This window comes from Pseudorasbora parva, chromosome 3 (assembly GCF_024679245.1).
Source record: "Pseudorasbora parva isolate DD20220531a chromosome 3, ASM2467924v1, whole genome shotgun sequence".
NCBI classification, from domain to species: domain Eukaryota; kingdom Metazoa; phylum Chordata; class Actinopteri; order Cypriniformes; family Gobionidae; genus Pseudorasbora; species Pseudorasbora parva.
The window spans coordinates 6034731-6178909 of NC_090174.1; the positions used below are offsets into that span (position 1 = coordinate 6034731).

A 144179-nucleotide genomic window follows, 5' to 3' on the forward strand; every position below is an offset into this window, starting at 1 on the left:
TGTGGCGACTTACAGAAAATGTTTGACCTCTGTCATTGGCAACAAAGGGTATATAACAAATTATTGAGATTTGTTATTGACCAAATACATATTTTCCACCATAATTTGCAAATAAATTCTTTAAAAAATCAGACAATGTGATCTTCTTTCCCCCCCCCCCCCCCTCATTCTCATAGTCGAAGTGTTATGGTGAAAATTACAGGCCTCTCTCATCTTTTTAAGTGGGTGAACTTGCACAATTGGTGGCTGACTAAATACTTTTTTTGCCCCACTGAATATATATATTTTTAAATAGTTTTGTTATCAGTAATGCACATTGGGGTGTTTTGTGTTACATATTCTGTTATTTATTTAATGTTTTTTGCATTATTTTATTGTCATCTGTGTTACTAGTGTATTCTGTAATGTTCAAAAGCTCAAATATGCTGCGCAACATGAGAATGAACCTCACTGGCTCTTGAAAAAGCTCAAATGTGATGCGTAACACATGAATGATCCTCATTGGCTCTTGCAGAAGCTTAAACGTGCTGTGCAACACGAGAATGAACCTCATTGGTTCTTGAGGAAGCTTTTTGATTTCATCAAAAAGATCTTCATTTGTGTTTTGAAGATGAACTGAAGTCTTAAGGGTTTGGAATGACATGAGGGTGAGTAATTAAAGACATATCTAAACATTTTCAGTGAACTATCCCTATAAGGTAAGGGGCAGATTTTGGTAGTTTGGTAGATCGATATATAACGTTATATCAGTGAATGAATATACTGTTAAGAGTTGTAACACAGGCACCAATATGCAGTCCAATATAGCTGAAACATTGCCAGTTTTCTACAGCAAATTTCTGACAACAACAGCTGTTGTTTTGTTTTGGGGGTTATTTTCGGTAAATTGAACAGGATATTTTTACAGTACAGGACCATCCACTCTAAAACTCACCCGTTTTATCATCACCAGACACAATTCACAAGTCAGCATCTTCAAACTAATCAAACAAACCCGACTCATTAAACGTGCAACTTTTGGCAAGTTCTGTGTCTTTTGTAACAACTAACTGTGCTTATCATATGTAATTTATAATATACAATATATTTAAATGTACTCAACAACACTGGATGCATTAGATTAACTGGTCAGAAAATGTAAGCAAAGGATGTGATTCAATGCCTGGCTCCTTGACATCCAGTTTGCCATTCGTTCAACTCACCCACAACACAAGCATTCAAGTGAGCACAACCACACTCAGTATTAAAGCGACCATCAGCGGCCCCTTATGAATCTTTAAAGAAGCCATAAAACATCAGCCAGGGCAGAATAGGTTCCAGTCCCAGGCTGAGCTGCCACCCAACAGGTGGTGTCACACACACACAGATACACACGTCAGTTCCACCTGTCTCACCTGTATTTCATGCTACTGTGTCGACCAAAAGCCTCCTTCATGTGGGCGTGGCCTTGAGGCAGGGGCCGTGTTTTGACTGTGCTCTGAGGGGGGTAGCTGCCATTTCCCCCCTGTCCGCTCCCTCCTCCACCTCCTCCACTGCTGCTGCCCCCTGGTGGAGGGGCAGTTCTCAGGCCACACAGCCGGTCCTCGCTGCGGCTCTTCAGATTGTGCTCCGTACAAGCAAATGAGACCTGCATCCTGCTGTCTTTTTTACACACTTGCTGTGTGTTTGAGTTTATCAGACTGAATCACTTTTGAAGATGTTTGTGGTAGTCTCACAGACAGACAGACAGACAGACAGACAGACAGACAGACAGACAGACAGACAGACAGACGATAGATAGATAGATAGATAGATAGATAGATAGATAGATAGATAGATAGATAGATAGATAGATAGATAGATAGATAGATAGATAGATAGATAGATAGATGGATGCACAGGGCAAACCTGCACTCAAGTCAGGTCTTGCACCTGCTGGCACAAACAGCTGTTGCGCGTGAGGCGCGCGTCCAAACGCAACCCTAATGCGGTGGGGTGCGTGTTTATGTCGCCAGGCAAAAAGTCACGACTGGCTGCTGTCCAGGCCTTTAATGTGATGCTGCGTGAACAGTCTGTCTTTGCAGTCGCCCACTGCACTTCTCCAATACCCGGATCGACGCAACTTGAAGAGGCTCCTCTCCTTGTTGAGGCATTCCTCCGCAGAATCCGGGTGTCTCTCTGTGCGAGGCGGGGGACCTCCTCAAAATGCGGAACCACCCATCCACGCCGGGTGTCCACCGAGGATGCGCAACAGCCGGTGCCGCTTCACCTAATGACAGTACAGCTCAGCTACGCGGAGCTCGAACGCGACTGCAGAAATAGCTAGGCGCACGCGAGTGTTCACCCGTGGCTGGCCATCTCCTCGTCTACAGTCGAATGAACATAAAAACACGCATACCCGCACACGCAACCGCTATGTAGTGATGGTCACTATCTGACACACAACGCGCCCTCACGCGCTCGACACAAGGCAGCAAATGTCGCGCTGTTTTTCTGACGCGTAATTATTGCCATGGTGATCATCGAACGCGATCAAAAGAGAGTTTGACAGCTCCGCGGTGCCCATATTCCATCGTCAAATCTTAGACAGTAGCCGAAATGTCACATCATGAACGCGTTATAACAACGTCACAATGCTATCGATGGAGAAGTGAAGGGAGTTGTGCCTCCGTTCAGAGCGACAGAGCCATCAAACGCGATACTGCCAACTCAGAGCCCGATAAAACCCTCAGTGAACCTCCTCTCTCTCTCTCTCTCTCTCTCTCTCTCTCTCTCTCTCTCTCTCTCTCTCTCTCTCTCTCTCTCTCTCTCTCTCTCTCTCTCTCTCTCTCTTGCTCTGTCTCTCGGATTTCCATTGTGATTAATGTGTGAATTGAGCAGGACCACTGCGGAATAATCACGTTATTGTTTGGGTCACACACACACACACACACACACACACACACACACACACACACACACACACACACACACACACACACACACACACACACACACACACACACACACACCATACTTTATATTCTTCAGTTGCTTAAAAATACATAGACTGCATTTTTTTTAACAATAGTAAAATTATAGCCTATATGAAACAAACGTTCTAAATTAAGATTAGGTTATAAAACATAAAGAATACGTGAAGGGATACAAGTTTTTAAAATAAAAGTTTAAATATCTGTACTTTTCCCAATACAGGTAGGCTAAGTGAACTTATATATAATGCTACATTTGACTGATAACACTGAAAGCATTTATTAAATCTTTGCAATTGCATCAGTTGCATCAATTTCTTTTTTAAGATACATTGGCCAAATTTGATATAAAATAACATCTTGAGATGAAAACTGCAATACAATATAGATTATTTTCTTTATAAATGAATTTGATATATCAGTCCACACAAACCCCGCAGTACATTCAGTGAACAGAATATTATTGAATAAAGTAGGCTAGTTCCTCAAGTAAGACATGAGGTCATCACTTTTATCCTTAGAGAAAGCTCACAACATTCTGGACACAGCCATACTTCAAACACATAAGCCAAGAGAATGAGAGAGCAGGGAAAATATTAAAGTCACATTGAAACAGAAGGGATAGACCTTAAAGGGATAGTTCACCCAAACAGTTAGGTGTTCTTTCAGACAAATAAAATCTGAGTTATATTAAAGAGTAATAAAGGCCTTCTGAAGCAAATCGATGGGTTTGGGTAAGAAATATCTACATATTTAAAACTTTATAAAGTAAAATAGTTCACTTTCGACAGACCGATTTCTGTATTCAATTACGCAGAATATGTAACGCCTCTCGCAGTTCAAAACACTTACTCTCCGTCCGACGTCACGTCAGTTATGCTTTTTTGTAAGGTGAATAGATATTTTACTTTGTAATGTGTTAAATATGGATATTTGTCTTTTTTTTTTGCTTCAAATTACAATAACGCTTGGCTTAGCAAGGTCATTTTTTTTATATAACTCTGATTGTGTTCATCTGAAAGAACTGGAGGGTGTGTAAATCATGGGCTGATTTTTTATTTTTGGTGAACTGACCCTTTAATAGTGAAGGTTATTTCACAGAGTGTAACATGTTCCTGGATCAACATTTCAATCATCCGATGTTTGAGAGACACATTGTCAAGTTTAGGCTTACAACCAGGGTTATGTGCTTCTAAATCAATGTTATTCACATATCATTTCACTCTGATTTTAGGGATAATTTATGGGTAGGGTTTATAGGATTAGGACTACATTTTCAGACAGGAATGTTTCCAGGAAACATGTCCTACTTGGCGAAATCATGGTGACGTACATCTGAGTGTAAGGTATTATTGAAAAAAGAACAAATGTAGGGTGGTTGATTCGGTTCAGTTCCGTTCAGTGCATCAGTTGTTGATTGGACGTTGGGATGTGGGCGTGGCACTTAAAAATGCAGATGAGCATAAGCTTGATGATTGGAGAATTCCTGCATATATCTGTTGTTTTTGCTATGGTACTTTTGATTAAACATTACAAGTTTAAACATGCATGGTTGAATTGCTCACATTACGATCTATAACATGCTTTTAGAAAAGATACAGTGTGAATTTTCATTTCATAGCGACTTCAAGGTGGCATGATGATAAAAACCAGGGTAAAACATCACATAAACATGGGAACAATCACAATACTAGTTGAACCAAACTGCAAGAACCTCTCAGATGATCATAAACCAGAACAATGAGTGAATTGTATCCTTAACACAAATACGAATAATAGAAATGTGCTCTCGGTTCGCCTCATAATATGCTTAGCAATGCCAAGGGTGTTTTTTAGAGCCAGATGGTTGTGCTTCTGTTGCTGAGGATGTTGTAACATCTGCACTGAACCAGCTCTCTGATAGCAGACCACAGACAAGAGGTACAAACCTCAAAATGAAAAGCATCCTGAAGAATGCCTTATCCTGAATGAGTTGTTTAAGAGACATCCAAGTATTTCTGCATTCTGAGTCATGGGAGTTCTTTCTCAGCCGGCTGTTCAGATGGATCAACATTTGTACACTGTCATGCAGCTATAGCATGTTTTTTCAAAGCTGTAGTCAGTGCACACAGAGACTGCTGCCAGCCAATCAGAGCGTGGCAGTGCAGAGGAGGCAGCCAGTGACAGCGAAGCCGTGCTGTGTAGTGAACATGAGGGGAAAAGGAACAAATCTGCTCTCATCACAGAACATCTGCATGCAGATCCAGAGAGAGATGGGAGTGAGTCTGTCACTCAGTGCATGCGGTTTCTGACAATGCAAATGAATCGATTATGAATCCTCTTTTATTATTTGCTGGCAATAAACCTCTCTAACCAGGCCAGAATTGCAGGAACTGTCCATGGTTCTGAAATGCGCCAATAAAGCCGGATCAGCAAGAATTTGTAATTAGTCTGAAATTAAAAAATGAAAAGCAATTAATCCAAACTTAAAATCATTTTTTAGGGCTTTTTATTAATCAGACCCTTGCAGGACCCAAGGTTTCCCAGCAGAACATTGCCTAAAGCATCACACTGCCTCCGGCGGCTTGCCTTCTTCCCATAGAGCATCCTGGTGCCATGTGTTCCTCAGGTAAGCGTCACTTACACACCCGGCCATCCACGTGATGTAAAAGAAAAACGTGATTCATCAGACATGGCCACTCTCTTCCATTGCTCAATGGTCCAGTTCTGATGCTCACATGTCCACTGTCGGTAAGCATGGGCACCCTGACTGATCTGTTGCTATGCAGCCCCATACGCAACAAACTGTGTATTCTGACACCTTTCTAGCAGAATCAGCATTAACCTGGTCAACACAGGCCAGCCTTCGCTCCTCACGTGCATCAATGAGCCTTGGCCGCCCATGACCCTGTCGCCGGTTCACCACTGTTCCTTCCTTGAAACACTTTTAATAGATACTGACCACTGCAGACCGGGAACACCCCACAAGAGCTGCAGTTTTGGAGATACTCTGACCCAGTCATCTAGCATCACAATTTGGCTCTCGTCAAACTCGCTCTAATACCTACGCGTGCCCATTTTTTCTGTTTCACATCAACTTTGAGGATAAAATATTGACTTTCTGACAGGTGCTGTGATAAAGATAATCAGTGTTATTCACTTCACCAGTCATAATGTTATGCCTGATCGGTGTATAAATAATCAGATGATATATGATATGATATACTGTATATCTCCTGAATTGTCAGCATCATTACGGCAGTCTTCAGTGTCACATGATCCCACATGATCACATTGCTGCTCAAGAAACATTTCCTATTATTATTATTAATGTTGAAAACATTTGTGCTTTATATTTGTGTATTAGTGTGTCCTTTATTATTAATAAGGGATTATTAATTAGTAATGTTTATTTGATCATTTATTTGATCAAACACTGAATAAAAATATTGGGGGGGAAATGGGAGTGCATGTATGGAGAGAAAATTAAGCCTATTGTTATTAGCATAAAAAGATTTAAAAAAAAAAAGATGTTTGCATTATTTCATGGCAGGACATTTTCCCCCTTAATTCTATATTTATTTTTTGATAAATGAGCATCTCATTGTCAAATAATTTTGCTCAATGATGATTCTCTTAAATTTCTCAGTACTGAAAATGATCCTGCCTGGAGACAATTTTAATAAGCCTGTGTAACAAATAGTATCATCACTACTGTTTGTTTTAAATACTACATAATTGTAATAAGAAAGCAATTATTTCAATGTTTTACCGTGACAAGAATTGTGGAGACAAGAATGAAAGGTAACACTGTATTTTGATGGTCCACTTTAGTAATTAACTATAAGTAACTACATGGTCATTAGAGTATTAGTAGACTGTCTGCTTAATATCTGCTAATATTTTTATGCTCCCCAACAGACATAACCTTAACCTAACAGTCTACTAATACTCTAATAACTGCTAGTTGACATGTAGTTGACAAGTCACTTAGCTAATGTCTAAAGTGGACCATCGAAGTAAAGTGTAACCGACAATAATGAAATAGGCCTAATTTTCTTCATGCTAAATATTATTTCTTAATCTTTGACGCAATGACTATAGACGGTGGATAAATGGCTATCCACCTGTCACTCAAAGCAACCACGCCCTTAATTATGCAGAACTTAAAGTCTTTAAATAACGTAAACGAATGAGTTATAAAAAAAAATCATTCCCCCCCCCCCCCCTCACAGTTGTCATGAAGGTCAAACTTAGCCGTATAGACCAAAGACACAATTTGTACCAGGCTGTAAACATGTTTTTTTCTGCTGTAAAGTTGGGAATTTTAAAATTGGGCTCAATGAGATTCTGCTCCCTTCTGGAGCCTGCCTCTAGTGGCCAGTCGAGGAATTGCAGTTTACATTTCTTCCGTATTGGCTACAAGAGAGATCGCGGGAGGTTGCCGCTTGGTCTAAACAGAGATGCCCAGACTTCCCTCTCCCTAGTACATTTCCTCCAGCTTTTCCAGGGGAACACCGAGGCATTCCCAGGCCAGCCAGGAGACATCAACTCTCTGGCGTGTCCTAGGTCTTCCCCCGGGGTCTCCTCCGGTGGGACGTACCTGTAACACCTCCCTGGGAAGCGTAGCCTGGTTAAAATCAGACCATTCTCAGTAGTAACTAAGTTATGGTCTGGCAAAGCTTCATAGACAAATCATTTCCAAAGGGCGTCACCAACGGACGATGACGTATGCAGAGCGACGGAGAAACATCTGAGACGGCAATTCTCTGTTTGTGATTTGGAGGAAGATGTTGCAATGGCTTCTGACGACTTGTTGTTCGTTGTTGTAAAATAACATCAACATCCTCCATCGAAACTTGTGCAAAATGTAAAAAACCTAATAGCATTTCAGACTCACTGAGACATCTCGGATTGACGGTCGAACAGAAAACATCGAGCTCTGATCGCATTTGCCCCGGTGTAAGGCATTTGTATTGTGATTAGAACGCAATTCCCAATATTTTGAAAATAAAATCAATTTCAATTAAAAAGAGTCTGTGGAAAATTGTGTCTCACAAACTTTATTCAATATCAGCCATTTCAGATGTGCTGGAACATTTGAGCATCAGACTTGAGCATAGTTACTCTAGTTATTTATTTACAAGTATTTAGATTTTTTTACAGGATTACCAGATCTATTGTGAGGAAATAATCACAGAAAGGCCAGATCCACTAGCACATGATCACACTCCCCGTCCTACTCATCAAAGTAGCCGGTGTAATCCATATCTGGTAGCCGAGTGTTGTTCTTTGCTCCGGTTTTAACGAAAAGGAAAAGTTTTAATAGCTTAAAACCGATGCGATAGCTGATTAGAACGAGTGATATTCCCCAGCGGCATCCTGCTTCACCGTCGCCATCATCGAGTAAAGCCCACCCCAACGTTTCTGATTCGTGCCGCAATTTCGACAGATCAGAAATGGGTTTCAATGAGCTCTTTGCCAGACTACTTGCTTAGCAAATCTAAATTTTCCGGAAGTTGTTTGGGTTTTCCCAGGCTATTGGAAGCATCCAGAAGGCATTCCGAAATAGATACCCGAGCCGCCTCAGCTGGTTCCTCTGGATGTGGAGGAGCAACAACTCTACTCTGAGCTCCTCCCGAGTGGCCGAGCTTCTCACCTTATCTCTAAGGGATCTCACCTTATCTTACCTTATCCACCCTGCGGAGAAAGCTTATTTTGGCCGTCTGTATCCAGGATCTTGCCCTTTCAATCATGACCCACAGATATCATGACCATGGGTGAGAATAGGAACGTAGATCGACTGGTAAATCGAGAGCTTCGCATTACATCTCAGCTTCTACTTCACCAAGACAGATCGGTACATCGACCTCATTACTGCAGAAGCTGCACCGATCCGTCTGTCGATCTCCCGTTATATCCTTCCCTCACTCATAAACAAGACCCCAAGATACTTGAACCCCTCCACTTGAGGCAGGAACTTTCCACCAGCCTGAAGCGGGCAAGCCTCCCTTTTCCGACTGAGAACCATGGCCTCGGATTTAGAGGAGCTGATTCTCATCCCAGCTGCTTCACACTCGGCTGCAAACCACCCCAGTGCATGCTGAAGGTCCTGAAAGCTTGAGGACGCCAACATCATCCGTGATCCCCAAACCGGACACTCTCTGGTCCTTGGCTGTGCCTAGAAATTCTGTCCATACAAATTATGACCAGATCCGGTGACAAAGGGCAGCCCTGCCGGAGTCCAACATGCACTGGGAACAAGCCTGACTTACTACCTACAATGTGGCCCAAACTCCTGCTCCGGTCGTACAAGGACCGAACAGGCCTAAGCAGGGGGCCCAGGACCCTATACTCCCAGAGCACCCTCCACAGGATGCCATGACGAACACAGTCGAATGCTATCTCCAAATCCACAAAGCACATGTGGATTGGTTAGGCAAACTCCCATGAACCCTCCAGCACCCTGGAGAGGGTACAATCTTAGAAGAAAAGGTTCTATATAGTAGGGGTGTAAGAAAATATCGATACACGTGAATATCACGATATTTTGTTTGGTGATACTCTATCGATTCTAAAAAACACTGTATCGATATTTATATATTCATTTATTAACATCCAAGATTCGCGAACCCAACCGCTAGATGCCAGTGTGTTATCTCAGAACGTAACTGACACGGAGCCAGAGAAGCGCAAGGTGAATGTGCACGCATTAGCATTAGTAAACCTCACAAGACGTTAAACAAAATCCGAAACTGACAGCGGTGGCAGCAGAACGAAATCATCTGATCATAGTGATGTGGATATGGATGCACCAGCTCTGCAGTTCAGCCTACTTGAAATGGGACTATACAATAGACTTTATTAAAGAAAACAGTCATGGAATCAATGAACTATGCACTTTCTGTTGCTAAATAGTGAACCTTTAAAACATGTAGAATAAAGATTCCTGCAGTCACTTTACTGTTTCCCTTTACTTAGATTGCACAAATCAGTGATTAGTGATATAACTGATACTGCATTAATGAAATAAAACAGTTACTTGTCATATTTTATGCATATGGTTGTGTTCTTTATTCTTTTAAATTAATCTAAAAAAATATTCATTGTTTTTTTTCCGTACAATATCGCAATATATCGTATCGTAACCACTGTAATCGTGATACGCATCGTATCGCCAGATTCTTGGCAATACACAGCCCTACTATATAGAGCCATAAAAGGTTCTGACGGCGCTATGTATTTGGAACCCCTGAAAGGTTCTATATAGAAGCCTTTTTAAATGTAACCATGAAAAAGGTTCTATATGTAACCTTTTAGGGGTTCATTCATTATCATTTGTTTTGTCCTCTCCGGATTAAATATATAATATTATTGACAGACATTTTACTGCATTATTCAGTGTATTCACATGCATTTATGAATGCATGTGAATGATCACAAAATTCAATATATGGGGGTTAGAAAATGTATATATATTTATCTGTATGTAGTTAATCAATATCACACGAAGAGTGCCATTTCAGTTTTTCTCCTCCAAAAATCATCATGATTAAAATGTGATATTAAGTTACTTCAACAGTTTAATAAACAATAATTGAATTACAACTACAAAATGTTGCAGAATAATGTAATATATGAATGAATAATAGTCTATTATTTCATTATTAGTAATATATGAAGAACCTTTGTGACAAAAAGGGTTCTTTCTTGTCATTAAAGAACCTTTTAGCATAAAATGTTCTTTGGAGTTGAGTAAAGAACTCTATGGTTCTATATAGAACACCAATGAACCCTTTTTTTCTAAGAGCTGGTTTTAATAAAAAATAGCATTAGCATTAATATAATATTAATACTCGAACTGATCATATGATAAGTGCATCAATACTGTGTTCTCTGTGTTGTCACAGCTGTGTCAGAGATGAATTTCCTCTGCTGTGTCCCTGAGCAAGGCTCTCTCTGAAATGAAGCTTATAATATTCATGTATTAGATTGGACTCCTGTTTAGCTTCAATAGTTGTCTCAGTTGCGAGCAACGTGAGGTGCGGTGACTGAACATGTGCTTTGTGAAATCAGAGCACAAACCACCTGGTGTGTGATTGAGTCCATACGACGGCGGAAAGGACGATAGAATATGCCCTCTTATTTGCCTGTAAGGTGTGTCCTACTAAAAGCATAATTAAGATATAATTGAAAATTAATTGGTGGAAAAATGACAAAAGTAGGTCTCGACCGATAGTGTGGAGGGATTTATCAGAGGACAAAAAACTCTACTTTCTTTCTCGTTCCAATTTCATGGAGTAAAAACACATTGAAAAACTGTTTAATTCTCATTATTATTATTTTTTCTTCTTTAATAAATCTGTTCCATGGCCTCCAGTGGACAGCATAGAGAACTGCACGTCAATTATTCATGGAAGTAAGAAAATGTTTTTCAAAAGAGGAAACCTGGAAACAGATCGCTGTCCCCCCTGGAGAGACGGAGCTTTTAAGTGCTTCCATCTGGAGAAAACACAATTTGCCGTAACATAAAAGCGAACACAGATACTCCAACGTGCACGGACACTTCTAGCAGCAGTTTGTGCATTCAGACAAACACAAACCCAAGACATTTTGTTCTCCCTCTGTGCTTTTCTCCTGTCACTCATCTTCCAGATCCTGTGGTACTCGTTGCCCTCTCTCAGTGTTTTTTTCTCTTTAAGCCGCTGAGCATAAGCCTCTGCTTCCTCGTCATCTTTATCTCCACAGAACCAATATGTCACATCATTTCAGGCAACACATTGAAAAAAAATGAGAAAACGCACAATATCAGGAATTAAAGGCAGCAATTTGAGCCAGGAGGATATATATATATATACAGCTCTGGAAAAAAATTAAGAGACCACTTAACATTGAGACATCCAAAAAAAAAAAGAATTGTTATCCCATTTGCTCAAGTAGCAAAAGAAAAACTCCATAATAGTTGTTTCACAACTTTCAAAAATATTAAATGTTAACTTATAATAATTATATATACTAATCAGGCATAACATTATGACTAAATATTGTGTTGGTTCCCCTTTTGCTGCCAAAACAGCCCCGACCCATCAAGGCATAGACTCTTTAAGTTGTGAGGTGGGGTCTCCGTGGATTGGACTTGTTTGTTCAGCACATCCCACAAATGCTCGATTGGATTGAGATGGCACAGCCACCAGGGAATACCGTTTACAAAAGGATGTACATGGTCTGCAACAATGCTTAGGTAGGTGGTACGTGTCAAAGTAACATCCACATGGACGGCTTCCATGGTTTCCCAGCAGATCATTGCCTAAAGCATCACACTGCCTCCGCCAGCTTGCCTATTTCCCATAGTGCATCCTGGTGCCATGTGTTCCCCAGGTAAGTATCACATACGCTCCCGGTTATCCACATGATATAAAAGGAAACATGATTCATCAGACCAGGTCACTCTCTTTCATTGCTTCGTGGTCCAGTTCTGATGCGCACATGCACGTAATTTCCACTGAAATAGAAAAACAGGACGGGACATAACCTTTTTTAAATGCTTTAGTTTATATCACAGCTCGTCAAGAGACGTTGAGCTTGTGAAAACTGCAATTTCCTCCTAACCTCTAACCGTTTCTCGTCCATTTCATTTTAAAATATAGCATTCTGTACACAATTCATGATTTTGGATCTGCTCTGTGCTTGTCACGGTGGGTATGGGTGAAAAGGAGCAAGTACTCAAGTGCAGGAAGAATGGTAGTTTTTATGAATACATTTAATTTAATTTAATTAAATTGAATTTAAAAAAAAATTATAATAAAAATAAACAAAAATAAACACCCATGAGGGGAAAACGTCTCAGGTTACGTATGTAACCCTAGTTCCCTGAGGGAACGAGACGCTGCGTCGAAACGCTGTGAGAACGCCTCTGCGTTAATGCGTCGTGAAGCGCCTGTAGAACCATTCCATCGGAAAAAAGATCGATCGTCGGCGTGATGACGTCATCGACCGGAAGCTATAAAGCGTCTGTGAAAACAAACAGGAACTAACTTCTGATAAAGCCTGAAGTAAGTGATCACGGACACGCCGGTAGTATGGCAGAGCGACGCAGCGTCTCGTTCCCTCAGGGAACTAGGGTTACATACGTAACCTGAGACGTTCCCTTTCGGGGAACTCGAGCTGCGTCGAAACGCTGTGAGAACGCTTATACCCACATCGCCATAGGACCAAGTGTCTCGTATGTGTGAAGCCGAAGCGCACACGGCTACGAGAGTACCTGTGCCCCAACTGTAGATGCCAGGTCTAGTTCATAGAACCTGACGAAGGTTAAAGGAGACGACCATCCGGCCGCGTTACAAATATCGTGGAGGGAAGCCCCCGACAAAAGCGCTTTTGAAGCAGCCATACCCCTGGTTGAATGCGCCCGGACAGCCAGTGGAGACGGCTGCCCGGCCGCCTCATAAGCAAGTGAGATGGCCTCGACCACCCACTTGCTCATCCTCTGCTTAGATACTGGGGCCCCTTTCTTAGGGGGCCCAAAACAGACAAACAGCTGATCAGTTTTCCTCCACAGGGCAGCTCTGTGGACATAAGTATCTAACGCCCTGACAGGGCACAGCAGATTCAATCTTTCCTGGTCTGACGTCGTGAAAGGAGGAGGACAGAACGCCTGAAGAGTGATGGGGCCCCGTGGGCTCGTAGGAACCTTGGGGACATAACCCGGCCTGGGATGCAGAAATGCTTTCACCATCCCAGGCGCAAACTCTAAACATGAGGGCCCTACAGACAGGGACTGAATATCTCCTATTCTCTTTAGAGATGAAATAGCCAACAAAAATACCGTCTTGAGGGTAAGGAACTTATCCGAAACCTCCTCCAAGGGTTCGAATGGAGGCTCGGACAAGCCCCGTAGAACAATGGCTAAGTCCCATGCTGGGACCCTCGAGTGCATCACAGGCCTCAACCTTAAAGTGCCACGGAGGAAACGTGTAATCAGAGGGTGTCTTCCCAAAGACACTCCACCGAAAGGGACGTGGAAGGCACCCAAGGCCGCCACGTACACCTTTATTGTGGAGGGGGTCAACCCTGCCGAGAACCTTGCCTGCAGAAACTCCAGCACTGTACCAACCGGGCAGTTAACTGGGTCCCACTGGCGTTCTCTGCACCATGCTGAGAAAAGTTTCCATTTCAGAGCATACAGTTTCCTCGTGGACGGAGCTCTGGAGTGAAGGATGGTCTCTACGACCTCGGCCGAGAGACCTTCCTCTATGAGCCTAGCCCCCTCAGAGGCCAGGCCCACAGTTTCCACATCTCCGGGCGTGGGTGCAGGAATCTCCCGCCCGCCTGAGAGAGTAGATCCCTCCTGGTCGGAATCTCCATCGGAGAGCCTTCCAGGAGAGATATCAGGTCCGAGAACCATACTCGGGTCGGCCAGTACGGAGCCACTAGAAGTACCTGGGCCCCGTCCCGGCGTACCCTCTCCAGAACTCCTGGAAGCAGGACAATCGGGGGGAAGGCGTACAGAGGTAGCCTCGGCCACTCCTGTACCATGGCATCCAGCCCCAGCGGGGCCGGATGGGTCAGAGAAAACCACTGCGGGCAGTGGGAATTCTCCGCCGAAGCAAATAGGTCTATTTCCGCTTTCCCATAAACCTTCCATAGGAGCTCCACCACCTCTGGGTGGAGTCTCCATTCCCCGGGCCTCGGCCCCTGTCTCGACAGGCTGTCTGCTTCCTGATTCAGGACCCCGGGGATATATACTGCCCTGATTGACAGCAATTTCCCCTGGGCCCACAGGAGGATCCGATGTGCCAATTTGTCCAAAGGACGGGACCTCAGACCCTGGTGATTTATGTAGGCGACCACCGACGTGTTGTCTGTCCTGACTAACACATGGTGGCCCCTGAGGTCGGGCAGGAACTGTTTCAATGCAAGAAACACTGCGAGCATCTCTAGCCGATTTATGTGCCAGTGCCGCTGATGTTCCTGCCATAGACCCTGGGACGAGCGACCACTCATGGTCGCCCCCCAGCCCGTGAGAGAGGCGTCTGTCGTTAGCGTTACGCGACGAACATGAGCCCCCAACACGGGACCCTGAGATAAAAACCCCGGGTTTTTCCACATGACCAGAGCACGTAGGCATCGCCGCGTGACTTTGATCGTGCGGAGCGGATTTCCCCTCGGGGAGAACCCTTTCGTTTTGAGCCACCACTGCAGTGGCCTCATGTACAGTAGGCCAAAAGGTATCACGTTGGACGCTGCTGCCATGAGACCTAACAGTTTCTGGAACTGTTTCACAGTGACGGCCCGGCCTAGCTTCTGTTCTTTGACGGCTGCCAGGACCGATGCTATGCGTGTTGGCGATAATTGCGCCCGCATAATTACCGAATCCCAGTTCACACCTAGAAAAGTGGTTCTCTGAGCCGGAGAAAGCACACTCTTCTTGGCGTTCAGCCTCAACCCCAGCTTCGACATGTGGGCGAGAACAGCATCTCGATGCTGAACCGCCATCTGCTCTGTATTCGCTAGAATCAGCCAGTCGTCGATATAGTTCAGTATGCGGATGCCCTGCAGACGCAGCGGCGCCAGAGCTGCATCCACACACTTGGTGAACGTGCGGGGTGACAGTGCTAGACCGAAGGGAAGTACACGATATTGGTATGCCTCTCCCCCGAAGGCAAACCTCAGGAACTTCCTGTGATGTGGAAGGATGGAGACATGAAAATACGCATCTTTGAGGTCTATGGTGACAAACCAATCCTCCGATTTGACCTGCGCTACAATCTGTCTGAGTGTAAGCATCTTGAATTTGAGCTTGGCCACCGAGCGATTCAATAGCCGCAGATCTAATATCGGGCGTAAGCCCCCATCCTTCTTCGGCACGATGAAGTAACGGCTGTAAAAGCCATACTCCCTGCTGGGAGGGGGAACCCTCTCTATAGCCCCTTTTTGCAGGAGTGTCTCTACTTCCTGTGCCATTACCAGAGCCTGCTCCGGGCCCACCTCTGTAGGTAGGACACCGCAGAAAGGAGGTGGCCGACTTCTGAATTGAATGGCGTACCCCTTTTCTATTATCTGCAGGACCCAATGAGATATATTTGATAGACGTTTCCACTCGTCTAGAAAATCTACTAAGGGAACCAGCCTCTCGAGGCTGGCCTCTGGTGTATTTTGAGCAACAAGCACAGTGCCCTGAAGCGGCGGACCGGCAGGGAACGACTGACTTGACTGCTCGGGGGCCCCCCGAAGGGGTTGCGGACCACCCTCGGGTGGCCCGCGGAGACCGACTGCGCCCCGGCATTGCGGCGGGGTTGGCAGCGCGGCCCCCCGAGGGTGCCGTAGGGAAGCGGGTACCGTTGGCAGGGGTAAACACCGCTTCCCTACGGGGGGAACCACCCTCAGCGTCCTGGCGCTTCTGGCGTCAGGAACGCTTCGACGAGGCCTTCTTGGCGATCAGGACTGTCCGCAGATCAGCCCTGCCCCTCGAAGGCCTCGCCTGAGAGCGCCGCCCCTCGTCCCCGCGCTGAGGGGGAGCTCGAGCGGCGACGCTCTGCTTTTGTTGCGCCCTGTGAGCGGAGCTCGTACTCGGCTTGGGCTGCCTGATGTCAGCGGCAGCCCCAGGGACCTGGACCCGGAGAGGGAGAAACTGCTTTAGCGCCGCAGCTTGCTTCTTTGACTCCTGGAACCTCTCGGTGACAGTGTGTACTGCGTCACCGAAGAGGCCACCAGGAGACAGCGGCGCGTCGAGCAGGAAGCTTTTCTCCCTCTCCTTGATTTCAGTGGGGTTGAGCCATAAATGCCTCTCCGTAGCCACCAAGGCTGCCATAGAGCGGCCAACACATCTGGCCGTCTCCTTGGTGGCCCGGAGAGCAAGATCAGCTGATGTTCTAAGCTCATTTATAATATCTCCCCCCACTTCATCACGTCCATCTAGGTCCCTGAGCAGGTCAGCCTGATAAGCCTGCATTATAGCCATAGTATGCAGGCATGCAGCAGCCTGACCTGTCGCCGAGTACGCTTTGCCCACCAGTGCCGACGTTGTTTTTAATGGTCTGGTGGGCAAAGTCGGGGCCTTCAGGGACGATGCCGAGGAAGGCGAGAGATGGCTCGCGAGCGTCTCTTCTACCTTTGGCATCGCCCCATAACCGTAGTGCTTCAGCCCCATGATGTTGTTATAGACCGAAGTCTGAGGGCTGAACACACGGTATGATGCCGGTCTCCTCCATGACTTTGCCACCTCGGTGTGCAAATCATGGAAGAACGGCAGGCCCCGTCGCTGAGGTTCTGAAGCGCGAGCGGGCAGGAATCTTTCATCTAATTTACTAGATTTTCTTCTTCCTGCCTCAGATCTTTCTATGGGCCAGTCAATATTTAGTCTGGCCACAGCTCGCGTTAAAACCTCAACGAGCTCCTCACTCGCAGGGGACTGAAGTGGCGAATCTTCAGTCGCGATGCTCTCAACGTCCACCTCCTCGGAGCTGGATAGTTGGAGCACCGGCGACTCTCTCGGGGGGGAAGAAACCGCCATGCGTGCTTCCATGCCCCGAGAAGAGCCGCTGGATGGAGCAGGTGAGGGCAGAGATAAGGCAGCGCCCGTCTCTAACCCCTCTGCAACATCCAATTGTGATCCCCACGACTGCAGCCTTCGCTCCGCCTCGGCGGCAGCGGGACCAGAGCCGCGGGGAACACGAGCCGAGGCACCCTCCTCGAAGAGTGCCCGGCGGGAGCGCAGCGTTCTCAGTGGCATACGCTCACAGTGCTCGCAAGCAGCCCCCTCGAGGGCTGCCTGGGCATGCTGCGCTCCCAAGCAGGCTACACAAAGAGAGTGTGTATCCCCGCTCGTGATGTAGCGTGGGCAGGGATGAACACACCTCTTAAAGCTGCTTTCACTCGCCATTTTAATCTATCTATTTTATTTTCTCTTTGTTTGTTAATATATACTGCAATATTTAACAAAAGGGTGGAAAATCTCTGGATATAGACAGACAAAAACACCAAATAGACAGACAGGTTCACACAGATCGCTTGCTGAAGGCTCAGAAGCTAGTTCCTGTTTGTTTTCACGGACGCTTTATAGCTTCCGGTCAATGACGTCATCACGCCGACGATCGATCTTTTTTCCGATGGAATGGTTCTACAGGCGCTTCACGACGCATTAACACAGAGGCGTTCTCACAGCGTTTCGACGCAGCTCGAGTTCCCCGAAAGGGAACCAAACTTTACTCAAGGATCAGGAACATGAAGCAGACCAGAAGCACGTGACGGGAACAGAAACAACGATCCAGCACAGGACAGCAAACACAAGGACACTAAATAGGGAACAAACAAGGCAGGTTATGATGGAGAACAAGTGGAGCAAATGAATCAATAATCAGATAACAAGAGGGGCGAGGTCAAGACAATAAACAGGAGAGCACATGGCACAAGGAACACGTGACAAGCCATGTGCTCACACCAAACATGACAAACACAAGCAGATGACCAGCAATAGGCTTGTTCGACTTCATACAGCGATGCGCAGACCAATCGGCGGCTGACTTGAAACAGTGCGTGCTGGTTAGAAATGTTGTCCGACTTTAGGCAGCACAGACGGCACATGACTGTGACGTATGTCAACAAAGTGCTGCGAGAACGATTCGAGAGCAGCCGGCAGGTGTATTTTGTGCAACTTCTCCAGAGCGGCTGCACAAGCTCTGATGACAACACAGCTGATCCACGATTAGCCAGATTCACCGCATGACAGCGATTGTGTGTTTCGTGTTTATTCTAAAACCTTCTGTTCCACTAATGCTCACCAATCTGTTTTTATAATGGTAAAACCTCTTTTCATGTATTCGCAATGTTATATTGTAACAAACTTAAACTTCATTGATGGTGTAGGTTTATATGTTTAACTTTATTCTTTTACAAAAACACGCTGTTTTAAGCAGTACATCAATGAAAATGTCTTCTGAAACATCTGTGTATTTGACAAATATTGCATTTATTTCTTTGCAGGAATAAATAGATTTTGCTGCTCCTCCTGCACACGGCTACTCTCGCTGATCGGTTGCATCCAGCCGCAGCCGATGTTGAACACACACACCTGATACCCGATGACAAATACAAGCCATGTGCTCACACAAAGACAAGTCAGACATGTCACAGTGCTGTCGTGTCTCTGGACCAGAACTGTGGCGGTTCACATGAAGCTAACGTGAAACCAGACTTCACTTCACCAAACCTCATTTGTACATTTCAATCTGTACATTTTGATTGCTTATATTTTTTTAAACGATATTTATTATATGCTGATTGATTTGATATGATTATTTGATATGATTATTTTAGAGCACACTAGCTTATAACAGTAAGACTAACATAACTAAAAGCCAAAAAAGAAACAACATTCTTTTTGTTTTCATGGGGACTTTAAACTTTTGCACTGTTGTCTTCATTCGCCCGAAAACGGTCAAAGATGTCAATCTAGTGCATATTCACATAGGAAAAATATTGAAAAGTCGCAGAGCTTAAAGCTGCACTATGTAACTTTTCTGTCCGCTAGAGGTCGCTATTTAAAACAATTTAAAACAAAAGCCTATTTAAAACAAAAGCGTAGTTTGACGACGGCAAGTTTGAGCGCAGAATCTTGGGACATGTGGTCTTCACCTCACAGCCGGTGGAAAAGAATCAGGATAGGACTCGGGCAGAAATCATGTTCATCGATGAGATTATTAACGTTACAGAGGTATGAAGCAGAGCAGGACCGAGTGTTGAGGAGCTGAGCACGGCCGCTGGAGCGATTGAACGCAAACACACACAAGCAGCGGAACTTTTATTATGAAGGGACACAGTCGCCGGCACCATTTCCGCTTTTCCGGTCATAAGTATGAGGTAACGCAGCTCTGTTTATCAAACCTGACTCAAACCTGTTTATTAGATACATTTAAGTGTGTTTAAAATGATGTTATGACGTTTCTCTGTGTGTTCGCTCAGTGGCTGCTGTGACGCTTGTTCACACTGCTAACAGTAAAGCGTTTCTGTCAAATAAAACGGAGGCCAAATAAAACACAAAAAAATACTAAATCACGACTTATATAGTGATGGGCCAATTTCAAAACAAAGCTTTGAACCGTTATGAGTCAGCGTATCGATTCTTGATTCGGATCCCGTGTCAAACCCCCAAATTGCTGAAATCATGTGACGTTAGTGATCATAAATCAATACACTGATTCTTAACGGTTCAAAGCTATGTTTTGAAATCGGCCATAACTACATAAGTAGTTATTTAGTTATTTTTTGTTTGTTTTTTGCGCACAAAAGCTATTCTCGTTGCTTCATAAAATGATTGTAGAGCCGCTGTAGTGAGATGGGCTTTGTATCGACGTCTTTAGAGCCTTTATGGGTCTTGAGAGAGGAAATGACATTGGTGTCAATGAAGGCCTTTCTGAGCCATCGGATTTCAACACTTCATTTGTCTTCCGAAGATGAATGGAAGTCTCACGGGTGTCGAACGACATGAGGGTGAGGAATTAATGACAGAATTTTCATTTTTGTGTGAACTAACCCTTTAAGGATGCTAATTAAACAGAGTTTGATTGTGTTTACACTTTTCAGGCAAATACAAATGACTTATTTATTGTTGTCTGTGTGTTTTGAGCTAGGACTGAACCAAAACATGCTGTTTTGCACTTATAAATGGAGATTTATGAATCTGTATTGAAGAGAGATCACCGGTCAAGTCATAGAGGACCTTCATTACATTCACACGCACACAAACAAACACTCTGAGTTCTCTCAGGCTATATAAAGATACTGTAGCCCTGTGTCTCAAACCAGTGAACCTTGAGCACGGCCGGCAGTTCCCATGGCAACCCTCATAGAACAAATCACCTGGGAACACAGAATAGCCTTGTGGGATTTGTGGTGCAATTATAACAGGATTATAAGTATTATAAACTTCAGAAAATGTCCAATATGCCATAAGTGTCCCAATGGTTATATTTATTATTGATAAAGATATTGTGGATATTTGGAATGTTATATTACTCTGCAGGAAGATTACTGTGTATTGCATGCAGGGCATGAAATACATGGATGACTTATACTACATTTGCCAAAAAATGTGTACTATATAAACCAGAACACCCTGTGTAATCCACTGCATCCCAAAAACTGTAAAAAGTGCCCCTATTATGCTTTTTTGGTTATTGTCTTCCAAAAGAAAGAAGCAATATAAGACAATACAGATGTATAATGCTATTTCATTTCATTGAAATGCTTATCATTAACGTAAATGAATGACTGGCATGCTTCTTTACATTATAAATTGTCATATGGTCCACATGGCTGATAGTGAAGAATTTTGAAGAATGTTTACACTATCACTAAAGTTCAAGACCTATCATAAAATCAGTCCATATAACACAATGCTCTAGAAAGACTTGGATGCAGAATGTGGACTGTTTTTATGGTGCCTTTCTAATAGTTATAGTAATTGTCATTTCAGGAGCTTGAGTCATTTTATGGAATAGAGTTCCAATTTTTATCCAAAATGTATTCCTGTGATCAAAATCTGAATGTTCAGCATCATTACTCCAGTCTTCAGTGTCACATGATCCTTCAGAAATCATTCTAATATGATCATTTGCTGCTCAAGAAACATTTATGATTATAATCAATGTTGAAAACAGCTGCTTCATATTTTGTGGAAACTGATTTTTTTCCCCAGGATTATTTGATGAATAAACAGTTCAAAAGAACAGCATTTATTTAAAATAACAATATTCTGCAACATTAAGTTAATTTCATATATCCCCCATGTTAAAATGCCCAAAATTAAAGGTGAACTATGTAGTATTTTTGCAGTAAAATATCCAAAAACCACTAGGCCAGTGTTATATATTTTGTTCAGTTGAGTACCTACAATATCCCAGAAGTTTCCAACTATTTGTAAATTGTGAGAAAATTACTATTTTAACTAAGGACAGGGACGTTTCAACATTGCATTTGAGGGAGTCGCCTGTCAATTGCGTCATATCTGCGTTAACCTCGGTTTCGGCTTTTATTTGACAGGAGTGCTTTACTCTTAGCAGTGTGAACAAGTGAACACACGGAGTAAAGTCATAACATCGTTTTGAACACACTTAAATGTATCTAATATGATAAACAGAGCTACATTACCTCAAAATCATAACCGGAAGAGCGGATCTGTGCAGGCGCCCGGCGAATGTCTCCCGTCCCTTCATCATAAAAGTCCTGGTATTCGCGAGGCGGGTATTTGTTTAAAAATCTCTCCAGCAGCTGTGCTCAGGTCCATAACACTCGGTCCTGCTCTGCTTTAGACTACAGTAACATTAATAACCGCATGCATGAACGTGATTTCTGCCCGAGTCCTATTTTCCACCGGCTGTGATGAGAAGACCACATCTCCCAAGATGCTGCGCTCACACTTTGCGTCATCAAACTACGATTTGTTTTGAATAGGCGCCCTCTAGTGGACGGAAAGCTCCATAGTGCACCTTTAAAGCATAACAATTTTTTTACAGCCCGGTACAAAAAGTGGTTTTGTTCTATATAGCTAATTTCGCCCCTCATGACAACTGTGAGAGATGTGGATTTTTTTTATAGCTCATCCATTTAAATTATATTGAGCCTTGAAGTTCTGCATAATTAAGGTCGTGGCCACTTGAGTGAGTCAGTGACAGGTCGTTTGTCTGCTGTCAACCAGGCACCTCAGCTCCATACACATCCCGCCTCCTTGCCCATTTTCGGTTATACGGGAGTGACACGCTATAAAGATGGCAACAGATGCCCCACACTTTGGGCTTCAAAACGCTCTTCAGAAACTACGTCCTACTTCTACGTCCTTTGTTTTACACAGTCTATGCTAATAACACACTAAAGACTAAGACTGTGTCCAAAATGTCCCTCTATACCGGAATATGAACCGGAAGTTGCAACTTATTTTATTTTAGTGCTGTGACGTATAAGTGAAACGGAATATTGAATAGAGGGCAGGGTTTGACTTCAGCGCTCCTCCTCTCCGTCTCTCTTTCATAGCAGACGAACATTAAAGGGGAGTGGTTAAAGGGGTACTTCAGCGCTGGGAAGATGAATCTGTATTTAAACTGGGTCATCAATGTAGTAGAAATGGGAAATTATTTTCGAATTTGGTGCCTTCTAGACTGAGAAAAGACAGAAAATGTATTTTTGTCTCATGGGGATGAAAGACTACAATTCCCAGAATGCTTCGCTGCCCTGTGAGGCCATTCCCAAAGCCACCGTTACTGGATTACTGTGACTGAGTTAGAGAAGACACTACAATTAAAAACTGAACGTGTCTGTTCAATATAATGAGTGAGTCACCGCGCGAGTGTCACAGCACTGAGCACTAACTGCAGGAGTCAGATAAATGAGCTGATGAGCTCTCGTGATGAGAGCTGAGGTAATCGCGACTACACTCGTGGCATACATTCACAACGCGAGTTCAGTCTGGCGCGTTTCAGTTCATGCCTTTGCAAGCTTAACTTTCATAGAAATTAATTTGAGAAGTTAAAAGACTTATATTGCTCACCATAGCTCAGTTTAAAGCTACACTGTGTGATATTTTCTCCCATCTAGTGGTGAAAAGGTATATGACCATCCAGTGAATAATTGTTTCTGTTCCTCTCAATTTCGATTTCGTTTCAACTCCTACGGTGGCCGATTTAGTTATGGCTTCCAGTTCGACCTCTTCGGTGAGTGTTGCGTCAACTCAAGTGATGAGGTAATTTTTGAAAACTATTATAATTTGCAGTTATTTAATTTACCAAATGATTTTACCAAACTTTTATCAGTGCTATCATTATTCTGTATATTGTACAACACCACTAGCGTAAGGCAAACAAATTATAATGCAATTCAAATATTAATCTCATGTTATCCGTCATAGAACACGGATTTATGTTATAAGGTAAACAATACTTTTTCATCATTGACGCGAGGAAAACTATCCTAGACGTCGTTCTAGTGTTATGCACAGCACACCATGATATAATTAGCCAAGCAACAATAAAACTTCCAATATACACAAATAGGCTGAATTAATATTACCTGTCGAGAAGAAAGCAGGCAATGTCGGCGTTCTTTTTAAAATCGTTGCTCCTCCTGAGCTCTTTCCATCTTGGAAAGGCCACTCCAGTATTTACTTTTGTCTTGTTGATTGGCCTGTTGCGTTGCCGTCTTAATTCTCTTTTCCGCTTCCTTGGCGACTCTGATACATATCCCGCAATGTTACTAGGTCCCCGACCGGGGTCGAATTCGGTAATCAATTCCGGGACGTGGTTGCTTTTACACAGAAGGCGACCCGACAATTGTTCCGGGAATATTGCGGGTCCGACGTGCAGTGAGAAAGGGGCTTAAGAGTGATCCTCCATCATCATAAAGCAGCCTCAAGCAATCCTCCTCTTCACATTCGACACAGTGCCATCGAGTGTAAAAACGCGAAAAGCGAAGCTTGAATTTACGGGTATGTCCCTCTTTGGCAAATGTACTTTCAAGATGGAGGAGCAACATGGCGACCGCCATCCGAACCCTCAACACTTATGTATTTTCAATGGTATATTATAAAATTATGAGAATGCATTATTACTTGAAAGAAGTAAATATACATTAATGAGCACATATATTTTTGAAAGAACTAAGTGATTTTAGCTAAGAATAAACTAAAAAAGTTACACAGTGTAGCTTTAAATGAGTGCCTGTAGCTGAGAGCTGAGCTCTGAGTGTGATCTCCATCCCCCATGCGTGGGTTCAAAACATGCGGAAATGGCTCCCTCTGCTGCCTGTAGTCTTTAGCCTTTGGCCAAACATTCCTCCTATGATGCAAATATCGTCAATTTGCATCAAAGGAGGAATTTTTCCAGAAATAAAATGCATAAATCTCTTGTCTCATGGGCATATGAGGGGGGAAAGCACAATCATTTGAATATACTCCAGGGTTTCTACTGATACAAAGTCATATGCTAATCGCTGAAGTAGGATAGTAGTAAGGATACTCAAACCTAGGAACGCCATTTCCAGACCAGAAGTTACTTTTCAGATTTTGATTAAAGATTACCACAGCAAACTTTTTTCTTCTTCTGTGTATTAACTTACATGGATTAATTGTTCTCCCTAAGACCTTCAATATGTGCTAACAAAGTAAATAAGGTCGATTTCACGAGGACTTTAAATAGGGCACTATTTCAGGGGGCAGCGATTTGTACTGGTCTTCGAAAACATAGTGGATGTTGTCGAGTGCACTCATTCAATCCCACAATGCGAGTGTACAACAGATGTGCCTTCAACAGCTAGAGAATACCCATAATGCACTGTGAGGGTCACGCTGAATGAATTCCTGCGTCTCGCCAGATGGAGCCCGCAGCTTAATTATTCATCTATTTTCCAAAGTGCTGGTCCAATGTGGGTACAGCTTAAAGTCATACAGGTATCAGTTCCTTTTGAATTGGTCATTAAATGGTTTAATTAAGATCTATACATACTAGTTTCCATTGCAAAGCTCAAGATAAATCTTTTCATTACTACCGGGTCCGGAGCTGCCAATTTGCTAAGTTTCAAATGTTTACTAAACAGCACAAACTATAGAAAAGCGGCAGCCTTTCTGGTGCACTCAGTGTCCAAATTCACTCACTCGTTTTCATTCACTCCTTATATTAGTGGAGTATAGGGAATGGGGTTATTTTGAACATCGCCTAAGGGTACGTTTACATGACAACAATGTACTAGAAATTAATTGCTTTCTAATTCAGTTTTTGCTTACAGATGACACCATTGTCAAATGATACCCCTTTAAAACTAAGACATATGAACTGAACAAGACGTACCGTGACATAAAAGTCTTCACTGTCCCTTTTAATTAATTGAATGCATCCTTGATGAATACCAGTATTCATTTCTAATTATGTCTTCTGCTCTGAATGTAGCTTCTGTGCTACTGCTACTTCATTTATTATCCTTTCACATTCGCTTTATCAGGTTTGACAGTTTGACACCACTGAGAGTGGATTTCCCGAAACACTTCCACACACTCACCGGTACAGCATGGCTTGGCTCTCTGACTGGCAGTCATTGATGCTGAGGCCGCACTCCCTCAGGTAGAGCTCCAGACGTCGCCGCTCAACCAGTCTGTGCGCCGCCTCCAAAATCTGAGAAGCAAGCGCATTTGTTTCTCCTTTCTGCCCCTTTCCACGGCTTTGCACATTAACTTTTGCCCCAGTGCTGCTCGCTGCCCCTGACGAGGCTTTAGGCTTCTTGCTGATCCCGTACAGGTCCTCAACGGAGAACTTGCCCCCCTTCGCCCCACGACCTCCAAACATGGCCATATTTGCAGTGTTAGTGTTCGTCTGTGGATTGAGCTCTCAGTTGAGCATTTAGATACACTCCAACTGGCAGGACTAGACGTAGACAGATAAAAGAAAGGCAAAAAAATCAGAGAACAAAGTTTCAGCATAAAGGTACCAAATTAAATATATCATTTGGAAATGCCACATTCATTCGAAACACACACAGATAAAAGAAAAAAAATGTCCCATCCTGGATGTTTGTTGTTCTACACTATGAAAATGACAAAAAAAGAATATCTGTACACATCACTGTCAAAAGTCACACACACACACACACACACACACACACACACACATTCTTTTTTTAAAACATCTCTTTCACTGCAAAAAAAAGTAATTTTAGAGATCTAGTAAATATTTCTAAACATTCTAAAAGAAAACCATGCATTTACTCAAAAAGCAAAGTTGCGAAAAATAACGTTTTCATAGAATATCCCCTGATTTAATATTACTTTTCCTACCCCAAATAGTTTTTGTTGTAGTTGTTGCGTAAAGAATTATGCTTAAAACAAATAAAAAACAATTTAAAAAAATTTACAAATCTCAGAAAATGTTTCTTACTTTCGTCCCTTTTGCTTTCTCTTCTCTTTTTCCCAGTCTCTTTCGCTCTTTCGAATGAAAGATGACAGGCTTTACAGTGATGTAGATTTAGATTTAAAACACACACACAAACACACACACACACACACACACACACACACACACACACACACACACACACACACACACACACACACACACACACACAGACACACACACACACACACACACTACACACACCACACACACACACTAATGCTCAAGCTGCTTGCATTGGGTTTGATTGGCATCAAAAAAAAAAAAAAAAACTCAGATAAAAAGTGACCAGGTCGCCCCTCCCTCAACAGCTCACACAGATGATGTGGAAAAAGGAACGCTAAAAAAGACACAATAAAACAAAGGACTGACATCCAAAAGGAAACCAAAAATACCACACCAATATCTAATAATAAAAACGATTGGTTTGACAGGCATAATGACATCATTTTCAAAAAGGGCACTATAAACAGATTATGGTATGATGATGTTACTCAGTACAGAATCAAGATCAAGTCTTTTTCACAATTGAAAAATTGCCATTTTGATCTATTTTTGATCTCAGTTGTTGCCTGAGAATACATGGTGATGGAGACTTCTGTGATCAAATCAAAGTCAGGAATTCATATATACTGAACATTTAATCATCAAATTCTTTGGAGACCAAATGATCTGAACTGTGATATCCACATTCATTTTTATTCATTTGCCCATTATTACTGTATGCAAACAGTTACATTAAATAAGCCTTCATTTTAATTTCCAAGAGTGCTGACATTTTTTTTGTAACTTCTTTGGATGGTTTCACACCACTTTCCACGTGTTTTCTACGCTTCAGACAACAGTAATCTCTGTGTTATTTGGTGACTCGTAACACAGGTTGAATCTGCTACAGTTAACTGATAAAAATCTTTCTATCACATGCTCGCTGTTATTGTAATGAATGTCGGCACAAATGTGATTACACGCAGCCCTGTCGGCTCAGTCACAACTGAGAAACATCTGAAACAAAGTTGAGATTAAAATTAGACATGAAAATCAATGTCTACACCACAGACTCTGCTGGATGTTTTTTCAACAGCCTCTCTATGGAACACTGAGTACAACAATCTCTCTCTCTCTCTCTCTCTCTCTCTCTCTCTCTCTCTCTCTCTCTCTCTCTCTCTCTCTCTCTCTCTCTCTCGTACACATACACACACACACACAACACACAGACAGATGTGTTGCTCTCTGTCCCATTTGTGTCAGAGGAGCACAGCAGGGATTGGGAGAGGGTGAGGGAATAGAGAGCGGTGTAATGGACTGCAGCAGATTCACAGTGATTAATCTGTTGCAGCTCCAGCTTTAAGCAGTGCATTCTTTAACAGCACACCATTCATTTATCAAAGCACAAGAATATAATTTTATTTTGCAAACATAAATCTATCGGGATAAAAGAAGCACACTTATAGGATATAACTTTTTTTTTAAAGAGTACTATAAAAATGATATACAAAATAAAAGTTGGGTCACTGTACAAATTATGAGTAAAAAAAGAATGCAAAAATTTACAAATCTCATAAACTTATTTTATTCACAATAGAATATAGATAACATATCAAATGTTTAAAAAGTGAGAAATTTTGAAATGTCATGCTTTTTTTTTTACTGGCTCATTTTGGATTTTATGAGAGCTACACATTCCAAAAAAGTTGGGACAGGTAGCAATAAGAGGCCGGAAAAGTTAAATGTCCATATAATAAACAGCTGGAGGACCAGTTTCCAACTTATTAGGTCAGTTGGAAACATGATTGGGAATAAAAAGAGCCTCTCAGAGTGACAGTGCCTCTCAGAAGTCAAGATGGGCAGAGGATCACCAATTCCCCCAATGCTGCGGCGAAAAATAGTGGAGCAATATCAGAAAAGAGTTTCTGAGAGAAAAATTGCAGTTTGACATAAGAGTTTGAAGTTATCATCATCTACAGTGCATAATATCATCCAAAGATTCAGAGAATCTGGAACAATCTCTGTTCGTAAGGGTCAAGGCCATAACCATACTGGATGCCCGTGATCTTCAGGCCCTTAGACGGCACTGCATCACATTCAGGAATGCTACTGTAATGGAAATCACAACATGGGCTCAGGAATACTTCCAGAAAACATTGTTGGTGAACACAATCCACCGCGCCATTCACCGTTGCCGGCTACAACTCTATAGGTCAAAAAAGAAGCCAAATCTAAACATGATCCAGAAGAGCAGGCGTTTTCTCTGAACCAAGGCTCATTTAAAATGGACTGAGGCAAAGTGGAAAACTGTTCTGTGGTCAGACGAATCAAACTTTGAAGTTCTTTTTGGAAAACTGGGACGCCATGTCATCCGGACTAAAGAGGAAACGGACAACCCAGGTTGTTATCAGCGCTCAGTTCAGAAGCCTGCATCTCTGACAGTATGGGGTTGCAGGAGTGTGTGTGGGCAGCTTACACATCTGGAAAGGTACCATCAATGCTGAAAGGTATAGCCAAGTTCTTGAACAACATATGCTCCCATCCAGACGTCATCTCTTTCAGGGAAGACCTTGCATTTTCCTTCATGTCAATGTCAGGCCACATACTGCATTAATTACAACATCATGGCTGCATAGAAGAAGGATGCGGGTACTGAAATGGCCAGCCTGCAGTCCAGATCTTTCACCCATAGAAAACATTTGGCGCATTATAAAGAGGAGCTGCAACAAAGAAGACCTAAGACATTTGAGCAACTAAGCCTGTATTAGACAAGAATGGGAAAACATTCCTATTCCTAAACTTGAGAAACTTGTCTCCTCAGTCCCCAGACGTTTGCAATATGAAGATGGGAGGCCACACAGTGGTAAACAACTTTTTTGAGATGTGTTGATGCCATAAAACTTAGATTCAACTTATTTTTACATAACAATTTCTCACTTTAAACATTTGATATGTCATCTATGTTGTATTCTGAATAAAATAATGAAATGTGAAAGTTCTGCATCATTGCATTCTGTTATTATTCACAATTTGTACAGTGTGAATGTGTACAGTGTACAAACAAAGTGAGTCTCAACTTTTTTGGAATCATGTTTGTACTTTAAAATATATTCTTACAGTGATTACAAACTGAATGCAATGCAATTAAATCATGTAACCCTCTGGTGCTCCTGTGTTGGTAAATGGTAAATGGATTGCGTTTATATAGCGCTTTTAACAGACCCTATGGCCATCCAAAGCGCTTTACATTTTGCCTCACATTCACCTATTCATACACCGACGGCGAGGTCAGCCATGTAAGGCGCCATCCAGCTCATCGGGAGCAGCTGGGGTTAGGTGTTTTGCTCAAGGACACCTCGACACTTGGTCAATCTACATGAACCACTGAGCCACTGCTGCCCCTTTATGTTATGGTTCATTGAGTTCCTGTTTCAATTGTTCCTGTTGTTCAATGGTTGCTGTGGTTTGATTATGTTCACCTGTTCTTCATCGTGTTTCATTTGTTTGTATCAAGTATTTATTTACACTCCCTGTATTTCAGGTGCTCTCGTTCGATTAGTTTATGTGTGGTTTGCGTTTCTCCTGCAATATCCTGTGAGTTAATTTTCTAAATAAAGACTATATATTCTAAAATACCCTATTTATTTTCATGCTTATTTGCAACCACAGTTGCAATTTAGTCAACTTTAAAAGTAATACTGAATAACACACAAGAGTTCAAATGCATGTGCTTTATTATCTAAAGGCATACAATTAAGTGTATTAAATTGTGTTTTTTATTTAATTTACTTTTAAATTACTAGATTTTATCAATCAATAAATGTTAATTTACTTTCTTTACATTCTTTCAACTTAAATGCAAAATAACTCTCATTTGCATGCATAACCCTTTAAATTCAGCTCAAAATATCTTAGACTGGGTGTCTTTGCTGACCTCTTGTGAAAAGAAACATAAACGATTATATTATAAAACCATTTTTGGTTAAAAAAAAAAAAAAAGTGTACTGAAGCATTCCATTCATTCCAATGGGGGTCAAATTGACCCGGGAGGAAAGGATTTGTTTCTTTTTTTTTTCAATTTTAACCACAAAACTCCTTGAATCCAGTCCAAGTACGACAAAAGCGCTAGGGTCTCGGACAACTCAGGTGAACACTCAATAAAAAGACGAGGTTCTAGTCAAAATTGGCCTTTTAATTAATTAAAATTATTATAGATTATAATAACACACACACACACACACACACACACACACACACACATATACACACACACACACACACACACACAAACACACACACACACACACACACACACACACACACACACACACATGTCATGTTTTCATGTTTAATGGGGACTTTCCATAGGCGTAATGGATTTCATACTGTACAAACTGTACATCCTATCCCCCTACACTACCCCTACCCCTAAACCTACCCATCACAGGAAACATTCTGCATTTTTACTTTCTCAAAAAAACTCCTTCTGTGTGATTTATAAGATGTTTTCCTCATGGGGACCTAAAAATGTCCCCACAAGGACAAGGATTTCGGATATTGCCATCTTTGTGGGGACATTTTGTCCCCATAACGTAGGGATTACCAGGTCTCACACACACACACACACACACACACACACACACACACACACACACACACACACACACACACACACACACACACACACACACACACACACACACACACACACACACACACACACACATATATATATATATATATACATACACACCTACAGTGAGGAAAATAAGTATTTGTTGAACACCCTGATATTTTGCAAGTTCTCCCACTTAGAAATCATGGAGGGGTCTGAAATTGTCATCATAGCTGCATGTCCACTGTGAGAGATCCAAAAATCACACTGTATGATTAACTATACTTATTTGTATGATACAGCGGTAAATAAGTATTTGAACACCTGAGAAAATCAATGTTAATATTTGGTACAGTAGCCTTTGTTTGCAATTACAGAGGTCAAACGTTTCCTGTAGTTTTTCACCTGATTTGCACACACTGCAGGAGGGGTTTTGGCCCACTCCTCCATACAGATCATCTCTAGATCAGTCAGGTTTCTGGCCTGTTGCTGAGAAACACGGAGTTTGAGCTCCCTCCAAAGATTCTCTTTTAAGTTTAGGTCTGGAGACTGGCTAGGCCACGCCAGAACCTTGCTATGCTCCTTACAGAGCCACTCCTTGGTTATCCTGATTGTGCTTCGGGTCATTGTCATGTTGGAAGACCCAGCCTTGACCCATCTTCAATGCTCCAACTGAGGAAAGGAGGTTGTTCCCCAAAATCTCACAATACATGGCCCCAGTCATCCTCTCCTTATTACAATGCAGTCGCCCTGTCTCATGTGCAGAAAAACACCTCCAAAGCATGATGCTACCACCCCCATGCTTCACAGTAGGGATGGTGTTCTTGGGATGGTACTCATCATTCTTCTTCCTCCAAACACGTTTAGTGGAATTATGACCAAAAAGATATATTTTGGTCTCATCTGACCACATGACTTTCTCCCATGACTCCTCTGGATCATCCAAATGCTAATTGGCAAACTCAAGACGGGCCTGGTCATGTGCTGGTTTAAGCAGGGGGACCTTCCGTGCCATGCAGGATTTCAAACCATGACATCTGGTTACGAACAGTAACCTTGGAAACAGTATTCCTAGCTCTTTTCAGGTCATTGACCAGCTCCTCCGGTGTATTTCTGGGTTGATTTCTAACCTTTCTTAGGATCACTGAGACTCCACGAGGTGAGATCTTGCATGGAGCCCAAGTCCAAGGGAGACTGACAGTCATGTTTAGCTTCTTCCATTTTCTAATCATTGCTCCAACAGTTACTCCAACCTCAAACAGGTGCATCTAATTTAGGATAATAAATGGAGTGGAGGTGGGCATTTTAAAGGCAGACAAACAGGTTTTTGAGGGTCAGAATTTTAGCTGATAGACAGGTGTTCAAATACTTATTTGCAGCTGTATCATGCAAATAAATAAAATAAAATAAAATAAAAAATCATATATTGTGATTTCTGGATTTTTTTTAATTTTTTAGATTATGTCTCTCACAGTGGACATGCACCTACATTCACAATTTCAGACCCCTCCGCGATTTCCAAGTGGGAGACTACAGGGAATAACAGGGTGTTCAAATACTTATTAATACTTAATACATTAATATTTTATATGTTAATACTTAATACTTAATATATATAAGATTGAAGTACACATTCAATAGAATTAAGCACTCTTACGTTTCTCCTTAAATAAATACTTAGGTTGTTTAATTGATCTTGTTACTTTGATGAGCTTTATTTATATAAAAATAAATAAAAATAAAATAAAAAATTGTGCAAGAAATACATGGGATTGTCCATAAGGAACCTTTTGCAAAGCAATAAAGTCTAAGCACTTTGATCTTCATATAGTTCATATTGCAACCTTGGAGAAGCACTGTGGCTGTGGGAATACCCATAATCCCTTGCAATTGAATAATTTATTTAAGTGTGGTCAAGAGTAGGCACTGATTTATGAGGATGTGCACAACATTTTTATGTAAAATTAATCATCTTTAGCTCTAGTCTTTTTGTTGTTGTTTTTACAAAGTTGTGGTTTGTCTAAAGTCGCCATTTGGTTGAAATTAATGAATTTATATTTGTTAATCTGCATCATGCATCTCAACACCAGCATCGACCTGACAGAATGCTTTGCAGATGGTTGCTTCCTCTTTTTTTTTTTTTTTTTAAATGAACTATATTTAGAAGAATTTATTTCAACATATCTGTCAGAACAGTGTTCAACCATGTGACTCAAAAACACACACAGGATGTGACAGCGGACGCTGAGCTGCCCTTGATCCATCCGCTGTAAAAGGGTCAGATTATCTGGGATTAAACTCTTGCCTAAGAGACTCGATTGACTGCAGCCTCTCTGGGCACAGCTGTTCCGTCTCTTCTCTTCTCTTTCATTGCGTCAATCACTCTCTCTTCATGCCTTCATTCAAGAACATTGGGTTGTGGCCAAAGCAAGAGAAACGTTCATGACGTGTGTGGGTAGCAAAGAGAGATAATCCAAAATTCTGCTACTTTAACAACACATATTCTTCTAGTAAATGTCCCATCACCAGCTAGTCTGAACACAGCAAATTCATGTGCATGTGATTTGGATGATCTACGTTGCAGGTTTTTTTGTTTTGCTAAGGAACACTGAAACCCCTCAAATGATCTGGTTTTAAGGTGCTAAATGAGCAGGGACATGTAAACCCCAGTCATCCACAATATGTAGAGGCAAAGTCAGTGTCACTCCAGCATCCCCATGCTCTGGTGCCATGGCAACTACATAAATCCATGTGCAAAACAAGGAGACAAGGTTTGGCTGGCTATAGCACGGCCCCTTTCGCCCCTGCTGGTGCACGCCGTAACTACATTGACTAAAAGGACATTCAAGATTCTGTCAGCATCCAATTTTGTGCATGAAAAATAAATCAGATTTAAAATATTTTATTGCCAGTGAATGATTGTCTTAAAAGCATGACATGGAATGTTAGTCAACATATCAAAATAAGTGTCCCTCTTTGAAGGGGTCATGAACTGCATTGTTTTATAATGTTTCCTTCAACATCAAAAATGCAAAAAGGCATTTTTTCCTACCCTGATTTTAGCCTCTAATTTTAATGCTCTGTTTAAATGGGTGTGTCTGCTGTAAGGCTACATTGTAAACGCCCCCTGCTGTGATTGGTTGCTGTGAGACGTCAGTGTAAACGCCGACTGCTGTGATTGGCTACTGTGAGACTTCAGTGTAAACGCCCACTGCTGTGATTGGCTGCTGTGAGACTTCAGTGTAAACGCCCACTGCTGTGATTGGCTGCTCTGAGACGTCAGTGTAAACGCCCACTGCTGTGATTGGCTGCTGTGAGACTTCAGTGTAAACGCCCACTGCTGTGATTGGCTGCTGTGAGACGTCAGTGTAAACGCCCACTGCTGTGATTGGCTGCTGTGAGACTTCAGTGTAAACGCCCACTGCTGTGATTGGTTGGTGTGAGACTTCAGTGTAAACGCCCTCTGCTGTGATTGGTTGCTGTGAGACTTCAGTGTAAACGCCCACTGCTGTGATTGGCTGCTCTGAGACTTCAGTGTAAACGCCCACTGCTGTGATTGGCTGCTGTGAGACGTCAGTGTAAACGCCCACTGCTGTGATTGGCTGCTGTGAGACTTCAGTGTAAACGCCCACTGCTGTGATTGGTTGGTGTGAGACTTCAGTGTAAACGCCCTCTGCTGTGATTGGTTGCTGTGAGACTTCAGTGTAAACGCCCACTGCTGTGAATGGCTGCTGTGAGACTTCAGTGTAAACGCCCACTGCTGTGATTGGCTGCTCTGAGACTTCAGTGTAAACGCCCTCTGCTGTGATTGGTTGCTGTGAGACTTCAGTGTAAACGCCCACTGCTGTGAATGGCTGCTGTGAGACTTCAGTGTAAACGCCCACTGCTGTGATTGGCTGCTGTGAGACTTCAGTGTAAACGCCCACTGCTGTGATTGGCTGCTGTGAGACTTCAGTGTAAACGCCCACTGCTGTGATTGGCTGCTGTGAGACTTCAGTGTAAACGCCCACTGCTGTGATTGGCTGCTCTGAGACTTCAGTGTAAACGCCCACTGCTGTGATTGGCTGCTGTGAGACGTCAGTGTAAACGCCCACTGCTGTGATTGGCTGCTGTGAGACTTCAGTGTAAACTCCCACTGCTGTGATTGGTTGGTGTGAGACTTCAGTGTAAACGCCCTCTGCTGTGATTGGCTGCTCTGAGACTTCAGTGTAAACGCCCACTGCTGTGATTGGCTGCTGTGAGACGTCAGTGTAAACGCCCACTGCTGTGATTGGCTGCTGTGAGACTTCAGTGTAAACTCCCACTGCTGTGATTGGTTGGTGTGAGACTTCAGTGTAAACGCCCTCTGCTGTGATTGGTTGCTGTGAGACTTCAGTGTAAACGCCCACTGCTGTGAATGGCTGCTGTGAGACTTCAGTGTAAACGCCCACTGCTGTGATTGGCTGCTCTGAGACTTCAGTGTAAACGCCCTCTGCTGTGATTGGTTGCTGTGAGACTTCAGTGTAAACGCCCACTGCTGTGAATGGCTGCTGTGAGACTTCAGTGTAAACGCCCACTGCTGTGATTGGCTGCTGTGAGACTTCAGTGTAAACGCCCACTGCTGTGATTGGCTGCTGTGAGACTTCAGTGTAAACGCCCACTGCTGTGATTGGCTGCTGTGAGACTTCAGTGTAAACGCCCACTGCTGTGATTGGCTGCTCTGAGACTTCAGTGTAAACGCCCACTGCTGTGATTGGCTGCTGTGAGACGTCAGTGTAAACGCCCACTGCTGTGATTGGCTGCTGTGAGACTTCAGTGTAAACTCCCACTGCTGTGATTGGTTGGTGTGAGACTTCAGTGTAAACGCCCTCTGCTGTGATTGGTTGCTGTGAGACTTCAGTGTAAACGCCCACTGCTGTGAATGGCTGCTGTGAGACTTCAGTGTAAACGCCCACTGCTGTGATTGGCTGCTCTGAGACTTCAGTGTAAACGCCCACTGCTGTGATTGGCTGCTGTGAGACGTCAGTGTAAACGCCCACTGCTGTGATTGGCTGCTGTGAGACTTCAGTGTAAACTCCCACTGCTGTGATTGGTTGGTGTGAGACTTCAGTGTAAACGCCCTCTGCTGTGATTGGTTGCTGTGAGACTTCAGTGTAAACGCCCACTGCTGTGAATGGCTGCTGTGAGACTTCAGTGTAAACGCCCACTGCTGTGATTGGCTGCTCTGAGACTTCAGTGTAAACGCCCTCTGCTGTGATTGGTTGCTGTGAGACTTCAGTGTAAACGCCCACTGCTGTGAATGGCTGCTGTGAGACTTCAGTGTAAACGCCCACTGCTGTGATTGGCTGCTGTGAGACTTCACTGTAAACGCCCACTGCTGTGATTGGCTGCTGTGAGACTTCAGTGTAAACACCCACTGCTGTTATTGGCTAAGATCTTTGCATATCAAATAAAATTACAGGCTGCAGGGATGAACATTAGCCAATCACAGACGTGATTGCAGATGGTGAGTGCATGAATGCAGTGATCTTGTCATTGCAACTTGAATATCTGCACACTAACAAATGCTTTCATCATAATTAACAGTGCAAACACAATGTAAAAAATAGATGTTTGAAAATAAGGAGTTTTATAAACTTGCGCTGTTTGATTGATCGCTCCAGTTATTCTAAAGCGAGCGTTCTTTGATCGCTTTCTATATATAATTTAATCACAGTTTAAATAACAGACTATTTTTTTCCGAGAAACAATGTGAAGTTGAACATTTAGTCACTGGTTTGATTTACTGATTGTCACAATTCACCAGTGTGAGTGCCCGTGATCACCACCAGAGGGCACTCCACCCTGGACTGTCATTCCATCACAAACTACATTACCCATAAATCCTTTCCCCGGACTCATTAGCACTCAATGTTCACACCTGTGTCTCATCACCTCATTACCTCTGCCTATAAAAGCCTGGTTATCTCTGTCATTCATTGTGAAGTCTTGTTTAGTGTCAACTGCATTTCTGAACGGTTCTATGGTTTATGTTTCTTGGTTCTTTGGATTTCTTGCCTGTCTCAGATTACCCTTTTGCCGCTGTCCCTTGTTTTGTTTGCCTGATTGAACTGCCTGTGTTTGACCTTTTGCCTGTTTTATGGACTACGACTTTGGATTACCCTTTAATGCGTTTGGATCTTCAACCTTCTGTCTCAGAGCAGTTCGTTACACTGATACTCAGACAATTAACATCTGACTGTACATGAATCATTAGATAAATCTGAAATCACTGATCTCAGATCAGGCATTAGAATTAACACGGTTACTTGCGTGTTGTGGAATTACTGTCGAATCCATATCTGAAATGTCTGTTTGCAAAGTCTGCGGGGACTGATTTACCAAAGAATTCTCATTGAAATGTACCACATACAAATAAATAATGCTCAACTGAGACATTCACATTGACCCAAAGTTGAATACATATCCACATTCCTAGCATTAGGATCCGTTGTAAGGTAATGTTATTTTTAGTGCAGTGATCCTGTATCGCTCTTCTCTCCTCGTTATCTCACTAACACTCCGGTGGGCGGGGCCAAAGTTGCGATGATGAAGTAGGCGTTGATCTTCTTCTGCAGAGGCGAGCTTTCATGTCATTTATTTTAGGCACATTCAATAGCGAGCCGTTCTCTGCACTTGGTTACAATAAAAGCTGTCTTTGGACTAACAAGGAGGTTTTCAGTTCTGAAACTTACAGGATTTTCTTATATAATGACCTCTTATACACTCACCTAAAGGATTATTAGGAGCACCATACTAATACTGTGTTTGACCACCTTTCGCCTTCAGAACTGCCTTAATTCTACGTGGCATTGATTCAACAAGGTGCATTCTTTAGAAATGTTGGCCCATATTGATAGGATAGCATCTTGCAGTTGATGGAGATTTGTGGGATGCACATCCAGGGCACGAAGCTCCCGTTCCACCACATCCCAAAGATGCTCTATTGGGTTGAGATCTGGTGACTGTGGGGGCCATTTTAGTACAGTGAACTCATTGTCATGTTTAAGAAACCAATTTGAAATGCTTTGAGCTTTGTGACATGGTGCATTATCCTGCTGGAAGTAGCCATCAGAGGATGGGTACATGGTGGTCATAAAGGGATGGACATGGTCAGAAAAAATGCTCAGGTAGGCAGTGGCATTTAAACGATGCCCAATTGGCACTAAGAGGCCTAAAGTGTGCCAAGAGAACATCCCCCACACCATTACACCACCACCAGCAGCCTGCACAAAGGTAACAAGGCATGATGGATCCATGTTCTCATTCTGTTTATGCCAAATTCTGACTCTACCATCTGAATGTCTCAACAGAAATCAAGACTCACCAGACTAGGCAACATTTTTCCAGTCTTCAACTGTCCAATTTTGGTGAGCTTGTGCAAATTGTAGCCTCTTTTTTCCCTATTTGTAGTGGAGATGAGTGGTACCCGGTGGGGACTTCTGCTGTTGTAGCCCATCTGCCTCAAGGTTGTGCATGTTGTGGCTTCACAAATGCTTTGCTGCATACCTCAGTTGTAACGAGTGGTTATTTCAGTCAAAGTTGCTCTTCTATCAGCTTGAATCCGTCGGCCCATTCTCCTTTGACCTCTAGCATCAATAAGCCATTTTCGCCAACAGGACTGCCGCATACTGGATGTTTTTCCCTTTTCACACCACTCTTTGTAAACCCTAGAAATGGTTGTGCGTGAAAATCCCAGTAACTGAGCAGATTGGTAAATACACAGACCGCCCCATCTGGCACCAACAACCATGCAGTGCTCAAAATTGCTTAAATCACCTTTCTTTCCCATTCTGACATTGTTTGGAGTTCAGGAGATTGTCTTGACCAGGACCACACCCCTAAATGCATTGAAGCAACTGCCAGGTGATTGGTTGATTAGATAATTAAACAGGTGTTCCTAATAATCCTTTAGGTGAGTGTATGTCAAAAGCTAAAGAAAAAAGTAAATTTTCAGTTCATGACCCATTTAAAGCATGACAAAATGTTATTAAAATATGATTTAAGTGCACTTCTTTTTCACAAGGAAGCCTTTAGTAAAGTTGCTGGACCCTCTACACACTTCCATTCATCACTATCATGAACTCCTGGTTTGCAGCAATTCACCTATTGAGAGGTTTATCAATGTATCCTGGTGTGTCAACCAGTGTCAAATGTAAATATGTTCTTTTCCTTTTGAAATGGTGCTTTCATTCTAGAATGTCTTTTAGCAAACCACTTCTCACAACAATAGCATACATTGCTTATGCAGGACTGACTTAACTTTCCTTCTCATTTTCAGCCAAGCACAAACACTAAGTGTAGTGAATTGAATCAGAATCAGTGGTCAACAGAAAACCTGAACAACTGATCTAAGCTGAGCAGCTTGACAGGCTGCTGTGACCAATGAGAAATCATTTGTCTATTTATATCTCTAGTGGGGGATGTCATAATGGGGTCTGTCTGTAAAAACAAGGGAAGGCATTACTAGATTACATCTTCATGACAGAAAATAATATTACTGTAAAATGAAGGTCATGTGAACTTACGCATGAGAGACTTTAAAAACGCATCCACTGTATAATTTGCAGGCATATACAGTGACACACACATGAATGAGTTAAAGAGTCATAATGCATGGTGACAGGGAGACGCCAAAGGCATTGCACAGCCTTCAGGGGAAACTGTGATGGGTTATCATGCTGCACCAAAGGAAAAGTGCCAACCAATATATAATGCCCGAGAAGCAGGACTAGAACTGTACACAAACAGAAAATACACACACGCATTCAAAAGAATAAACTATATACTACCCTGATATGAACACAGATGTCATATGGGTTTGTGCAGGGCACATTTCCTCATTGGTTACACACATGGCTGAAAACATACATAATTGTTCAACTGTACTCTTTATAATTCTACAAAAAAAAAAAAAGAAAAAAAAAGTTATTCATGCCTTAGGCATAAAATATAAAGAAGATATACAATGTATTTGCCCGTTTACACAGAAATAAAAATGCCTTATTTTCTATGCTAATTTCACACTTAGATCTACCAGAATAGCAATTACATATGCACAACTACATATTATTTAGCACCTGTTTCTTATTGTTGCATTACAATACCCATCCTAATTGCACACTTTGCGCATTATATATTGCCTCATTATCTCATGTACTCTACTCTGATTTACCTTACTTGTATATGCATAGAGACTGTATATTAGTTATTTTCTCATATTTTCTATAAGTAAATATAATTTTTTTAAACATCCACCTGCCACCTCTGTCAGTTCTGCTTTCATCACATCTACAGACAATGAACAAATGACCTTGCTCATGAAACAATGTCAGATCACTGCAATATCAGTGGGATGCAGGGATATATAGGGATGCCCCCTATTGTCATGCTACAATTCATTTCATGCCTGAACACCATATAATATTTAATCGTTTGGCTAAAAACAGACCATTCGTCTGTCTTGGATATGATCTTTCCTGGATGCTCTTAGAAAAGGGCATTAAAACCTCAGAAAAATTTACCATTTTCATTTTAACTATACACCACAGGACTGAATAATCATCATAATTTTCTCAAAAAAGTTCCCTATATTTACCAAAATGCATGTCCAAAATGATGGCGCCATGTGCAAAAACATCTATTCTGAAACGCAGTGAAAAGTGACATAAGTATATTTTCATCCCCTTCTTGGACATTTCGTTATTGCTTTCTTTTGTCAAAGTTTTAAAGCTGTGATATATATTTAAAAAAAAAGTACAATTATACAGTAGAGAACAAAATAGCATATCATGCCAAAGACAAAATAGTGCGTTAAAACCTACAGAAAGTGTGATTCCTTCAGGAGGATCGAAAGACGAGTAGTGTTGGGGGTAACGTATTACAAGTCATGTAATCAGATTATTACAGGCGTTATGTGTGCTGTGTTTATGAGCATGATGGATATTGAAGATCTAGACAGACATAAAGATAAGAGCAATAAGAGCAGGCATTTACCCATCTCACTTGAACAAAAACAGATTCAGTTTTCCTCAAAATGAAAAAAAATGTTATATGTTTATAGCACTATAACATTTTACAGAGTTCAATGTTTATTGAACTCTGTAAAACCGCATTTTCCCCTAACCGTTTCTACTCCATATCGTTTTAAAATAAAGCATTCTGTGCACAATTCAAATGGGTCCGATATGTTTTCTGGTCTGTGTCGATTTGCTTAAATGACATAATCTGTGCTGTCATGTCTCTGGACCGGAGTTGCAGCGGATGCGTAACACTAACGTTAAACCAGACTTCATTCGCCCCAATGGAAATGATTTACACTGAATCATTCCCTGTCCCCTATATAGTGCACTATGTGCCATTCACCATGTAGAAAATAGTATGTGAAAAAGTGACTGATTTCAGCAACAGCTTCAGTGTCTGTTTATAATGTAGGGGGTGGGGTTTCAGATCCTAGAGAGCGTTTGATTGGGCAGAAAACTGAAAGTGCAGGGTGATGTCATCAAAATAATGGACCCATACTGTCAGAAGTGAGAGACTACGTTTTGAGCACACTAGCTTATAGATAACAGTACGGCTATCTAGGGATGTAACAATATATTGTGATGCAAAAAAATGTTTCGGTATCGTAGATTTTCTTTACGATATGATGTCCGTTTTATCCTATTGGTTGAGCTGCTGCACCTGCGTCACACTCAAATCAAATAATAAAATCACTGCATTCCCAGTCAAATAAATCGCTTGAACCAAGCAGTACCAGGACAAAATGACTTTGACTTAAATTAAAAATAAAAGATGCCCCGTTAGCTTACAAGTCTGATGTCTGGCAGCATTTTGGTTTTCCAGTCACTCGACAGGAGGACGCTAAAAAACAAACAGACACCACAACGACAAACTCCTGCAGCTGGGTAAGAGAAAGAGAGTGAAAGAAGGCCAAACATATACAAAGTTTTGCTTCAAAGTGGTCTCAGTCAAGTGCAAAATCTCAAGAAATAATGAGTTTTTATTCGCAAAATACATAAGAATATTCTTTGTTGTCTGCAATGTTGGATTTTGCGAATTGGTGATATTCCGTAACGCTCACACTTCAGTCAGGAGGCAATTCAAGTAGTGTACAATGAAGCTAAAGCAAATGTGACAGATGGTCTGAAAAGGCTAAGAGTGTGGAGTTAACAACCGACGGGTGGACTTCAAAAGCTGTTCAGAGCTAATTCACAGTCACAGCACATGTTATTACCACAGAGTGAGAAATGTAAAGTTGTGTGCTTCAGACTCGTCTGCTTTTTGAGTCACACACTGGTAAAAACACAGCTGATGTTTTAGAGTGGGAGCTTGAAAGATCTGCTCTTAGCATTGCTGTTGTTATACAACACACACAACAAGGAGGTGGCCGTGAGAGAAACAGGTGTTGTGCCGAATTTTGACCCCCGCCCAAATGATTACCCCCCTACGTACAGTGTTGCCAGATTGGAAATATCCAAGTACCGAAGCTCAGAATTATCGTATTAGGAAGAAAATTGTCATACATGAGACAAATGTACGGAATACAACTATTTATCTAGACCATGGTTCTCAAACTTGTCCTGGTCTCCCTTATCAGACACGCCCATTCAAGTTTTGCAGTTTCTAGGCGATGAGCTGATGAGTTGAATCAGATGTGTTAGTGTTGGATGCAAAATGTGCACTGTGGTGTGTGTGTGTGTGTGTGTGTGTGTGTGTGTGTGTGTGTGTGTGTGTGTGTGTGTGTGTGTGCGTGTGTGTGTGTGTGTGGGGGGGGGGGGGGCTGGGGGGGGGTATAGAGATAGAGATAGTGATAGAGTCATTTCGTGATAGTCATTTCAAAGATTGCCCTAGAAGACTTAAAGGGTTAGTTCACACAAAAATTAAAATTAGTCCACGATTTACTCCGAGATACTTATGAGTTGCCAAGCTTTATCATGGCAGTGAATTCTGGAAGTCCATAAAAGCCATCATATTACTGCTCCACACGGCTCCAGTGGTTTAATAAAGGCCTTCTGAAAGGAAGCGATGCAATTGTGTAAGAAAAATATCCATATTTAACAAATAGTAAGTACTACTAAGTACTAAAGTAAAATATCTAGCTTCCTAGCCTGGAAATCAAGATCCAGCCTAGCGGCAACAAATAACATTATCGTTCATTATGGGATTTTTTTTCATTATTGATTGTACAGAGGTCACAGTTATCCTACAAATATGACAATTATCATACATTTGGCAACACTGCTCCCCTAACATTGGTAGGTTTATGATTAGTTGTGGGAGAGGGGTTAATATTAGGAGTGAGGTTAGGATTAGACAATCAAGTTAGTAGACCAGAGGTACTGCCTTTGACCCCACATTTTGGTCGTTGCCCCACTTGCTTACTCCCTGAACAATGTGAAGAGGTTTTCTACCGGTTGAAGAACAAATCTTAATCAATTTATTTTAATAAAATGTATTTAATTCAATATGTATTATCACTTTTCTCTAAACTTTTCTACTGACCCCTTAGTGCCCCCTTGTGGCTTCCTGGGGGAGTCAGTTTGAAAAGCCCTTATTTGTTTAAAATAAAACAAAAATGTTTTATGATATTTTATGATTTTTTTCAGATACTGCATGATCTTTTTCAAAGCATAAACAGTGAAAGTGATCTATTGATTTCTTATGGGTAGAGAAAAAGATGCATTTGAAGATCTAGAGAGATACAAAAGCCAGTTTGTTTTATTATTGACTGATGATTAATTAAAATGATTGATATCCCATTGTGAAGTTAAGAACGACAAATGTTTCGGGTTTGGTGAAGGGAGAAGTGAAGCATATCTGTCATTCTGCAAAGCTTATCAGTAATGCAGGCTTCTCTCAACTGCTTTAAAGTCGACATGAAACAAAATTTGTGATAGCATTTTCTTCCCATGCAGGGACTTGAAGAGAGTTCTTCAGGCCAGGGTCAGGGGCAGGGTCAGGGGCAGGGGCAGTGTCAGTGTCAGGGTCAGGGTCAGGGTCAGGGCCTGGGGCAGTGGCAGGGGCAGGGGCAGGGGCAGGGGCAGTGGCAGGGGCAGGGGCAGGGGCAGGGCCTGGGGCAGTGGCAGGGGCAGGGGCAGGGGCAGGGTTAGGGTTAGGGGCTCAAATGTAAAAAAGGGGAGCATGTAGAAAATAAAAAAGTTACACGGCACAGACAGGCATGTGGTTGTTATTGTGGTGCATTGTGGGATTGAAGGAGTTCAATCAAAAACGTGGTTTCGGACTACAAATGGCTGTCCTGTAAAATAGAGGGTATAGGGGATTTTTGATTCAGTCAGTCAAGCAAAACGCACGCAACCCATAGCAACATGGCAACAGCTCAGACCGACAGATAAGTAAACAATAAACAGGAATTTCCTGACTTTTGTGTCCGAATTTTCCTAACTCATTTTGAAAAAGGGCAGGGGTTTGAACACCTAAAGACAGGAAATTCTGGTTGTGTCCAAAAACTGGAACAACCTTCATTGGACAAATTTCAAGGTGGCATCAAAGCACATCCGAATCTAATGTTAGCTTCACAAACTGCCTCCTGAGATGCTTCATCTGATCGAGTTTTGAAGCCAGCATACCGGTAGATCCTTCTCTGCCTTTGATATCCTACAATCCTGTGCGTTTCATTCTGTGAAAGTTGAGCTAAAAAATAAAGATGGAGTCTGAAAGTTGCGGTTGCTGGTCACTCAGTTTGTGTGCAAATATACGTTTTTGACATGGCTGCCTCTGTGATATCCTCTCCTTTGGAGAGGGCTGTGGCTGGAGCAGCTTTCACAGGAATTTCTGGGCTAAGAGAGCTAAGAGAGGAATTTTGACATGACATGCGGCTCTCACATTGCTTTTCATGTCTTATTCTGTGACCTGAATCAAACAAAAAACAAGGTTATAGTTTACACACATTGTAAACAGTGCAGGGATTGAGTTCTATGGCAGCCGATGCTGTTCACGTGAGCACAACGACAGGGTAATATTCTGACAGGCTAGAACAAAATTGCTGAATAATGTTGTGATTTTTGTTTGTTTTTGCAAACAAAAGTATTCTTATCACTTCATAAAATGAAGGTTGAACCACTTGCAGCACATGGACTATTTTTACGATTTTTTTACTACCTTTCTTGGCCTTGAAAGTGTTAATTAAATTGCTGTCTATACTGAGGGCCAGAAAGCTCTCAGATTTCATCAAAAAATATCTTCATTTGTGTTCCGAATGTGAATAAAGGTCTTATGGGGTTGAACGACATGAGGGTGAGTAATTAATGACAGAATTTTTGTGAACTGTCCCTTTAAAGCGAAAAAAAGAGACGTGTCTGTCTCTTTAAGACACAACACTATACGTCACGTACGTGCTCGGCACCACGGAGTGTAAGCTCGTGTGTCATTGGTCCAAGCGTGTTCCGCTAGACGTGCGCGTTCCAGGCGAGTCACCTTGCTGTACACACAACAGCAGCCGTTTATCAGCGGAGCGGCAGAAGTGAAGGTGTCCTACAGAAACCCGAAACAACACTGCAGCCATGGCAGCGGTCACGGGCAAGCCCAAAACCTCGCCCAAATCTATTAAGTTTCTCTTCGGTGGCTTAGCTGGGTACGTATGCGGTCGTGCGTGCGTCAGTGCGTGCAACGGCGCTCTGTGTTGCATGGGCTTGAATTGATTGAATGAGCAACTGATGGGAATAAGATCATTGACAAGGGTCAACCAGTTTCCGCTGCGCGAGCTATTGATCAGAACACGCATAAGGAGTTTATGTGGGATGTTTGGGATTTTCTTGGCTCTTTCTGCGAGTCCTGTTGTGAATGCATTTGCAGGCCCAGAGAAAGCCTGGTGTCAAAATCTGAACTTTAGTTTAAATGTCACGGGTCGTCATGTGTCACCGAGGAATGCACTTTGCAGGCCCTTACTTGTAGACATTTATTTTGTGCCACTCTTCAAATGTGTCTTGTTTGCAGACTTTCTCAGGCATTTAAACATTAAATTACCTCCTTAAATATATTACTACAAATTTAAGACACATGCAAGACAGTTCCCACTCTCTGAAACAAACACGACCTTTGCTATTTCTTATACACTCTGTCCTTGGGCAAATGTTAAAGTCACAATGAAATCAAAAGTGACAATTTCTGTTTTTGTTTTGATGTAATTTTGCTGTATTTATTATACATTATTTATCCACCCACAGTCATTTTCCTAAAATCCATGTACCCTACTTTATTCAGAATATCTTCCAACATCTCTTCTCTGATGATGCCTTCACTGGTGTGAGGGCGGAGCAACCTTACACTCACATTAGATCCACCAATAGCAAACCACCACCATCCAATCAATACTCTATGGACAAAATCAAGTCCCGCCATATATTTGATCTTGCTCATAAAGCTGTTTCACTCAGATATAGGTAATTTTTGTTTCATGCTGACTTTAAAGCGTTACTTCACCCCAAAATTCACCCAAATTCTGTCATTAATTCCTCACCCTCATGTTATTCCAAATCCGTAAGACCTCCATTCATCTTTGGCACACAAATGAAGATACTTTTGATGAAATCTGAGTGTAGTAAATACATGATTTAGCTCACATGCATTCTTTCTCTCTGACTTCCAGGATGGGTGCAACAGTGTTTGTGCAGCCGTTGGACTTGGTGAAGAATCGGATGCAGTTGAGCGGTCAGGGCTCCAAGGCTCGTGAGTACAAGACCAGCTTTCATGCCCTGGCCAGCATCCTGCGCAATGAGGGAGTCGGCGGCATCTACACCGGGTAAGAAAGAGAGCCACCCCACAGCTGTGCTAGGAAACAAGCGTTGTAGATTAGTGAGGTACACTTTCTCACAAGGCAAGAATGGTCAAGTACAGATTAATGAATTTGACTGAATTATTCAAGTAATGTATTTTGTTTGTTTTTTAACATTAGTTTTACCAGACACTGGATGTGAGAAACTAGGCAGCTCTAGCTGGACATCCTAACTGAGTGACTGTAGATGGAGCCCATAGCTTTACACAAGCTGTAAATATCTGATTAGGTTTACATCTGATGCATAAATCTCATTCTTGTCTCACTACGTGTTTATTGTGTTCACGCCTCGGTCTGTTTCTGTCCTGTGTTTTTAATCACAGGCTTTCGGCGGGTCTGTTGAGACAGGCTACCTACACCACAACCCGCTTGGGCATCTACACCATCCTGTTTGAGCGGATGTCCAAAGCAGACGGCACACCTCCCAACTTCCTCATGAAGGCTTTGATCGGAATGACGGCTGGGGCCACGGGGGCGTTCGTTGGGACTCCAGCTGAGGTGGCGCTCATTCGAATGACGGCTGATGGGAGGTAGAAGAATATCATCACACTTCACCATATTTCACATATTTTTTTGTCTTCTAAAAGTGACAAAATAAATCACTCGGTAGATCCACACAGCTGTTTCAGGAGGATTCAGAATTTGTGTCTTAACATTTGGCATGTTTGGTTCAATTAAAACAAATGAAGCGTCAGTGGGCTTCATTTTGAATAAGTGTGAACACTGACCGAGACTGCTGAAAAGATCTGCTTCCAAAAACAAACTCTGGTGCGTAGGGCTGGGCGATAAATCGATTTTATGAATTAATTCGAGTTTTTAGTTTACGACGATTTTTGTGAATGAAAATCGGTTCTCTCTTTCAAATCCGCCGACGCTCCCCTCTGAGCTCCCGTAATGGCTCAGCCCTCCCCGCGCGCGTTTGCCACAGGTACACAAACAACAAGGATCGCGTCTAACAACATACCGTGTCATTTGTAATTGGTTCAGTTTTTCACAGAACAATTAACAATACCCCGCTGCAAAGTGTGTTTGAAGTCTGAACGGAACCGCGGTAGGCGCTATACTCATTTAAAGCTGCGCTGACACGAACCCAGCGCGAGCTCACACACGGGCCAATCTCGTGACAGACACGATACACAGCGCTGGTGATCCAGTGAGAGACCGTTTAAATCAACACACCATCGCTACTGTGATCTAGTGGAAGCGGTCGGCGCAGAATTCTGTTATAAACCACAGATATCAGATCAAACAGAGCTGAGCGAAGGTCAGGGGTTTCAGTCACAAAACACCAACATTTACCACGATTGTACTGTAGTAAAACCACATGGATTTAATGTTGTTGTTGTTGTCATTATTTATCTCAGGATTCGTACAACCTTTTGAGATTGAAATTCAAGCTTTTTCCAATGGTTTTCAAGAGCTTCACACTTATTTCCAGCACTTCAAAGCTCTAGATATCCGATTGTAATGTTATTTTTAATGTGATGGTTTGTAAAACTAAAAGTTTAAAGGGGTCTTGTGAAAGAAATAGTCGAATGTTTTTTTTAGTTTATTTTTTTTAAATGTGTAATCCATTTTGTAGCATTTTTATTTTAAAAAAGATATGAAATGCCCACCACTATAACCAGCAGAAGAGCACTTATTGATTTATTAGCGATTTTCACTCCCTAATGTATGGAAAGTACGAAGTCACAGTCTCAGGAAAAACTAAACTTTTCTTCAAATTGTGACTAAATTACAGTAAAGTAAAGAGCTCCTTTAATAATCACTGAAGCTGTCGATCAGTTCAGTGTGAGACTATTGAAGAACAATGCTAATCTATATTTAATAAGAGCATTAGGCTACATTTAAATTTTCCATATACTTTTTTTGCACATTACTGTTGTTAATAAAAGTTAATTTTATCTGCATATCAATTCATAAACCTTTGATATGTATACTGTTTATTGCAAAAGATATGGTGCCCATTAATACTGTGGAATAGTCGGGGGTTATTCACATGCTGAAAGTTTTGCACCCCAGGTGGCACTTCTACCAAGCTGCAAATATTTAATTTTACCTAAACAAAATAAAGTTAAAACTTGTTTTGAACAATTTCTTTGTCATCTGCAGACTGATTTTAAGTAGGAGGGGAAAAAAATCGTTTTAAATCGTAAATCGAATTTTTGGTGAAAAAATCGGGGATTTTTTTTTTGGGCCATATCGCCCAGCCCTACTGGTGCGGTTCAACTGAAATATGAACGCAACATTGACCAAAGACATCTAAATGAATCAAAAACGTTCACAAGATACGACTGTAAAAAGACAGAATGTTCAAGCATAAGTTTTTTTTGTTTTTTTTTGCACAATGTTTCCCATCACAGTTCAGTACAGGCATCAAAACTGCGTCTCCACGCAGCAGATCTTCATCTGTGTGTGTGATGGAGGGATTCTTGCCGCTGTTTTGACTCGTTCACACATTTTATAAGCTCTTTATGAATGTTTAGGTTACTCAGTAGGTAATATTTCAAGGATTTTATGCCGCTAGTTCTTTATAAGTGCTTGTTCTATCAACCTGATATAAAGTGTCTGTTTTCAACCACGTTTGTTGATGCCAGATTTAGAATGATGTGCTTGTCATATATCCAATTTGTGCCCAATATGAATTGTCCAATACGCATTATTGATTATACATTATACATTTGTTTATAAAACCTAGCATTCATACAAACATTTATATCTACAATAAAAATATCAACATGTTGTTTTATTATTATTAATAAAATGAATGAACTGAAACTATTCATAATAGTTTTGCTAATTGAAAATAATCTAATATAAAATGTAAAAACTTATACTTAACTTTAGAACATTTTTCAAATTTGCCTTGGCAACTGACTGAACTAAAATAATTGTACTTTTGAAGTACTAAAATTAAATCTGAAATAAAAATAAATCAATGCTTAATAAATAGACATAAAAAATAAAAATAACAAAATCGCATAACAAAATCATTCAAATTTAAACTATCTTTAATGTTTGGTATAGTTTTAATGATTTAATCAATAATTTTCTGTTGCGAAACATTGATAAATGCTATAATAGTATATAAATAATACTAAAATAACTGTTATTATTTAATTGTGTTAATCTTAATATTATCATCATCTTTTTCTTCTTCTTAAAATATTGAAATGTTTATAAAATATTCCTCTTTAATCTGTTTCTTGTCCAGGTTGCCTCCAGAGCAAAGGAGGGGTTACACAAACGTCTTCAATGCCCTCATGAGAATCACTAGAGAGGAAGGAGTCACCACACTCTGGAGGGTGAGTGTGTGTTAGAATATGTTTGTGTGCACCCTTGTTACATGTGTGCTAATTACCCAGATTGCAGATGTTTATTCATTTGAGTTAAAAAAAATTTGCCTATGTGCTTGTGGTTTACAATTATGTATTTCTGAACAACTCTGACTATTATTGGGATTTGAATAAGAACTGGTTCAGTTTTAAAGAACTCCTGGAACCAGGGCCTTAGCTTGGGAATTCTGAGCCCCCTGAAAAACATTGATGTGGGCCCCCAACGCCCTCCACTCATATCATATGCGGTATATATGGTAACGTTAGGCCTATAAAATATGGGCATAGTGGCCCACATCTGGTGCCATGCAAGGATTTCTTACAAAATAACTAAACAGACAAATAAATAAATGCAAATAAAGGTCATTGCTGTTACTTATTTTATATACACAGTTATATATAAATACTATATAAAACAAAATGGCATTAAGTGATTAATAACTTATGCAAGACAACTAAAGACAAGAAATTGATAAAATGTTAAAATAAACTTTTTTAAATGGACATACCAGCAATATATTAAGCCTATAAAATGTATTTCCAGTCAGTCTGGTGTCTATCAGTTGAGATAAATATTCCGAAATAAAAAAGGATGCAGTCAAATGTAAAATAAAACCACTGAGAAAACGAGTCTTCATTTTTTAATGAAGATAATGTTTTTTTGTGTGTGCGTCTTTTTAAATGTGTCCATAGCAGTGAATTGTATTCGCGTTTTCTTGACAGTAGGCTATTGTTAAAAATATCACATCGACAGTCGGCAAGTCTGTAATCCTCTTGACACACATATTTTTCTGCCTGTTATACAAACCCACAAGCTACATAATAGTGCAAAAAGACAGGGACTTTGAAAGTGTGGGTCGGCATCCTATTCCCACGAAAGTAAATTGGCAGCAAAAAGATCAGGGCATGTCATCCCATCACATTGACTTCCTCGATGCACTAAAAGAATGTTGATGTTAAAGAACGTTTTGATAGACTTAAGATATTTTTCTGGCCTCCCTTTCCTTTTCATGAGGTTTTCAGTTACTCTCACTTCCACTGTAACATTAATGCTAACTTCTCGGAGCAGCCTTAACTATGATTGGTTCTGATTACTAGCTGGGGTGGGACTTTCTGGGTCTCTCTGCAGTTTGCCGCTGATTGAGTTGAAATATATATTATAACCATTGGACTAAACCATTTTATAGAGATGGGAGAGGAGAGAGAGAGATAGCATTTCTACTGGATTTAGTGGGCCCTCTGGGAATTGGGGGCCCTTATAATTGTCACCACCTTTTACACCAATAGCGACGGCCCTGCCGGAAAATAAATTAATTTTTATCATCTTTGATTTTATTCTATTATTAACATTTCTTGAACATCTGCATTCTTTCACCAATCTGCTGAAATACTCAGTGTTTCCTTCACCCTGTTCAGCTGTGATGCTGCGCTGCTACTAAATGTTCATAAATTATGTTTTAGCTGAATTGTGAGAGAAAGAATGGGTGCCTCCAAATTATACAAAGACCAGTGTAGTCTAATTCACAAGCAACTGACTCTTATGAAAGATTTATAGACTTAAAGATTCAGTTTCACACAAGAGGCTTAAATTAGTGTAACAACTGGCTGTTTTTTTTTTAATCTGACAACGTGCTTCTTATTATTCCTATATGTTTGCTTTACTGTTCAAAATCAGTCTATGTAATGGGGTGTGTGTGTGTGTTTGTGTTTTATTTCTAATGTAGGGATGCATACCCACCATGGCCAGAGCAGTTGTTGTGAACGCTGCCCAACTTGCTTCATATTCCCAGTCCAAACAAGCGCTGTTGGACTCTGGTATGAACCTTCATTTATCTTATCAGTCACAAACATGTAGTGTCAGCCCTTCTGGAAAATCTAGATAATTCCAGATTCTGATGGTAGCGGGATAAACATGGTTAGCTAGTCCGGACTAATCATTCATGGTCATTCAAGCTGGTCTAGGGGATTAGATAATTGGACTACTACCAGCTGAATGAAACTCAAATCAGCCTGGTTGACCATCTTTCTAGACCAGCAAGAAACCATCTGCCATGCTCCAAAAACCTGCATGACTGCTTAAGCTGGTATGAGCTGGAAATCTTCTAAAATCGTTTTTTGTGATTCCATTGGTTAACATTAGTTAATGCATTAAGTAACATTAACAATGAGCAATAAATTTGTTACAGTATGCGTTAATCTTTGCGAACGTTAGTTAATAAAAATACAAAAAGATTGTTCATTGTTAGGTCAGTAATATTAAAGGGGTCATGAACTGTATTGATTTTCTTAAGGTGCACATATAATGTTAGTATGGTTTTTACATCAAAAATAGTCATCATTTAGATATAAAAGGCAATTTTCTACCCTGATTTTAGCCATAGACAGTAAAAGAAATGGACACAGTGACCCCATAGCCTTAAACGGCGAAAAGTGAAGTCAGTTAGAAGAACTCCCTTCCTGATGGCTGAGCGTACTGCGCAGGCTCAGACTGAGCTTGACAATGTAGATGTGACGTAAGCCTCCTGTTTGACAGTTTTAAGTCTTCAAGTAGTTGTGGAAAGTGAAATCTGAATCACGTTGTTTAAATGTTTTGTCCCGTTGCTTTTGGCTCACTATGGGCTTCTCCCCATTCTTCTCCCTTGACTTTATCGGACTTTGTCTCCACGTCCCCCCGACTGCCTCATAGACAGTAAAAGGTTGCCTGCGAGCGTCTCCTCCTGTCTCTACGGTAATTTCTCAACTGTGCGACAGTCGCGTTGGTTATGACGCAATTGTTAGCCTATTTTTACAAAAATGGCTTCTATGGGGCGATAGTGTAAGATACAAGGTAATGGAGCCTTTTATACATTGTCGTGTTTCTTTAGAAATAAACAATGGACAAATGGAGTCTTTAAACGCCTCAGATTTAAAGTTATTCACTGTCAAAGTGACTCAAAAATGAATGGGAGTCAATGGGATGCTAACACCAGGTGATGGCTTGTTTAGCAATGGCGTGCTAGATTAATCTTAAAGATTAATTCAGATTTCACTCTCTACAACTACTAGAAGACCTACAACTGTAAGACAGGTTGCTTACGTCACATCTACGTCGTCAAGCTCAGTCTGAGCCTGCGCAGTTCGCTCAGCCATCAGGAAGTGAGTGCCTCTGATTGGCCTCATTTTTCCGCCGTTGAAGTCAATGGATAGCTCTGTCCATTTCTTTTACTGTCTATGTAGATTACCCCTTTGATTTTAGCCTCTGATCTGAACGCTCTGTTGGAAGGTCTGCTGTGAGACCTCAGTGTAAACGACCACTGCTGTGATTGGCTAGCATCTTTATTTTGTATATGAAATATGTGGAACTCTTTCGAAAGTTTTTACTACATTTTTACTCTTATAGCTGTCGAGATTAAGTAATCGGGAAAAGTGTTGATTGTAGCATATTTATGAAGGTTTGCAGTGATGAGCATTGTAGCCAATGACAGATAAGAAAGCAGTGATCTCATGACTCGTGAAATGTTTTCATCATAACTAACAGTTCAAACACGATGTAAATAAGAGATTCATTGTGCTGTGTAGACAGTGTCATTGATTATAGCGAGAGTTAAATGTAATTTTGGGGGTCAAAGATGAGTTTTAAGGGACAAAATTATTGACTACAGGGGTCTTTAGCTAAGGGTACTTTGACACTGACAGTGCTTTGCAGCAGCGACATTACTAAAAGAAATTCCTTTTTAACTTGAGTTTGATTTAATGAGATGTTAGCTATACTTCCATCCAGAGTTGTACATTTTAACTTGGTGCTTAAAATTGTAATGTTGCATAAAACATCTGCAAATAAATCATTGTTTCTATCCTGTTCAAGAGAGCAAAATCGCCACTCCCTGGGTAATTGGCACAGAATACTGTATCTAATATGAAAAGCTGCTGCAATCGGAGAAGAAACTCTACTCTTTTATTCTCCTTCATAGATGATGTGTCTCAGAGCACACAGATGAAAAACACAATAAACAATGTCACGTTGTCTTGCGCTTGGATGCCTAGTGTTTGGGAACACAATTGTGTGAGTTCTGGGAGGGAATTAACCCAAATTATTATGATGTCAGACTTTTTAGTCTTGGGTTTAGGCATTTCACAGTGACCCAAATCAACATTTGAGATGCTCTGCAATGAAACTGGTTAGTCTAGTTATCCAGTCACATCCACTGTTGAGGGAAAGTCACATAAGGGTTTTTTTTTTTTTTTTTTTTGTGCATCAAAGGATTTATTCAGTAAATGTTTTGCCATTGTAGTTTTTGTGCGATTGCGTATGTCTTTTTAAATGTATACGCATCAATGGAGAACATGCGTTTTCATGCAACTTTTGCTGTTTTTATCAAGTTCCATCAAATTTTTAATACCATATCCCAAAATGTGCATAAAAATGGGTGGATGGAAACAACAAAAATGCAGATAATGCAGATTGTGGCGAAATAGACGTTTGCGGAAGGTTTGACATTTGCAAATGAACAGCAACATGATGCAGCAATTAATAAGATCTCTCATGATCCGTGTCCTATAGTAGTTGTCTGCACGATGTAGGATGACCAAATCCCATCTGGGCTGCATTTCCCTAAAGCATTGTATGACTAAGTAGATCACAGAGACCAATGGTGCAAATTGTTTCTCCAATCTAATTACATGTGAGATGCTTTTGGCAAAACTAGCCCAGATCAGTTTTGCAGCCCACCAAATAACAGATCATCCAGCAGCAGGAACACCTATGAGTTTTTCTTAATTAACTGTTCATGTAGTAAATCCAGCGTGTGTTTTATTGAAAACGTTTTATAAGCTGAACCAGATGAATAGGTGATTAACCAATCACTAACTGTTATTTATTTACCCTAGTAAGTGTGGATGTATAGTTCTGTGTGTGTTCTTCTAAAAACACTGAGGTCAAACTGACATGTATTGCAGTGAACTCTTTAAAATATCTTTCTACTTCTGTTTTTGTGCAGGATATTTTGGAGATGATATCCTGTGTCATTTCTGTGCTAGTATGATCAGTGGACTGGTCACCACCGCTGCCTCCATGCCAGTAGATATTGTTAAAACCAGGTACAGCTTTACTTCCTAATGGAAATTCTGTCATGATTTATTCAACCTCATGTCGTTCTAAACCAATTCAATTTCAAAGTACAAATCTGAGATTTGTCACTCCATTAAAAGTCTGTTTCCCAAAACTTTAAAAACAATTAAAAAAAAAAAAAACACATCCATATGAATCAACTGGTTTAATCCAAGTCTGATGACGAAACACAGTCACTTTATCTGATGAACAGATTTACTTGTAAACATGAATCGACAAACCATTGCATTCAATTTTAGTAAACAGAAGGTCAAGCCTGCGTGCCCCGCAAATATGGTTGAGTTTCTGTTTATTTTCACTGATCAATGCTTATATGTGAATTAGGGCCGGGACTTTAACGCGTTAATTAAGATTAATTAACTACGGGACTTTAACGCGTTAATTAATTACGCAAAAAAAAAAAAAATTAATCGCACTTATTTTTGCCCCGCGGAACGTTTTTCAATGAATGAGTTTTGATGGACCGATTATACTGGAACACCAACCAGCGCTCATGAGTCACGACAACAACAAACCATAGTGAACATGAACGAAGAAGCTGATGAGACCGATTTGCTTGGCCCCGTGGATGGGAAATTTAGTTTTAAAAAACGAAATGATGGAAGCGTCGACAAGAGCATGGTTGTGTGCAAGCTATACAACAGGGGTATCCAAAGTCGGTCCTGGAGTGCCACTCACGTCCTGCAGAGTTTAGCTCCAGCTTGCCTCAATACGCTGCTAAAGTTTCTAGTATGCCTAATAAGACCTTAAAGGGGGGGTGAAATGCTGTTTCATGCATACTGATCTTTTTACACTGTTAAAGACTTGGAATCCCATACTAAACATAGACAAAGTTTCAAAAGTTAAGGTGGACGTTTGATGGGAGTATTTCTTTGTCAAAAATACTACTTCCGGTTAGTCATAAGTTTCGGCAAGTTTTTTGCGATCATGCGTCCCCTTTGACGTTAATGGGGGCGGAATTTCCTTGTATGGGCCTTACGGACAATTCTACCGGAAGCGTGTGAGAGAGAGAGAGGGAGAGAGAGAGAGAGAGGGAGAGAGCGAAAGCAACAGGCTATGCCCATCAAAGCGCTCGTAGGCTGCGCTGCACAGGTAATGTGCACAATTAACAATGACATCAAAAAGTGCGTTTTTGGTTGCCAGACCAAGACAGTCCTGCACAGATTCCCCCAAAACCCCGCGGTAAGGCAACAGTGGATGTAATTTGCTTTTCCGGATCAGCAACTGAGTTGCGCGAATGTTTATATCTGTTCGCTGCATTTCGGTGCCGACTGTTTCATAAACAAGGCCCAGCTCGACGCCGGATTTTCCAATCGCCTAATGCTGAAGGATAGAGCAGTCCCAACGTTAGAACCGCAGGCGGTGAGTTAGACTGCTTCAAATGTCTGTGTCTATGCTCATCAAGTAGCCCAAACATGATCACGTATAGTTACTATATATATTACTATATATAGAAATTGATCAATGGAGCATGCGATGTGTAGTGCGTGTACATTTGTTTAGCTGGCCACTATATGTGTAACTTTATGTTTGTGTATTGTAAAAGCACTCAACAATACACAAAGAGTGGGGAAATATGTTGAACTAAATAAGCGCGCTTCTTCATTCAAATGCGCTACTATTCCGTGTCTTTCTATGTAAACACTAACTTAACCTGTCTACACAAACCACGCGTAAACACACAAACACACGTGCACAACTGCACTTCCCACATGTACACCTTCAAAGACAAAAATACGACGATATAATTCAAGTATAAATATGTAAATAACACAAGCCGCTAAGCATATTATATAGTTAGTGTATAACTTGTACCACATAGAGACGTCCTGCTCTAGTCGTTTTTGCTGCTGCTCCTGTTCAACTGCAGCCTCTGGGTCTGATTCCGGATCATAGATGTATGGCTGTATCTGATTAAAAGCCATATTTTTATTTTGAATAAAGTTTTTTCCCCGCTGTTAGGGATGACAGCTTTACCACGCACTCAACACAACTCAACACAATAGCAGCGCGCACACGTCATTATTTAGCTCCGCTCACACGACACGCCCCCACCCGCTCTGCTTTTTTCGGAAAGACTCGGAACAGCGCATCTTTCTTATATAATTATAAAAAAAATAAAGACTTTTCGGAGATATGCAGGATGCAATGCTACTCTATAGGTACTCAAGATTGACATGACACTGACTGAAACTGACCCTGCGTCCCAATTCGCATACTATCCATCCTAAATAGTATTCGAAAATAGAATTAGTATGTCCCAAATCGTAGTATGTTGAAAAGAGTATTCCAAAGATTCCCGGATGGTTTACTATTTCCGGTCCGAATTCACAGTATGGATCGATGGGCACTCTAACGGCTGATATTGCCCACAACCCACTGCGAGTTGGACGAGGATTCGATTAGAACTACAAACGCGGATAAAAAGCGTTAATAAACTACAAACATGACGGATGTGCGAGTTCGACGGTTAAGTAGAGAAGTTTAGATAAAGGGGTTTGAGTGACCAACTATCAATATTTAACCTGACAAAAATATATTTATTCAGTGTTGTCCACATTATATTTCACCTGCAGCAGCATTGTGAACTTTTGTAATGACACGTTTGGCCATTAACTTTTAAATGCATCATTATATTTAAACTGCAAACCCATGAGGAGAGTCTCTGCATTAAAGATCCACAAATGGCAGATCAACGAGCGGCTACATTTCTCTCCGATACGGTAGGAGATTAAACTGAATGAGGAGGATTTGAACTGTGACGAATCTGACGATGATTGACAGGGCAGATAAACGGTGACGGGATGCACGTAACTAAGCGACAGAGTCCGTTAAAGATGGCGAAGTAGTATGTCCCGAAACTTGCATACTTTTCTGCTACACACTCAAAAGTATATACTTTTTCTTCACAAAAAGAGTACATACTTTTAGGACGTAGTATAAGTAGGCGAATTGGGACGCAGCATGAGTGTTTCACCCCCCCTTTAATGAGCTGGTACAGGTGTGTTTAATTGGGGTTAGAGCTAAACTCAGCAGAACAAAACTCCAGGAGCAGGATTGGACACCCCTGCTATACAACAAGGAATTAGCGTATCACCGCAGCACATCGTGCCTCAAATATCACAAATATGCTTTTGCTACACTTAATGGCAAACATTGCACTGGTCTGCTGGACTGAAATAAATAAACAATATTTTGTTGATTAAGCTTATGTATTCAGTCATTATTCAATGGTATGCTAAAAATACATGTGAAAAATTGGGCTACTTCTCATTGTTCCAGGTCAAATATTTATATGCAATTAAAATGCGATTAATTTCGATTAATTCATTACAAAGCCTCTAATTAATTAGATTAATTTTTTTAATCGAGTCCCGGCCCTAATGTGAATATAAGCCTAAATGCAATCTTGTTCATCATATAAAGTGATAATGTCTCTTCATACGACTTGGATTTAACCGCTCAATTCATATGGATTTATTTTACAATCTCTTTATGAACGTTTTGGGTGAAAAGACTTTCAGTGGAGGGACAGAAATCTCTCAGAAGTCATCAAAAATATCTTAATTTGTGTTTCAAAGATGAACTAAAGTTTTATGGGTTTGGAACAACATAATTTCTGTCATCAATTACTCACTCTTTGGATCTCTTTAAAAAACTATGACATGCATGAAAAATAGTGATGCATATGTTGACTGAAGCTGACAATTAGTCAATAATTAATTACCATTTTATGGTCCATCACCAATGTGACAGACGTTAAACCTGCTATTGCATTCACAATAAATGCTTGAATGTGGTATAAGCTTATAGGACCAATATATTGTGCATCCCTAATGATAACCATATCAGCATCAATTTTATTTGCATTGTGCTTAACAAAAGTTTTTTTTTTTTAAACAAAACAAGTTGATAATGAACTGGCTTGATGCCAGGAGAATCAGTATTGCAGAAACATCATAAACCGTATAACGTTTAATAAACCTCATATGCATTACTATTACGGAAATATTTCTGTAAATTGTGCATCGGTGTGCTTTGATATATTGTAATGTATCAAAATACTGTATGCTGGAAGGATGAGAGTATGTCAACTCGGGTAGTTGACAGCATATTTTGTTCAGTTGTGTGCTGATAAAGATTGTAAATTCTGGAGCTGATAAGCAAGCTCACTGCTCTAAGGGAACATCATTATTTATTATCTTATAATGTACACATGCTAGTGGTTAAAGGGTTTTTCAATGCCTGGTACTGCTACTCGTATATAGAGAGCAAGGTGGCCAATACACGCATCACAGAATATGCGTACTGTATAAATGATATGTAACAGCAACTGCATATATCACAATAAATATTTTTGGGAATCAAACCATTTTGATACTATTTATAATGATGTTAATTGCAAAATATTATATGACATTTTTATAATATGATATCATGCACAAACAGCAAGTTAACCCATGTGTTTGTTTGATGAATGATAAAATGTATAACTTGATTGCAATATAATTTGTATTAAAAGCATAATGGCCAAATAAAAGCCAAATGCATAAATGTAAATGTCCAATGTGAATGGTGCTTCATCTCGCTCACATTATTATTATTATTATTATTATTATTATTATTATTAATATTATTTAGATTTTTACAACTTGGAAGCAAAACAAAAGATATGATTACACATAACTAATGAGTCACTAATTATATAAGACCTGACTTAAAAACAGAAGAATCAAAACATGAATTCAAATCAATAATAATTTTTGCTTGTTTTCTGTGCAGCAGGTTTGGTTAGAAATTGCGCGGATCATGCAATGCTAACATATATCTCCTTCTTTTCTAAAGAATCCAGAACATGAGAATGATTGATGGGAAGCCGGAGTACAAGAATGGTTTGGTATGTTCTTCTCAACTCTCACTCATAGTCAGTCTGCTGCTTTCCTCTGTTACTCTGTCTGTTTTTAGCTGTCTGAGATCAGTAGCTTGAGTTGTGACCTTTCAGTCATGTTAGTGTTGGGAGAAATCAGAAAAGTTTCAGGAAAACCTTTTAAAGCTTGTTTCTGCCACAAAATAAAAATATAAACAGGTTTTTGCAACGGTTTATATATCAAATCTGACTTTTCAGAATTCTCCATTTACATCTCGCAATTTTAATGTTTTTTTCCCCCTTAGGACTGTTTACATCTCATCATTTTGACTTTTTTTCCTCAGAATTCCTAGTTTACATCTGGCAATTGACATTTTTCCTCAGTATTCTCTTTGACTTTTTTTTTTCCTCAGAACTGTTTACATCCATCATTTTTCCTTTTTTACCTCAGGATTCTCAGTTTACATTTAGCAATTCAGACATTTTTCCAGTTTACATCTCACAATTCTGACATTTTTCCAGTGTACATCTGGCAATTCTGACATTTTTCCAGTTTACATCTGGCAATTCTGACATTTTTCCTCAGTATTCTCAGTTTATATCTGGCAATTCTGACCTTTTTTTTTTTCCTCAGAACTGTTTACATCTCATCATTTTTCCTTTTTTACCTCAGGATTCTCAGTTTACATCGCACAATTCAGACTTTTTTCCTCAGTATTCTCAGTTTAAATCTTACAATTCTGACCCCCTCACCACTATTTTTATTCTATGGTGAAAATAGGCTTCAATGAAAACTTCATATCTTGGAGGAAACCAAAAGATAAACTTGGTAAACAAATGTGTGCTGAGTTGCAGGTATTAGAGCACCAACAGTAATGTTTAATTGACAGTTAGGGATGGCATGACTTGTAATGGTTACGCTGGATAAAATGCTAACTGTAAATACACTTGTGCAATAATAACATTTATTTTTGTTGTTGTTAGTGGTATAGTCTCTGACACTTCCAGCCTCTCTTTTTTCTTTCTCTTTCTGTAGGATGTATTGGTGAAGGTCATAAGGAACGAAGGATTCTTCAGTCTGTGGAAGGGTTTTACTCCTTATTACGCTCGTCTTGGTCCGCACACGGTTCTTACCTTCATCTTCCTGGAGCAGATGAACAAGTTCTACAAGGTCTATTTCCTTGACTCCTAGATGTGTCCTTAAGGTCGTCAGGGGACAGCACAGGACATACTTCCACGTTATGTTTCTCTCCCACATCTGATTTCCCTGTATAGTTTCCATTTTTGATGGTTGGTAACAGAACCAATGTATGCGCTGGATTGTGGGCCTTTGCTGTGTTGCTGTGAAGACCTTTTGGACTCCAGACTGACTAACCAAACTATAAATTGTAATGAATGAAGGTTTCGCTCACTCCAGCAAGACCCCTGTTTTAGTTTTAAATTATATTTAGGTAATCCCTCTCCCTGACACAAACTTTTCCTCCTTAGAGGTCAACGCTGTACTGACCTGTCAACAGGCTTAGTTGTTGTGAGGAATCTTTGTCAATACAGATGCCAAACCTGTATTCTGAGTGAATCATAAAAGATTGTTCTCTTTCTTATCTCATAATTCTTTTGTGCAAAACACTCAAGATCCCAATGCAGAGACAACTTAGCCTCAGATCACCATGTTCACCATATGTCCTACCATAAAGACTGCTTTACCGTGAACATTTGGTCATGTTTGCTGACGTTGAGCACATTTAACTTGAAACTGTTGTAATAAAGATAAGGAGGTGTGTAAAGGCCAGTACCACACCAGATCACTGCTTGTACTGTATTCAAGTTTAAGGTATTTGATCATTCATTTTCCAGTCTGAGGAGCTGTGTGAAAGTAACAGTGGAATTATTGTGTTCTTAAAATTTTGGATAAAAAAGGAATTCCAAAATTTTCAACACTTGATATTTTCTTTCTAGTATGTTAGGCAGGCATTGATTGTATTTTTGTTTTTAATGAAGAGTAATATCATATGAGACCAGCTTTTGAAAAGAATCACGCTTTCATCAAGTAAAGAAACTAATAAAATGGTGTTGATTCTTATTTGTTTGCCATTCAGAAACAACAAAGTATGCGATCTGAACAAAACTAGTCCATTAAATAGCTGTTTTAAATACTTTATTCTGAAACTTGAAAACATATATAATCATTGTAGTTGTACTGCTGGTTGTAGAACAATCGTTTATTATTGCTTAATCTCTATACATGGCATGCACATAAAAAGAACAAATAGATATTTATTTAATTTGGAAATGTACTTATTAAACCATTAAAAAAAAGTACATATTCAAAAATGATAGTAAAGAGTTGAATAAATGAGCTGAAGGTACCCATGTAGCAAGGTTTAATGACGTCATTTTGAAACCCGCTGGTTGGACCACATTACCCAGAATGCAATTTCAAGACTGCAGCATGCAGCGGTCTTCCGGTCAGAGTTAGACAGTCCAAAGATGGCGGACCTCCTGGGCTCGATCTTGAGCTCGATGGAAAAGCCTCCAACCGTTCACAACCAAGAAAGTCGACGGAAAGCTAAAGGTATAAAGTTTTAATTCTACAAATACACTTCCTTGCAGCTTAGATTACTAAACTGAGAAATGCTTGTAGATTTACAAGTGGAAATAAACAAATATCCGAGTGCCCTCTGCGACACTACCTAATATATATATATATAACGTTAACCAATCACCGCCTGAGAAATACTATATGAACGTAATTACGTCATTTACTGTTGAAAATCCTCTCGACGTCATATCTGGTGTGTTGGTTCCTTTTGTGGATGGTATTAAAATGTTTTATAAATAGGCCGGCCTTATATTTGCATAAAAGCGCGTGCTATAAACACGAATAAGCTAATGTTATAGCAAGAAAGCAGTTCAACTATAATAGCTAATCTCTAATAATATTACAGCCACATCAGTGTCATAAGCAATGCTGACAATGTTCAATAAATTGTCCAAGTGCTCACTATAACAATTCAACAGTACACATAAGTTACATGTGTTGCATAAGAAATCATTTTGATGGTTTTGTTTTTACTGTGCAGAACAAGCAGCCAGACTGAAGAAGCTCGAAGAACATGAGAGGAGGAAAAAAACTGAGTTCAGGAGAAAGGTATAACTCAATCTCACATAAACAGGAGCCTTTAACACAGTAAGATTTTGTTTATGTAAATGAGTGTGTGTTTTTCCCTTTAGATGGAGAAGGAGGTGTCAGACTTCATTCAAGACAGCAAACTGCAGAAGAAGAAATATGACCCAATGGGAAAGATCGAGAGAAGCATTTTGTGAGTTAAACACCGTTATTTTAATATAATTTAGATGCTGTTATACTTTTTAAGTAATATTTTGAATTAGCTTTTATTTTAATGTTTCAAATTAAATTTAATTGATGTTTTAGTATTTAGTGTGTGATTTTATAATTATTATTATTTTAAATATGCAATTTTTATTCATTTTATTTCCATTTTATTACATCAAATTAAAGTAGTTATTAATGCTTTATGGAATATTTCAGTGTTTATTATAAATGATTTGTCCGTGCACACCATTATTTTTTTTTAGATTTATGTGCCCTTGTAATCTTTAATCAAAATATATATGTCATAATAAGCAAGAAAAGACTATCAGATAACACTTTATTTTAGTTAGTTTACCTGGTTACATATGTTACATGTACTTACCATAGTAAAAACAGTAAATTATGTAAAATTACATGCAACTAACCCTCAACCAAATCCTTCCATATAGTATGATAATTAATATTACAGTTAGTACTTAAATATATAATTACACTGTAACAATGACACCTTAAAGTAAAGTCTAGCTGACTATCACAACTTCTGTTTTATGCTGACTTTAATAAGGGATAGTTCACCAAAAAATAAAAATTTGACCTGTATCTGCTTACCCACAGGCCATCCAAGGTGTAGGAGTCTTTGTTTCTTCAGTAGAACACAAATGGAGATTTTAAACTCCAACCGTTGCTGTGTGTCAGTCATATAAACATGTCAACGTGGTCTAATTCTATTAGGGTAAAAAAAAAACATGCAGACAACTTCAAATGAAACCCTGCGGCTCGAGACGACACATTGATTTCTTAAGACACGAAATTATCGTTTTGTGCGACAAACCGAACAGTATTTATATATATTTTTAACCTCATATACAACACCATGCTCAACAGTCCTGAAAGTGCAGCACTTCCGTAAAAGAAGGTCAATGTACACAATCTACTTCCTGTGCGTGAGGTCTCTACACGATCTGGTGTAGTTTATGCAAACGCCAGGACAATCCTTGAATAAAAGTGTTAGTGTCAATTTTTTTAAAACATACCCCATCCTTTTAAATGGTAGTGTTTCACAGTTTCTATTAACATATAAAGCAACGAGACTGTTTTTATCATTGATAATAATCAGAAATGTTTCTTGAGCATCAAATCTGCATATTAGAAGGATTTCTGAAGTCATTCTAATCTCATTCTGTAATAATGCTAAAAATTCAGCTTTGTTATCACAAGGAATAAATTATATTTTGATCTCACAGTTACAATTTCATTTAAAAAAAGTATTTTAAAGCTTGCTTAAAATGTCTCTGCCAACAAGTTTTTCACTTACGATAAGTACCCCCCCCCCCCCAGTGTTTTAACATTAACAGCTGTAATTACTTAAATTTTAAATACATTTATTTTAAAACCATACTGCCATTCTAGTGTAATATTAAGAAACTGCTATAATTAAGCCATTGCTTGTTTTTTTGATTGGTCCAACTACTGGCTCAACCACTGGCAGAGTTTTAGGCAGGGCATCCTGTGTTCCTGTGTACCGTACAGTTTATGCTAACTCCTTCACTTCTCTTAGGCATGATGTGGCCGAGGTGGCAGGGCTGGCGTCGTTTTCCTTCGGTGACGATGAAGAGAGCAGATACGTCATGCTGTTTAAAAAGGTAATTATGGCCCTGTTCTAAATGGCACCCTAAACCTTCACGGTCTTCCTCTAAGTCCGCACTTACACAACGTTATTCCCGGAAGGAGTCCGCTGCGTAACCCGCACCAGTGCATTATAATATTATTTTCAAATAAACTATTATATTATTGTTATTTAAAACTATTATTGCCCCTGCTTCAGTAAGGAACTCTTGTAATAAAGTAGCAGTGGCTGGGACATATTTTAAGTATCACCTCAAGATGCAATCTAATCCTGTTTACATGAAATAGGCTGGCTCCTGATCAGCTTTAAGATAACAAACTTGTTGCTATGACAGCAAGTCCAAGATAAGCTTCGAAGAACCAAACAATCCAAGATCAAGCAAAATGATCAACAATCAAATATTGTTTAGAGTGTTTGATTATGTGTGTTTGGTTATGAAGGAGTTTGCACCATCAGATGAAGAACTGGAGGCTTATCGGAAAGGTGAGGAGTGGGACCCGCAGAAAGCTGAGGAGAGGCGACGGCTAAAGGTAAGAACATCCATCCTGAATACTGTGCAAGAGCAGCAGTCTCTGTTCTACTTCAAAACCTCAACACAGATAAGCAGAGGAAGTAATCTAGGGTGACCATCTTTTGATTACCGAAAACCAGGACACTCCGCCCGGCAATGAGATACTCAAATGATACTCGGAAGTTTACTAATTCATGTTAGCAATGTGTTAAATCATGCTAATTCATGTTAGCAATGTGTTAAAACGTTAGCAGCATACCAATTCATGTTAACAGCATATTGACAATGTGTTAAATCATGCTAAAACATGTAGCAATGTGTCAAAACGTTAGCAGCATACTGATTCATGTTAACAGCATGCTGATTCATGCTATCAAAACATGCTAATTCATGTATGCAATGTGTTAAAACATGTTCATTCACATTAGCAATGTATTTCTGTCTGTCTGTCTGTCTGTCTGTCTGTCTGTCTTTCTTTCTTTCTTTCCACTTCACTAAAAGTTTATCAAACTTGTATATGGCTTTGTCAAGCTGACATCAAAGTTTGTTCCATCAATCTTTAATTTCTGTTTTTTAATTGACTGTTTCTGTTGAAAATGTTTACATGTCTTACTGCTCCCTCTTCAGGAAAAGGCTGCACTGGAGATGGAAGCGGCCAGTCACAGTCAGAAGAGGCCTGCGTCGCCCAATTCAAACTACAGAGACAAATACAGCCATCTCATTGGAACATCTGCTGCTAAAGACGCCGCTCACACACTTGAAGCCAACCGGGCATATGGCTGTGGTGTGTATATTTTTAATAGATCTAAACATGGGAACCATTGTATGTGGGTGTGGTTGGGACAAGACACAGGGAAGCGCAGATGGGAGTGGAAAGCTCTGCGCGTGATCCACTGATGACGAACAAATGAAAGAACACAGACGCAGCCCGATCATTTCAAATTAGCATCTGGTTTAAGACATGCTTTCTTTGGAACATGCTTTCATGCAATGAAGTATAACTACCGTTGATAACAAATGTATTTGCCCATGTGACATTACAGATCAATATCAAAACCAGCCATTTTTGGAGCTTGATTCAACAAATGTCTTAAGACGTTTAAGCTATGAAACTTGCAGGATGTTTTAATTGTACAAAGACCTCTTATATGTCAAAAGATCAATGCAAATTTGATTTCTCATGTCATTACCCCCCTAGTTTATAGAAACTAGAGAGCGCTTTAACAGACAGTGGTGTAGTGAGTGATGTCAAATCTTCAAGTCCTTCAAACTCAATTACAAGTGGTCAGGTATAAACAGGGAGCCGACTCGCCTGGCCACTTGTCATGAGATCTTGAGACTAAATGCCAGACGTAAACAGCTTATGAAAAGAAGTAAATCAATTTTTCATACTGACTTTAAACCTTTTGCTTTAATGGAAGTACAGTAGCCCAGGGTGATTTCTGTCCTGCATGCCTTTTTATCATGCGTGTTTACTCTCTCTGTTACAGTTCCTGTGGCCAATAAGAGAGACACTCGCTCCATTGAAGAAGCCATGAACGAGATCCGAGCCAAAAAGAGGCAGAAGAAAGGCGAGGAAGAAGGAGCTGGCAGCGGCAGTGGTGTGTGAGGGGTGTGTGTGTGTGTGTGTGTGTGAGTGTGTGTATATGTTCAGTTGGGTGAGAGAACAGTATTTTACTCCTATGACAACGTTTTACATAAACAGCAGGGTTTGGTAAAGATTAATTGTCATGCACACAAAAGGCAGTCCAGAAATGCCACAGTATATACGCACTGTTAAAAAAATGCTTTGAACTCTATATTACTGTCTCAAATAATGTGTTTTTAGAGGTCATTCTTAGAATAAACAGAAACATGTTGTTTAATATTGCAAATCCTTTTGTATTTTGGCATGGTGATCGCTAGCTCTGTTTAATATAAGCTCTCTTTTAAAACACATTTGGTTTGATTATAGTTTTCATTTGCATTTCCATTGATTAAAACATTCATATTTATTGCCTTGACATAACTGTGGTAGGTTTTACTCCATAGCCATTTTAATCGTGTTTATTTTTAAAGTCATGAGACAGTATGTCCTTAAACTAGTAGTCGTTTCTTGTAACTGTTCTTTTGGTTTGTTTTAAATAAATTTGGGTGAAGATATGTACATTGTGTCTTTTATGTACAGTTGTTGAATGCAGTCTGTTTACATTGAGTTTTAAGAAGCATATGTATCTCATCTCATCTGTATCTTTTGTCCATTTACACTGGCTAATCATCATTCTGGGTCATGGATCAAATATGATGGTAAATAGTATTTAAGCCTACTGTAATGACAAAATACGTTTCAAAATAAAGATTCAGAATCATATAAAGGCTAATAATAGTCCGGGTCTCTTTACTGATTGATGTTTTACCCTTTAAAACAAATGTCTGCATATACCACCACGGTGTCATTTTAATGATTATTTATATTTACTACAATTTTAAACCCTTACCACATTTTTAATATTTTTTAGCTGTTTATTAGCATTATTTATTCTTTTATTTTTTACACTTAATTAAAGCCACAATATGTATTTTTCTGCACTGGAGGTTACTTATTCAAAACAGAGTTATAGCTTTGATGAGGCACAAGCTTTTATTATGACGCAGTCACTGCTTCCGCTGTGAATGTAATGTAGCGCTGTTTATTATATTAGATACAGTGTGTTGAATGTTGTGTTATAATGCTACTCTGCGTGTTCACTCAGCGGTTACAAGACACTTGTTCACACTGCAGTGAGCTTGAATGTTATTAAGCATGGTACTCGTGGTAAATCAAGAAAATGAGAATTAAACAATAAGACCAACTGTATAACAATGATTCATTTTCTGTTGATGAATGTCTCCAAACAGTTGCTCACATTTCTAATAAATCACATCATATATTACAGCATCTTTGGTGTTTCCACAAAATAAAACCGTAAATCGAGGATAACAGCGGGTATGCGTCATTGATAGATGAAACACGGTCCGTGACCTGGTTAAAATTGCTTATTTCTTTGGATTTAAACATTCTTGGAAAAAAAATTGGGATAAGTAAGTACACAAGTAAACAAAATAATGACTAGTGGTTTCTGGATATTGTAATCTAAAAATCTTACATAGTGTGCCTTTAATTTGGCATTGGAATTTTCATTAAACTCCACTTCCTTTCTCAATCCCGATTAGTCGATATCGCGATATTTACAGTTCTCGCACTTCCTGTTGGCCTTGCAAAATTGTAAACAAACGCGAGAACGTAGTTCCACGAAGGGTCAAATCAGCCAAGCGTCCCGAGAAACCGATGCAGATCAATGAGCTCTGAGCGTCGAAAAGGAACTTTTAGGAAAAGTAAGCGCTGTGTTACAACGATTAAAGCCGAATCAAAGCAACGACGCAAGTGGAAGACGTTAGCTGTCCGCTAAGGAATACGAGGGATTAGCCAGTTAGCTGGCAGTCGCTTGTACAGTGAGTAAACAATTACAAATTATCTCAAATAACTGACTTTGCATTGTTCCGTTACAAAGGACACTGTAAGTTAGTCTGTACGTTTCGAAAATAATTTGGTTGTTCAGAAATAGTGTCTTTAATGAGACGTAACGTTAGCTTCCTCCAAGTCGAGGGATGAGCGATCCATGACGTAATTATTGAATTTCGTACATTATTACATTTACCAGAAGGGATTTTCTTTAAGTCTGTTCGTGTTTGTGTGTGTCAGTTAAATAAATCAAGAGAGGTATAGGTTTGTTATTGTTTTTCAACGTTAATTGAGTAATCGTTGGTTATAACGTATCTAAGTCACGCTGTTTCTCAGTAACTTAGTGATAATATCTGCTAAAACACTAGTTTAATGTTAACTGACATATGAGTACTGACTCACAAAACTATTTCGTTTTACTATTCCCCATAGTTATTTAGGGCATGGTAATAAAATGCCTAAAGAAAGTCACATGTCATATTTTGAAGTCAGCAGTTAACACTAATAAAATAATAACATTTGGTATGTTTTGCGTGACATAAAAAAAGCCATGGTATTGTAAGCAATAAGCATTTGGAGATTCACACTATTTTAAGTAGAATTATGTTGATGATTAAATGGACAACTGATGCTAAGTCTTCAATGCAAAAGAAAAACAACTACTGTTAATTGATACTAGGTGATTAATCGGTCTTGTTGAGTGTTTTTGCTCACAACATCCACAGACTTAGAATCATAACTGGAAAATGTTGTGCCTCGTTTATTCAGGAAATAACACACACATCCCATTTGGAATTAAGAAATACTACTCTTCATCTGAGCCACCAGCTACAAAACCCGTTGAATGACTCCCAGGCACACCTTGCATACATGTCTTATCTACTGCTTTGTTTTTATATAATTGAAATGAATGCTGGTTTCACCCATACGTGTTTATGAACTAACCCCATTAAAAGTAGATCTTTACACTGGCATTAAACCTGTGCTTCTGCATAGAGGTCAATGCAATTTGGACTAGAGAGATAAGTTTCAAGTTTATTGTCTAGTCTCTGCATATCCCTCACAGAATATGCTAATTCATCCCGTGGTTGGTTTCACTTCCCGTGACTCATTTAAACAGCAGGTTCCTGACAGTGTAGTAACACTTGAAATTGCTGAATGCTCTGCTCAGTGTGTTTTACAGGCAGGGTTAATTATTGGAAAGCTGAGTAATTCTCGGAATGACTTAATGCTTTCATATTAAGAGAGTTTTTTTTTTTAAGGAAACATTAAATTAAATTGTCAATGAAAAGTACTTTTAAGTGAAAGTGAAAATTTCATGTGTATGTGATGCTTTTGCAAATCTCAGGTATTAAAGAAAAACCGAGCTGACAATTTGGTGGAGAAAGTCAAACTGCAATTTTTTTTGACAATAATTGTGATTTTAAATGTTTATATTTGTAATGTGCTTGTCTCTAGGGCTGCACAATTTTGCAAAAACTTACAAAAACTGTAACCATGAGCAATTGAAAGGCATTTTAAGATGATTTTAGACAAAATCATAGTCATAAACTGATTTAATGGTTTATCACTTTTGACCAATATGTGGCACAGTTACGAAATTGATGTGGTGTGGTAACAGTGAGGTGATAATGACACAGGCGAAGTTTGGTGACACAGGCAACCTTGCCAAAATAACAGACATTTTACCCCCCAAATGCCTTTTTTTTTTTTTGGAGAAACCTCCCGAGAAGCTATTGTTTTGGGCTAGTAGTTGGTGGATTTTGTTGTAAAAACTTGGCAACCCTGTCTGCAAGCGCACTGGAATAAACGATCTTTGCCGTTGTTGTAAGAAAAAAAAAAGATTTTAAGGATGCACAGTAGGGGTTGAACGACTTCCATTTTTTTTTAAAGTCGACATTTGTGATGAAAGTTGAGTCGACGTCGACTAGTCGCTGATGACATAATTAATGCACAAATAAACCTGAACCTTGAGCTGAGACGTGAACGCGGGTCTTCTTGTGCACAGGACAGTTACAGCATATGACACTGCACTGCTCATAAGGTTATTGGTCCTACATAACAGCTTTTGCATCAGTTCTTTTGTCATATGGTCATTATATATTTCTCACAGATTTCTGCTCGTTCTGAATAAGATACAGATAAAGTAGCACAATAAAGATTACATGTATATGAATGCATTAGTGAGTGATTGTGTGTGAATTAATTCTACCTGGCAGTGTCTCTCTACTAATAGTGAAGCTGTAAGTTTTAGTTATCAAGAAATATACGCTGGAACATTTCAGTTTCTAAGCTATTTTAATGATAAATCCCAGAACTGTGTTGACAATACATTTATGCGCTACTGAATGGTTTTGTGTGAGGCGCGCGCAATCTCCGCGTGATCAGGCTATGTGTGTGCGTTGCAATGCAGCACGCAGTTTAGCGCGATAATTAACTTGCGTGTACAATAAGCCTGCATTCTGCCGATCAATTTTGAGCATCCAGATGGTAATCAAACATGTCTTGTGGAGAGCTCTCATAGTATGCATTTATTTTTCATTTTTAACTTTTTAAAACAGAGCCTGCTGCCAGTCAGGAAATTGCTTATCCTGTTGCGCCCTCTATAGGCCAGCGACTAGTCGACGTCAAGGTTAAAGCGTCATGACAGAGCATTAAGGTTGACTAGTCGATTAGTCGACTAGTCAGTGCAACCCCTAATACACAGAGTACTTACCAACATGATCATCATTTCAGAGAGAAATAGTGAAGGTGAATGCAAATACAAACAAGCTCTCCGTTTAGGATTTGAACAAATATAATCCAAGCGCCTTTGATGAGGTGGATATAACGTTACTGTTGATCATCTGTCCCTCATCGTCTAAAGCCCGTCTTGATGATTTCATTGGTCCGAACAGTTTCTGTTTGGGCATAATCAATCCTCTATGGATCAAGTCCAGACTGATCTGCCTGAGCTCAAATTTTGTGGGCGGGGCTGAGTTCATCTGGCATCCAGGCTAGATTTCTGCAGAAATTTGAGCATGGCACCATTCATCTTTGAGTCATTGCGTCACATCTGTATACATATAGGAGGAGTCCGGCTATTAGGCGATCTCGTGAGGATGCTGCAGGTGGGAGATCATTTGTAGCCTTTTCTCACAGCAGCTGGAATAATTAAACATATCATTTTAATGGTGGTTTGTAATCCAGAAAGAGCCAAATGACAGTCATCAGTGACAAATGGAGATTCACCTGTAGTCAAAAGCAAAAGATTAGACTGGACAGAAATTTTAATCTACAGGTAATGCTACATTAAATGCATGCAAACCACGCTGTTGTTGTTAACATGAACAATTTGAGAACAGAGTATAAAACAATAAGAATAATTTGCATGTGTTGATATGATATGAGCTAAGCGGTCATTAGATTGGATCACTGTTGGTAGTTTGATTTATTATTGAAAATATTTTTTCTCTCAGTTGGTCAGAATAAAAGTGGCATACATGTTCAGATGACATTTTTCAGTGAACATTCTTATTTTGGCTTATTTTTCAAGATGTAGAATCTGTGATTCTGAAGTACAGTATCCACACTGACAGCCACACATAAATCCTCGAAACATTAGATTCATCCGCGCTGAGGAGCGAATATAGCCTAGAAATCTAGACGCACCCTAGCGGCAGCAAATTTAATCTGCCCGCAAGTGTCGTCTAGGAACTCTCAATACCCTTCTGAGCTGTATTCCTCTCAAACTGGACGGCCCAATCACATCGTGTATAGAGTCGGTGGGCGGGGCCATAATGACGACGGCCGAGTTTCGCTTGCGTGCTTCTAGTAAACACAGAAACTGGCGAACGGCGGCGGTCTTTCGAATCAGCGTTGACTGCGATTCTGGAAGACTTGGAGTTAAGCTTTTCTCTGAGAAAAGAACAAAGAACGGCACTGAAGTCATTCTTAAAAAGGAAAGATGTGTTCGGAGTTTAGCTGACCGGATACGGCGAATGTTTAATCTATCAACAAGCTCTGCTTCACCTTCGTTGCTCTGGTTGGTGTAGCGCTATCCTATCGCGTGCAGAGGGAGTTTGAAAGACAACCGTTTATCCCGCCCCTCGGATTGAGCTGTCTATGGCGAGTTTCCAGACCAAGCATCTTGATGTGGGTCTGGCTTGTCAGGCATGAGCGAATACACAACCCACGGAAAGATGATAATTCCACAAATAACTGCAGTTACAGGTTTCAAACAGAGATGGCGACAAAGAGGCAAAGCTTACAGACTGCAGCTTTAAGAAAAATATGATGATTTTATTTTACATTACACCTGTGAAAGTAGAGCAGATGCAGAGATGGAGTTTGTGTGGAGCAGCATTTACTGTGAACAACTGACAGATAATGAGCTGCTCATGTGTAAATGAACACAGTGCCGAGCTTCACTCTTCGGCATTTATTTTATAGTGATCTATGTATTTAACAGATTGAACGTGCATACTTTTCTTTGTCTAGTTTCTTTAGCCATTGCTGAATGAAAGTTTTGGTCATTGAAGTTGAAGTTTGTAAAATCATGAATCTAATATGCAGGTCTTCATCGCCCCTCATCAGGGCCCAGCCGAATTCAGGATGGTGTGTGTGGGGACTCAGCTGGGTGTTTCGCTCCTCGTCTTCTTGTGCTTCACTCTGGCACCCTCTCCTGGTCAGGCATATATATATGCTGTAAGTATCTGGTTTCAGGATTATTAAGGCTTTTAATGGTTTTGTAGACATTTCTATAGTACAGTACATTTGTTGAGTATTTGGTTGCATGAATTCTACACGCTTCACCTTTTAACAATCAATATTAATTTTATAATGTAGGTTGTTTGATTGTTTTATAATGTCTTTATACTGCAGATGCTAATGGCCTCTTTTCTATTCCATGCAGCATTACAGTAACATGACCTCCATGCTGTTTGAAGATATGCCTGCGCTCTTTGGCTCTCCTTTGCCAAAAGAAGGACTCATGGTAATGAATCTTTACTGCAGGACTTTACCCAGTAACACAATTAACTGCATGAGAGTGACTGACTTTCTCTCTCTCTCTCATTCTCTCCTTCAGGGTGTACTGATTGAAGCTCGTCCTCAGAACGCTTGCATGCCAATAGATCCTCCTCCAGTTTCTCCCACTCCCGCCGATCCTACAAACAGCACTACAAAATACATTGTCCTCATTCGACGCTATGACTGTAACTTTGATATCAAGGTTAATGTTCCTACACAGCAAGGCTATTCCAATAGAATTCAAAATTTGGGTTGTAAAAGTTTCAATGTAAAATAATATGGTTGACTTATGTTTTTAAATAATATACCCTTGTAAAAAAGTATACTTTAAAAAAAAGTACTTAAGAAAATAATATACTTGTGCAAACTGAATATAATGATTTCAGACACTTCATTGCAAAATGTATTATAGTTTATTTTTTATTTTTATTTTTTTATTTATTTATTTAAGAAACAGGGACAGCGTACAATAAACATTAACCTCAAAGGGAGAGATGCATAGTACCAGGTTTTAGCTCAAGAGCTAATTTTCACCCGTTTAAATTTATATTAAATGCGATTAGCTAAACTTTAGTGTGATTTTTTTTTTACCCACTTTAGTAGGACTTTAAGTACATCTTTATATTTAATTTCATAATCTCTTCAGTTTTCTTTAAAAAATGCTTAATGTGTACTGACAACCGTTTATGGTAAACTAAAAAAAAAAAATAGTGTCATTTATTAAAAGTGTGTGCCATGCATTTAAATATATACACATTTGTAATGATGAAGTTGCAATTCAGTAAATATTTTAATGTAATATCAAATAACACACTACAGTTAAAATTGTGCTTTAGTATGTTAGTCAACACAATACATCAGTAATTGTTCTTTAAAGCACAACAAAAGATTATTAAAATATAATAATGTATTGTACTTTTAAAAAACTTTTGACATGTTTACAAAGTGCACATTTTAAAAGTGAGCTTAAATGTATAAAGAAATTGGCATGGTAGTGGACTCTCTAAGTATACAAGTGACCTTTTATTTTTTATTAATATTATCTGCATGTAGTTCTATTTATAAATATATATATATATATATATATATATATATATATATATATATATATATATATATATATATATATATATATATATATATATATATATATATATATATATAGTTTTAATATTTCAGGTACACTAAGTGCACATTAGTACAATTAAGCACATTTTGTTTTCACAAGGGTATATTATCTAGTGACAAGTCAGCCATGGAAATAATATATCAGGCTGATTTGGCCAAGAAAATAGCATGCATCCATACTCGTTTAGTTGATAATGAAGAATAAGTGAGCAATATTTTTTTATTTTATTTTGTTTTATAGGTGCTCCATGCACAGCAGGCCGGTTACAGTGCAGCCATTGTTCACAACATGTTCTCTAATTCACTTCTCAGTATGGGATACAGCAATGGTGAGAGTGACACACACACACACACACACACACACACGCACTGCTTGTATTGAACAAATATGGGAAATAAACCTAGGTTTGTTAAATGTTAGTAGAATCTGTTCACTTCATGTTTTCTGTGCTGTTTGTGGGTGAAATGTTATTGAAAAAAATACACTTGGTCACTTTAGATTACGGTCCATTTCTCACTATTAACTAGCTATTAACTATGCACCAATAAAATCCTAATTACTGCTTATTAACAGTAAGTAAGGTATTACGTTTAGGTATTGGGCAGGTTTAAAGGATGTAGAATATGGTTATGCGGAATAAGACATTGGCATGTGCTTCATTAGTACTAATAAACAGTCAATATCTAGTAAAATGCATGCTAATAAGCAACTTGTTAATCGTAAGAATTGGACACTAAACTAAAGTGTTACCCTACATTCTTATTGACCGCTGAAAACAATCAAATTGGACACATTGGTAACACTTCATGTTGATTGTCCATTTTAGATGTTCCATAAGTAACTGCAACTACATGATGCAGCTTGCAGTCATTAGAGTATTAGTAGACTGTCTGCTTAATATCTGCTAACACTGTTTTAATGCTCCTCAATAGACATTCTACTGACTATAAGTACCTTTGCAGGTAACCATAACCTTCTAATACTCTAATGAGAGTTAGCTGACATGTAGTTGCAAAGTTACTTATAGTTATTAGAATGTCTTAAGTGGACAAATTAAAACAAAGTGTAACCAAAACATTTTTAATAAGTTAAAAGAAAAGTTGTGGGGGACATATAGAATGATGGGTGTTTAGAGTCTACTTGGTTTTCTATGGAATTTTGCAAATACAGTCCTATTTAAAATGGTTTAAGACATTTGTTGTAAGACACATACTTCTGTTTTGTTTCTGTTTAGACACCATCGCAGATGAGATCCAGATTCCGTCCGTGTTTACAAGCTACTATGCCTCTCAAATACTGCGCAGCTTTATCATACCAGAGAAAGGGTGAGAATAAAACAGATTACATACATTTTTACACAAAAATGAAATAAACATGGATACGTAAATACACACCTTCTCCTTTATAATTATTATTATTCATATACTTTTAGTGTAATAGGAAGTAAAAAAGCTATGAAATGACAAATATGGATGTGTGCAGGGCACTGTGTATGGGCAGTTTCCCATAGAGCATGTGTGCTTCTAATTTGAAAAATACAGGATCACATAAAAAACTTAGGCACAGTGAAAATGTATCAAATCATTTGGTTTTCCTTAATATGTAAGAAGAGAATTTTACAAAATGGTCTTTTAAATATTTCTGCTTCAAACTGTATTTAATAATTATGTAATCGTGTATGAATTAAATGGCAGATACAGTTTTTTTTGTATCCAGAATACCAATAATAACAAGAAACAAATAATGCTGGACTTTTTATTATAAACAAGTCTGAAATACACATGACTTTTATTTTGAAATGTCTTTAATACTTCAAGCATCATTCAAACACATGAGTGAGAGAAAATACGGAGCATTCAAGTCATATATTTCGTAAATGTCATATTGACGAGTTGAACGCACATAAACGCCACCACCAAGTCGTAAATACTAGTGGGAAGTTGGGGATTTTCTTGCGATCTGTTCGAGTTGGGGGTGTGTCCGTGAGAAACATGGCGGAATCAATGGATGCAAATTTAGCAGTGACACTGTCAGGCTTTGTCATTGACAACAAAGTAAGCTAGCTTTTTAATATAACAATTAGCCTGATAAATGACAATACCGTTTACAGTGACTTCATAGATTAATTTAAAAAGTAAAAGATTAAAACTCACCTGATGAGGATTCTTTGTTCTTTATTTTCTATAAGCAGAGTTAACAAATCTTGCTGTATTTTCATGAAATTTATTAAAAGAAGGTACACCGCCACCGACCAAAGAGACTTGATCGCACATGTCATAAACACGACTTCGTAAATACAAACATCCCAAGAGGACTTGAACGCACCATTACACCTAGAATACCAAAAAAGTTTCTGTAACAAATCTCCTACCCTGCCTTTAATGAAATCATCGCCTTTTGAAATGTAATAATCACATTAAGTTGTATCACAATTCCTGTTTTCTGGGTCCAAGATTTAAGACGTCTTAAAGTGATTATTAATAAGCCATTTAAGATATTCTTAAACTGAATTTAAGACATGACTTAAATACCTGCAGGCTTTTTATGTACTCCTAAATACATTTTTATAGTTCGCACACATCTACTTTGCAAATGCGAGTGAAATGCCTGCACTGTCCAGCCCTGGTGTGGTAATTATGTAGTGACCAAAATTAGTCAACAAATCAAAACACTTGTGTTTAAACTTCTTCAAAGTTGCCACCCTTTGCGCAGTTTAGAAGTTCCAGTGAAAAAGACATTTCATTTTCTTTAACGATAATCTCTAACTCCACTTATTAAGAAGAAAGAAGAAAAACCATAATATAATTTTATAGTTTTAATTTGTAACAAAAATGCATGCATGGTCGCATTTTAAATTTGTGTACAAATCTAATTTAAATTCAGAGATCATCACAATGAACATGTCCAGACTTCTGACTGGTACACACACACACATTTTGAATGACTTTTATTCAGCTTGCCAACCTCATGGTCAAAGGTTGTTTATGTATGTTATTGTATGTGACTTTGCTGCAGGGCCTATGTGATTCTGAAGCCCGAGTTCTCCTTTCCTCTGTCCTACTATCTCATCCCCTTTACTGGAGTGGTCGGCATTATCATCATTGTCATGGTCATAATTCTGGTCAGTGCTGCCACGACTTCTTTATAAACCCCTAAATGTGTACAAGAATCATGCATGAAATTATAGGTGCCTAGAACATTATTGAGATTTTTACACAAATATTCAAATGACTATCATATATCCTTACATTGGTGTTTTTATATTTGGAAAGTCACATAGAATGAAAAATTTATTTATTCATTCCATGGAACACAAAAAGAGTATTAGTGGTTGTTTTCAATTAAAGTGAAAGGGGATTGCAGCTTGTAAGCTTTAAAAAAATATGCAAAATTGCCAACAATTTTAAGAGCTTAAGAGTTTTACTTTCAACTGTTTGGAATAGCTTCACATCTGGAGTGCCCTTATTATGCCAAAAATGTTGTCTAGGTAGGCAGCAATGCAGGGTTTGGAAAAGAGCCAATGATGTGTTCATTAGTGGGTGATATATGTTTTTCCTTCTAATTGGTTCAGGTTGTACGGTGTGTGCAGCACAGGAAGAGACTTCGGAAAAATAGGCTCTCCAAAGAACAGCTGAAGAAAATCCCAACTCATAAGTTTGTTAAAGGTGAGCAATGACAGTTTAATACTCTGGGTTACATGCCCTATGGAACACATAGTAGGATGCTTTTTATTAAATAGTTGTGGCTTCTCCAACAAAAATACTTTTATTTTGCAATGCACAATTTTTACTAGCAGTCAAGTCCAAAATATAAGGTTTGCAAACCAACATACACAAACAAAGAAAACTAATGGGTTCTGATAGCAAGCATGTTCTACTGGACCATCATTTCAATAATGCCATATTTTTCTCAGGTGATGAGTATGATGTGTGCGCGATTTGCCTGGATGAATATGAAGAGGGAGATAAGCTGAGAGTGCTGCCGTGTTCACATGGTAAGTGAGCTGCTCAATCGTGTGTGTGTGTGTGTGTGTGTGTGTGTGTGTGTGTGTGTGTGTGTGTGTGTGTGTGTGTGTGTGATGAACACACATTTTAGATGAACCTGTGTTGTCTATCCTTATTATCTAATAAGCATATCTAAAGGATTTTAAAGTGAAAGTAATTGTTTTAGTTAGTTGTTCATTCTGATTTAACCACTTGACACATTTAGTGCGGATTGGAAATGATCAGAGCCACAGTGAATGTTACACACACACACACACACACGTTGATTTTATATCAGGTTAATTATATTTTCTGTGGCCTAACCCAACTCCTACCCCTAAACCTACCCATCACAGAAACGTGTACAAAACACTAGCATGACGTTATCATACTCCATTTTAGTCGTTATCATACTCCATAATAGATTTTATTTATAACACACCTTTTATTCAGAAGAATCTCAAAGTGCAACAATGGAAAAAAAATGGGGAGTCTGATACTTCTCCATTGGGCTGTAATTATGAGGAGTGTTTTAACTGAACCAGGAAAGACCTCAATTGGATAGACCTACAACCAATCAGAGCAACGAAGCGAAAAGTAACGTAGTTGTCAAATGTCAACAGAGCTCAACTGCACTGTGTTGCCATGTCTGCGGTTTTCCCCAAGGGTTATTTTCCATGTCCACGGGTTGAAGCGACCTCAATTATGTGATATACACTCAACTAAAGGATTATTAGGAACACCTGTTCAATTTCTCATTAATGCAATTATCTAATCAACCAATTACATGGCAGTTGCTTCAATGCATTTAGGGGTGTGGTCCTGGTCAAGACAATCTCCTGAACTCCAAAGTGAATTGGAATGGGAAAGAAAGGTGATTTAAGCAATTTTGAGCATGGCATGGTTGTTGCTAGACGGCCCGGTCTGAGTATTTCATAATCTGCTCAGTTACTGGGATTTTCACGCACAACCATTTCTAGGGTTTACAAAGAATGGTGTGAAAAGGGGGAAACTTCCAGTGTGAGGCATTCCTGTGGGTGAAAATGCCTTGTTGATGCTAGAGGTCAGAGGAGAATGGGCTGACTGATTCAAGCTGATAGAAGAGCAACTTTGACTGAAATAACCACTCGTTACAACCGAGGTATGCAGCAAAGCATTTGTGAAGCCACAACACGCACAACCTTGAGGCGGATGGGCTACAATAGCAGAAGACCCCACCGGGTACCACTCATCTCCACTACAAATAGGAAAAAGAGGCTACAATTTGCACAAGCTAACCAAAATTGGATCGTTGAAGACTGGAAAAAAGTTGCCTGGTCTGATGAGTCTCGATTTCTGTTGAGACATTCAGATGGTAGAGTTAGAATTTGGCGTAAACAGAATGAGAACATGGATCCATCATGCCTTGTTACCTCTGTGCAGGCTGGTGGTGGTGGTGTAATGGTGTGGGGGATGTCTTCTTGGCACACTTTAGGCCTCTTAGTGCCAATTGGGCATCGTTTAAATGCCACGGCCTACCTGAGCATTGTTTCTGACCATGTCCATCCCTTTATGACCACTATTTACCCATCCTCTGATGGCTACTTCCAGCAGGATAATGCACCATGTCACAAAGCTCAAATAATTTCAAATTGGTTTCTTGAACATGACAATGAGTTCACTGTACTAAAATGGCCCCACAGTCACCAGATCTCAACCTAATAGAGCATCTTTGGGATGTGGTGGAACAGGAGCTTCGTGCCCTGGATGTGCATCCCACAAATCTCCATCAACTGAAAGATGCTATCCTATCATTATGGGCCAACATTTCTAAAGAATGCTTTCAGCACCTTGTTGAATCAATGTTCTGCAGTTCTGAAGATGAAAGGGGGTCAAACACAGTATTATTATGGTGCTCCTAATATTCCTTTAGGTGAGTGTATAGACCCAGGAATGCAAATTTTAGCAGGCAACCTTGCCAAAATAACACATTTTACCCCCCAAACAGAGAAACCCCCAAGCTATTGGGCTTGTTTTGGGCTAGTATTTTTTTTGTAAAAACTTGGCAACCCTGTCTGCATGCACGCTGGAATAAGTAACATTAGACTAAAAAGATGAGTGTTAACGATCTTTGCTGGTGTTGTAAAAAATAATTTGAAGATACACGGAGTACTTACAACACGATCATAATTTCTGAGAGAAATAGTCAAGGTGACTGCATATACAAACAAGTTCTCCGTTTAGGATTAACAAATTCAACCCAAGCACCTTTGATGATGTGGATGATAACGTTACTGTTTATCATCTGTCCATCATCGTCTAAAGCCCGCCCTGACAATTTTATTGGTCCAAACAGTTTCTGTTCGGGCAAAATCACTCCTCTATATATCAAGTCCAGACCGAACTGCCCGAGCTCAAATGTTGTGGGCGGGGCTGAGTTCGGCTGGCATCTAGATGGTTGTCATAATATTTAATTATATTAGTGAGGGCATTTGATCATCACAAGTATAGTTAACAAGTTTTCCACATGTATGCAGAAAATTTCTAAGTAGTTCATTTTTTGTCCCTGTTCAGAATACCATAGCATGACAAATTTTTTTAATCTCTCATTCAGCTTACCACTGCAGGTGTGTGGACCCCTGGCTCACCCAAACCAAGAAAACATGCCCGGTGTGCAAGCAACGCGTGACCCGTCCCAATCCAGAGTACTCTGAGTCTTCAGATTCAGAGGAGGAGGCAGGGCCACGTGTGGCTGACGGGGAAGAGGAAGGAGCAATCAGTGAGGCTGATTCTGAGCGCACCCCTCTCCTTCGTTCTTCCAACCCCGCGTCCCCTGCCTCCTCCAGCCCGCCTCCCACTTACGCCTCCACAGTAACGTCTGTGGAAGCCATGGCTACGGTAACAACATCAGCACAGTGCTTGCCACACACACCGCAGCATGACGTGCCCCTCCTGGGCCACGATGAGTACTTGTCACCCGTTGAGGACTCGGATGAAGTTACTGAGGATGAGGAGGGTCACCCCTCGGATAACGATACCACAGAGCTTATCGGACGTGGCGCTCTACGAGTCTGAGACGTCGATTAAAAACGGCCCTTTATCTCGGTCACTTTGGTTGTTATAGGAATCTGTTTCTCTGATGTATATCACAGAGGTGGATTTTTACACCCCTTATTTTGAGATGCATTGATTTTACCACAGTCCAGTCTCACTGAGATGCACATCCATCCCACTTTTAGTTATAGCTAATGCATCCAACACTAAACATTTTAGAGTTCCTGACAGAAATCCACAGATTGGTGTGGTTCACAAAAGCATTTGTTCTCTTAAAATGTCCAAATCAGTGTTAAAGGTCATTTAAAAACTATTTGAATTTAATGAAACTTTTCTTAACAAAATAGTTTATCCATAGAAAAATTAAAGGGATAGTTCAGCCAAAAATTTTAATTGTCATAATTTACTCATCCTGACGTTGTTCCAAACCTTCAAGAGTTTATTTCTTCTGTTGAACACAGAAGATATTTCAGTCTTTAACTTGCATTATTATTTTCTTCTATGGAAGTCAAGAGCTGTTTCCATCCACCTATTTTTTATGCTCGCATAAAAAAAGTAATGTGACTGCGATGGGATGGCCTAACTGGACTTACCAGCGGACTGATTTCATTGCACAGCATCTGTTTTGGTCATCCTGTAATGCCTGAGCAAAGGCTATCGTTAAAGTGTTTCAGTATAATTCCCTAACAGAAGCGCCTCACACGATTGTGTTCACAAAAAAGCGTTTGTGTTGCATATGTGCTTTCTGAGACGCAAGTAATATGAAGATGATCATATACAGTGGCTTTTTATTGCAGCAGCTTCCATTTTTCTTCATGATATTTAGTGCACTTTATCAGGAAGTGACGGTTTTGTTGTCTTTGACTTGCTGCGCGCAAATGTTAAAAAGTTAAATTTGCAACTTGGATGCAAGCATAGCCAATTGGTGCCATCAACTGTCTGGTTACCAACATTCTTTAAAATATATATTTTTGTGTTTGACAAAAAAAAGAAAAACTCATACAGGTTTGGAACAACATGAGTGTGAGTATGTAATGACAAAATTGTAATTTTTGTGTGAACTACCCCCTTAAAACACTTCATTTACTCACCCTCATGTAATTCCAAACCCATATACATTTATTTCTTCTGTGGAACTCAGAAAGATTTTTTTGTTTTGCAATAGCCTATATGACAACACTGCAACTTTTTTTTCTATTTGACACACCTATTTCAGGTGTTGGAGTCTCTGCTAATGGGCTGACTAGGGAAACATGCAAAATACTGTTCTATAAGTAAAAAAACAAAAACAAATGTCAAGCCTGAATATGTGGAAGTGCAAATGAGATTTTATAGCTGTGGTGCCGGGGCAGATTTTCAGTGAAAAACAGATAATTTACTTACCCTCCTGTCGTTCCAAACCCGTAAGACTTCTGCCCCTTAGGAGCACAAAGTTAATTTTAGTATTATCTCATGCTTTTAGTCCACACAACTAAAACATTACAACAAAAGGATATTGTTTACGATATCTATATTAATCGGGTTATTTAATCCAAGTCCTCTGTAGAGACACGGTCACTTCATATGATGAACAGATTCGATTTAGGCTTCTATTCTCATATATTGATCAATGCACGCCAAATGTTAAACAAAAGATGATAATTGCTTGACGCACAAGAATCGATGAGGTTCTCAGGCGTCACGTGTGTCCAGTTTAGTTTTGTTTACGATCAATGTTGAATGAGAATGAAATCTGTTCATCATATAAAGTTATTGTAAAATGAATCCATGAATTATGAATCCAATTATTTATGAACTTTTTGAAGCAAGGTTTGGATCAATCGTCAATCCAAACCACAGATGACAATCGTCATCTGTGTTTCAAAGATGAACGGAAGTCTTGGAACAACATTGAGTTTTAATTTTTTGGATGAACTACAAAATATGCTTTTTAAACTCGGCTGTGTTCCTCACACAAAGCTGGCCTATGGCTTTGCAATATATAGAATATAGCACACAAGTAATATGGAGCATTTTTATGGTTTTTAATGGGGATTTGTTTTTGTCTTTTTGAGAGCTTTTTATCGCTTGTTAAAAAAAAAAGAGCAGCCTCCTTATTTTGCAAAATTTCTGTTTTGCTGAAGAAAAAACTCCATGTTAGGGTGAGTAAATTAAATGGGGAAAAAAATAATGTTTTGGAGGAATTATTCCTTTAAATTAGGGGCCAATGGTCACCAATAATGTGCAATACGGACAGGTTGCCAGTTTGTAAATGAATACTAATATTTTATTTATGCCTACAGAGGTCGCACAGAAATGATTGCAGACTTCTGAATTAGCATCTTTGATAAGTAAATTCTTTAGTTATTTTTAGTAAACGCCTGCATTGATCAACCCGTCTAAGTGATCAAATCATACCATCCTAACGGGATTCATTTCTAGAGCGTGATGATATAGAATTTGTTTGGTAGGTTATTACAAATACAACAACAAAATCATTTATAAAATCATTACATAACTTGACTTTCTGAACCAGTTCCTTGCAGATCTCTCTCTGTCTTTACATAATGTAAAGTCATTGCTATCTCTCATACACAAAGATTGCTGTTGAAAGAGTTTTACTATTGTTATCGATGCAAGATGAATGGACTAACAGTCGTATTCTCTGTTTAATATGGACATTTACCATTTATATGCTAGCTGCTGTTTTAAATTTACATTTACTTTGATCCTGGCTGACAGTGTATAGACATAATGAGTGTTTATTACCTTTTACTGTCCTCTTATATTACATCTTTTATCTCAAATGAATAAGAAACGGTTGTCTATACTAAATAAACATGTGCCTACTTCAAATGTTCATTGGTAAATGTAACCTCATCCATCTCTCCCTCTAAATCACTCATCAGTCAAATGAATATTCACTGTCACATGTCTGTTTTTCTTTCCCAAGTTTAATCTTTGTGGTTTTAGTTTCAGTTCTTTGACATCACTGACGGAACTGAAAGTCAGCAAGACAAAGCATTCAGATATATGTGTGTCTCCTTTTGAACTATAAAGCAAATAACACTGTAAAGAATCGTAGGGTTTGCACCTGTAGTGTGCTGGACCAATAGCTTTTATTATTATTATTATTTCTACTCTGTATATAATTTTCGATCAGTGTGTTCAATCATTGAGTGCTGCGTTCTAATTCACTTTACTAAAGATTTATTAGAACTGTACCATTGCTTTCTTTTTGTGCCATAAAAATAATTTTACTATTTCCTGGGTCATATCTATACTATAAACTCCTTTGAAAGGTTTAACAAATGTGATTTCATGCAATTAAAATTTGAAAAGGTCAAGCAGCTGACTGCCGGTGGGCGGGGCCTATTGTGTGATGATGCGATTCACACTGAATGATTTTGGCCAACTGAGACGCATTTTATTCATGTGATCCTGGGCCAAAATCTGAAGTCTTTGATTGCTAGTTTGACATGTTCGTCGACAGCCGATTAATGAAGCAGTCGTATGCAAATATTTTTGCCCATGTGACATCAAAAATATCCTCATATCCAAACAAGATGTTTTTGATGCTGGATTAAATGTTCTTTTTTTAAGCTATGAAACTTATAAAATGGGGTTTTTTAACAAATGTTTGCATTTTACTCAAAAATACATTTTAAACGTTTTAAACTGCTTTTCACGCAATGTCCTCCACCCTCACAGACTGCAGACTGGCTAAAATGACCTTCTCCATTGTCTTCATCAGAGGAGATAAGTGCCATTATTATCTACAATTATTCAGGACATTATAGTCTCCGTTCTTGAGCAATGGCTGAAGGCAGAATGTCTTCTAGATGCCAAAAGCTCTGTGGTTCAAATTGAATGTAGTGTAAGTGTGATGTAAGTATACACAATAAAGATATCATGTCATAAAACTGGAACAGCAAACCATCACACATTGGCTACTACTAATGTTGGTTAGGACTTGGGCTTGTGTTTTCTCCTGTCTTGTATTCAGTTGGCCTAGCTGCATTTGGGTACTCATTTACAGTTATCTCAGTTTACTCATTTAAGATAAATTTACTCATTTAAGAAACATTTATATTTAAAAAAACAACAACTGCAAATACCTTGGATTTTGAGCAGGGCTGGATATATGCTAGGCTTGTACAATGAGCATTTTTTTCTTTTTATGAATTATTACTATTGGTTACCTTTTATGTCCGTCTTTGGGTTTTACAAATATTTATCCAATGAGAGGTAATTAAAAATATATATAAAATAAAATTTATGAATTAGGTTATATTTAATTCTATAAACTATAATATTGATCTGCCAACATTGTCGCTATATGATAAATTAAAATAATCTGATAACATCACAGTTTTCTCCAGAACGACTGTACAGCCAAATCTAAATTTGTTGCAATATTATCCTGTTTGACACTGTGAAGCTGCTTTGACACAATCGCGATTGTAAAAGCGCTATATACATAAAGTTGATTGATTGATTGATTGATTGATATAGCAACTTGTGACTAAACTTCATTGGGCCATTGGCTTCTCAAACTGTCAGCCAAACCTCAAAACTCCGCCCAGCCTCTATCGTGAATGAAGAATCGCCACATCTCTGCTTGTTTGCAATGCAAAGGTAAATAATGAACTGGTCACAGCGTTTTGTTTACTCAAGAGACTATGTGAGATATATATATATATATATATACATACAGTATTGTTCAAAATAATAGCAGTACAATGTGACTAACCAGAATAATCAAGGTTTTTCGTATATTTTTTTATGCAACGTGGCAAACAAGTTACCAGTAGGTTCAGTAGATTCTCAAAAAACAAATGAGACCCAGCATTCATGATATGCACGCTCTTAAGGCTGTGCAATTGGGCAATTAGTTGAAAGGGGTGTGTTCAAAAAAATAGCAGTGTGGCATTCAATCACTGAGGTCATCAATTTTGTGAAGAAACAGGTGTGAATCAGGTGGCCCCTATTTAAGGATGAAGCCAACACTTGTTGAACATGCATTTGAAAGCTGAGGAAAATGGGTCGTTCAAGACATTGTTCAGAAGAACAGCGTACTTTGATTAAAAAGTTGATTAGAGAGGGGAAAACCTATAAAGAGGTGCAAAAAATGATAGGCTGTTCAGCTAAAATGATCTCCAATGCCTTAAAATGGAGAGCAAAACCAGAGAGACGTGGAAGAAAACGGAAGACAACCATCAAAATGGATAGACGAATAACCAGAATGGCAAAGGCTCAGCCAATGATCACCTCCAGGATGATCAAAGACAGTCTGGAGTTACCTGTAAGTACTGTGACAGTTAGAAGACGTCTGTGTGAAGCTAATCTATTTTCAAGAATCCCCCGCAAAGTCCCTCTGTTAAAAAAAGGCATGTGCAGAAGAGGTTACAATTTGCCAAAGAACACATCAACTGGCCTAAAGAGAAATGGAGGAACATTTTGTGGACTGATGAGAGTAAAATTGTTCTTTTTGGGTCCAAGGGCCACAGGCAGTTTGTGAGACGACCCCCAAACTCTGAATTCAAGCCACAGTACACAGTGAAGACAGTGAAGCATGGAGGTGCAAGCATCATGATATGGGCATGTTTCTCCTACTATGGTGTTGGGCCTATTTATCGCATACCAGGGATCATGGATCAGTTTGCATATGTTAAAATACTTGAAGAGGTCATGTTGCCCTATGCTGAAGAGGACATGCCCTTGAAACGGTTGTTTCAACAAGACAATGACCCAAAACACACTAGTAAACGGGCAAAGTCTTGGTTCCAAACCAACAAAATTAATGTTATGGAGTGGCCAGCCCAATCTCCAGACCTTAATCCAATTGAGAACTTGTGGGGTGATATCAAAAATGCTGTTTCTGAAGCAAAACCAAGAAATGTGAATGAATTGTGGAATGTTGTTAAAGAATCATGGAGTGGAATAACAGCTGAGAGGTGCCACAAGTTGGTTGACTCCATGCCACACAGATGTCAAGCAGTTTTAAAAAACTGTGGTCATACAACTAAATATTAGTTTAGTGATTCACAGGATTGCTAAATCCCAGAAAAAAAAAATGTTTGTACAAAATAGTTTTGAGTTTGTACAGTCAAAGGTAGACACTGCTATTTTTTTGAACACACCCCTTTCAACTAATTGCCCAATTGCACAGCCTTCAGAGCGTGCATATCATGAATGCTGGGTCTCATTTGTTTTCTGAGAATCTACTGAACCTACTGGTAACATTTTTGCCACGTAGCAATAAAAAATATATTAAAAACCTTGATTATTCTGGTTAGTCACATTGTACTGCTATTATTTTGAACAATACTGTATATATATATATATATATATATATATATATATATATATATATATATATATATATATATATATATATATATATATATATATATATAAACATTAGCATACATATTATATATTTGTAAGCCAATAGGCTTTCAAACAAGATGTTGGCCAAACGACGGAAATAACTAAGCCACACATAGATACAGCTACAATAAACGTCATAACCTGTAAATAATAAGTGAAATATTTACCTATTAATGACGGACCATCATTCCTTATATTCCACATACAAACATACAAAGTATCACATTAAAAACACAAACATGTTTTTAGATACATTTTTATGTAAAGGTATTAAAATGTTTATTATTATTCGCAACATTTTAAGGTCAGTAGGGTTTAGCTGACAAAAATGTTTTGTTAACAAATTATTACTTCAACACATATAAAGGTCACTCCTTTCCCTGCATGTCAATATGGCTCCATTAGTGTTTTAATGGTCAATACTTCATTTAAAAGTGTTTTGTGCCTGGAGTCGAGCCAACACGTTGCTTGTCCTTCTCCAGCTAACACTGCTGCCCCAAATAGAGCCTTTTATCAATCTATACCAACAGCTTTTTGGACATGTTTGCAATGGCTGGTGCCTTAGTGGATGTATGAATATAAGGTTGGTTCTCCTAAAGTTCACACAGAAGTCCTTGAAGAGTAACCGCCGTTCATCATAATTTTTTTATTACTATTATTATTTTTTCCTCACACAAAACCATTAATACTAACATCAACACACTGGTCTGGTTTCATCATAAATATTGACTTACACTATATTGCCAATTAAATTTAGGTGTTCCAAGCACTTCCATGGCCACAGGTGTATAAAATCAAGCAATAGGCATGAAGACGCTTTTACAAACATTTGTGAAAGAATGGGTCGCTCTCAGGAGCTCAGTGAATTTAAGAGTGTACCGCTATAGGTGGCCACCTGTGCAATAAGCCCATTCATAAAAATGTCTTTACTACTAAATATTCTATGTTCAACTGTTAATGGTATTATTAAAAAGTGGAAGCAATTAGGAACAACTGCCACGAAGTGGTAGGCCATGTCAAATCACAGAGCGGGGTCAGCTCATGCTGAGGTGCACAGTGTGCAAAAGTCACCTACTTTCTGCAGAGTCAATCGGTACAGACCTCCAAACTTTGTGTGGCCTTTAGATTAGCTCAAGAACAGAGCTTCATGGAATGGTTTTCCATGACTGAGCAGCTCATCCAAGCCTTACATCACCAAGTGCAAGCAAAGCATGGGATGCAGTGGAGTAAAGCACGAAGACGAGTCTGGGTTTGGCAGTTCCCAGGAGAATGGTACTTGCCTGACTGCATTGTGCCTGAATGCATTGTAAAGTTTAGTGGAGGGGGGGATTATGGTGTGGGTTGTTTTTCATGGGTTGGGCTTGGCCCCTTAGCTTCAGTGAAAGGAACTCTTAATGCTTTAGCATACCAAGACATTTTGGACAAATTCATGCTCCCAGCTTTGTGGGAACAGTTTGGGGAACAGAATCGCAATACTTTTAACAATATAGTGTATGTGGCACCTTTATATTATATCTTTTTATACGAAAATTAACAGATTTTTCATTGTGAAAGGTTGTTTGTGCCAACAGCCAGTGGTTGCTAACATGGAGTTTTGCCCTACATTTGAATGACATTGACATATTGATCTGGATGCAAACATCCCTGTTATTACCACAGGCCAATATACAGATGGCAGATGATGGCTCAGCATATAAAACAATAGTGGAACAAATCTAAGTACATTAAATCAATAATCCTTTGAGAAATCAAAGGGACCTACATAAATAATAATGGGTAAAAGTAACAAAGATTATGAAGCAACTGTGTATTCTAGGACAATTCAAGAAAGTATACAATAATTTAATCTAAATTTGAAATCTGTTAACAAGGACTGTATAGTAGCAACATTTTTCAGGTTAGATTTGTTTTAGATTGACCATATTTGTGTAGTTTTAAAAAGCCCTGGCTACAAATAAGCTATTTAAATATTTACAGAGTTAGCCTATTTTCTAGGAATACATTCACTTAGCCCACAATGGCTTTTGGTGGGAAGTCCAACAGCAAAAGGTTAGTAAGATAATAGCCTATCGATTTGGCCTAAAGATGTGTGATTATCAGTTACAGCACTCAGAACAAATGAGACAACCTGCCTTACACTTGTTAACTTGTTTACAAGAGCTATTATACAAATATTGTGATATTAGAATTTAAGTTTGCACTCTTAAAATAAAGATTCTTGGGATAGTTCACCCCAAAAATTTAAATTCAGTCATTAATTCCTCACCCTCATGTCGTTCCAAACCTGTAAGATCTTTGGAGCCCAAATTTGGAGGTTTTAGATGAAACCGGAGAGCTTTCTGTCCCTCCATTGTCCCAATCATTGTTACTATGTACATCCTCAATCCATGTGACTTCAGTGGTTTAACCTCAATTTTATGAAGCGATGTGAGTGCTTTATTTGAAGAAAAAAAAATCTGACAAGCGTGCATGCAACAACGTCCGCTCTCGTGTTTTTGCACAATTAAAGCATTACTTAAAAAAAAATTGAGGTTGAATCAGTTGGAGTCACATGGATTACTTTAATGATGTCTTTACCTTTCTGGGACTTGAAGTGGTAGTTGCGTAGGCCTATCTGTAATAGAGGGACAGATTTAATCAGAAAAATCTTCATTTGTGTTCCGAAGATGAACAAAAGTCTTTGGAACGACATGAGGGTGAGGAATTAATGACAGAATTTTTTTGAGTGAACTAAATGTGTATATAACTATTGTTCCATAAAGAACCTTTAACATCTATGGAACCTTTCCAATGCACACATGGTTCTTTATAGTGGAAAAATGTTCTTCACTCTAAGAAAAATGGTTCTTTTAAGAACTGATCACTGAAAGTTTCTTTAGGGCAGGAGTTTTCGATCTTTTGGTTGCCGACCCCCATATGATGTTTGAGGGACCCCTAATATTTATAGGGCATAGCCCAATTTATACACATTTAAATGTATATTACAAGATCTAAAATTAGTTTGTCACATTTTGTTCTACACACAATCTTAATGTAGGCCTATTGTTAATGAAATTTAAACATCATTAATTATTTACAATTTGATACAGTTTTTAACTAAATTAGGCTTCTGTTTATAGCTCACCTTTCCTATTCTAAAACTCTCCTATTGGGCGTCTCCTGATCCCCACACGACTGCTTGTTTGCAATTTTGCGCAAATTTGATTGGATCTCACAGTTGTAATCTCAAATTCCAGATTGTGAAATGCGATTGGTGCACAGATCTGTCAATCAACATGATAATCCCGCCCTAATGCAATGCCTTGATGGCAGCGCATCCAGACGGTCCGTTTCATCTGACGTGCATCTGCATTCAAGACACTTTTTGGTAAGCGAACATGTTTTGAAATACATACTCAAAACTTTGTGTAGTGCTTCCTTATTATAATATAACTATTCCTACATGTTTACATAGTTTATAGGGCATAGGTTCGGAGATTAATGGCCCCCTATAATAAACTCGTGCAATTGTCAGCGTCACGCGCAGCTCGTCACTAAAGGTCGACGCTATATTAATTAAATGAGTCCTCAACTTTGCTATCTATCAGCGTTTCAGAGTTGGAAGCGATTTGTGAACTCCAATTCCAGTTACAATAAGTACCGGTGGTGATGGGATGGTAGTGATGCCATGTTACCACTTTAAACCATGTACTGAATATTGTCATATAGCCAATATGATATTTTTGTATGTAAAGTAATTTCCTGTGATGCAAAGTTGAATTTTCAGCATCAACTCCAGCCTTCAGTGTCACATGGTCCTTCAGAAATCAGTCTAATATGAGAATTTATTATCAATGTTGGAAACAGTTTTGCTGCTTAATATTTATTTTTTAATAAGAATTCTTTGATGAATAAAAAGTAAAAAAGAACAGCATTTATTTGAAATAGAAATCTTGGTAAAATACTTTACTTAACGCCTTTATGTATAATACATTATACAAGTATTATTAATGTATTAATTATGCCTTGTAATGTACTGTATAATGCATTTTGTGATCTCATGAATAATTGTAACTACATTTAAAATGCATTAAGCATGCTTAATGCTTTTAAGCATGACAAACAACCAATTTCAGATGTATCAATGAATCTTTGAATATTATAATGCATTTTAGCTTGGGTTAAAATTATTTACTAATAGATATAATGCATTATATTGTACATTATGAATACTTTTATAATGCATTATACTTTACATTCATGCTTTAAGTAAAGTGTTACCTAAATCTAAATCTTAAAATAATTCTCTGGTCAAAAGTTTGGAGTGAGTTTTTTTTTGTGTGTGAAAGAAATTAATACTTTTATTCAGCAAGGATGTGTTAAATTGATTTAGAAAATAAAGATTCATATTGTTAGAAAAGGCTATTTTGAATAAATGCTGTGTGGAGGTGTGACACTGAAGACTGGAGTAATGATGCTGAAATTCAGCTTTGATCACAGGAATAAATTATACTTTTAAGTATAATCAAATAGAAAACCGTTATTTTAAATTGTAATAATATTACAATTTTTTCTGTGTTTTATTTGTTCATTTATTTGTATAAGTACATTCTCTGTACATTTAGTATTTTACTTGTTTGTCACATTTCTTCACCCACATCTGCATTTGGCATAGTCTTCAATCATTTCAACTAATCTAGTTTGCAATTACCTCAACAGAAATATGTTTTCCTTTTTTGTTTGGTCATTAACAGATAATTAGAGTCATGTAGCTCAATGTGGTATTGTGTGTTCTGTGCTTTTACCAGTGAAATGGAGCACTGTTGAGTAGTGTGCCATTGATTTCCATTTGAGTTAATGGACCTTTCCACAAGCCTGCCCGCCTGATTGGTCGCTAACCGAGAGATGCTGACCAATTACACTTGTGCTTAGCTTCTCCTGAAACCTGACACCTAATTCAACTATTATGAGACAAGGAATGTGACTGCAAACCTGCGTTATATAGCCTATAAAATATCCAATAAAGCAAACCTTGAGCCTGGGACTGAAATAAACTAAGTTTCATGCCTCAGTACTGACATGCTCTGCAGGAAGTATAGGTGACCCAGACCTTGTGTAACATGCTGTGTTGTGGATTTAAAGGTTTTAGCTGAATAAATTATCATTCCTTTTATTCTACACACATTTTTGTCTCTGTGCATTAAAGAGTAACTTTATGAACAAATACGTGAAAACTTTGGATGCATCTAGCTGTGTTCTCTCGCAAATGTGTCATCAGGAGTTAATGTGACAGTGGCTGTAATCCAGAGAGCAGTGTGTGCGTGTGTGTGTGTGTGTGTGTGTGCGTGTGTGTGTGCATCTAATAACTTAATCCTGAAAGGCTGGGAACACCAACCTCCCCCTGTATAATCTTCTGGTGACACACAGTTACCTTACTCGTATCTAGATAGTAGGCCACAGAATGAAAGTAACATAACACGTGGAAGCTTTGAAATTTCCTGGTATATATATATATATATATATATATATATATATATATATATATATATATATATATATATATATATATATATATATATATATATACAGTCCCTGACAAAAGTCTTGTCGCTTGTGTACAAATTGACCTAAAGTGCCGCTGAAATATATTTCTAATCAAGATATTTTTACAAGAAATGGCTCATTTTAATCCCACCAGCTTTTGTGATAATGTTTCAGTGAAAAACTAAACTTTCAAAAAGTATTCTAATATTCACAGCTTGGTAAAGCCCATTGAGTCAATTTTTGCAAAGACATAAGTGTTGTCGCCTTGTCATATGAGCTTCACCTGTGACTAATAATGGATCAATTAGGTCTCAAGTGTGTATAAAAAGAACCCCAGTACACTAGACCTTCACATCAACTGCAACTAGACCTCTGCAAACATGCCTAAGATTCACCCAGAGACTAAAGTTTTGATTATCAAGAGGCTGAAGACCAGATCCACTGCTGATGTGGCAGACACCTTCAATGTGTCTCAGCGTCAAGTACAGAGGATAAAAAAAAGATTTGAAGAGACTGGAGACGTTTTTGACAAGCCCAGGTCAGGCAGACCCCGCAAGACAACTGCTCGAGAGGACCGTTTGTTGGCTCGAAAATCCAAGGCCAGCCCATTTTCTACTGCAGCAGAGCTCCACGAGACCTGGTCACCTGAAGTCCCTGTGTCAACCAGAACAGTTTGTCGGATTCTGTCTCGAAATGGCCTCCATGGTCGAATCAGTGCCCAGAAGCCAGCACTAAACAAAAGACAATTGAAAAACCGTGTGGCATTTGCCAAGGCCCACAGCCTGCTAAAAGGATGGATGCTGGAAAAGTGGCAGAAGGTGGATTTTCAGATGAATCTTCTGTTGAATTACACCACAGTCGCCGCAAATATTGCAGGAGACCTACTGGAGCCAGAATGGATCCGAGATTCACCCAGAAAACAGTGAAGAAAAATCATGGTCTGGGGTTACATCCAATATGGGGGTGTGCGAGAGATCTGCAGGGTGGAAGGCAACATCAATAGTCTAAAATACCAAGAAATCTTAGCTACCTCTTATTCCCAACCATAAAAGAGGCCAAATTCTGCAGCAGGACGGTGCTCCATCGCATACTTCCATCTCCACATCAAAGTTCCTCAAGGCGAAGAAGATCAAGATGCTCCAGGATTGGCCAGCCCAGTCACCAGACATGAACCTCATTGAGCATATGTGGGGTAGGATGAAAGAGGACGCATGGAAGACGAAACCAAAGAATATTGATGAACTCTGGGAGGCATGCAAGACTGCTTTCTTAGCTATTCCTGATGACTTCATCAATAAATTGTATGAATCCTTGCTAAACTAAAACCTCACAGCACCACAACTTAATTTGCTGACGTATTTTTGTATTTGCAGTAAATTTGTTCAATTTCTGTAAAGGCGACAAAACTTTTGTCTTGCCAAAATTTGACCTTTCTGTCTTGATTAAATGATAAATATTTTTTCTGTGAAAATTATTTATTTCAGTGCATTAAACATCATTTGGGAGGGTTTTAGCTGTTCATATGAGCTATTTCTAACACCAATTAATTCATTAAAAGTCAGGTTAATATCAGGTATTTCTAGAAAAGATAAGCGACAAGACTTTTGTCAGGGCCTGTATATATATATATATATATATATATATATATATATATATATATATATATATATATATATATATATGCGCCCGTAACAAGGGTGCATGCCCATTGAGAGAGCTCTGTGCAGGGACAGACCTCGCCCTCTGGGTGATGAAAATCACAGCACGTTGGTCAGGTGATATCCACCATGGTGCCATCTCTGGCTCAACATGTCGGATATGATGGAGACCGATAAATATCGATAAATCTCGGCTGCCCAGAAGCAGACAGGGGGTATTCGTCACATCCTGCCCTGGCGGACCACTACTGCCTCCACCCATAGAAAAAACATTTTTGGTTCCCCCAAGAACTGTTTTGTGAAAGGTTCTTTAAAGAACCATTTTTTTTCTAAACATGATATAGTTTAAAGAACCTTTTTGCACTACAAATAACCTTTTATGCAATGGAAAGGTTCTTTGGATATTAAAGGTTCTTCATGGAACCATACACCCCTGCCAAAGAACCATTTAAGAACCATTATTTTTAAGAGTGTGTGGCCGCCTCGCTCCCGCTAAGCCCCAGCAGAAGCCTCACCCTGGGCAACAGCGAGAGCAGTAAAAGAGCTGTTTCTGAAATCTCTGGGTCCCTAGAGAACATGCTTGGCAGTGTACTGTGCTATGCCTTGTCACCCTCAGGCTCCTCTCCCCTAGTCAGCGGGGATGGGGTGGGGTGGGGCGTTCGCTGGCAATGTTCAGGACGCACTCAAGCGGCCTCTGCACACCTTTGTTGCCCCCAGCGGAAGTAGGTAAATGTTGCTCCGCATACTCAGACCCCACTTCGGGCCATCCAAGTTGAGTGTCTGCATTCCACCTCGCTGCCCCACTCTGGGTATGACTGTGGTGACATTGGTCCCACTTGCTTGGTCACTGGGGGCTTGGCCAGCCCTTCCCAGCCTGTCTCGCTGGATCATCCGTACTCTCAGACTTGGCTATGCGATTCAGTTCGCCCAGTGTCCAGGGGCATCCACTTCACCTCTGTGCTGAAGGTGGATGCTCCTGTCTTAGGGGAAAGATGTCACAGTCCTACTGGCAAAAATAGAGCCGGTCCCTCCAACCGATATGAAGACAGGCTTCTACAGCCTGTGCTTCATTGTACCCAAGGGTGAGTTACGGCCAATCCTGGACTTGCGAGTCTTGAATTGGTCCCTGCACATAGCCTAACAAGCCAGACCCACATCAAGATGTTTGGTCCGGAAACTCACCATTGACAGGGCTCAATCTGAGGGGCGGGATAAATGGTTGTCTTTCAAACTCCCTCTGCATGCAATTGGATAGCGCTACAACCAACCAGAGCAACGAAGGTGAAGTAGAGCTTGCTGATAGATTAAACTTCCGCCATATCCGGTCGGCAAAACTCAGAACACATCTTCCCTTCTTAAGAATGACTTCAGTGCCGTTTTTTGTTCTTTTCTCAGAGAAAAACTTAACTCCAAGTCTTCCAGAGTCGCGGTCAAAGCTGATTCGAAAGACCGCCGTTCGCCAGTTTCTATGTTTACTAGAAGCACGCAAGTGCAACTCTGCCGTCATTATGTTAAGCCCCGCCCACCCACTCTATACACGATGTGATTGGCCTGACCAGAGTTTGGTTTTTACAGCTCAGACGTGTATTGAGAGTTGCTAGACGACACTCGAGGTAGATTAGATTTGCTGCCGCTAGGGTGCGTCTAGATTTCTAGGCTGCCCTGCACAGGCTGCCAGTCAAAATGTGTGACGGAGAAAACACACGAACATTGAGGAGGCGGCCATTGCTCCAATGAGAGCGTGGTGTTCACATTCTCAACTAGTACTACTGGCTCATACTGGCCCAGTCGAAGAGCAGTTGTGCGAACACTGGGACCCGTCACCACAGTTGCTGTGCAGAGTCTGAGTTACATAGAAATGTAACTGGCTTGGCTTTCTCAGTGTAAAAGTTTTAAAGTATATTATATAGCAGGTTTAATTGTACAAAGAAAAAAAATCTATATTTTTGAAAATATTCTGCCATTTAGTCAAGACCTGTGATAAGTGTATAACTTAAGTTAGACACAACCTTCATTTATAATTACTAAAAGAGCTTTTTGATGAGGAAAATACACACATTGACCTCTGACATATTGGACTCTAAAGCCACACTGTTTAGATGTCAAACAAATACTCTGGAACTCTGGGTTTGTGTCCTTGTTTATATTACATTGTGGGGACCAAATGTCCCCCATAAGGATAGTAAAACCTGAGATCACCTATATTGTGGGGACCAGCCAGCGGTCCCCACTTTTCAAAAGGCTTATGAATCATACAGGATGAGTTTTTTTTTTTGGAGAAAGTAAAAATGCTGAATGTTTCCTGTGATGGGTAGGTTTAGGGGCAGGGGCAGTGTAGGGGGATAGAAACTACGGTTTGTACGTTATAAAAACTTACGCCTATGGAGAGTCCCCACAAAGATAGTGAACCAGACTGTGTGTGTGTGTGTGTGTGTGTGTGTGTGTGTGTGTGTGACCTGGTAATCCCTACGTTATGGGGACAAAATGTCCCCACAAAGATGGCAATATCCGAAATCCTTGTCCTTGTGGGGACATTTCTAGGTCCCCATGAGGAAAACATCTTATAAATCACACAGAAGGAGTTTTTTTGAGAAAGTAAAAATGCAGAATGTTTCCTGTGATGGGTAGGTTTAGGGGCAGGGGCAGTGTAAGTGAATAGATAATAAAATACGGTTTGTACAGTATAATAACCATTACGCCTATGGAGAGTCCCTGTAAACCACATAGACCAACGTGTGTGTGTGTGTGTGTGTGTGTGTTTTTCTTCAACCTGAATGCACACTAAATTGAGGTCCCCATGAGGAAACAAGCTTAGAAATCATACAGAATTAAAATAGCAGAAAGTTTTGTGTGATGGGTAGGTTGTAAGGGGATGGAATATACAGTTTGTACAGTATAAAAAGATATAGATAGTGATCAAAGATAGTAAAAAAGACGTGTTTCAGAAATGATGTGTGACGGATGGTGTGAGGATTTTTGATCTAACTGACTGTTTGTGTACTTTCAGGTGCTGAAGTTTGTTGGTGTGTTTGTGTGGTGAGGTGAAGCCATGCCGCTGGTCAAGAGAAACATCGAGCCGAAGCACCTGTGCAGACGAGCTTTACCTGAGACCATCAGCAATGAGCTGGAGTGTGTGACCAACAACACTCTCTCTGCCATCATACGCCAACTTAGCAGCCTCAGTAAGACCTACTTTATCATATTAGATTGGCTAAAATATGTGCTTTACTGACAAGGGCATTTCTGTGTGAAAAAAAAGCAATATTAAGTTTATCTGCATTTGCAGCAAATTCGATAATAACAATCATTATTTGTCCTTGTCCTAGTTTTATTTATATACTCCAATTTAAGGCCCCAACCCTAGAAAAAACAGTCACGGGGAACTCATGGGCCGGATGTGCTGGGTACGCCAGAGCCGAATTTTAGCCCCAGTCCAGCCCTGTTCCAAAGCAGGACCGAACCTTTATCGCTGGGGCCGCTCCGTCAAAAACACACTTCTTTGGTATGATTTGGTGAAGTCCTGTGACAGCAGTGACTGTAGAGATCCACTTTACAAGGCGACTGAAGCGATGTTGTGAAGCTTCCCGTCATTTCTGCGTTCAAATCGGTTCAAATGCAGCGCTGCCTTCCCGGAATGCTGTGCTGGAGCGTTGAAGTTGCTTAATGTCACTCATAGGAATAAAGTGGAGCGCACCGCCTGGATCGACTGGATCTGCACCTGAGCGAGTGTTTATGGGCGTGCATTTCCTCTCTCGCTCTAGTCACGCGCGCGCAGCCTACCGGGAGAATAGCCCGTACGGCCCATACAAGGACCTTCCGCTCTATTAACGTCAAACCGACCCATACTCAAAAAAACTCTCCGAAACTTGTGAGAAACCAGAAGGAGTATTTTTAACACAGAAATACTCCAACAAACGTCCAACATTAGTTTTTGAAACTTTGTCTATGTTTAGGATGGGAATCCAAGTCTTTAACAGTGTAAAAAGCTCAGTATGCATGAAACAGCATTTCACCCCCCCCTTTATAAAACATATGACATTTATGCAAGACAGTGTTGTTTTGAGAACACAGTTTAGCATTTTGGTTAAAATCATAATATAATTTAATCTATATGTAAGTAGTGCTGCTTTACACAAATGCACATGAATCAATAGACAAAATGAGATGGGATAACAATGCTTTTTCACTGGCTTTCAGCAAATGCTCTAAAGCCTAATCCCATGAAGTGCAGAGGGAGATCGACAGATGTGGACGCCGAGTATATGCATGTTCTGTGGGGTCAAAGACCCTGAATCTGTGACTTCATGTTGCCTGCAGTTTCCAATGTTTGTGTGCAACTTCATCTGACTGAGCAAATGTGTTTGTGTGAATGTATGGAATGAGACACATCATTTGATTTTCAGTGAATATTTCTGTTTGCAGCGGTTCTGCTATATATTAGAGCATGCACCGGAATAATCTAGGAGTGAATGTACTGTAATAGTTTTACTGTACTGTTTTTTACATTATCTAAATGACTATTTCTAAGTTAATCTGTGATCTTTTGTCTGTTTTTCTCATCTTCAATAGGCAAACATGCTGAGGACGTGTTTGGCGAGCTCTTTAATGAAGCCAATACATTCTACCTGCGTGCTAATTCTCTACAGGACCGTATAGACCGGCTTGCAATCAAGGTCACTCAGTTGGACTCTAGTGTGGAGGAAGGTCAGTCAAAGCTGAAAGGTCAAGGATCACTTGACCAGAGATGGGGCGGGTGCTCTTTTAACAGGTGTAGCGAATTAGCTCTTAAGGGAAATATTAATAATTATTCATTACCCATTATGATTAATTATGAATATTTGAATAATTTAAATAGATTAGCTTTATGTAGCTACATTAACATTGCAATCAATTAATCAGTTTGTTTGTGAACATTTAGTATTGATTATTACTTAATTCTAAGAAAAGGATATTTTTCATGGCTACAGAAAAAATATTCTTCCTTTGTATTTACATAAGCGCTTAGAGCGCATAACCAGATCGATCTTTTAAGGGACAATTTGTTTGCAGGCAGGGAGTCAGAACCAAACATATATTGTGCACAAAATTTAATATCTATAAATCACAAACGAGACATAAAACACATACATACACAAAACATACATAGCAAGAGTTAAAGTGAAAGTGGTTAGAGGAACCGGGTCAGTACAGAGGGATGAAGTCTAAAGGGTCTAAAACCTTGAGAGAAACCATCGGTGACAACAAGCCCCTTTGTCTGAACAAAGGGGTTTACAGTTTTACTCACTACACAGCAATTTGTTTTGTGTACAATACTTGCATATGGCTTGAGCCGTAGAAGACCGTCGAGGTGGAAATCGCAGAAGAAAGTTCGATGGTTTGGTCTGATGGGTTTTACCACGCATGATTCCTTCCGTGGTGAGTGAAGGAATGATGGTGAACTTGCAGAGTCTCTGATGGTCGAAGAAGAAGAAGAAGGTCGACATGAAGTGTTGGGGCCTGTTGGCATAATAGCCGTGTGTGGGCCTCGGGTTTCTGGTCCCGCACAGCACATGGCTCTGTGTATGGAGGCCCTCCCTGCTTGGGCCAGCCACGATGACGTGTTGGTTCAGCCAGAGAGAGAAGAGAGAGGGAGGGCATCCGAGCGCCTCTCTTTTTAAGGTCTGGGAGTAGTCACACCCTCCTGGGTTAGACTTAACCAATGAGATTGTTTGGGATTTCCAAGCGGGAAATTCCTCTGGCGATTTTATGGCTCTTTGATTCAAGCTTGAATCAATGGGTCTCTGCCCATTCATACTCTAATTGTGTGAAAGTCATGAAGTGAGCATTAATTTGATAGGAGACATGACATATATGAGGTTACCTGAACTAGTAAGTTGTTAAGACAAAGACAAAAAGATGCAAAATGCCATACAGAAGAAACATTTTACAAGACAGTTACAGTCTTGTTCAAAATAATAGCAGTACAATGTGACTAACCAGAATAATCAAGGTTTTTCGTATATTTTTTTATTGCAAACAAGTTACCAGTAGGTTCAGTAGATTGTCAGAAAACAAATGAGACCCAGCATTCATGATATGCACGCTCTTAAGGCTGTGCAATTGGGCAATTAGTTGAATTAGTTGAAAGGGGTGTGTTCAAAAATATAGCAGTGTGGCATTCAATCACTGAGGTCAACAATTTTGTGAAGAAACAGGTGTGAATCAGGTGGCCCCTATTTAAGGATGAAGCCAACACTTGTTGAACATGCATTTGAAAGCTGAGGAAAATGGGTCGTTCAAGACATTGTTCAGAAGAACAGCGTACTTTGATTAAAAAGTTGATTAGAGAGAGGAAAACCTATAAAGAGGTGCAAAAAATGATAGGCTGTTCAGCTAAAATGATCTCCAATGCCTTAAAATGGAGAGCAAAACCAGAGAGACGTGGAAGAAAACGGAAGACAACCATCAAAATGGATAGAAGAATAACCAGAATGGCAAAGGCTCAGCCAATGATCACCTCCAGGATGATCAAAGACAGTCTGGAGTTACCTGTAAGTACTGTGACAGTTAGAAGACGTCTGTGTGAAGCTAATCTATTTTCAAGAATCCCCCGCAAAGTCCCTCTGTTAAAAAAAAGGCATGTGCAGAAGAGGTTACAATTTGCCAAAGAACACATCAACTGGCCTAAAGAGAAATGGAGGAACATTTTGTGGACTGATGAGAGTAAAATTGTTCTTTTTGGGTCCAAGGGCCACAGGCAGTTTGTGAGACGACCCCCAAACTCTGAATTCAAGCCACAGTACACAGTGAAGACAGTGAAGCATGGAGGTGCAAGCATCATGATATGGGCATGTTTCTCCTACTATGGTGTTGGGCCTATTTATCGCATGCCAGGGATCATGGATCAGTTTGCATATGTTAAAATACTTGAAGAGGTCATGTTGCCCTATGCTGAAGAGGACATGCCCTTGAAATGGTTGTTTCAACAAGACAATGACCCAAAACACACTAGTAAACGGGCAAAGTCTTGGTTCCAAACCAACAAAATTAATGTTATGGAGTGGCCAGCCCAATCTCCAGACCTTAATCCAATTGAGAACTTGTGGGGTGATATCAAAAATGCTGTTTCTGAAGCAAAACCAAGAAATGTGAATGAATTGTGGAATGTTGTTAAAGAATCATGGAGTGGAATAACAGCTGAGAGGTGCCACAAGTTGGTTGACTCCATGCCACACAGATGTCAAGCAGTTTTAAAAAACTGTGGTCATACAACTAAATATTAGTTTAGTGATTCACAGGATTGCTAAATCCCAGAAAAAAAAAATGTTTTGACAAAATAGTTTTGAGTTTGTACAGTCAAAGGTAGACACTGCTATTTTTTTGAACACACCCCTTTCAACTAATTGCCCAATTGCACAGCCTTAAGAGCGTGCATATCATGAATGCTGGGTCTTGTTTGTTTTCTGACAATCTACTGAACCTACTGGTAACTTGTTTGCCACGTAGCAATAAAAAATATACTAAAAACCTTGATTATTCTGGTTAGTCACATTGTACTGCTATTATTTTGAACAAGACTGTATGTGTTTACATAGAATGTCCTGGGGTGCATGTTCATTTATAGATGGTTTGTCTATAATTTGAGGCAAAAGCGTGTGTTTTACAAGCTTTGTGTCTTTAACTTTGGACTTTTCATGTGGCCAAATTCTTTTGGGCCGTTAAATGTCTTATCAGATGGTTTCCAGGGTAACGGAGAATCTTTCTCTGTTGTGTTGGGGGAAGGTCTGTTACTAAGCACAAAGCATTCAAAACATATTTGTTAAATGTAACTGGCGATTGTGTGTTTGATTCGCCTGAGTCGCTACAAGGAAATGCGGGTCAAAAGTAACCAGAGGATCCCCTTTCTTGTGTTTTTTATGAGGTGGTATTTTCATATCTCTAATGTCACCATTAACTTGAAATTTAAATTTTTTTAAATGAAATATCACAGAATTTAATATCTCACACCATTTTTTTAATCTTGTTCCCTCGTAATCTTTAAAGGTGCACAATGCAACTTTCCGTCCACTAGAGGGCGCCTATTCAAAACAAAGGCGTAGTTTGATGACGCAAAGTTTGAGCTTAGCATCTTGGGACATGTGGTCTTCACCTCACAGCCGGTGGAAAATAGGACTCGGGCAGAAATCATGTTCATGCATGCGGTTATTAACGTTACTGTAGTGTAAAGCAGATCAGGAGTGAGTGTTGTGGAGCTGAAAGCGATTGTTAAACAAACACACGGCTCGCGAACACCGGGACTTTTATTATGACGGGACGGGACACAGTCGCCGGGCGTCTGCAGTATTTCCGCTCTTCTGGTTATGATTATGAGGTAAAGCAGCTCTGTTTATCATATTAGATACATTTAAGTGTGTTTAAAATGATGTTATGGCGTTACTCCGTGCGTTCACTTGTTTACACTGCTAAGAGTAAAGCGCTCCTGCCAAATAAAACCCAAAACTGAGGGTAGTGCAGATATGACGCGATTGACAGGCGACTTCCTCAGACGCTATGCTGAAACGTCCTGGTCCTTAGTTAAAATAGAAATTTTTTACAATTTACAAATAGTTGGAAACATTTGGGATATTGTAAGGACTCAACTGAACAAAATATATAACACCGGCCTAGTGGTTTTTGGATATTTTACTGCAAAAATACCACATAGTGCACTTTTAATCAGAACAACTTCCCGTCCCTCATGCAGCACATCTCTTCTCTAATGTCCTGTTTACTTGTGCAAGGGCGGGGCTACCTGTCATTCATGTGAGATCCATCAAAGGCAAATCACCACCATCCAATCAATTCCAAAAACAAAAAACAAAAAAAAATACATTTACAATTATAACCTACATTTGTTCTTCAGCTATATGTCACAATAGCGAAGAAAGGACTACCGCAACTTACGTTTCATGACGACTTTAGTCATGTTAACTATGTTTCTCATTTAATACCTCATTAAATATCTCATTGAATACATTTTTTATTCATGTATATGTTAGTATAACATCAAAAAACACAACTCATAGATAATACAGGGCATGTGTTGAACTTTGTAAATGGTGGGTTTTCTAATTCTGTGGAGAGCAGATATTGCGTGCCTAGAGATAATTAATGAACTTGTGTGTAATAATCTCTCTGTTGCCTGTTTGCCACAGTTTCTCTTCAGGACATTAACATGCGTAAAGCCTTCAAGAGTTCTACAGTGTCAGACCAGCAGGTGGTGACAAAGAGCAGCATTCCAAACCCCATCACAGAGATGTACAACACCAGCGACAAACCACCACCTCTGCACATACTCTCTGCCTACAGGTGTGTGCGCACGTGCATGCGTGCGTTTGAATGTGTGTGTGTGTGTGTGTGTGTGTGTGAGCCTGTTTATGTGGTTTATGAGGACACAAATTTGTATAACTACATGGGTATTACACTGGTATTACACTATAAATGTAGTTTATGAGGACATATCAAATGTCCTCATAATTTAAATGGCCTTAAAAACTTACTAATACTTACTTACTTATATGATGAACATTGCATTTAGGCTTTTATTTACATATAAACACTGATCAGCGAACATAGAAACTCGACCAAACCTGCTTGACGCAGAAACAAACCTCAATGGTTCTTGCTGAAGCTCAAACATGATGCGTAACGCGAGAATGAACCTCATTGGTTCTCACACGTCAAGCGAACATACTTGAGCTTCCGTTTACCATAACTGATGTGAGTTGATGAATGTTTAAGTGAATAAAAGCCTAAATTTAATTTGTTCATCATATAAAGCGACCGTGTCTCGTCAGATAATTTGGACTAAACCGATCAATTTTTATGGTATAGTTTTACGATCTCTTTATGAACTTTTTTGAAGCTTCAAAGTGGTAGTTGTGTAACTGTCAATGGAGAGACAGAAAGTTCCCAGATTTCATCAAAAAAAAATCTTAATTTATGTTCCAGAGATGAACGAAAGTCTTACGGATTCGGAACAACATAAGTAATTAAGGACAGATTTTTTTATTTGTGGTGAACTATCCATAATATCCTTATAATATTTTAAACCTTTTTTTTTTTTTTTTATCCAGGGATGATCATATTGATGGAATTAAGTTCTACACAGACCCCTCATATTTCTTTGACTTGTGGAAGGAGAAAATGCTTCAAGACACCGAAGACAAGAGAAAAGAGAAGAGGAAGCATAGGGTAAATTCATCACTATGAATCTATAAATCTGGTAATGTAATGCAAACATAGTTGGCTTTGCAGCAGTGCATGACTTAATGAGTTCTGCTTAGTTGACCCATTCACACACAGTCCCTTTTCTAAGTGAAAACTCAATCGAATCAATCCTCTCCCAGAGGAAAAATGGTATTGCTCAGAACTTTTCAAGCTAAAAGCTCAGCTCATTTACATCTTCCTCTCTCCTTCATGCACACGATGGCACAGGAGCAGAAGCGGTGTGTTGACGGGACGCTTCCTCGAGAGGTGAAGAAGGTTCGTAAGGCTCATAACCGCAGACAGGAATGGAACATGATGGCTTTTGATAAGGAGCTACGGCCGGACCATCGTCATCACAATCATCCAGTTCGGAGGGGTGTATCGTCTGAGGATTTGCTGTCTCCAGACGCCAGGTCTGATATTTTAAACCGTATTTATGCCAAAATAATTACATTGCTACAAAAAGTAATTTTAACTATTTTTGTAAGCAAAAATAATGCTTACAGTAACGCACTTAATAATATAATAAGTAAATGTGACATTGCAATGCAAACATTAACATTGTTATGCACAAGGATAAAATACAAGTTTATTCATTTAAATAGATCCATTCATTTAAAGGCACAATGACATCAAAACAAACAATTCTTATTTTTTTATATATTATTTGCATGGATAAGTCATTTATATATTGATTTGTGTGCAGGTATTTGCTTTCGTGTGTTTAATTAATGTTCCCTTATCGAGGGAACTTCCCACTGCGTCGAAACGCTTTGGGGATGCTCCCTAAGCATCAGCGAATCTGAAGTCTGAATAAACACTAGTCCAATCCGATTGGTCGTGCGTGATGACGTCATTGTGACGGCGTACCCGGAAGTATAAAAGGGGAGCCAGCGCATAATGGCGGCAGTTATTGCTCTTCAGCATAGCGCTCTCTGTTTGGTCTGTCTATTTACTGTTGTCTGTCCAGTTGCGAGTGTGTGTGTGAAAGATTTATTGTAAAAAGTATGGAAGAGAGAAGGAGTGAGTTCAGGCAGTGTGTGCATCCGTGTCCCCGTTACATCTCGGGATCGGATACACACCTGTTATGTGTGCAGTGTTTGGGTGTTCAGCACGCTCGGGCGGCTCTCGAGGGAGCCGCCTGTGAGCACTGTGAGCGGCTGACACTCAGACTGCTCCGCTCTCGGCTGGCCGTGTTCGATGAGACCGGCCAGCCTCGTGAGCCCCATGGTTCTGGACCCGCGGTCGCTGAGGCGTCTCGGCGTCGCAGATCATGGGGTTCACAGCGGGACTTGTCAGAGGGTTTTGGGACTGCTGCGGCACTTTCCCAATCCTCCTCTGACAGTTCCGAGGATCTTCCTCCCCGTGTGGAAGCCCGCTTTGCGGCATCTTCCCCCGGGGCGGAGGGTCCGATGCTCGTTCTCTCCGGTTCCGAGGAGCCGGAGGGGGCGGGCATCGGGATGGGGGATGAGGTTTTTCCATCACCTCATCTGCCCGCCCAAGAGGAGCTGGTAGAGGTGTTGACCCGCGCTGTGGCCAAACTTAATATCGAGTGGCCACAGGAGGAACAGGAAGTCCGGCCACCCAGTAGGCTGGATGACCGGTTCCTTGCACACCGGGTCCAAACACCGCGCCGGGGATTACCTTTCTTCCCGGATCTACACACCGAGGTGTGTAGATCGTGGAAGAAGCCCTACTCCTCGCATGTGTCCAATCCCCCACTGTTGGATTATGCCAACGTTCTGGGGGCACGCGAGGCGGGCTATGGGGCGATGCCGCGGGTGGAGGATGCTCTCGCGAGCTATCTTTCGCCCGAATCGGCATCGTCCCTTAAGGCCCCGGTGCTGCCCACCAAACCCTGTCGGGACACCTCAGGCCTGGTGGGCAAGGCTTATATGGCGGCTGGGCGGGCTGGTAGTGCCCTGCATTCATTATCCATCTTGCAGGCCTACCAGGCTGACCTCCTAAAGGAGCTTGATGAGGGCAAGGGTCCCTCTCCGGAGGATGTACTGGAGCTCAGGAAGGTCGCAGATTTGTCTCTCCGCGTTACCAAGGAGACGGCCCGTGCTATCGGCCGCTCCATGGCATCAATGGTAACAGCGGAGAGGCATCTCTGGCTGAATCTATCAGGGATAAAGGAGAAGGACAGAGCCTTTCTCCTGGACTCCCCGATCTCGCCTTCTGGTCTGTTTGGGGACGCGGTTAACGCCGTCGTCTCCAGGCACCAGGAGGCGAAGAGACAGTCAGCGGCCTTCCAACAGTACCTCCCTCGCCGCTCTAAGCCCAGGAAGGCTGGCCCTAGCGGGCAGCCTCAGCCGCCCACCAGCTCCTCCTCGCATCGTCAGATGCAGAGAGAGAGCGTCGCCTCTAGAGCCCCTCCTCCGGGAGCCTGGCAACAGAGGCGGCGCGCTCACCAGCAGCCTTCCGCTCCTAAGGGCGATCTGAGGAACGTCCTTCAGGCGCGAAAGGCTGCTGGGAAGAAGTCCTAGCCTCGGCAGGGCTTCTCAGGGCGGTCCCTCCCGCGAGGGGGCAACCGAGGTTGCTTCCTTCGCGGCGCCCTGTGGAAATCGATGTGGTAATCCTGCCGTCCATGACGCTTCGGGCCACATCGATTTCCCGCGAACGCATGCTGCTCCAGCCGCCTCTGGAAAGACCTGCGGCTGGGCAGCTCGCGCGTCCGCACACAGAGACTCGTTCCCAACCACTTCCTGCCGGGCAACCGCTTCAGGGGGTCGGGGACGAGGCTCGTGTAACACCCGACGCCAGCCTCGAGAGGCTGGTTCCCTTAGTAGATTATCTCGGCGCATGGAAATGCCTTCCGAGTGTGTCTACATGGGTCCTGCGTATTGTAGAGAATGGTTACAGACTGCAGTTTGGTCAACCTCCTCCAGGGTTCAGGGGGTTGAACTGGACCACAGTGGTACCAGAGCGGGTTCGGGTAATGGAACTAGAAGTAGAATCCTTACTGGCGAAGGGAGCCATAGAGCACGTTCCTCCGCCAGAAAGGGAGTCCGGGTTCTACAGCCGGTACTTTATAGTTCCCAAAAAGGATGGAGGGTTGCGTCCGATTATAGATCTGAGGGATTTGAATCGGTCTCTGAGGAGGTTCAGATTCAAAATGCTCACTATTCCCATGATCGTGAGTCAGATCCAGTCCGAGGACTGGTTCGTCACGATAGATCTAAAGGACGCATATTTTCATATTTCCATCCTTCCATGTCACAGGAAGTTCCTGAGGTTCGCTTTCGGGGGCGAAGCGTACCAATATCGAGTACTTCCCTTCGGCCTAGCCCTCTCCCCACGCACATTCACAAAGTGCATGGATGCAGCTCTGGCTCCTATGAGGCTTCAGGGCATCCGTGTACTGAATTATATAGACGACTGGCTCATACTGGCCCAGTCGTACGAGATGGCGGTTCGGCATCGAGATGTCGTTCTGGCCCACATAAAGTGCTTGGGGCTGAGACTCAACACGAAGAAGAGTGTGTTGACGCCGTCCCAGAGGACTATGTTCCTAGGGGTTGTATGGGATTCGACGACGATGCAGGCACAATTGTCTCCCGCGCGAGTCGAGACCATACTGGCGATGGTCTCAGGAATAAGGCTAGGCCACACCATCACTGTGAAGCACTTTCAGAGAGTGCTGGGGCACATGGCAGCAGCGTCCAACGTGATACCGTTCGGCCTGCTACACATGAGACCCCTCCAGTGGTGGTTAAAAACCAAGGGGTTTTCCCCCAGAGGGAATCCCTTTCGTATGATCAGGGTAACGCGCAGATGCCTTCGTTCCCTAGTCATATGGAAGAAACCTTGGTTTCTGTTCCAGGGGCCAGTGTTGGGAGCGTCCTGTTGCCGGAAATCCGTTTCAACAGACGCCTCCCTCACTGGTTGGGGCGCGGTCATGGACGGCCGCTTTGCGAGGGGCCCGTGGGAGGGCCGTCATTCCTCCTGGCACATAAATTGCCTGGAGATGATGGCGGTCTACAAAGCTCTAAGGAGCTTTTTCCCGGACCTCCGCGGCCAACATGTCCTGGTGCGGACAGACAATACGGCTGTCGTAGCGTACCTCAATCGCCAGGGAGGGTTAAGGTCGCGCCCTCTGTGCAGACTGGCGTATCTAATCCTCCTGTGGTCCCATGGGAAACTGTTGTCCATCAGGGCAATGTAAGTCCCGGGGGTTCAAAATCAGGGAGCAGACATCCTGTCGAGGCAGGGGCTGAGGCCCGGGGAGTGGCGGCTCCACCCCAAAGTGGTGGAGGCCATGTGCGAGAGGTTCGGCCCAGTGGAAGTGGATCTGTTTGCGTCTCGAGAGACGTCCCACTGTCCACTGTGGTTCTCCCTCACGCATTCAGCCCCGTTGGGGTTGGATGCCATGGTGCAGACGTGGCCGAGGCGGCGTCTGTACGCATTTCCCCCGATCGCTCTGCTCCCGGGAGTCCTGGAGAGCGTCCGTCGGCAGGGGATCAGTCTACTTCTGGTAGCACCCCGCTGGCCGACTCGAGTTTGGTTCTCAGATATCATAGCCCTGCTGGCAGGTCATCCATGGCAGATTCCTCTGAGGAGGGATCTCCTGTCTCAGGCGGCGGGTACGATATTCCACCCCCGGCCAGAGATTTGGAACCTTTGGGTCTGGCCCCTGAGGGGGCCAGGTACCTAGAGGCTGGCCTGTCGGCAGAGGTGGTAGAGACCTTACTCAGTTCCAGGGCTCTGTCTACAAGGAGACTGTACAGCCTCAAGTGGAATGTGTTTTCCACTTGGTGCAGGGGGCGTGAGGTGGACCCAGTTAACTGCCCAGTGGCTTCAATGCTGGAGTTCCTCCAAAATCGCTTCTCTGCGGGCCTAACCCCGTCCACACTCAAGGTGTACGTGGCTGCCATTGCGGCTTTCCACACTCCTCTGGGTGATGGGCCTCTGGGTAGGCACCAGTTGGTTGTACAGTTCCTCCGTGGGGCGCGGAGGATGAGGCCTGTGGCTCAGTCCAGAGTTCCAACCTGGGATCTGGCAGTGGTTCTCGAGGGGCTGGCTGAGGCCCCCTTCGAGCCATTGGAGTCAGCAGACCCGAAGAATCTGACCCTCAAGGTGGCTTTTCTCCTCGCCATTACCTCTCTGAGGAGAGTGGGAGATCTCCAGGCCTTGGCGGTAACGCCGACTTGCCTGGAGTTTGCCCCGGGTGGAGTGAAGGCCATCTTACACCCTAGGCCAGGCTACGTGCCTAAGGTCCCATCGAGGGTGGTCTGGTCTTTGGTTCTGCAGGCATTTCATCCTCCGCCTCACGTGACGGCGGAAGAGGGGAGACTTAGCCTACTCTGCCCGGTCAGGGCACTCAGGGTGTATCTGGCGAAGTCTGCACAGTGGAGGAGATCACAACAACTTTTGGTGTGTTTCGGCTCACCCAAGAAAGGGTTGCCTGCGTCTACTCAGACAATCAGTAACTGGATTGTCCAGGCGATAACCATGGCTTATCAGGTGCCCAGTTTGCCTGCACCTGTAGCCGTGAGGGCACATTCCACCAGAGGTATGGCCTCTTCGGTGGCCCTCCTTTCTGGGGTCCCCTTGCAGGATATCTGCGAGGCGGCGGGGTGGGCTACCCCACACACTTTTATCAGGTTTTACAGCCTGGATCTCCCTGCGACGCCTGGCGCGAGGGTGCTCCAACCCTAGTTGTGCCCGGTCTCCGGCTTCACACTAGGACAGGCGCTACCCTCGGTGTGGCCTAGTGGGTATTCGTTCCCCAAAGCGTTTCGACGCAGTGGGAAGTTCCCTCGATAAGGGAACGGCTCAGGTTATGTATATAACCCTTGTTCCCTGAGAGGGAACGAGCACTGCGTCGTACCGCCACACCTCGGCACACCTGGAGCGCATGCTTCAGAGCAAAAAACTGCCGCCATTATGCGCCGGCTCCCCTTTTATACTTCCGGGTACGCCGTCACAATGACGTCATCACGCACGACCAATCGGATTGGACTAGTGTTTATTCAGACTTCAGATTCGCTGATGCTTAGGGAGCATCCCCAAAGCGTTTCGACGCAGTGTTCGTTCCCTCTCAGGGAACAAGGGTTATATACATAACCCGAGCCGTTTTGTTGTTGTTGTTGTTGTTGTTGTTGTTGTTATTTGATCAAAAATACAGTAAAAACACAAATACTGTAAACTATTTTCACAATTTAAAAGAAATTGTAAAATGTAATTTATTCCTGTGATCAAAGCTGAATATTCGGCATCAATTAGTCCAGTCTTCAGTGTCACATGATCCTTTAGAAATCAATCTAATATGATGATTTGATGCTCAAGAAACATTTAATTATGTTACTGCTTAATATTTTTTTTGTGGAAACCATGATACATCACCATTCAGAAGTTTGAGGTAAGTAATAATAAATTAATACTTTTGTGCAAGGACACAAATTAAGGATTAAATTATTCAAAAGTGACTGTAAAGACATTTATACACACCTGATTCTAAAAAAGTTGGGACTGTACAAATAAAACTGTGAATAAAAACACCATGCAATGGTGTGGAAGTTTCAAATTTCAATATTTTATTCAGGATACAACATAGATGACATATCAAATGTTTAAACTGAGAAAATGTATAATTTTAAGGGGAAAATAAGTTGCAACCCCATACCATCAGAGATGCAGGCTTCTGAACTGAGCGCGGATAACTTATAGTTATAGTTTCTAGAAGTATTCCTGAGCCCATGTTGTGATTTCCATTACAGTAGCATTCCTGTATGTGATGCAGTGCCGTCTAAGGGCTGAAGATCACAGACATCCAGTATGGTTATGGCCTTGACCCTTACGAACAGAGATTGTTCCAGATTCTCTGAATCTTTGGATAATATTATGCGCTGTAGATGATGATAACTTCAAACTCTTTGCAATTTTTTCTCTGAGAAACTCCTTTCTGATATTGCTCCACTATTTTTTGCCGCAGCATTGGGAGAATTGGTGATCCTCTGCCCATCTTGACTTCTGGGCGACACTGTCACTCTGAGAGGCTCTTTTTATACCCAATCATGTTTCCAATTGACCTAATAAGTTGGAAACTGGTCCTGCAGCTGTTCCTTATATGTACATTTAACTTTTCTGGCCTCTTATTGTTACCTGTCCCAACTTCTTTGGAATGTGTAGCTCTCATAATATCCAAAATGAGACAATATTTGGCATGACATTTCAAAATGTCTCACTTTCAGCATTTGATATATTTGATATGTTATCTATATTCTATTGTGAATAAAATATATGTTTATGAGATTTGTAAATTACTACATTTCTTTTTTTTTCTTTTTTTTCACAATTTGTGCAGTGTCCTAACTTTTTTGTAATCGGGTTTGTGATTTAAGATTTATATTTCAAAGAAATGCTGTTCTTTTGAACTTTTTATTAATCAAATGATTTCAGTTATTGCAATTATTAATAACCATTATTAATAATAATTTTGCACTAAATAAGTATACTAGAATGATTTCTGAAGGATCATGTGACACTTTTTAACATTTGAATTATTCCAGACTTTTGACCGGGTGAGTATATTTGTATGAAGTACTTAGTAATTATTTTTATTAAAATTAACAAAGATTAATACATACAGTAACAAATGTATTGCTCATTGTTAGTTATTACATTAAAGTTAACAAATGGGACCTTACTGTAAAGTGTTACACATTTCAACAGGCCACATCCAAACAAATTCGACTACCCAGTCCCAGCATTTCACGTTCAAGCACGAGCACCGCCGCACCCGTTCATGCCTGTGGAGACAGCATCATCTAGTGCCAATGGAGGGGTAGAGCACGAGTACCACAGCATCGGAGGGCCTGCAGGGGTGGGTGTAGGTGCAGATGGAGGTTACAGAGTGGGCTTACTCGCTAGAACACATCCAACTCCTCCACAGTACCTACACCGAGAAAATGGAGTCAATGGAAACATCACGCTTCCACCAACAGACTATGGGTAATAGCAAAAAATGTGTGAATTTGCTGTTTTGAATTAACAAGATATTGTAGTTTTGTGTCAGACTGCTGAAAAAGTATTGCCATGTAAATTAGTGCTGGTCTAGTGTCACACTGGACACGTGAGCAGAGGGGAAGCGTCATGCACCCATTGCTCAACTTATGTAGTGCGCTGATACTTGGGAAAATGGTTTTAGTTGACCCAAAAAATGTTGCATGATTTACTTGCCTTTAAGTCATCCTAGATGTATATGACTTCTTTCAGTCGAATATAATCAGATTTATATTAAAAAAATATATCCTGGATCTTTTCAGCCTAGTAATGGTAGTGAATGCAATGGTACCTTAGGTTTTGAAGCCCAAAAAAGCGCATCCACCCATCATAAAAGTAATCCATACGACTTCCAGGGAAGCAAAGCAATGGGTTTTTTTGTAAGAAAAATATCCATATTTATAATTTTATAATCACTGGCTTCCGTATGTGAGTCGAGTTCTGGCGGAAGAGTGTCCTTCAGAAGGCCTTTATTAACCCCCTGGAGCGTTATGGATTACTTTTATGATGGATGAATGTGTTTTTTTGGGCTTCAAAATCAAGGGTACCATTCATTCCCATTATTAGGCTGGGAAGAGCCAGGACATTTTTTAATATAACTCCAATTGTGTTTGGCTGAAAGAAAATTGTCATATACATCTAGAATGGCTTGCAGCTGAGAAAATTATGTGATGATTTTAATTTGTGGGTGAACTAACCCTTTAATTGTATTGAATCTGCACTTCAAAATCTTACAAGTGTGTGTATATATATATATATATATATATATAATTTTTTTAAATGTACTTGTATTAAAATATAAAAGTACACTTTAAAAAGGCGCACTTTGTAATATTATCAAGTTAAAAGTTTTATTTAATTTTTTGTGCTTTAAAAATACACCTTTAATGTGTTGACTAATAAATTAAAGCACATATAAAGTACTTGATTATAACTTAATTCTATATTAGCCTACATTTAATATATTTTAAATTAGTTTTTGTTTTGTTTACATGTCATTGGTCTGTGTTGCAAACCACACCAAAGACCCATCTTTTTTTGCCGGTCCTCTTGTTTGGTGTGCACCAGGGTTCAGATGGCAGCGTTCATACTTATTCAAATGAACCGCATTAACAGCAATCGCACCAGTGTTTGTTTTAATCAAACCAAACAGCCCAAGTGTGAGCACACCAGTTGTATTTACAAGGTATACTGGAATGATACAGTGAGCACTGGAAAAAGCTACAAAGTGGACCCGACTTTTATGCTTTAGTCACAAGCCTTTATCCAATGACCATTGTAAGCCCGGCAAAATCGTCCCAATGGAGGCTAACGATGGCGGGTGAAGGTTTTGCATGTTCATTGTTTTTAGCTGGGCATAAAGTATTTAATTCCAATTCCTCTTTATCTCACTCCATTTAATCATAATTTCGAATTTAGGTTTTATGCCAATTGTTTATTTGGTGTTTTATATTTAATAGTTTAATCACACATTTAATTATTCTGTTTAACCCTTTGTTGAAATTATACTCGTTCATAACCTGAATAATTCCAGAGCAATTCAGAATCAGTCAAAGTGTAACAATTTATTAAGAGTCATATAATGCCAGTTACATGATCAATTTAAAGGTAGCCTAATGCATATAACATCAAATACTCTGAAGTAAAGAATGAAATCTATACCTGACTTCTGAAGATTGCATAATGCTGGGTTATCTTGAGACATCCAGCATTCTGACCTGACCTGATTACAGTATCGAGCCCTGGTCTCCTTTCAACATTCCTTTAAATACCCAGACCGAGATAGAAACATTCAATGTTAACAATGGGAATTTAAATGTAATCACTGTCCCATAGACCTGCATTGACAGAAGACCAAATGGCTGAAAGCCACACCCACCATACTAAGGCAAGATATCTCTAAACTCTTAAAACCTTTATTATGTTCTGGTTTACTTCTGTGGCGTTGAGATATTTTCACCAGTCGCACTGAGACATTTCCAATGATATCAAACATATAATACTGTATCGTGAGGATTGACATTGTAACAAATACATTTTAGGTGTAATTTCTGTGATCTCAGCATGAGAGAGCGTAGGAAATGGGAGAGAGGGTGTCAACAGAGAAATATGTAGATTAGCTGATACTGAGGTGAGACTTGCGTCTCGAATGGTGCTCTCTTTTCTCAGAGAGTCCATGTTCCTCGATTCGACATTTAGGCATTTGGTAGTTTTTTTCCAGTCTTACACCATGTATGCTGGTCCATGTAGAGGTTACCTGGAGAGGTTTCCAAATACCAGGTTTTTCACCGTCTCTCTTTCTCTCTTTTAGTATGATGGAGTACTATACCAGTTCAGGTCCGCCCCCTCCTCCAGTGCCTCCCATCATTCCATCGGCACAGACGGCTTTTGCCTCACCTCCAGCTACTCCACATTCTGGACCAATCCCATCATCCTTACGGTATCCTCTTCCACCTGCCCCACCTCCTGGACCACTTTTAGCCTCACCTCCTGAAGGTCCACCTCCGCCCCCAGCCCCTCCCATACCACCTCATCCAGGAGCTCTTGGAGAGGGACGGAGGCGCAGTCTGCAGCCTGTCACAGACGCTCGCAGTGACCTACTCTCAGCAATACGCATGGGTAAGTGGAGTGTGTTGTTAACTACTTTGTCGGCATCAGCAGGAGAGTGCTATCCATGGTGGTACACATTAACATGACTATATTACTGTATACAGATGAAAAAGTACAATTCAGGATGCTTAAGGAAATTATATACTTAAGTTCGAACTGAAAGTAATGTTTTGTATGATTAATTCCAATTGTACAATGTACATTTATATTCAATGCAATTTACTTTAGAGTCTTTTTTGACTAACTTTGTTTTATTTCATAATTACTTATATTGTCTTTTGAAATAAGATTAAAAGCAGCGGGACTTTTATTATACCACAGTCACTGCCGCCATTTCCACTTTTCCAGTCATGCGTATGAGGTAACACAGCTCTGTTTATCATATTAGATACATCTGAGTGTGTTTAAAATGACGTTATGACGTTACTCTGTGCATTCGCCTAGCAGCTGCTGTGACACTTGTTCACACTGCTAAGAGTAAAGCGCTTTTGCAAAATAAAACCGAAACCGAGGGTAACGCAGATATGACGCAATTGACAGACAGCTCCCTCATACATCCCGATTCATTGGTTAAAATAACAATTTTCACACGATTAACAAATAGTTGGAAACATTGGGATATTGTAAGTACTCAACTGAACAAAATATATAATACTGGCCTAGTGGTTTTGGGATATTTTACTGACAAATTTGTACATAGTGCACCTTTAGTGTTCTCTTTTTAAGCAAACTTAAAGGGACAGTTCACCCAGAAATTGTAATCATGATTTAAATCCATGATTTACTCATCCTCATGCCATCCTAGGTGTATATGAGATTCTTCTTTCACACGAATGTAATCAGAGTTATATTAAACAATGTCCTGGTTAATCTAAGCTTTATAATGGCAGTGAATGGCAGTCCACAATTTGATTAATATTATAATATTCTTGTAGCTTGAATGTTAATGTAGATGTCTATGTTGATTCATATGGCATATGATTAATGGAAATCCTTTTAATGCTTTCGTTGTTTAGTCTAAACTCAACAGCTACTACTATATAGTTGGTCCTGTGTAGTGTATTTGCTACTGTACAATTTGTTTTGTGTGTGTTCAGGTATCCAACTGAAGAAAGTACAGGAGCAGCAGGAACAGCAGGCTAAAAGAGAGCCGGTGGGGAATGACGTAGCCACTATACTCTCTCGCCGCATTGCCGTGGAGTACAGCGACTCAGAAGACGACTCAGAACTTGATGAGAACGAATGGTCTGACTGATTATAGTCAGCCACACACACGGGTAGAATAGAGACACCCATATATAGTTGATTATTAAAGGAGTAGTTCACTTTAAAAAGAAAACGACCTCATGATTTACTCATCCTCAAGACATCCTAGGTTTATATGACTTTCTTCTTTCTGATGAACACAATTGAAGTTATATTTAAAAATATCCTGACACTTCCAAGCTTTATAATGGCAGTGACGGGGTCCATTCAGTTTAAAACTAAAAAAACGTGCATCCATCCATTATAAACGTATTCCACACAGCTCCAGGAGGTTAATAAAGGCTTTCTGAAGCAAATAGATGTATTTGTCTAAGAAAAACATCCATATTTAACACATTACAAAGTCTGTTCATGGATTTAGCTTGCAGTTGACTGCCTTCCGTATTCAGATCTGTATTCCGTATTTAGATATTTTACTTTATATAGTTTTAAATATGGATATTTTTCTTACAAAACCCCCATTCGCTTCAGAAGACATTTATCAACCCCCTGGAGCCGTATGGAGTATGTTTATGATGGATGGATGGACTTTTTTGAGCTTTGAACTGAATGGACCCATTCACTGCCATTATACAGCTTGGAAGCGTCAGGATATTTTTAAAAATAACTCATATTGTATTTGTCTGAAAAAAGAAAGTCATATACACTTAGGATGAGTAAATCATGGAGTAAGTTTCATTTTAAAGTGAACTATTCCTTTGACTCTTTCCCCGCCAGTGATATCATTTTCCAGATTTCTGTGTTTTCACTGTTATATGGTAGGGGGCACAATTACGCATCTTCTGAAAGAGTCTTGAATCTCTGGATCAAAACACAGAGGAAGAAGAAGCACAGAAAATCAATAGTTTTCATTATTGTTCTCAATCCAATCTGGACAATTTTCTCAGCTTTTTGTTAAAAAATGTGCGTTTTTATTTATTTATGGGGCCATGAAAATTTGGTGAAAATGATTAAAAAAACTAAAACTTGACACAGAATGACAACTTCTTTTAAAGACGCTGGTCGGGAAAGAGTTAAGAATGATGTCAATTTCTTAAACAATGTTATGCAATATAGAGGAAAGTTCTGGGAGGCTAAAACTATCTTCCATGTACTCAAACAAGCCAAATGTGCAAGTAACAGGAAGGTTACTTGCTGTTACTTGGATATATTTAGAGTTTAGATATTTAAAGTGTTGATTTGAAAAGATATGCAACCATTTGTACAGAAAATGTAAATTATTCAAAATTTCTAAATAAAAAAATCTATTAGCATTCAAGGTCTTGTAAGAACCTAACATGATCTGCAACACTGTTGCTGCAGTATTTTCAATATTTTATTTAACTATTCTGTCAATTAAATGATCTGCTAGTGTTATGTATGTTTATTATACATTACATTTTTGTGTTTGCTCTTTTACCTCAGCTTGTACCACAAAATGTTTGTGTGAAAAAAGCTGTGAATAACTCTCTCTCTCCCTCTTTCTTTCTCCTGCTGCAGATATATAAATGTAACCAAATGCATTTTGTTGTTGCAGTTAAAGTATACATTTTTTGTATTGTAATGTGCTCAAACAACAAGCGTGGCATCCACACAGAATATGACAGCATTTAAAACTTTTGCAATGTCTTCATAAAGCCATATAAAATTGGAGATTGTCTTCTCTCTCATTGTTGCCAAAGTCAAATGTTTATTGAGTGATTCAAATGTAAAATCTCTTGGGCCAATAAGCGGCTGTGAACTTGATGTTGACCACCAGATTTATATTTTCTAAATGAAAGAAATCCCGAAAAATGAATTGCGTGTTGGGGATTAAAGGTGTCATGAACTGGCTTTAAAAAAAAATATATATATATATATATATATATATATATATATATATATATATATATATATATATATATATATATACTGTTGTCTGAGGTTAACATATGACGTTCGCCTGGTTTTTACATTCATAAAAATCATAACTAATAAGTAATAGGCTATTTTCTAACCTGGTTTTGAGGCTCTCTCCAAAACGCTCAGTATTGATGGCCGTGCTGCATTGGAGACTTAAACGCCCCAGCTATGATTGGATAAGGTTTGCATATTTAATGAGCTTCTGCTCCCCTGTCAATTCACGGGAGGGATTGTTTTGAAAGCGGCTGGAATAATTCTCTGACAGGGCTCTCAAAACGTATTCATCAAACAAACACAATGATTTATTATGACTTGCCCCGCCCGATTGGTGGATATAAATAAGCGTGAACACACGCGAGTGCGCGCTCTTCAAATTTCAAGTAAAGAGAGTGAACGCAGATCAAGTAAGGAATGTTATTTCACTATTAAAAATTCACTGCCCTGTCGACGTGCTTACGTTTTGGTAGTCCGTCTGGAAAACACACAGCCCTGGGACACTGGGCTTTGCAAGTCCTGATCCATACGTCTGTTCTGATCCCGAATCGCAATAAACCAACAAATAAAAAATAATCTTCAGCCATTAACAGCGTTCTAAGGAATGTTCTGTTAGACAGGTACACATAATCAATACAATCTGTAACAATTCAATACTATCACATATAAAAAAACATGTTTTACTCACATAAGTGTGTTGCACCATTCCTGTCGGATCCAATATAGAAGCACAGCATTGTGTTTTAATCTCAAATGTCTGCAAATCCAGTGTCGACCTGTGTCTTGTTTAAACACAATTATCTTGCTATCTTTGGCATTTTTTTTGCTTGTTTAACTCCATCAGTCGGTGGGCGGAGCTACAGAAGCAAACGTACACATTTATCTGTAGAGGCGGCGTTTCCCCCTTCTATTACATCATCGATTTGAGAGACTCGTTTTGTGGGCCTGGTGTCTATAAAAGCTTTTCTTTTACTAACAAGAGCGTTTTTAGCTCTGAAACTTACAGGATATTCTTATATTATCATGACCTTTTATATATCAAAAGCTCAAGGGGAAGTTGTTTTCTCAATTCATCACCCCTTTAATATTTTGTATATAAAGTGGTAAATTGTGTGTTTTTTGTACATACAAAGCACTCGCTTCGCTTCATAAAAGTGAGGTTAAACCACTGGAGTCACATGGGTTACTTTAATGATGTCTTTGCTGTCTTTCTGGGCCATGAAATTGGTAGTTGTGTAGCTGTCAATGAAGGGACAGAAAGCTCTCAGATTTCATCAGAAAGATCTTCATTTGTGTTCCGAAGATCAAAAGTCTTACAGGTTTGGAGCATGAAGATGATAATTAATGACATAATTTTATGGGTGAACTAAATCTTTAATAGATGGCTAAACTGCAAAAAATAGCACTAATGTCTGTCTCTATAAGTGATCCTACAACCAACACTTGTCATTCATTGGTGAGTGAGGCCCTGTCAGGTTTATCCAACGAAAATTAAGCTTTGAATATGCAAGCCTTCAGATTACATTAGCTGCTATAGTTAAAGGGATAGTTCCCAAAAATGAAACTTTTATGTTTATCTCCTTACCCCCAGTGCATTCAATATGTAGGTCTTAAGACATGATCGTCACAAGCTGCAGTGTTCAATGTGGATTTGTCTGTCCTCTGATAGATTTTTCTACCATTGACATGCATTATATGACTGACAGACTTGCAATGGTTGGAGTTAAAAATCTTCATTTGTTTTCTACTGAAGAAACAAAGTCAACTATACCTTGGATATCCTTGGGGTAAGCAGATAACAAATTAAATTGTCATTTTTGGGTCAACTATCCCTTTAAAGATTTAGATTTTAAAACAAAACTCTGATGATGAAGTATGTGAAATTTTAGCTCAAAATACCCTACAGATCATGCTTTATAGCCTGTTAAAATTGTCCCTTTTTGGGGTGAGCAAAAACACTGGTTTTGTGTATGTCCCTTTAAATACCAATGAGCTGCTCTTTCCTGCCCTTTCTTTCAAGAAGAGGGTGGAGCTTCAATAGAGGGTGTTTTTTCACTCAAACCACTGCCATCTGCTGCTTCTGCTACTTATTACTTCTAGAAAGAAAAGCTGCCGCCAATCACAGGTGTTGAAGTGAGAATCCACTCACCGCTGTAGTTTTTATCTGGTGCTGAGTTCTGCATGTGCGCTAATCCTCTCTAAGTGTAGACATTACGTAAATGAGAGATTCATTGTGTCGTCAGCTTCACTGATTGTGAGATCACGTTCATTGAATGAGGGTGCGTTCACACTTGTCATGTTTGGTTCGATTAAAACGAACCCTGAACGCTGCCATCCGAACCCTGGTGCGCACCAAACAAGCGGACCGAGACCGCTAAAAAGATGGGTCTCGGTCCGCTTCCAAACGAACTCTGGTGCGGTTCGATTGATATATGAACGCAACACGGACCAAAGACATTTAAACGGACCAAAAACCGGACGTAATGTCACAAGATGCGACGCATAGTCAGCTGATTTGACGACGCGGAAAGATCGGTGTATCCAAAATGAGTAACTTTAACGTTAGAGGGCAAACGTAGAGCAACGAGGAAGAGCCTAATCAATATTTGGTCAGACGAGCATGTTTCGAAAATGCTAGAAAAACACACAAAAAGCATGCTCTTCTCATCAAAGTTCCTGTGTTGCCCATTATTAGCAGGGACAGACGACAGAATGGCCGTCTCTTTTGCATAAGAGTCGCCTGTCTCTTTTCTGCACAACGGAGGAAATCCTGCTGCTGTTTTGAATGTTTTGAACATTTTATGAGCTCTTCATGAGTTCTCAGCGGGTACAAATAATGCCACATGTACACGCATAAAATGATCGCGTTTAATCCAGCACACAGGGTTGTTTTGAACATTTCATGAGCTCTTCATGAGTTCTCTGGTAAAAAAAAATAATGCCATACACGCATAAAATGCCCGCGCGTGTAATCCGCACATAGCATTGTTTTGAATGTTCGGTAAACGAGCTCCTAGTCATATAAGCCGACCAATCAGGTTGTGACCGTCTCCCTGTGCCTTTGGTTCGGTAACTTTAGGTTCGCTGTAAAAATGCCCGTGTGAACGCTAAGCGGACCAGGACTATTATGTTTTGTTTTTGTTTTTTGGTCCGGACCAAACGAACCGAACTACAAGTGTGAACACACCCTGAGTAAAAAAGCTTTCAGTATAAAAGGAGCACTCTTTCCGTGCTGTCAGGCAATATAAAATGTACTAATTAATAGGCCTTTAATACATTCAGAATTTGAATAAAACTTATTTTTTCCTTTCTTGACAAGCAGCAGCAACATACACACTTCAATATAGGCTCATCCGCATATACATGCAGGATTCACTCTATATAAACTGTGATGACTGACAGGATAAAAATTTACGTATCGAAATCAGACTCATAAATGTCAGGAAAACACGACTCCTGGCTTCATGTCAATATCCATGGATCACTGGATCTTGCGAACTGTGCTCAGACAATAATGCCCACAGAGCCAGAGAATATATGCTGCATCGAGGTACAACAGATATAATAATAATAATAATAATAATAATAATAATAATAATAATAATGTGTTCGATTTATATAGCGCTTTTCAAGGCACTCAAAGTGCTTTACATTGAAGGGGGAATCTCCTCAGCCACCACCAATGTGCAGCACCCACCTGGATGATGCGACGGCAGCCATTTTGCGCCAGAACGCTCACCACACACCAGCTTATGGTGGAGAGGAGACAGGAGAGTGAATATATAGATACAGATATAGTTTAGTGTGTTTCTGGTTTTAACTTATGCTATACCATCTTGCTTTTATCCACTAGTGCAAGCCTGTTGTTGAGGAACCTGTCAGAATGATGGCCAAAACTTTACTGATTCATTTGACAAAGTTTCTTTTTGACGTAGTAATTGAGTCTTCCCAGCAGAACTTATGCTAAAGCGTTCATTTCAGCTAATTAAAAAAGTTTGAGTCTGATAGGTTGCCTTATTTTTTTCAAGTTGACTCAACTTTTTATCTTGATAAGAAGTTTAAAGTAAAAAAAAAAAAAAAAAAAAAAACGGGTGCTCATTAGATGCACACAAGTATTTAAGTTGATTTTAAAGGATTAGTTCACTTAAAAATGAAATTTTCCTGATAATTTACTCACCCCCATGCCATCCAAGATGTTCATGTCTTTCTTTCTTCAGTGGAAATGAAATACAAAAAAAAAAAAAGGATTTTTCTCCATACAATGGATTTCAATGGAACCCAAAATGTTGAAGGTCCAAATCAATGCAGTTTCATAGGAAGGGCTTCAGAGGCTCTGCACGATCCCAGGTGAGGAATAGGGTCTTATCTAGACAACCATCTGTCATTTTATTATTTAAAAAATAATAAATGTTTACACTTTTTAACCTAAATGGCTCATCTTGCATTGCTCTGTGACACACCAAGGATTGCATAATCATGTCGAAAAGGTCACGCTAGATGTAGGCAAAAGCAAGCCCAAGGAGATGTATGTATTAGCCTTCGCACGTTCGCTTGGGACAGTACTTCCACCTACATCTAGCGTGATCTTTCAGACGTGATTGCACAATCCGTGGCACGTCACAGAGCAGCGCAAAATGAGCAATTTAGGTTAAAAAGTATATAAATGTTTATTTTTCCTTAAAAATGTTCGATGGTTTGTCTAGATACGACCCTATTCCTCATCTGGGATTGGCTGCTGTAAGCCCTTCCTTTGAAACCGCATTGAATTGGACCTTTAACCATTGGTTGCAACTGAAGTCCATTATGTGAAGAAAAATCCCGAAATGTTTTCCGTAAAAAATTGAATTTCTTTTTGACTGAAGAAAGAAAGACATGAACATCTTGGATGAGATGGTGGTGAGCAAATGATCCGAAAATATTAATTTTAAAGTAAACGAATCCTTTAACTAAGAAGTTGAATGAGATAAATTGCCTTATTTTGTTTAAGTTAGCTCAACTTTATTTATTTTTACAGTGAAGTTTTAAATAATTTGGGAATCAACCATCTCTTAACCATTTCGCCTGGCTTTGTTCTTTTCACTCTGCCTAAGTTAATTTCACTCAGTTAAGAACTAAGTGTATGGTCATTAAAATGACACACGAAGAGGTCAGGAAATGTATTCTGGCTATTCCCTATTGAGGATCTTGCTGATTTGAGATCTAAAACGTAGCGTTGTTTGAACACAATGGTAGGGGATTACAACCTTTTAATGATTCAAACCCACTGTCGGGTGCATTAGGGCTCATGAATGTGATAAGTTAACAGACCACAATAGTGGCATTAGCGCTAAACTTTCTAAATGTCACATACTTGACATATTTTTGGTTTTGTACATCTGGATATGATGGAATGACATTTTATGAACTTTGCAAGCATAGATTTGACCTGTCAGCTGTGTTCAGATTGGATTTATTTGTGCTTCTCACATTAACAAAAGAAAAAAAAAGTATTTGTTCATTGAACGTGTTAAAAGAACGTCTGTTAATCCTGAGAATTAAATTATACAAACTGAAACAAGCGACTGTAAATCTTGTGCTTTAGACTGGATGATGCGGTCATCCGCAGTATAATTGATTTAAAGCTGAGCATTATTGTGATGAAAGGTTAGCACAGCATAATACATGGCGAAATGAAAAGCAGTCTGGTGAGCGGATGCATCCCTTTCTTACATTGTTTTGTTTACTGTCTGCATCACGCACACAGAGCACCTGGTGGTCTGTCTGTTTTTTTCCTGAGAACATTCTTTCTCACACTCTGACTCTGTTGTTTTCAAGTATTTGAAATAGTTTTTTAGTGGAATTAAAAACCCATAGCCTCAAAAGCCCTGTTTCCATATGGCTCAGAAAAGTTCCCATAGCGATCTCCCACTGGCCTTGCATATTTGTGATAGTGGTTAAAGTGCAGCATGCTGCCATGCAAAGTTCATTAAATCACTGTTTTACCATTTAAGCTTAATCCCTATACCAATACAACAGTACAATCCAGTAAGACAAGAGACAGACAGCCAGAAGAAGAGGGCTTAAAGACTTGACGGATCAGAGCTGACATTTTGTTTTCCCACCGTTGCCAGGGAGTGCAAGGAATCTTGCTTCTGGACACTTTGATTGAGAAAAAACACATGGGGATGCGGGACATGTTCTCCCATCCGCCCCATGAAATGCCTTGTCAGTCTAGCACTGTCCTTGATTGTGGCCATCTGCCAGTGAATTCAGAAGGGCATCGGCTTTATGGAGCGCATCCTATTGTCCTCTTCTTGTATTAAGTTTGCATTAAAGTTGAACTCGGGTGCAGGAACAAATCACAGATAAAGCCAGCCCTATGTTTTTGGAAGCGCTGCCCCCTCTCTATCCGATCCACACACAGCAGCTCCTACTGTAGGGGACGTCTTCGCCAGCGGGGAGTCAAACAGGATCTCATGGAATGCCTGTCCTCTGTTTTGTCTAGTTTTTTTTGTTGTTTATTGACAGTGTGTAATAGCGCCTTACTGTGGGGAGTTGGGGAGGGTGGGATGTTGCGAGATGGTTTAAAGAAAGAAAGAAAAAAAAAAACGGTGGTACGTGCCAAGTGCCAATTGTCTCCTTGTAATAGGCATCAAAAGACCAACTTCTGTGTGTTACCATACAGGTGAACTCACTCCTGGGAAAGTAGGGTTTTTCTCAGCCTCCGCAGAGAGCCAGCGTCGCTCTTTTCTCTCTCAGCGGTAACGGGATTAGTCGTGCCATTGCTCTCCCGGCTTTCACGCCACTGTCTACTTCCCATCTTCCACTAATGTGATTATCCCAGCCCCTGTGGTCCAAGCAGAAGGACGAGGGACTCCTCTTCAGTTGTACATTCACTGTGCCTCACAGAACCCCCTCTTCAGTAACACCATCCACATTCTCTAGTGGTGGCGGTGTTAATGATGGAGACCTGTTGGGCACAATTCAGATGCCATCGTAGTAAGAGGAAGACATTGCAGCAAAAGAGAAATACTGCATTTTACCTCCATGCCTTGAAAACTATTACACTTACTGTGTGCAGTCCCAAGATTAGTACATTACTAATGACCTTATGTACTAACAACTAAATTATTTCACATCCATGTGCTTCATGTCAAGTTAAATTAAATTCAACTTTATTGTCAGTGCAAAGAGTACAAGAAGAGAGATATCACTGATCATGTTTACATGCACCCCCGTAATGCAATTATAATGGGATTTTGGAAATATTGTGATAACATTTTATCTCGTGTAAACGCACCGATCAAACTAATGCGATTAAGCTCATAATCGTAATACCCATATTCGCATTAAAGTATGTAGCATACACATTTTAAAGGGGTCATGAACTGCTTTGTTTTATTGTTATATAATGTTTTCTGAGGAAATTATAATTGTTTAAGAAACTGTCATATGAAATCAGTGTCACATTTTCTGTCGCGATGGTATTCAGGAAACCAACACTCTTGGTCATGTCATGTGAAGTTTTTTTTAACTGTTATAAAATATAAAAACTTCACATTTAGAATTTTTACTGGAGTATGTTACTGAGTTTCTTTGTGTAAGCGGGGCTGATTTGTTTCAATTTCTCCTGGAAATGAGGCCTCAAACGCGCAACCGTCAGTTCATTAGCCTAGGTTATATATTATTATCCAGACAAGCCTTAACCGAGCCCTGAAACTGATCACAAAATGTAACGAAACTTTGTAGAAATGTAGTGGAAAGTAGAAATGTAGTGGAAAGTATAATAATTGCTGCAAAATGTAACAAAGTAAAAGTCAAAAGTATTCACTATTTATTCTACTTAAGTAAAGTACAAATACATGAAAAATTTACTTAAGTAAATTAACGAAGTATTTTTACTTTGTTACATTCCACCACTGTCGATCTGTGAGCAGGGATGAAGCTGAGTGAGAATCCAAGTGCAGCATAAACGATTTAATAACAGACAAAGTTAATACAAGAACAAAGGTATTCAAAACCAGACAGGAGGGTAACAACAGGAACACATACATAAGAGAACATTGACCGACCAACAACAACTGAAGCACAGAGGTATACATACACAAAGGGAAACAAGGATAACAAGATAGTAAGGGGGAGTGGCTAATAGGCAACACCCGGGAAAACTAATCATGAGAAAAAACTACAAAGGACTACAACACATGGCACAAGGCAGGAATAACAAAAGAGTCCACAAGGACACCGGGAATTCATGACAAATACAGTAGAAAGATTAGAAGAAGAAAATTCCCCATCAAAGTTAGCAAGATGCTTCCTCTTCCTGACCCAAGTGAGGATTTATTAGTATAGATTTTTTCCCCCATTAAATTAGCTTCAGGGAGTGGCACCAAGCAATTATGCACTCTTTAGCGATCTTTAGGCAGGGGCATTTAATTTATTTATTTTGTATTTTTTAAAAGAGAAATGACAAGCAGCCTAAAAATTAGAGTTGGGCCTAGATTCATTTTTTAAAACTAGATTAATCTAGATTAATTTTGAAATTAATCTAGATTAATCTAGATTAAAATGGCTCATCTGAATTCTGCCGAAGTCTTTCAGAATGTGTATTCTACCCACTCACATACGCTACGCTAGGGGTGTAACGGTACAGATTGCTCACGGTTCGGTTTGTATCATGGTTTTAGGTTCACGGTTTCGGTACCGTTCTGTATTTACTATGTTCAGGGGGGAAAAGGGCTGTCAAATAAAAATAAAGAAAATAAGAACAAATACCTTAAATACAAGCAGCAGCACAAATAAATATTATTGAGCAAAGATACTAATACAATAAACAATGCTTTTCAGGTTTTTCAGGTAGGTCTAACATTAGTTTTTAGGTAGAGAAATTGAATAAAGTAATCACATGTAAAATAATTGCATATTTCACTGTTTAAATTAAAGATTATTCCTTATTAAACTTACACACGCTATGCAATCAAGAGCAGTGAGTGATTTCCTTATTTTGTTTGACATTAAACAGAGCAGAAAGGCTACAGCGCCTTTAAGACTTAATGCGGGATATGTGTCGTCTTTCTTGACTGTAGAAAGTTTTCTTTTATTATCGCTGTTGTTTTAGTGTATCATTGAGAAGCCAGCACGTGTATCCATTGACAGAAACATACATAAAGCATTATGTTCAAGTTACAACCCCATTTTAAAGAGACATCATCAGATATGAGATGAACCGTGGTGCACGCTGGTATAGACCCAGCTCCCAATCCAACTTTGAGAATAGATTAACAGCATTATTTTTTTTATCGCCTGATAAGAGTCTCACATTAACGCAGCACGTTAACGCCAATAACGGCCCACCACTACTAAAAATACACAGTCACATGAATTATTATAAATTATTAATTCACACAATGCCTTATGGGGAGTCTCGGAAAACACACTCTTAAGGATGTATTACTTTCTTTTTTTCTTTTTTGCTGCTTGTTAAAATAGCTTAATCAAAATGAGCAAAAGCAAAAAAAAATAAAAAAAATAAAAATAAAATTATATATATATATATATATATATATATATATATATATATATATATATATATATATATATATATATATATATATATATATATATATAGCTATACATTTTGTCCAGACTTAATTTCACTGTGTTCAATTCACTTAAATATATTTAAATTTGAAATATACTTAATCCATTTGTTTTGGGATTAAATAAATGATTTTCACAAAAAAATAAAAATCCAGAATCACAAATTAGGCTTATTCCCATATATCTGGCAACTAACCTATACTATTAGTATTGTTTCTAAAATTAAATGTACAATCCTACAGACTAGGATGAAGTCGTTATGCACATTAACAATGATTTGTATGCTGTCTTCAGTTGAAGGAATCGATCAGTTGAAGGTATCTCAGGAGGCAGGAAGTGAAGCAAACATTAGATTCAGACATTGCTTGATGCCTTCCTGCCTTCAAATGTGTCCTCTGAATGCAGCATTTTCCAGGTTTCGGACGCAGCCAAAATATGCAGGGCTGGGGTGCCTCCAGGACAGATTTGAGAACCACTGCTCTAACAATAACCTCAAAACCCCCTATTTGTGGTGCATTCTGCGTTCCATAACACCAACCATTCGTTGTTTACGCTTTTTTCTAAGCTTTTGGCCCCGTTGGCGTTCCATACTGGATGTGTCATAGCAGTGTTGACGTTCGTTGTGACGTCAGACGTTTCATTGACGATCAAAATGAAGGCGCACATGTGGTAGCTTCTAGCCGAACATATGACAATGTATGAAAATAATGGTACACTCAGCGCAACATTTATTTGTTCCTTTCCTGACTGTGAAGCGTCATACAACAAAGCATGGAAGCTAGAGGCGCATCTTTGCAAACATACAGGGGAGGTAAGTTATGCGCAGGGCCAACACGTGAATAAATCTCATATAACGTTACGTTAAATAAAACGGAAACGTCCAAGCGTGTATGGCACGTTCTGAAAGCTGGTTTACATTGGATAAATATTTATTATTTTAAAAGGTATGACATTTGTCAAGAGTTAACGATATAACGTTATCATCACCACTGTAAACAGTTCAATGTGATCGACACATTTTCTTTTGCAGAGGCCATTTAAATGCCAGTATAACGACTGTAGTAAATCTTTCTGCACGAAATATCACCTTGGTCGTCACACGCTGACACATACCGGTGACAGACCTTACATGTAAGTTAGCTTTCTTAAGCATAAGTTTAATAGGATGGCAACCTGCAGCTGTCATTTAACGTTACTCTTACAATGTTAACAGATGCACGGAGGACGGATGCAATGAAGGATTCACCACAAACACCAACTTGAAGAAACATATTTCACGTATTCACAGACACGAGACAAAACAGTACAGAGTAAGTAAAAACCCTTTCGCCACAAACACAAAGTAACAGCATTTTTTTATTTATTTTTTGCTGACTGAATGATACTCAGTGATGGCTATTCAGTTATATAACAGTGGCATAATGTAAAACAACACTGGCTGAAACAAAATGTATTTCAGATATTTTATACTGTAGTGTGAAGAACCAAGTGACAATTCTGTCAACTTACTCCTGACTTTTTTTTACATTGTGAGGAAATCGCTATTTTAACCAAGGAGCTGGGATGTCTGAGCATAGGGTCTGAGCGACTCGCCTGTCAATTGCCTCATATCTGCGTTACTCTCGGTTTTCCAGTTTTATTTGGCAGAAACGCTTTACTCTTAGCAGTGTGCAGCAAGTATCACAGCAGCCGCTGAGCAAACGCACAGAGTAACATCATAACATCATTTTAAACACACTTAAATGTGTCTAATATGATAAACAGAGCTGCGTTACCTCATACCCATGACTGGAAAAGCGAAAAATAGACCCCGCAACTGTGTCCCATCCCAGCATAATTTAAGTCCCGCTGCTCGCGAGCTGTGTGTTTGCGTAACAATCGCTCCAGCGGCCTTGCTCAGCTCCACAACACTCGGTCTTGCTCTGCTTCATACTGCAGTAATGTTAAAAATCTCATCCATCAAGATGATTTCTGCCCGAGTCCTATCCTGATTCTTTTCTACCGGCTGTGAGGTGAAGATCACATGTCCCAGGATTCTGAGCTCAAACTTGGCGTCGTCAAACTACGCCTTTGTTTTGGATAGGCGCCCTCTAGCAGACGGAAAAATTGCATAGTGCAGCTTTAAGTCTTATTCAAATTTAAACATTGATCAGCGAAATTAAACAGAAGCTCAAACAAACATGCTTGACAAGCAAAAACAAACCTCTTGCTGAAGCTCAAACATGCTACATAACATGAGAACGAACCTCATTGGTTCTTGCAGAAGCTCAAATGTGCTGCGTAACACGAGAATGAACCTCATTTGTTCTCACATGTCAGGTGAAAATGCTTGAGCTTATGTTTACCACAACTGATGTGTGCACTGATAAATGTTTATATGTGAATAAAAGCCTAAATTTAATCTGTTCATCATATAAAGCGATCGTGTCTCTTCAGGTAATTTGGACTTAACCGCTTAATTCATTTGAATTTGTTTTACAATCTCTTTATGAACTTTTTGAAGCATCAAACTGGTAGTTATTTATCTGTAAATGGAGGGTCAGAAAGCTCACAGATTTCAGCAAAAAGATTTTTCATTTGTGTTCTGAAGATGAATGAAAGAAAAACGGGTTTGTAATGGCATGAGGATGTGTAATTGACAACATTTAATTTTTTGGTGAACTATCCCTTAAAGGGCTGTGAGTATTTCTTATATGTGAATTTGTGTTTTTGTTGTTTAAATAGTAATATTAATGTTCTTTTTAGTGTACTTTTGAAGGATGTGGCAAAGCATTCAAGAAGAATAACCAGCTGAAATCCCATGAGTGTACACACACCCAGCTGCTACCGTTCTTGTAAGACTTTTTCCCACTGATTCGTCTCGTCTCTCCTTGTTTTTTGTCATTAATTGATGTCTTTCTTAGTAAACTAACATAATCTAACACTTGAATTAGAACTGAGTGTGTCTACTTCCCTTCGTTTGATGTTGTGTAACATCCTCCAATGTCCCTGATCATCAGGTGCTTACATGAAGGCTGCGGGAGACGTTTTTCACAGCGTGGTAAACTGAAGCGCCATGAGAAAGTACACAATGGTAAGTTCTCTTCTTGTTCATTAAGGAATAGTTCAGTGGTTCCAAACCTGTATGACTTGCTTTTCTGTTGAACGTGAGGTGAATTTTTGAAGAACCTCTCCAGAAGAAAAAATAAACATTAACATTGTCCACAACTCATATAGGTTATCAACCTTATTTTAATGTAAGAGCAGGCTGTTGCTTAGCCTGGCTCTGCCATCTCACGTACATCCGCTCAATTTTCATTTTCCTTCAGTACGCTGTCTGGGATTGCGTTATCTTCTCTTTTTTTCTCCAGTCAAATTTTAACTCGTCCAATCAGCGAACAGAGGGAGTGGCTGAGAATGATGACCTCAATGTTGTGCACTAGTTAGAGATGTCATGCTCCATTACCAAACGTTAGTGATTGGTTAGGACATATCTAGAGTGGCTCTGGGCAGATCCTATAGTTTTGAACTTCAAGGAGTACCCACCTTCAAGGAAGTTAACGCTGGTCAATGGAGAGTGGCCAGACTCTGTACAAATAAATTGTACGAGAGTCTGGTTGGACAGACTAGCTGTTTGTAACTGTAATGTGCAAGGCTTCTGGTGTTATTCACTTCCACTTATTTTAGTTCTACAATGGCAGCCCGTTTTGCTGCTCGATATTGCAAACTGGATTGGTATTTATCATATTTGAATGTATTAAAGTAATCAAAAACACACTTGTTTGTAGCACAAATAGACTCACTGTTTTTGCACTATTTACCTATTGAGGGTGAAAAATCAGAAGTCTGGTACATTCATGGGAAATTACTTATTTCTGCATTGCAAAATAAAGTGTACAGTTTCCTGATCCCCAATAGGCAGTAGCTTTGTGAGATGAACAGATCAAAACTCAGATTTGATGCATTTGTAACAAGTAAAAATGTCAGCATATTTTAATAAAAATACAAAGTGCTTTTTTGTGACTTTAAGATCATCACCCTACCTTTCAGGAGATAAAGCAAATCATACCGTCTTGGTCAAAATGCACCTTTCTTTTGCAGGATATTCTTGCACAGCTGCGGGCTGCTCATTTGTAGGAAAGAACTGGACTGAGATGACAAACCACAACAAAGTTCATATAGGTAAGCCTTATAGCCTAACAATAGCATGCAACCTCATAGAAAGTTACAAAATGTATTTTGGGTATGTGTTTGTGTGTGTGTTTGCAGTCAGGGTACAGTGTGATCAGTGTAAGAAAACATTCAGGGACAGCTGGTTCCTGAAGCAGCATCAGCATGTTCACTCTAAAGAGCGTGTGGTATTCCACTGCCCCAGAGATGGATGTACCCGCTCGTACACCACTGCGTTCAATCTGCAAAGCCATATCCTGTCCTTCCATGAAGCGCAGCGCTCATTCATCTGTGCTCACCCTGGCTGTGGCAAGTCCTTTTCCATGAAGGTAACAGAGCTTTTCTATCATCTGACTCTGGGGGTAAATAGCTAATAGCGGTGTAACGATACACTCAAGTCATGATCCAATACAAATCACAATACTGAACTTATTACACAATACCATCACAATATTTTAAGCCAAAATATATATTTTATTATTATTAAAATAATATTATTTTATTATCAGGATCCACAAATATTCCCCCATTGCATTATCATATATTATATTCAACATTATATGTAGTAGTGTAATGTAGTAATGTCACTGAAACTATACATGTACTATAATTAATGCAGTATATATACACACACACACACACACACACACACACACACACACACACACACACACACACACACACACACACACACACACATCAGGCATAACAAAAATACTGATTATCTTCATCATAGCACCTAGTATCCCTAGTACACATAGTAGTATATCCCTATTGTGTGGGATATATTAGGCAGCAAGTGAACATTTTATCCTCAAAGTTGATGTGTTACAACAGGGCTATTCAAATCTTACCCTGGAGGGCCAATGCACTGCAAAGTTTAGCTCCAACCCTGATCAAACACACCCACCTGTGATTTTCTAATGATCCTGGAGACATTGATTAGCATGTTCAGGTGTGCTTGATTAAGGTTGGAGCTAAACTCTGCACTGCATTGGCCCTCCAGGGTAAGATTTGAATAGCCCTGTGTTACAAGCATGAAAAATGGAAAAGTGTAAGCATTTGAGAGAATTTGGCAAGGATCAAATTGTGATGGCTGGACAACTTGGTCAGAGAATCTCCAAAACTGCAGCTCTTGTGGGGTGTTCTCAGTCTGCAGTGGTCAGTCTCTTTCAAAAGTGCACCAAGGAAGGAACAGTGGTGAACCAGTGGCAGGGTCATGGGCGGCCAAGGCTCATTGATGCACGTGGGGAGCGAAGGCTGACCTGTGTGGTCCAATCAAACAGACGAGCTACTGTAGCTCAAATTGTTCAAGAAGTTAAAGGGTTAGTTCACCCAAAAAGAAAATGTATGTAATTAATGACTCACCCTAATGTTGTTCCTCACCCATAAGACCTCTGTTTATCTTCAGAACACAGTTTATGATGTTTTTTTTATATTTAGACCGAGAGCGAATCCAAGTGTATACACACTATACTGTCCATGTCCAGAAAGGGAATAAAAACATCATCAAAGTATGTGTGACATATGTGACATCAGTTGGTTAATTAGAAACTCTTGAAGAATCAGAAATACATTTGGGTCCAAAAATAACAAAAACTATGACTTTATTCAGCATTTTCTTCTCTTCCTGGTTTGTTTTCAATCCTCAAATAAAGATTCAAACGGTCATGAATCAGCATATTGATTCATGATTCGGATCGTCTGCCAAACTGCTGAAATCCTGTGACACTGGCGATCTGAATCATTGATCGATTCACTGATTCATGGCCGTTTGAATTTTTATTTGAGGAACACGGAAGAGAGGTCTTACGGGTGTAGAACGACATTAGGGCGAGTCATTAATGACATCAATTTCATTTTTGGGTGAACTTACCCTTTAATGCTGGTTCTGATAGAAAGGTGTCAGAATACAGTGCATAGCCGCAGACCAGCCGAAAGAACCAACAGTGGCATGTGAGCATCAGAACTGGACCACGGAGCAATGGAAGGTGGCCTGGTCTGATAAATCACGCTTTCTTTTACATCATGTGGATGGCCAGGAGCATGTGCGTTGCTTACCTGAGGAACACATGGCACCAAGATGCCCTATGGGAACAAGGCAAGCCGGCAGAGGCAGTGTGATGCTTTGAACAATGTTCTGCTGGGAAACCTTGGGTCGTGCAATCCATGTGGATGTTACTGTGACACTTACTATCTACCTAAGCATTGTTGAAGACCATGTACACCCTTTCATGGAAACGGTATTCCCTGGTGGCTGTGGCTCTTCCAGCAGGATAATGCGCCTGCCACAAAACAAAAATGATTCAGGAATGGTTTGAGGTGCACAACAAGTTTGAGGTTTAGACTTGGCCTCCAAATTCCCCAGATCTCAATCCAATCGAGCATCTGTGGGATGTGCTTAACAAACAAGTCTGATCCATGGAGGCCCCACCTCGCAACTTACAGGACTTGTAGGATCTGCTGCTAACATCCTGGTACCAGATACCACAGCACACCTTCAGGGGTCTAGTGGAGTCCATGCCTCGATGGGTAAGGGCTGCTTTGGCAGCAAAAGGGGGACCAAATGGATGGTTTTCCGGACTTTTCATTGGTTAAATATGTGACCAACAGTAATTATTTATGGGAGGAAAAATTGAGAAAATTGCAATTGTCCAACAGTGAGAATATTACAATTAAATGTCAAGTCATATCAGGGCAGCCTTGCTTAGCCATGACAAGATGTGTCGGGCTTGTTTGCATGTTATGAAGTGCATTGAAGACTTTCAGAATTTCATTTAATTGTTTTCTCACATTGCTTAATACTTCCTAATTTAATAATAATAAATTAGTAAGCTGGCAAATTTCTGTTGTCTTATTGTGGACATATGGGATGTAAAATATTCAGGATTTGCAATGAAATCAGTGTACTGTTAGAACTCTTAAAATATGCCTAATTTTTTATTTAATTTTTTGCCACAGCAAAGTTTACACCGCCATGGTGTGGTTCATGATCCTGAAAAGAAACAGGTAACTTCTTATTCAACACATGAAACTGACTTTTTTGTTTGTTTTAACTTGGTCTTTAGGTTGTGTCTGAGTTGATGTAATATTTAGGGAAGCTAAATATTAGCTTAGAAGTTGAAAATAACTGCCCTCTTTGTCTCTTTCAGCTGAAGCCCCGACCAAAGCGTTCCATGGCATCCCGTCTGAGTGGTCACAAACCAAAAAAGAAACGTCAAGCAAAAACTTCAAAATCAGATGAATCTTCAATGCCACATATTAGCCAGTCAGAGTCTACCACAAATCCTCCATCAATAGGTCAGCTGCAATCGTTGAGCTCTGAAAGTTTCACAATTCTAAAAGGTGACATCCCAGAAACCTCCCAGAGTTTAAAAGAGCCCATCAGCAAATCAAAATCTATTTATTCTGAGCTCAACAACACTGCAAATCCAGTGGTCCACCTTTTAGAACCCCTCTTATTGTAGAGACCAATGGTCAGCACTCAGCAATCAATTTCCAGTCAACCCAACAGTTTTAATTTCACCCAACAGGACATTTTTGGAGATTTGCTCCTGAGTAAAATAAATATACTTTTGAAAGGAAAGTTGCATAGATTTTATTGTTGCTTTAAGTCTTTTGGTTCCTCTGTAGAGAAGATAACAGGCGATGTCGGTGTCTCAAAGTCAGGTTTTAAATTCTTGTACAAAGTCTCCGCTTCCTTTTTCTGCAGTTCTTTAGCGGAAGCAAGACGAAGGACGCACATGGCAGCACGACCCCCACGAACCACAGAGGGTTTTGATACAAAGCCAATGGGCACTGATATCCTCTCCACCATCTGATTTAAGACTTTGTCCTGTTTAGGAAAAATTTGGAAAAAATATGATTTCATTATTTTTCATTCATTCTTGCATGTTCATTTTCAAAGCATTTTATTGTAATAGTGCAAATGTATCTGTTTTATTGCTAAATGTAAATGTCTACATTTATGTTTAAATAAACAAATTATGTAAACTTGGATCACTGTTTCAAATCCCAATATTTCCAGTATTTTAGCACAGGCTGTGTCCTATTTTTCAAGGAATGTTTCAGGGTCAATACAAGCTCTATTGACAACGTCAGTTAAAAGCAAGCAAAAATCATGCAATTACAATGAATTCTATGGCACAAGACACAATGCAGTGGAACAAACACACATTTCTAGCCACAAATCCTGACGTTTTTTATAAACTAACCAAATTTGATGCAATACTATTCATAGAGTTGTTTTTATACGAGCACATCTGAAAATTCGTGGAGAACACAGTGAGCTGCTGCAGAAAGCACAATGCAATTTGTCTTAAACATGTGACATGCTTTATATTAAGGGGCTTGTAAGATATAGCTAACGTATAGTTTAGCATGGCTTGCGCCAATAACTCTGCAGTTTAATGTGTTTGAGGTGTTGTCCTCTTGCATAACTTGCATTTCACAGGGATATTTTCCCTCTGTAAATGTAAGAACAGTTAGAAAATATTTTCATTTTTGGGGACAGGAGTGGACCAGCTAAACTTCACAGACTTCTGTGAATGAGCGTATTGCTTGCAAAAACAAACGCAATAGAATAGGATAAAATATAAATTTCGCTCAAATATTTGCTGTTTTCAGGTCCCCAAAATGCCAGCTATCGTGTAAATTAATGACCAAAACGCATATAAAGTGTTCTGGTTTTAGCTAAAAACAGTGCCGTATTAACAAACCCTTAGATTGTAATGTTAGAATGTGATTTTAACCCTTCTTTTTGCACATAATATATGGCATAGACTACATGGTGACATTTACTAAATTTGTTTCCATAGCCTTCAATATGATAATTGTAGACAACATTGGGAAAAATGTGAAATAACTTTACAAAAAAAAAAAAAAAAAAAACAATGAACAGCTCCACAGCTCCTCCCCATCCACAGCTCGAAACTTTAACAATATTTCAAACAAACAAATTTCAACAATATGATTAACATCGACTATGGCCTGCCCATAGTTTGACTACAAACTTGGTCCTCAAAACATTTTTTTGCAATACATAGTAATACATTTCTATAAGATAATATAACGATAACTAACTTTACAGTATGCAAGTTATTATTCTATCGATATGTAATGCTAAATAAGGTTTACTAGTACATTATTTCAGCAACATGACAAGCCAGTGAATTAGTAGGTTTCAATAGTTTTATTTGCACAGTGTGTGACAGTTTATGTATCTAGAGTTTTGACACCGAGTCAATGGGCTCCGATGAGGAATTCACACCCACAGCCACTTCGAGGAGTGAAACAAATCGAGCAGATTACTTGTTTCAATTACTTGTCAAGCAGAAATCTGGCTAACTGCATCGTTTTTAATCCTTTCAGGACACGTTAGCTCCCTCCACCTCGGAAAAGCTGCTCCGATATTTACCCTGGTTTTATTTCGGGCTCTACCTAATTCTTTCTTTTTGTGTTTTTTATCATCATCATCATCTGTCTTTTTCCTTTTACCCGTCTTTATTTTATGAGCAGGTTTGGATTGTTTGTCCGTCATAAGCAAAGCTGCGGCACACCGGTAATCTTTAATTTGAACGCCTGTACGTGCACTGTGCATGAGAGGGGGGTGTGATCAGTGCACAAACTTGATTGACACTGCTAATACACTCCTCCTGGCTCTGATTGGTTGTTTCTTACCGGGAGCTGTGTATTTCTGCAAATGGCAATAAGACCACTGGGAGGAGCCAGATGAGCTTGATTTTTTCACAGATTACCGGTCGCATATTCTACTGTCAGGACATAATGACAGGTTTAACAAATATGTAAAAAATTAATGTTTACAAAAGTTACCTACTGCAGCTTTAATATGAGCGATATGAAACTATGAGCTGCATATTTTGGCTGCAGAGCATAGCAGGTGTGACACTTTCCGGGATCTCATCTCTGCTGAAAAAACCTGGCATGTTGTTGGCTCTTAGAAATTGCTCACGCTGTTCCTCATTTTTTAGTCACTTTGCATAAAAGCATCTACTAAATATAAATATGATAAACAGTATGGTAGACTCATCCCATAGACTTCTATCTAAGCACATATTGTTATTACTCCATTTACAAGCGCAGGGACGAAATACTAGTCATAAAACTTGTTCTGAACCTGGAACATATAACTCAAAACTTTCTTTGTGCAAACATTATTCACTTTAAACAAGCATAGAAATGGGATGTGCATTTGAACAATGCACTGATTTACCAATCCAACACAAGTTAAAGGAAATACATATACTGTTTCCATACCAGTGGTGTGCCGCTGTCAGTTCCTGCTTTGATAGTGAGTCTGACGTGGTTCTTCTTTTCCAGCCAGCTGATAATTTGCCGCAGTTTAGTATCTAAATCGTGAAGGGAAATATCTGAGGAAAAACTGAGCTCCTTTGATTGGACGGGCCCTGCAGGAAGACCAAAAAGGTGTGAGGCTAGGTAAGGTTTAACATGAAATGTCTATTTCTTTAACAAACACTATGCAAATGACTCTGGATCTCACAGTAGTAGGATTACAATGTAGCATGAATGAAACGCACCTTTCTTGGCTTTCTGTTCATCTCTTAGTTTTATCTGCTCTTCGCGGATCTGTTTCCCTTTCATCAGTCTGTATAATGGAGGATCACAATTGTCATTTATGGCAACAAGCTTCAGCCCTGTTTGGTCCATCAGTCGTATGACGTCGGCACGGTGCATCATACCCAAATCCTCACCATCCTCACCCAGTAACTGTATGTGGCGCTGGCCAATCTTCCTACCCACGCTGCCAAAAGTGACTCGTGCTTTCGGGTCCAGCTTTTTAGTCTCCTTTTGGATATCGGTCATGTCTCTGCCCCCACTCTCAGTGTCTGTGGAGAATGGCATACATAGCCAGGACGGGACAATATGGCAAGACCCCGCTGGCCTGAGGGTTGATGGTTTGGTTGCCTGTGGTAAGCTGACCAGGCTGATGGGTCGACGAGGACTGCGGCTCAGTGCCTGACTCAAAACAAACCTCAGGAAACCCAGAGACATCCTAGAAGACAGTGTGACGTATGTTACACAGATCAGTCTGTAATGATGATTTTTAATGAAGTACAGCTCAAATAACAACACTTAGCCTGATGTCAATCAATCATTAACCATTTCAGTCGTTGCCGACTCGTGGTGATTGTATGGGCAATGTCTCACCATATGCAAGAGACTGTAAGAACTTTTGGAGATTCTTTTTCTTTGGTAGGTCTCCAGGTCTTTCCCCAACCCTTTCCTTTAGTACTCATACATGCACATATATAGACACATAATATTTGACCAATTGTGAGACACAATCTTACCATGTAAAGATGTCATGGGCGTCACAGTAACATGACCTTGAATGAGGTCCTTCAACTAATGAAACTTTCCAGTGGAATTGGCCGATTTAAAATCAGATATGGTGTAACACCGGAGGACATGGTTTACAGTGACAAAATGTTTCAAGTTCCTACGCTTTTAGAAATATGTGGATGATGACTGTCATTTACTAAAAATAGACACAATGCTTTTCTTTTTAATTTATAAAAGTTGTAATTTATTGAACCATGCTTGAGACCTTTGGACAATTTAGAGATATGACACAAAAAATTAAAACAATCTAAGACAAAGCAGTTTTTAAATGAATAAGTGTTCATTCATGTAAGATAAATACATGTTTAACCATTTATTTAATTTAAATTATGACAATACTAATTGTATTCATTTTCACTCACACGTTATCATGTGTGAGTGAAATTCCATATAACACACACACACACGTTTAGCAATAATGTCAATATATAAGTTACCATTTATTAAAAGCAAATGAGATGTGGACACAATTGGTGAAACGCAACAAACACTTATTCAAAATACAAGACATATAAAATATACAAGATTTACTCAAAATGGAGTAAACAGAAGCAGAGGTTGTTCCTCCGTTGTCATAGTTTTTGACAGATTATGGTCCATTAGATTTGAACTTCGACAAACACCAAACTGACCGAGGATACTTACGCTAGAGTGGTACGGAACCGACGCCGAGGACGTTGTAAGTGGATCAGTATCAGTCAGGTCAAGATTTCAAGCCAAACATCTGTGTCACAAACACAAAATCTGCCTTCGGAATAAATACAACTAGAAAGGCAAGTGACTTTTCTGACTGACACACGATACTTGGCGCACGCGTGTGACGTCACGCCAACGCGCCGCTTTTTTTTTTTAAGGGGGGGGGGGGTATTCTTTTCTTTTTTTTACTTTTATTGAACAAAATTGGCCTAGTACAGAATATGAAATTCTAAATCAGACAACAGACAAGCATCATAACATACGATAGCTGTTTTGTAGGCTAAAGTGTTTTAGGAATCTGAAAGTTAATTTATTTAATTAAAGTTTTCTGTAAAGTTCATATGGCCTAAAGTGTGTCATAATCAGTGTTGTGCAAGTTACTTCCAAACTGTAATATATTATAGATTACTTATTACTGCTATTTAAAAGTAATTCATTACATTACAATATTACTGTCTCAGAATTGTAATGCGTTACATTACTCCTGTATTACTTTTGAGTTACTTTCACCAAAATAACTTCAGAAGTAGCTCTTAGTCTTAACATTCTAAAATGTAGGCAGAGAGCATTTTACATCCAGTAGAAGGCGATATGATGAAGAATAATGACATGGGCCATCCAGGCTAACAATAGAGAATTGGCTAAAAAGTGAATGCTCAAGACAATGCAAGAAATCATGACGATCCAACTGTTATTTATTATTTTAAAGGTAAAGTGATTATCTGGCAATATCTGGGAATAGCTTCTGTTCATAGACACAACAGAACTGTGTAAACTCTAAGTTATGACAATATGCGCATTTGTTCTTTTCTTATTGTTGCGACATTTGCGAGATAGTTATTTCGGTTTTAGAAAAAGGTTGTATTTGACTGCATTTGCATTTGAATAGCCTACGTTCTTGTCCTTATCTCTGATAAACTAAGCAATGCGCATCCATCTCGCGAATGTACAGGATGAGACGGTGGGGACATTTTCCCACCGGTTAATCAAAGTGTGATGACATCACCGGTATCTGGGCTTTTAAATCACTAGTCTATCTAACCGAAAGGAACATGCGCACTGCCGCTTGGTCATTAATAACGGGAGCGGATGCAAAGCGAGTGCTTTCAATGAATTCCTATAAAAGTTAAGCTTCCATATGAACTGAAAACGCGCCAGTGCGCGCGCACCGTGAATGACAGCTCGTTAGTAAACGCGTGCTTTTTGCGGCCAAGCAGATTTTAGTTTCGGTTTAAAATTAGCCTATTATTCTTAATGAAATACACAATGACAAACCCCCTTTAATAGGCGCTTTTACATTTCACTTTGAAACCAAATCTTCCGCGATCATCTGTCAGCTCAAGATCACACGTTCGGCTCATGCTTAGCAGACACCTTCCGTTTTTATTTGAACGGCCTGTTTTCTAACCGAACTAAATTACTTTATTATTATAAAAAATCTAAACGATGGTGTCACGGTGTGCAGTAGTCTTATTCTTTCATCTTCACCCAAGTGTTGTTTATAGGCATTAGGCCTATAGTTTGGCTCTGCAGCGCGCGCCTCGTCTCTCATCCGTTCTTCGACGCGCTTGTCGTTGTGCTATTCTTTGAAACGACAGAGCCTTTAAACCTTCTTTAGCCACTTTTCCACTGGCCAGCGCGAGCACAGAGACTGAAATCATGCCTGCGACACTTCTGTAAAATCCGCAATAAACACTTACGCCTTCACTGGACTACACACAATATCCAAAAGTACACCAGCAAGAGGGAGATGAATTGAAGTACTGAACTGAAGGAAAATGAAGTAAATCGCTATACAAAAATATATCAGAAGCTGTCATTTAGTATTTAATTACTAACCTGGACACCACACGCGGCTATTGAATGACCACGAACAGGTAATAACTTGCATTTTTTTATGCGTTAATGTATCGCGCCTTTTTTTCCTTTTCCTTTTTTGTTTTATTGTATTTGGGGGGGGGGGGGGGGGGTAACGCAAGCGTTACTGGAAATGTACCGAGTAAAATATTACTGAAAATTGATTAGTAATGCCTTACACTACTGAGTTACAGCAAAAAGTAATAAGTTACTGTAATGTATTACTTTTGTAATGCGTTACTCCCAACACTGATCCGTTCTTCGACGCGCTTGTCGTTGTGCTATTCTTTGAAAC

The 144179-nt window shown here is 39.9% G+C and overlaps 7 protein-coding genes across 11 annotated transcripts in view; 5 read left to right on the forward strand and 2 right to left on the reverse strand.

Annotated features, from left to right (window-relative positions):
• The window catches only part of LOC137070480 (voltage-gated potassium channel subunit beta-3), an 86698-nt gene extending 59802 nt beyond the window's left edge, over nt 1-26896 (reverse strand). For 2 of the 4 annotated variants that reach the window (XM_067437670.1, XM_067437668.1), the window contains exon 1: nt 1395-2710. In XM_067437670.1, the coding sequence (XP_067293771.1) occupies nt 1395-1633 (239 nt within the window). In that variant the 5' untranslated portion in view covers nt 1634-2710. Of the gene's footprint in view, nt 1-1394; nt 2711-25967; nt 26330-26839 lie in introns of those variants that run through there. The other 2 variants (XM_067437667.1, XM_067437669.1) reach the window with 2 other exon arrangements.
• Nucleotides 26897-45858: 18962 nt separating this feature from the next.
• slc25a11 (solute carrier family 25 member 11) lies at nt 45859-61930 on the forward strand. The gene is made up of 8 exons (XM_067437671.1): nt 45859-46065; nt 47080-47232; nt 47589-47795; nt 50480-50570; nt 52325-52415; nt 55577-55676; nt 60553-60604; nt 61611-61930. The coding sequence occupies exons 1-8, from the start codon at nt 45995-45997 to the stop codon at nt 61764-61766; spliced, it is 921 nt and encodes a 306-aa protein (XP_067293772.1). The 5' UTR covers nt 45859-45994; the 3' UTR covers nt 61767-61930.
• Nucleotides 61931-63000: 1070 nt separating this feature from the next.
• spag7 (sperm associated antigen 7) lies at nt 63001-68188 on the forward strand. The gene is made up of 7 exons (XM_067437672.1): nt 63001-63146; nt 63655-63722; nt 63806-63894; nt 65467-65551; nt 65976-66065; nt 66674-66830; nt 67537-68188. The coding sequence occupies exons 1-7, from the start codon at nt 63062-63064 to the stop codon at nt 67653-67655; spliced, it is 693 nt and encodes a 230-aa protein (XP_067293773.1). The 5' UTR covers nt 63001-63061; the 3' UTR covers nt 67656-68188.
• Nucleotides 68189-69256: 1068 nt separating this feature from the next.
• On the forward strand, nt 69257-85924 carry rnf167 (ring finger protein 167). Of its 2 annotated transcripts, none has more exons than XM_067437674.1 (10): nt 69257-69517; nt 74082-74213; nt 74422-74502; nt 74596-74739; nt 75907-75994; nt 76901-76991; nt 78682-78787; nt 79238-79331; nt 79580-79660; nt 82243-85924. In XM_067437674.1, exons 2-10 carry the CDS (start codon nt 74121-74123, stop codon nt 82701-82703), a joined length of 1239 nt encoding a protein of 412 aa, XP_067293775.1. In that variant the 5' UTR covers nt 69257-69517; nt 74082-74120; the 3' UTR covers nt 82704-85924. The 2 variants fall into 2 exon arrangements, with proteins under 2 accessions (XP_067293775.1, XP_067293776.1); XM_067437675.1 differs by having other exon boundaries at nt 74103-74213.
• A 6367-nt stretch (nt 85925-92291) lies between these two features.
• On the forward strand, nt 92292-118492 carry wasf3a (WASP family member 3a). Its single transcript, XM_067439901.1, has 9 exons — nt 92292-92421; nt 99243-99417; nt 100805-100939; nt 105409-105562; nt 106330-106447; nt 106691-106875; nt 114140-114418; nt 116781-117088; nt 118177-118492. Exons 2-9 carry the CDS (start codon nt 99285-99287, stop codon nt 118332-118334), a joined length of 1470 nt encoding a protein of 489 aa, XP_067296002.1. The 5' UTR covers nt 92292-92421; nt 99243-99284; the 3' UTR covers nt 118335-118492.
• Nucleotides 118493-130414: 11922 nt separating this feature from the next.
• gtf3aa (general transcription factor IIIAa) lies at nt 130415-137548 on the forward strand. Its single transcript, XM_067437676.1, has 9 exons — nt 130415-130610; nt 130830-130930; nt 131013-131109; nt 132545-132633; nt 132799-132872; nt 133880-133960; nt 134048-134277; nt 136910-136957; nt 137101-137548. The coding sequence occupies exons 1-9, from the start codon at nt 130488-130490 to the stop codon at nt 137413-137415; spliced, it is 1158 nt and encodes a 385-aa protein (XP_067293777.1). The 5' UTR covers nt 130415-130487; the 3' UTR covers nt 137416-137548.
• mtif3 (mitochondrial translational initiation factor 3) lies at nt 137532-142170 on the reverse strand. The gene is made up of 4 exons (XM_067437677.1): nt 141977-142170; nt 140506-140981; nt 140225-140373; nt 137532-137783 (listed from the first exon to the last, which is right to left on the reverse strand). Exons 2-4 carry the CDS (start codon nt 140978-140980, stop codon nt 137547-137549), a joined length of 861 nt encoding a protein of 286 aa, XP_067293778.1. The 5' UTR covers nt 140981; nt 141977-142170; the 3' UTR covers nt 137532-137546.
• Between the last annotated feature and the right edge of the window lie 2009 nt (nt 142171-144179).

Bases quoted from the DNA above. Each gene is read 5' to 3' on its own strand.
- mtif3 (XM_067437677.1), bottom strand. From the start codon at position 140,980: ATGTCTCTGGGTTTCCTGAGGTTTGTTTTGAGTCAGGCACTGAGCCGC. The intron at 140,374-140,505 runs GTGCGTTTCATT...GTCTTCCTGCAG, and splicing joins TGAACAGAAAGCCAAGAAAG to GGCCCGTCCAATCAAAGGAG. The intron at 137,784-140,224 runs GTATGGAAACAG...TTTCCTAAACAG, and splicing joins CTGACAGCGGCACACCACTG to GACAAAGTCTTAAATCAGAT.
- slc25a11 (XM_067437671.1), top strand. From the start codon at position 45,995: ATGGCAGCGGTCACGGGCAAGCCCAAAACCTCGCCCAAATCTATTAAG. The intron at 46,066-47,079 runs GTACGTATGCGG...TCTGACTTCCAG, and splicing joins CTCTTCGGTGGCTTAGCTGG to GATGGGTGCAACAGTGTTTG. The intron at 60,605-61,610 runs GTATGTTCTTCT...CTCTTTCTGTAG, and splicing joins CGGAGTACAAGAATGGTTTG to GATGTATTGGTGAAGGTCAT.
- wasf3a (XM_067439901.1), top strand. From the start codon at position 99,285: ATGCCGCTGGTCAAGAGAAACATCGAGCCGAAGCACCTGTGCAGACGA. The intron at 106,448-106,690 runs GTAAATTCATCA...ACGATGGCACAG, and splicing joins AAGAGAAGAGGAAGCATAGG to GAGCAGAAGCGGTGTGTTGA. The intron at 114,419-116,780 runs GTAATAGCAAAA...TCTCTCTTTTAG, and splicing joins CTTCCACCAACAGACTATGG to TATGATGGAGTACTATACCA.
- gtf3aa (XM_067437676.1), top strand. From the start codon at position 130,488: ATGACAATGTATGAAAATAATGGTACACTCAGCGCAACATTTATTTGT. The intron at 132,634-132,798 runs GTAAGACTTTTT...CCTGATCATCAG, and splicing joins ACCCAGCTGCTACCGTTCTT to GTGCTTACATGAAGGCTGCG. The intron at 134,278-136,909 runs GTAACAGAGCTT...TTTTTGCCACAG, and splicing joins GCAAGTCCTTTTCCATGAAG to CAAAGTTTACACCGCCATGG.
- spag7 (XM_067437672.1), top strand. From the start codon at position 63,062: ATGGCGGACCTCCTGGGCTCGATCTTGAGCTCGATGGAAAAGCCTCCA. The intron at 63,723-63,805 runs GTATAACTCAAT...TTTTCCCTTTAG, and splicing joins AAACTGAGTTCAGGAGAAAG to ATGGAGAAGGAGGTGTCAGA. The intron at 63,895-65,466 runs GTGAGTTAAACA...CACTTCTCTTAG, and splicing joins AAGATCGAGAGAAGCATTTT to GCATGATGTGGCCGAGGTGG.
- rnf167 (XM_067437674.1), top strand. From the start codon at position 74,121: ATGGTGTGTGTGGGGACTCAGCTGGGTGTTTCGCTCCTCGTCTTCTTG. The intron at 74,740-75,906 runs GTTAATGTTCCT...TTTGTTTTATAG, and splicing joins ACTGTAACTTTGATATCAAG to GTGCTCCATGCACAGCAGGC. The intron at 76,992-78,681 runs GTGAGAATAAAA...ACTTTGCTGCAG, and splicing joins TTTATCATACCAGAGAAAGG to GGCCTATGTGATTCTGAAGC.